The 144179-nt window shown below is 44.5% G+C and overlaps 1 protein-coding gene across 1 annotated transcript; it reads left to right on the forward strand.

Moving 5' to 3' along the window:
- The first annotated feature begins 2799 nt into the window (after positions 1-2799).
- On the forward strand, positions 2800-81479 carry DNAAF9 (dynein axonemal assembly factor 9). Its single transcript, XM_034064779.1, has 37 exons — positions 2800-2885; positions 14700-14779; positions 21504-21623; positions 22422-22546; positions 25430-25526; positions 27024-27130; positions 30197-30274; positions 32389-32487; positions 33586-33641; positions 35416-35551; positions 37125-37206; positions 38111-38147; positions 39893-39980; positions 40388-40464; positions 40747-40791; positions 41498-41543; positions 41883-41994; positions 42856-42926; positions 43796-43846; positions 44627-44714; positions 48361-48464; positions 52022-52168; positions 56246-56334; positions 56557-56655; positions 56921-57038; positions 58605-58693; positions 59922-60080; positions 61146-61271; positions 63208-63245; positions 69177-69312; positions 69656-69742; positions 70835-70941; positions 71650-71724; positions 71883-72085; positions 74023-74088; positions 74872-74965; positions 76458-81479. The coding sequence occupies exons 1-37, from the start codon at positions 2800-2802 to the stop codon at positions 76568-76570; spliced, it is 3531 nt and encodes a 1176-aa protein (XP_033920670.1). The 3' UTR covers positions 76571-81479.
- The last annotated feature ends 62700 nt before the right edge of the window (positions 81480-144179 follow it).

Raw genomic sequence — 144179 nt, forward strand, 5'->3', positions numbered from 1 at the left:
TTGGAGGGTGGTGTCCATGGGGCAACCAGCAGGAGCTCTGCAGGAGGCTGTCCCATTGAGCATCCAACAAGGGGCAGGAGGGATGAGTGTTAGGGGCTTTATGGAGGGAAGCTACGAGGTTTCAGCAGTGCTGTCAAGCACCAAAGGTGCTTTTCCTTTCAGTGCTTCAATTCCCACTGCTGATGTTGCCTCAGAGAGCTCATTCCAAAGCATATCCAGGGGCTCAGAAAACATGGTGCCAACTCCCTGTCAGCTCCTTGGATGGCACCGGGTGGTGTAACCCATGTCTGTCCATCAAACCCATCTCAGTTTATCAATGAAGACAGCTAAAACGCTTCCTGGTTGTCCCGAGGCAGCTGGGTCATGGCCTGGCATATTTATCTTGTCTTCTGTGCTCTGCCACAGTGATCGAAGTCCGACTAGTTTTGTAGGGATAAAAGGAAATAGCCATTTGGAATGTGCTCTCACCTGCACTGAGTTGGAAGCAAGGTGTATGTGGGAGCCCCTCATCTCCAAAGGCTGCAGATTGAGGACTTGGTGCTGCCTTCAGCAAATACCAGGTCATGAAAACAAGATGCAGACTGGAATGAGGAGCCAGGGGGATTAATGAGGATGGGGAATGGGTGTAGAAAGCTCAGCACTGCAGATTAACTGGGGGTTTTCTGTGGGTAAAATAGCACAACATAGAGGGATGAGTGATAACAGCAAATTTGGTATCCCTTAATGCTTCCTCAGCTGCTTGTCATGCTATAAGACCAGAACCACAGAATGGTTTGGGTTGGAAGGGACCTTAAAGCTCATCCAGCTCCAACCCCCTGCACGCAGGGATGTCATTGGGCATGTTTCCGTCCCCTGGGCTGTGATGGTGAGGATGGAGGATGCAGGAGGAGGATGTGTTCCTTGTGATTGTTTTCAAGCCATGTACCCCACAATGGTTCATTAAATCCCTGCTCCAGATCCTTCCCTGCATCATGTTGACCTTGGTCCTTTAATCACAGATACTCAGAGGTGTTTGTGTGCGGGACCTAAAATCCCTGCTCCAGCATCATGGTGCTGGGAGCTGGGTGTGCTGGTGGGGGCTTTTGGCAATGACATTACAAGAGAGACCTTGAGGGGCTGGAGCAGGGCCAGAGAAGGGCACTGGAGCTGGTGCAGGGCCTGGAGCACAAGAGAGATGGGGAACGGCTGAGGGACCTGGGGGGTTCAGATGGAGAAGAGAAGGCTCAGGGGGGACCTGATGGCTCCCTCCAAGTGCCTGAGAGGAGGATGGAGCCAGGAGGGGCTGGGCTCTGCTCCCAAGGAACAAGGGATGGGACAAGAGGAACTGGCCTCAAGCTGCACCAGGGCAGGTTTAGATGGAGCTGAGGAACAATTCCTGCCCCAGAGGGTGCTCAGGCATTGGAACAGGCTGCCCAGGGCAGGGCTGCAGGCACCGGCCCTGGAGGTGTTCACACAGCGTGGAGACGAGGCCTCAGTGCCATGGGTTAGTGCTGGCCTTGGCAGTGCTGGGAATGGTTGGATTTGGTGATCTGAAAGGTCTTTTCCAACCTGTTTTATTCTATGATGGGCACAGGCCCAAGAGGATGGTGGAAAGAGGCAAGATTTGTAAGATGGGAAAGACTGGGGAAGGTGTGATGAAATCCAGAGCCAGTGGCAAGCCTGGCACCTGTGAGTGGGACAGAATGGGGCAGGATGGGGGATGCTCTGCTCCTCTCACCCCCAGGTTTTGGATGTAAAGCAAATAAGTAGTGTCTGGGTTGTGTAGGTACCAGGACATGGTCAGCAGAGCAGGGTGAGGCATCCTGGTACCTGCACATGAACCAACCATGCTGGTTGGAAACAGGGGGTATTTGGGGTGGAAGGTAACAAGAGAGAGGCTATTGGTGGTAGTGGGGGTGCTGGTGACTCACCCCGGATGTGTGCCCGTATGGGATGCTGTGCTTTTGGGGTACAGGGATGCAGGGAGTGGTCATTTGGGATGGGTTAGCATAGGGGAAGCAGTGCTGGGGAGCACATTGGGGTGGTGTAGGGTGTTTGGAGGAGGCCAGGGCACAGCACCCTATGGGTTTGCAGTGGTCCATGGGGTCCATGTCACATCACCCCATAAAGTCCATGTCACATCACCCCATAGGGTCCCTGGGGAGGTCCATGGGGTCCATGTCACATCACCCCAAAGGGTCTCTGTGGGGGTCCGTGTCACATCATCCCATAGGGTCCCTGTGGGTGTCCATGTGGTCCATGTCACATCATCCCATAGGATCCCTGGGGTCTGTGTCACATCATCCCATAGGGTCCCTGTGGGTATCCATATGGTCCATGTCACATCATCCCATAGGGTCCCTGGGGGGTCCTGGGGTCCGTGTCACATCACCCCACAGGGCCCTGAGGACACGGGCGAGCCCACTCACAGCGGAGGGGTGGCAGTGGTGGGGGTTGGCCGCGCCCATGAGCAGCAGGGGGGGTAAAGGGGGTGTTGGAATGAGCGCTGCGAGGGGGTGTGTGCGAGGAGGCAGGAGTTGCACGAGTCCACGCCTTACAGAGGGGGGACCCAACCGTGCCCGCCCCTGTGTTTGCCCGCAACCATAGTCTGCCATAGGAGCCTTTCCGTTCTTCCTCAGTGTGAGACTCGGAGTAGCTCACGCTGAAAGCTGCGCTGGGTTAGGAGGAGAACTCGGGTACCAGCGTGCGAGCGGTACAGCTGTCCCCCCCCCTCCGCTCAGTGGTGCGGTCCGGGCGGGGCGCGGCTCCCGCAGTGCTGCCGGCTCCCTCCCCTCCCGTCGCTGCCGCATCCCCGTCGCCATGGCGCTGTGCGGCCGCTCCGCGCTCCTCCCGCCGGCCCCGCGCCCCTCACCGCGGAGACCCCGCTCCCCCAGCGCCTGCCTCAGGTAACGGGGGCCGGGGGGGGGGCAGCGGAGGGGCTGACAGGGAAGGACCGGGCGTTGGGGTGCATGGGAACGGGTTACCGGGGTGGGGCCGGGCGGTGATGGGCGCTGAGGGGTGTGAGGGAGGATGGAGGCGTCGGAGGGGCTGCATGGAGCGGGGTTGGGGTGTTAAAGGTGCTGGGGTGCACCGAGGGGGTGATGCGGAGGTGCTGAGGGAGATGGCGGGGGTGGTATGGGGGTTGATGGGGAGAAGCTGGGTGTTCGGAGAGCTGGGGCTGGGAAGGTGGAGGCTGGGAAGAGAATAGGGTGTTAAGAGCGGTGATGGGAAGGGTGAGTGGGTTGCAGGCTATGGAGGCTCGAATAGAGGGGTTGGGGGTGTTAAGAAGAGGTTTTGTGGCTTGCAGGGGACATTGGGTAGTTTTGGGGGTATTGCAAGGAGGCTTGGAGGTATTGAGGAGGTTGGAGTGGTTATGAGGGGCTGGAGTTATGGGGTGAAGGGATGGGACATCATTGGGGAAGCATAGAATCATGGAATGGTTTGGGTTGGAAGGGACCCTTAAAGCTCCTCCAGCTCCAACCCCTGCCACGGGCAGGGACCCCTTCCACTGGAGCAGCTGCTCCAAGCCCCTGTGTCCAACCTGGCCTTGAGCACTGCCAGGGATGGGGCAATGGAAGGTTGGTTTTGCAGAAGGGTTGATGGCAGCAAGGGCCTGGCTTGACCTTGTGTCTGCAGGGCTTGTTGTATCCTGAATCCCACTGGAGAACGGTGTGTGGGAGGCTGGGATGGAGCAGGGGGTGACAGGGGAACAACAAGGGACGTTTGAGGACCTTAAAGAGGTCTGGAGAGATGGGCTTGGGTTGTGTTACTGTAGGGAGTGAAGCCTGGCTCTGGTTTGGTAGGGGATGGATGTGGGTCTACCTTGGAAGGAGGGCTCTTGAAAGATAGGAATGTTGAAGCAGGGTATGGATAGCAGGGATTTGGGAGGGGTGGAGGGATTATGGAAGGAAAAGAGATTGTGTATTTGTGTGGGCATTGCTGGGTGACTTGTGGAGAAGGCAGCAGAAATAGGGGGGATGGAGGTGGACAAGAGGTGGAGTGAGGGAGCGTGTTAGATGATAGGCTTGGCTCAGTGGGATCTCAGGTGTCAGCTCGGTTATCCTTTGCTTGCTAGAGCTCTATCTCCTCTTAAAGATTCAAGGTGTATCCTTGTGTGTGTTGGGCGACAGTGTATATCTGAAGTGTCTGAATAGAAACAGCCCCAAGTTGTGCCAGAGGAGGTTTAAATTGGGTGTTAGGAACAATTCCTTCCCCAAAGGGTGCTCAAGCATTGGAACAGGCTGCCCAGGGCAGGACTGCAGTCACCATCCCCATTGGAACAGGCTCCCCAGGGCAGGGCTGCAATCACCATCCCTGCAGGTATTTAAAAGATGTGTAAATGTGGTGCTTAGGGACATAGTTTAGTGGTGGCCTTGGCAATGCTGTGGTTGGACTCAGTATCTCCGAGGTCTTTTCCAACCTAAACGATTCCATGGTTCTATTCACAAAGAACAACCCAGGAACTGAAGTGCTTGTTGCTTTCAATAGTTAGAGCACAATAGGTGGAAGTATTCACCAGTGTGAAGTCGGAGTAACTGGGAGATTGCTTGTCAATTGCCTGTCAATTGCAACCAGCCCGTTGGCTGAGCTACCTGCCTATTTAAGTGGGTCTGTGTTTGCTGTAGGTTTTGAATTATAAGACAAAACAGAAAGAGTTTGTTTATATACATATATATATATATATATATATATATGAAGGGAACAAAAGCATTTACTCTTCTCAGCCAATCTGCCTGTGCAATGAGAAACCCGGCACAGAGAGAGAAATGGAGGGCGTCTGTTTGAAATGCATGAACATGGCTGTTCTGTGGTGGTTGTGCTCCTTCTGTGCCTGCAGCTAGAAACTGAATTGCTCATAAGAGGGAAGGAAGAGTGACCTTTTCAGTGAATTTTAATTTCACTGAGTAAATGTGTCTTGTGTAGAAGGAGCTTAGTATCTGTTTATAGCTGGAAAGCATCTGTAAATTCGTGATGAGTAATAAAGCACCAAGATGGTAAAAAAAGAGGGAAAAAAAGGGAAAATGGTTTCCACTCAAACCTCTTTCTTTACCAGTGTATTTGTAATCCGAGAGCCTGTTTCGGAGTTGACATGAGAACATTCAGACTGTGAACATCTGCAAGCTTTCGAGCCCCACTGGGACATCCAGGCAGCATCTGTACTTTGGCATGTTTGCAAGAGGCATGTCATCCCTTAATTCGTTTTCCTCCTCAACATTTGTTCATGTGCAGTTTTGGGGGTGGTTTTATTTTGCAGGCCAGATGGAGGCAGGGAGACCAGTATTTGCAATGAATTTCCCAAGCAGTCAGCAGATAGCAGGCACTTCATAAAAATAACTTCGAAGAAAACAATCCCTCTTTTCCCCACCCCCTCCGAAGTCCCAAACAGGAATGGAAAAATTCTGAAGCCTATATAAAGAATAGAGATAATTCTTGGAGTTCTTCCACATACCTCAGAGTTTTGGTCTGCCATATGGTGTGTCAGGAGCTGGCGTTTACCACCGCCATCCTCAGCGTTGTAGCAACACAAGAAAGGATGGCTTTAGTAAATAAAAAGGAACTAAGAGATGCCTGTTGTCCAAAAAGTGGATGGCTTTTTAGAAGGTGATGTCATGTTTCGTGTGTCTTTATTTAGTGATGAGTGTTTTCCTTAAGAATACATGCATTTCTGAACTTAATTTATTCAATGCCTTTGCTATATATCACCATCTAAAATCAAGGTGAATCTGTTTTATCTCATAGTGCACTCACCCAATTTTACATTACCTTTACTTAGAGCAGGCAAATCCTCATTAGTTCCTCATGCTGGCAACACAATACAGATTAATTCTCACTGTGTGTCTGTACAAAATGAATACTTGGGTTAATTTTTATGTTGTCTCTGTCTACACACCTAATATTATTATCACACTCAAATCCATTCTGGTTTTAATCACATCGTGGTTAATTGTGTGGCTTTTCTCCTGTGGCTTCGGAGGAGCAGTTGGGGGGGGTGTTTGGGAGGTGGTACAGGGCTGAAGATGTTGTTGTGGTTTCCCAACCAGTTTTATTAAGGGACACATCTGTGTTGAAAGATTAACAGTTTGCATCCATGTGTTCCTTGTGTAATTATGCCGAGGTTCAGGATTTTGTAAGAGAACAGTTTCACCAAGTTATGTTTAAGGAACAAGCTGTATTTTAGCCTTGCAAAGAGAGAGCTAATTGAACTTGCTGAAATGCAGGAGGATAACAAAGAGAAACAGAACCCATTCCTTGAATATGGATGGGTTTCTACTGTGTTAGGGATCTAAGAAGGAGGTTGAGTGCTAGGCTAAGGCAAGAGAGGGATGTGGAACTGTATGGTTGATGGGAATGAAAGGTAGAATAAGTGCTTGCGAAGGAAAAGCTGCCAAAGGAGGGGAGCAGAGCCGTTGTGTTAACTGCCTATGGTGCTTCAGCAGGAGTTACCCCTTTGTGATCCTTTAGTTTGAATGGATGGCAAATCATCTGGTTTAGGGTTTTGTGGCTGCAGTGGTTGTAGTCCCTCAGTGGGCCCTGAAAGTCTATTTAGTCTTAAGGCACTGAAGCTTAACTTCTGATTTCTGCTTAAGTGCCACATGCTTGCTTTGTCTTTCTGATCAGAGGTGGACTGATAGCAGAATAATTACACTTCAGCTTCTGGTCTTTGCAACTGCTTCAGATATTTTCTCGGGTGATAATATTGGCATTCTTGATAGGGTGCCACAATTTAAGAGAGTGAAAACACAGACTTGGTGTTTGCATTCTCACACAGGTTGATTTACATCAAAGCTGCAGGTGTGACTGGTGTGTATGTGCCTGTAGGTGATGGGAAAACCTATCATTTGGTTGCACCATGGGGGAACTTCATTTCATAGAGGAACCATTCTTTGATTCTGTGATTTCATTTGCAGCCTGTTAGCTGGTGTTGAGGTCTGATCTGGAGAGAGAAGCTTTACAAGGGCCTGTAGGGACAGGCCAAGGGGAACGGCTTGAACCTGCCCAAGAGAGGGGAGACTGAGCTGAGCTCTTAGGCAGAAGCTGTTCCCTGGGAGGGTGCTGAGGCGCTGGCACAGGGTGCCCAGAGAAGCTGTGGCTGCCCCATCCCTGGCAGTGCTCAAGGCCAGGTTGGACACAGGGGCTTGGAGCAGCTGCTCCAGTGGAAGGGGTCCCTGCCCATAGCAGGGGTTGGAGCTGGAGGAGCTTTAAGGTCCCTTCCAACACAAACCAGGCTGGAATTCTGTGAGTTGCTTACAGCAAACAAGTCTGCGGAAGGGCTGCACTATCCAGTGTGGTTATATAAAATACCAGCATGGATAGTGATGTTCATCCTTAATAAATAGTGCTACTGTTAAGATGTGCTGAAGTGCCAAAGATCCTGAATAAACTTGTAATTTGCAAATGGAATCAGGCAGTCCCAAGTGTTTAGTAAGCAGAGGTTCATGCTTGTTTGTACGTGCTTTGAGGTCTCTGAATTAGAGTTGAATATTATTGTCCATTTCAGGTCAAGAAGCAAAAGATTTGGTCCTGTAAAATGCACGCAGTATTGAAATGTCTTCTTTTAGGTCCACTTTTAATATTTGCTGTTTACTGTTCCTGAACATGCTAAGTGCTTTTAAAGTTGCTATATTTCCTATTTATAGTCCCTATGTTCAATTTAGAGAAATCTTGAAAACGGCTGGAAAGCTGTCATGTATGGGTGAATACTGTTGTCTTTTGTGAGCAGTAAAACAGTCATTTTGGTGAGCTAAGGGGGAAAAACCCAACTAACCAAACCCCAAACTGTGTCCATTACTATTCAAGCTAGATAGCAAATTTCAAAGGCCATGCTTTAAAATGAAATTCCAAGTGTCTTGGACACAGTCTGACTTCTTGTTTCTCTTTCACAAATGCATTAAGATGGTGATAATGTCAGAGTGTGGGAAATCCTGGCCTCTAATATAAGCAGACAGTAATAATGTCTCTGTTAGAAACAGTGAGGTCAACAGAAGGCTCATGAAAAATAAACTGGACGTTTTGGGGCTAGAGTGGAAACAGATGGTGGTAGCAGCAAGTTAACAAGAAGTGAGATCTGGGGGGAAAAAAACCCCTCTTTTATCTTCCCATTTTATTTATTTTCCAGCTTTTTCTTCCCTCAATCAAGTCCTTTATGTTAAAACCAGTGTTCAATCTTGTCAATGTAAGGTTTTGCACAAGCTGGCCGTGGCTATCCCGGGTTTTTCCTCTTGTTCACTGCTGTTTCTCAAGGCTTCAGCACGTGTGGGGTTTTAGAACTGGAGTCTTTGTGGGGGAGGAGCGTAACATCTGCCAATATGGAGCAAAACCATATTCACCACAGTGCAGTCACATCCTTTGTCAGCTTTGTCATCCCTAGCTGCAGCCATCCCAGCCGTCTGGTGAGCCAGCTTGTGGGAATCCATCGGGAGTCACTCCAGGATCAATGCTGTTATCGTTGTGGCTGGATTACAATGTCCAGGAAAGGCAGCTTGCATGCAGGCTAAATGCTAGCAACACTCTATGCAGAAACTATATAATGGCATTGTGGAAACATAAATGAAATGAAAATGCTGTGGGGTATAATGTAAAAACTAATTCGTTCTTGATTGAGAAAGGCACAGTTGTTAATGTTGTGCTATTTGCCAGCACACATGGCTTGCAGCACCCTGTGTGTGCCTCAGCTGTGACAGACCAGCCTGTCATAAAGCCAGGTACTTTGCATAATGAGTATGAAGACTGTGAGCACCAATTCTTAGAAGTTAATGATTGTCAGTTATCTGCCCCCTTCTATTTGGATCTAGTCCAAGATGAGCAGAATATCAAGTACCTCAGTATCTAGTTTCTTAATTTGCCCAAGCACACGTTATTGCCAGATGCTACCCCAAAGGGTGGTTTTGCCTTCTGTGCTGCCTTCAGCAGTAAGATCAGCTCACTGGTGTTTCAGAGTGTTTGGTTTTAGGATTCTATGGGGTTGTCTTTATATTCTTAGGCTAGGGTTAGTTTGGATCCTTAAGTTGGTCTGGCTTGACACATGGCCTCAAGATCGGTAGTACAAATACGAGGGCAGTGTGAATCGTAGAATAGTTTGTGTTGGAAGGGACCTTAAAGCTCATCCAGTTCCAGCCCTCTACCACAGGCAGGGACCCCTTCCACTGGAGCAGCTGCTCCAAGCCCCTGTGTCCAACCTGGCCTTGAGCACTGCCAGGGATGGGGCAGCCACAGCTTCTCTGGGCACCCTGTGCCAGCACCTCAGCACCCTCCCAGGGAACAGCTTCTGCCTAAGAGCTCAGCTCAGTCTCCCATCTCTTGGGCAGGTTCAAGCCATTCCCCTTGGCCTGTCCCTCCAGGCCCTTGTCCCAAGCCCCTCTCCAGCTTTCCTGTAGCCCCTTTAGGCCCTGGAGCTGCTCTGGGCTCTCCCCTTGAGGAGCCTTCTCTTGTCCAGGCTGCCCCAGCGCAGCTCTCTCAGCCTGGCTCCAGAGCAGAGCTGCTCCAGCCCTCCCAGCATCTCCATGGCCTCCTCTGGCCTCTCTACAACAGCTCCACGACCCTCTTGTGTTGTTGCCCCAGAGCTGGATGCAGGACAGCAGGGGTGGCTGAACCATCACTTTCAGCACTCTGGGCTCTTGCACTGGCTTAAGACGATGTAGAAATTGCATCTTCGGTTCCAAAGTGCATGCTGGGCAAATTCTCACTTTACCTACTTCAGCTTAACTATCCACTTGTAAAGCAACCTCATTGTCTGTCTCGTTGAATAAGTAGCCTGCAGCTCATGTCTTGTCCAGGTCTCACTGAAGTCCAGGAGTTTGGGGCTTCCTAGGAAGGGCTTCAATTGTGTTTTCAAACAGAGCTAATGCAGATTTTTCAGCACTAAGCTACTATGAAACGTGCTTGTGGCTACGTATGTGGTGGCTGTGGAGCCACATCTTCCAGGAAAGTGGGCTTATGCTGTTGTGTGGAGGTTTTTCTTCATAGTTTCTCTTTGAAATGGAGTTATTGGGATTAACTGAAAAGAATTAAGAAGTCAGTGCTCTTTTCTTCCTGGCGTGCTTGGTTTGGAGGTGGGAAGAATCACGGATATTTGTTCCCAGCACAGTTGCTTTGTTTTTGTCAGATGACTCTTTAATGCAAAATGCAAGAAAATGCCATTTTTCCCCCCTCTGACTTTATCCACAGCTTAGCCTGTATTGTTTAAAGGCATGTAGGAAGAATTCTAATTATTCTCCTCACCATTTCTGAATGCTGCCTTTTCCCAGCCACAGAAGTCTTCTGTTCTTAATGTCAGCCTTTGAACATAATGATTTATACACACTGGAAATGATGTTGAAAATATTTTAATCTGTCAAGAAGCTTTTCTACAGGTTTCTTTCCCAGAAACCCCTTTAAATGAGGCAAGGAGACCTCTTCTGCTGAAGGCTCTTGAATGTTAAGATTGAAATAAACATCTTTATGGTCATAAATGAAATAATGAATATATAAACTGCTGCATGCTTTTTCCTTTTATGTCTGGACTGTCTCCTTAGGGAAGTGTGGCACCAATACTCAACTCACCTGGGCCTGGAGCACAAGAGAGATGGGGAACAGCTGAGGGACCTGGGGGATTCAGATGGAGAAGAGAAGGCTCAGGGGGGACCTGATGGCTCCCTCCAAGTGCCTGAGAGGAGGATGGAGCCAGGAGGGGCTGGGCTCTGCTCCCAAGGAACAAGGGATGGGACAAGAGGAACTGGCCTCAAGCTGCACCAGGGCAGGTTTAGATGGAGCTGAGGAACAATTCCTGCCCCACAGGGTGCTCAGGCATTGGAACAGGCTGCCCAGGGCAGGAATGCAGGCACTGGCCCTGCAAGGGTTCACACACCGCATAGACGGGACCCTCAGTGCCATGGGTTAGTGCTGGCCTTGGCAGGGCTGGGAATGGTTGGACTGGATGAGCTTAAAGGGCTTTTCCAACCCAGTTGATTTTATGATTCATGTGTCAGAAATTTCTTAGCAGCTTAATCTCAGAACTCTCTATATTTTAAGGGGTGCACCAAAGTTGTTATATCTCTGAAAGGTCCTGGAATTAGTTCTAGGAGAGGAAGATTCGTAATCTTAAATGAAAACTTAAGGAGGGCAAGAAATACTCAACCCACAACAAACATGTGAATCATTTCCTCCCCTAATTTCTCTTCCCCTCTCCCCTCCATCACAGTTGAATGCAACACATCAGAAAATACTTTCACAGAGCTCTAGATGACAAAATCGATGTGGATTTTGCTTTGCTTTGGTCTGGTCTTGTTGCACAGGCTCATAACACTACTTTTAAATGAGAAACAGATTTCATCAGATTTCCCTTTTGTTGAAGCTGTTAGTGTGCATTAGAAGTTAAAGATCTTAGGAATAATTTACATTGTATCACATAATGATGTTTTTTAACAAGTGGGAGTATTTCTTCTTACAAGGGGTTTCTGTACTTGTTCTTTCTCAAATCAAGTTCTAACTGTTCCTTTCTTTTAACAGTGATGGGGGGAATAATAGCAAAATCAGAGTGTATCTTCATGCAGTGTTTATAATGCACAAGAGGTTTTGAAAACACTTTACATTCCAGCAGAACCTGTCTTTGGCTGGAGAATAACTTAAATGTGCCTCGAGAGCGAAGCTGAACACAAGTAGTGAAGGGATTGTTGTATCTTGAGTTGAATGAAAATCTGCCTCTTGTGCCTGCAGCTTGGAAGCATTCATGATGGTTTTTGTGATGACACTTCCTTTTCATTCTATGTGCAGAAGCAGGAAGATGCATCCTCTGATATGGTAAATCCTTTAATAAAACTGCTTGCTTTGTCACTGGGGATGTCTTCGGACATGCTTTGGCACAGTCATCTCATTCCGTCCTTCACTTAGTTGTAGAAGTGTGGGCTTCTCTTGAATAGAACTCTGCAGGGAGGTTCAGAAGTATTTTTGTTCTCATCTTAGCTTTCTACATAAAGCTGCTTCCATTTCATGTGTTTTACAGAGGCTGTAGCAGTTTTGCTTGCCAACAGCTGGTCTTTAAATAACTGTAGACCTGTTTGCGTATGGAAAAATTAAGTAAGTCAAATTTGTTTGTACCCACAGTGAAGAGTCTAGCAAGTTTTTCTGCTCTTGATCTTGCTTGCTCTGCTGGATCATCTCTCACCCAGCTAGTCTGGGGTCCTGTTTAATGATGGGATGAATATCTGCTGGAATAAGATATAAAATGTTAAGTTTGAATAGGTGTGACAGTTATTGGTTAGGTTTTAAAGATCTAGTATTTAAAGATGCTAAAATGTGCAGCATAAAGTTTATTTCATGAACTTCATAGAATCACCTACATGAGCAGCAACATCTGATAGTTTGTGTTGGAAGGGACCTTAAAGCTCCTCCAGCTCCAACCCCTGCCATGGGCAGGGACCCCTTCCACTGGAGCAGCTGCTCCAAGCCCCTGTGTCCAACCTGGCCTTGAGCACTGCCAGGGATGGGGCAGCCACAGCTTCTCTGGGCACCCTGTGCCAGCGCCTCAGCACCCTCCCAGGGAAGAGCTTCTGCCTAAGAGCTCAGCTCAGTCTCCCCTCTCTTGGGCAGGTTCAAGCCATTCCCCTTGGCCTGTCCCTCCAGGCCCTTGTCCCAAGCCCCTCTCCAGGTTCCTTATCAGCCATTATCTGTGTCTTTAATTTCTGTTTCTGTATCTAATACTGGATTGGAATATCTATTCACACATACAATGGACCATGATACAGTACAGCACAGAATATGAATTGAGAAATTTCAGGCAGAAAGAAGAATTGAGAAATTCAGACCTCAACTAGGCAATCTGAAAAACCTGGGGTGGTTTGCACTGATTTTGTATTTCCCATGAAAGCATCTTTAACTGTATGTTACAGTGGGTGTTCAAACTGTGCTTAGATGAGCTCTAATGGAAACCTTTGGGGTTCAGTCTGTCTTTCAGAGGAAGTAGAGCATGATCATTGGCTTACTGAAAAGATCGATTTGCTTTTTCCATGGCTTAGCTATGAAAATAGGAATACTCATTGTTTGTTTGAGCCGGTCATAAATTTAGCTCTGTTTAAGTGTTTCTGCAAGAGACATTTGTTTCTTAGAGCTGAACAGCTCTTAGTTGTATAAACAAGACCGTTACAACAAGACACAGTGATATCAGCAGGGAAATAAATGTCTTGCCTTCTCTCTGTATTAACAGAAGCTCACAAAACGTTGCATAGAAGCACAAATTATATTCCTCTCTGTCTGGCTGTTGTAGCTGAGTGTTTTGCCTGGCTTAAAGATGCATCTTGGCCAACTGAATTTAACTTTATATAATCGGCAATTCATTTTATTATGACGATCTTGGCAAGATTTGGTATTGTTTCATTTCTTTTTCATTGTAGATTGTTACTGAAGATTATACTTTGGGCTTTTAATTTTCCCTGACTGTTCATTTTAGGAAAATATCATAGATTTAATACAGAAGTAATACATGAGAGAGGTAACATGCATCACAGGAAAATGATCTATATATTTAATGGAATTCCAGACTCGTGTGGGTTGGAAGGGAGCTTAAATCACATCCAGCTCCAACCCCTGCCACAGACAGGGACCCCTTCCACTGGAGCAGCTGCTCCAAGCCCCTGTGTCCAACCTGGCCTTGAGCACTGCCAGGGATGGGGCAGCCACAGCTTCTCTGGGCACCCTGTGCCAGCGCCTCAGCACCCTCCCAGGGAATGTTATGGTTTAAAGTTATGGTTAAGTTTTCATGATTTCTTTGTGTTATTTGAGGTGTTTTGAGCTGTGGCTTCATTTCTGACCAGAAACTCACAAGTTCACTTTATTATCTTGTCTTGCAGGAAAATAATCTTTCTTTAAAGGTGTTCAGCTCTCCTGGAGTTCAGCTTCTGTTGTGTTAAATGAGAGTATGGACTCTGTATTTTTCCATCATGGACTAAATAATGTTCTAGAGAGTAATGGCAGATGTGATGAACTGCAGCACCCAAGGCTTAAATAGAAGAGAAAATCCTCTGGTCAGGAGCTGTGTCTCAGGGCGTTTGCTAAAATTGCTTTCTCTTTTCTGTCTGAAAGTTCCCTTAGTTCTGCATTTATGTATGTGCTTGTGACAATACAGGGCGACCTTTTAAGTCTTTGTCGTAGTGGTAAGCAAAAGCATCACTGGGACACTGCAGATTGCATGACACAGGCTTTAGGAGCTGAGGATTTGGGTGAGACCCTGCAGGTTTGTGAGTGCAGGTAGAGTTCTCTGTGCCTTCCCCCATTCTTCCCTACACAAATATCACACTGATCTTGTCTGGAAGGTGACTGTGTTACATACTTACACAGTGGTCTGATGGTTTCTTTTGGAAACACCTTTTGGGGTGCAGGAGCTATTCAGTCTCTTTTCAACCTTCTGCTTGGGCATCACCTACCCCGTGTTGCTTTGCTTCCCTCATAGAGAAAGGAGTGTTGCTGGCTTGGTGAGAGGAAACTTTTGCTAAAGGTTAGGTATGAACAGAGTACTTGGATAGTGATGCGTTCTAATCTTTCAAAGCTTTGTATTTCCTCTTTTAGTGGACAAAAAGTAATAATGCAGGAATGATTTGCTATGATGACTAAATGTATTTCACACTGAAAAGACCCAAGTTGAAGTGTGTCCACATAGTTTATATGTTAAAGAAAAATAAAGGTCAACTCTTCAACCTACCAAACTTGAGCACTCCAAAGCACTGACCTTAAGTTTGAATTCTCTTTTGCAGCTGCAGCCGCCTTCGAAACATTCAGAGCATCCTGACACAGAGCAGCAAATCTCAACCTGATGGAATCCTCTGCATTTTAGGTTAGTTTGACTTTCCTCTCCTTTTATTCTCATTGTATTGATAAAGGTACCATGAGTTTCAGAATGATGATAATCTCCTTCCTTCCCCAAGGCCCAGCTCTGTTTCTCAGTGAATAGGCAGTTATTGGATGGGCACACTCTTTTCTCCCTACATTATTCTCAAGCCTATTTACTAATTTCAGGCAGACTTGCTACAATAGTAAGAATATCAACATTATGAAGCCTTATGAAAATTCAGTGGCTGGAGAGAAGAGAGAATCTTTGTTAATCTCTAAATTGAAGGAGAGAATTTAATCTGTATCTATTTGGAGTGAACATTCAGCAGTCTAGGCAGTGTTTGCTTTCTGGCTGGTGCTTGGCATAAAAGCTCCAGACTGAGGGCACTTGTGTTGGAGCTGGTTTCCCCGTGGAGGTGGGGAAGTGGAAAGGATTAGAAGATGCTGAGGTTAAGGGAGTGGAGAAGAGACAGAGGAGCACCAAGGGTAGGGACCGTGGTGTACAGAGCGAAGTGGTGGCTGAGAGATACGGGGGGGGAGGGGGGGGGTAATCAGCAAACTGGCTGAATTAATAAAACCTGAATTTAGGGGAGGGATATGTTGCCTCAGGAATTCAAAATGCACTTAGGCAAATCTGGAATGCAGTTATGAGTCAAATGGTGGCATATACAGAGCATTTATATGGTTTCAGTCCTTTGTTTCTTCTAGGGTTGGGGGAAAGAGGGATATGAAATCCAGCTGTGTGTGCATATATCCCCATGGAAAGTAACAGTTTTTTTTGTACTGCTTTAATATCATTTCTGTATGTCACATTGACCCTTGTTTCTTATTATATAATCACTATCAAGATATTAAAGGATAAATTAAGGGATGATGATTGAAATTCCGTAGAGAAAAGGACTAAGGAGTGATTGTTTAAATAATGTTTTACAGTTAAAGATGGAGAAATCTAGTGTAGTCTAAATGTAATAGCATTAAGAAATCATACAACAGCCTGTTTTTTTGGGGTGTTATTTGGGATTTTTATTATCTTTTTTAATGATGTAGCAAGAAAACTTGAAGAAGCTCATTTACAGAACAACAAAGAAGTTGTAAATGTGTATAACTTAGTTCTCTTTTGGTCAATGCTAACTGTGTGACATGACTGGCCCTGTTCTCTAGGGTAAGAGTTTAAGAAGTCTTCAGCTCATTAGTAACTTTAAATCTAGAAGGTCTGTAAGGTCACTGTGTCAACCTTCCAAGGAAACTTAATCATGCAGGATAATGTAGAGTCATAGAATTGACTAGGTTGGAAAAGCCCTTTCAGCTCATCCAGTCCAATCATTCCCAGCACTGCCAAGGCCAGCACTAACTCATGGCACTGAGGGTCTCGTCTGTATGGTGTGTGAACACTTGCAGGCTGGTGCCTGCAGCCCTGCCCTGGGCAGCCTGTTCCAATGCCTGAGCACCCTGTGGGGCAGGAATTGTTCCTCAGCTCCATCTAAACCTGCCCTGGGGCAGCTTGAGGCAGGTTCCTCTTGTCCCATCCCTTGTTCCTTGGGAGCAGAGCCCAGCCCCTCCTGGCTCCATCCTCCTCTCAGGCACTTGGAGGGAGCCATCAGGTCCCCCCTGAGCCTTCTCTTCTCCATCTGAACCCCCCAGGCCCCTCAGCCGTTCCCCATCTCTCTTGTGCTCCAGGCCCTGCACCAGCTCCAGTGCTCTTCTCTGGCCCTGCTCCAGCACCTCAAGGTCTCTCTTGCAGTGAGGGGCCCAGATCTGAGAACAGGATTCGAGGTGCAGCCTCACCAGCGCCCAGTACAGGCAGAAAGTCACTGAGCTGGTCCTGCTGCCGCACTGGTGCTGATACAGAAATAGCATACTTGGGTTTTGCCTTTGATGCTTGTTGAATTACATAAAAGACATCAAGTTGTGTCATCTCACCATTGATACCATGGTATTTTTTGACTGTTATTAACTCTGAAGCTGCACTAAGTCCCAAACAAAGAATAGTCATTCAAAACATTGTGCAGCTCTGGGAAAGTATTACAGGTAAAAGGAATTGCTTTATGTAATCCTCAGTGTAATGTGGAATATTTAAGTCCATGCATAAGACCATAGCTGTTAATAAAGAAGCATTTCTGCTATGGACTTATAGGAAGCGTGTTTTGTTATTAGTCTTGTGCTTTGCACTAATCTGTTTTATCACCCACAAAAGAACTGTTGTTGCCTAATCTGACCTGTCTAATGTAGCCAGCAGGGTTTTTAGCATAGCTTCTGATTAAGCAGGCATATTACTGTTACAAATGCATTAAATCTGTCTTCAAATGCTACCTTCAGGTGACAAAAGATCTTATGTTTTTAGTCCTGTTGACTTATATGTGAAACATAGGCATAATTGTGTTCTTATGCAATCAGTGCATGTTCTGTTCCACTTGTCTCTCTTTAATGATCAAGAGCTAATGCATGTCCTTCACCCCAACTTTAATATAACATGCTGGGCTGTGAGATCAACACAATATAAACTTTTATGGCTTTGCTTCAACAAGGTTAATATTTACATTGAAACTGAAAACAGCATTGTGAGATTGCAAAGAGAGATGACAGTGAACTAAGTATTAATACTTCCCTTTTATCCTCCCTGAAGAGGATAGGAACACATTAGGGGCTGTACCAGTAAATCTTTATCTTCTGTTCAACTATAACTACTTCTTTAGGTATCTTTTTTGTTTTTTTCCCCTCCATTATGTTCCATCCCACACAGAGCTCTTGCTCTGAGGATGTGGGAGAAACCTCACCAGCATTTAGTACATTACACTGATTGCTCATCCCATTCCCTTTCCAAATAGAGGTTATATTAATGACTCTTGTGCCACTTAGAGTCATAGGATGACAAAGTGGTTTGTGTTGGAAGGGACCTTAAATCCCATCCAGCTCCAACCCCTGCCATGGGCAGGGAGCCCTTCCACTGGAGCAGCTGCTCCAAGCCCCTGTGTCCAACCTGGCCTTGAGCACTGCCAGGGATGGGGCAGCCACAGCTTCTCTGGGCACCCTGTGCCAGCGCCTCAGCACCCTCCCAGGGAACAGCTTCTGCCTAAGAGCTCAGCTCAGTCTCCCCTCTCTGGGGCAGGTTCAAGCCATTCCCCTTGGCCTTGTCACTTCTGATGACAGTTTCACAGCTGCATGTTGTGTTTGGGGCAGATCTCTAAAGGTGATGTGTCCACTTTCCAGCCTCACCATCCCACTGCCTCACTGACGTCCGTGGAGCTCACGTGGCTGTTCGGTGTGTTATGGAACAACTGTTCTTTGTTTCCATACACAAGGACGTGTCAGGAGTACATGGTTGAGACAAAAAACAGGGCTTTATACCTGCAGGCTGTGTTTATGTCAGCTCAGCAGCTGTGATATCTCAGACATAAGGGATGGGTGAGCTGAATACTTTCTGCTTTGCCCAAGGGGAGTCTCAGCCTGCCCTTAGACCACTCCTTTCCTCTCTTTACTCCCCACATGCATTTTACATCAGTGCTGGTGGTTGATGTCTTGCATCTGCTTCATCTTCCTGAGCAGACAAGATTTCTTCCCCCCCTCTCTATATTTGGCCAAACTCATTTCCTGCCAGTTTAGCAAACTGAATCATGTTGGTTGAGCCCCAACTGCCTGACCCTAACCCTAACCCTAATGGCTCTTTGGGTAGCACTGGACTATTGGACCGAGTCATTGTCTCACTAAACCCTTGTGATGAGTTGGGAACAGGCAGGGAGTTACTAAACTCCTGGCTCAGCTGGAGGCAGGCGTGGGGGTTTCCTTGTTAATGCTTTCCCCATTGTTCCATGGAGGACTCCTGATATGCTTCTGGAGGTATCTTTGTCATTGTTTCATTTCCTGTTTATTTTCCGCTGACTGTATCTGTTCATTTAACTCCATATGTTTCTGTAGAAGAGTACTAAAGCCTCAGTGTGAAAGCTGCTGTACTGAATACTTAAAAACCCAAGCAGTAAAAGCTACACACACCAAGTGTTCTTCAGAGTTAATGCCTTTATAGTAAGCTAAAGAGAAATGAAGGCTCAGGGGAGATTTTGTCACCATGTTCCAGCATTTAAAGGGTGGCTACAAAGAAGACTTTTACAAGGAGTCCCATGGAAAAGACAAGGGGTGATGGGCACAAGTTACTGCTGGGGAGATTCCGACTGGACACAAGGGGAACATGTTTCCCAATGAGAGCAGTAAGCTACTGGAATAATCTCCCCAGGGAAGTGGTAACTTCCCCCCACTGGACACTGTTAAGACTGGGCTGGACAGGGTGCTGGGCCATCTAATGTAGGTAATGCTTTGCCTAGAAAGGTTGGAGCAGATGCTGCTTGAGGTCCCTTCCAACCTTGGATTCTAGGATTGACCTGTCACCTTGCTGTCCCTGAAAGGGCCTGTCGTCATTCCTCCTTTGTACCAGATTATGTGCTCATCTGATTGCCTTCAAAAGTTGCCTCAGGCATGTAATCAGTAAACCAGATTATCTTCAGGACATTGTATGGGCTGCTTTCTAAGGCTAGAGCTGATTTCAAAGGGACTGATTGTGTTTAAATGGAGTTCCCTGGAACAATGGGACAGTTGCTTCCTGGAAGAACTGAGTCTCCAGTCTTGGTTGTAACTAAAATCCCACCTAGAGGCAGGGGCTTTAGGACCAGTATTAGTGCACTGAGTCCCAGTGTAATGTAGATTATATTCAGCCCCTGTTTTCATGGGTCTGGAAACATAAATACAGTAGGAACAGTGTGTTTGCTGCTTCTCTCTCTTTTAAACTGTATTTCTGAGTTCCCAAATCCAGGGCAGTCTGTTTATGCAGAATGCTATTGGTACAGCAGTGGCATAACATTGCAGCAGGGGTTGAAAATGAGTGACTGGGCTCTCTTTAGCTGAGTCTTATTGATTCTGACCTGAGTTGTAAATGGGCTGCTGAGGCTCTAGGTTCTCCCTTTGTCAAGGGATGTCCTTGAACACACAGAATTGTGACTTTTGTAAAGAGCATGCTCCAGGGATGTGTATATACATATATATATATATGTATGGGAGATCTGTGCTAGAAGTTAGGGTGGTTGATTTTGTCTCTTCTGTAGTCTCACACCATGTGTTGATACCTTGGAGTATACATGAGCTCTTCAAAGGCCAGTTACTAAACAAACAATGGAGTTTATTAAGATGTGGGATTCAGTAGCTGGATGCAGACATGGCCTCTGGTTAGTACTTTAAAGCTGAAAGATAGCATAAATAATGGAATATTATTAGGAGTATCTAGGATTTGTTCCAACTTCTGCTAAGTTCAGGTGATTCTTGAGTAGTTTGGTTTCCGATACAAGTCCTGAAGCCCAGACATTCAGGCTGTGTTATTGCATTATTGATGTACTGATCTTGCTTTGGACGTGGAAACAGACCTTAACTTGTTGGCCACCATCCAGCTGTATCATAATACAACTTGGTAGGAAAACCTGACCTTACTGTTTATAAGATACTTTGAAGCAGTTGAGACTGGTGACCTCTGTCCGAAGTGGATGTCAAGGATGCTGCTTTATGCATAGCTTTACTTGTGGAGAAAGCTTGATTTATTCCAGAAGATTTAGGAACTGTGACTGTCTTCCAGAGACATGAATAATACTTCCTGAATCCTAGAACAGTTTGGGTTGGAAAGGACCTTAAGATCATCCAGTTCCACCCCATGCCATAGGCAGGAATGCCTCACTCTAGACTGTGTCACCTAGGGCTTTGTGCAACCTGGCCTTGAACACTGCCAGGGACAGAGCATTTACCACTTCTCTGGGCATGCTGTGGCAGCACCTCAGCACCCTCACAGGGAAGAACTTCCTTATATCTAACCCGAACTTCCCCTCTTTCAGTTTGAATCCATGACCCCTTGTCCTATCACTACAGCCCCTGATGAAGAGTCTTTCTCCAGCATCCTTATAGGCCCCCTTCAGAAGGTGTTCTGAGGTCTCCACGCAGCTTCTCTTCTCCAGGCTGAACAGCCCCAACTTTCTCAGCCTGTCTCCATACAGGAGGTGCTCCAGCCCCTGAGCATCCTCATGGCCTCCTCTGGACTTGCTCCAGCAGCTCCATGTTCTTCTCTTTCTGTGGCGTGCTTCCTTTCTTCTAGCGTTTATCTTTTATCTCTTCACGCTCCAGATCTGCAAGTGTTTTAATTTGATATTCCCAAGGCCCAGAAAATGCTTTCCTTGGAAGCTGCTCCTATACCATATGTTTTGTCAGAATATCTTTTCATCATTTGTTAGAAGGCCTCACTGGCTTTCTGGTGACTCAGGGATTGCACTCTAATGCCGATAAGATGATGTTTAATCATGTATCCCAAAGCAGCAGATTTAGGTCACAGGATTAGTTTGTTAGGAAGCTTCAATCAAGAACATATTAATTACAAATCATCCTGCACCCAGACAGATGTTGAAGTTTGAATGAGAAGATAAAATGGAACTGTAGTTGATGCAGACTGCAGCACAAAATTGGACTTAATGTTTTGAAAGCAATGCCTGTGGATTTAGGTTGAGAGTGGAATGTCAGTGTGTGGCAAAGACCTTGCAACAACTCCTTTTTTCCTCTACCCTGTTTTCCCAGTATGTTCAAAGGGCTTAAGTTCCCACTGACTATGTGAGGGAGTTAATACTCCTGTTTTAAAGGGTTTTTGTGAAGGAATTAAACCTTCTCAGGTGTAGCTGGGACACGTAACACTTCACATGGTTTTGCTTTTGCAGGGATAGATAGCCGATACAATGAAGGCTGCAGGGAACTGGCCAACTATCTGCTTTTTGGCTTGTATAACCAGTATAACAATGACTTTGAAAGAACTGAGTTTCCTGAAGAAGTCCTGGATGGTGAGTAACGTACTCAGACCTATTCTTCAGTCTTTGTGGGAGGAGGGTGAGCAGAAAAAGGTACAAAACTACAAAAAGAAAGAAAATAAGTCTTTAATTGTGTGTATACATCTGAAAAACACTGCTGAAGAGCTCTTGTTTTTAAACATGTTCCCCCAAATGTTCTAAGTCTAAACCAGTCCAGCCCATGATGAGGAGCCCTACTTCAGTCATGGTATGTATGTACACGTGTTAGCGGTGACTGTGTGATCGCATCTCTGGAGTTCTGGAATACTTGAGCTCTTTTTTACTTTAACATATCAACTCGTTTCTGTAACATTTGGAAGGTGGCAGTAACCACGATTATAGATTATTATTCCCTTACATGAAACTCTGAATATCTACCCCACAGGCTCTAGTCCCAGGTTTAGTTGGAGTAACCTAATGTAATATCAGGCAAGAGCAGCTCTAGTTTCCAGTTGCGTAAGTGCTCTGTTCAGGACTCCTCACTGACACTCTTGGCTTTTCAAAGGAAAGGCTGATGCAAGTTCTGTGCAAGACTTCAGAATAAACCCATGACTGTTCAGAACAGTAAGAAATGCCTTTGTGCTTAGAATTGTATGTGGTTGCCAGCTGTTTCTTGTTCTTTCTGTAGAGAATTGGGGAATGTGTATTCAAATAGTTAAACCATTTTCTTTCATTGAGGTACAGCATAGGAAAAATGTTTTCTACCCAGTTTCTGTAAGGGTTTTTTAATGCCCATCTAATTCTGTTGATGGAGTCTTGATGCTGGAATAATATTGCTTCTGCTTGTTACAGATATAATCATATTGATAAAGCCTGACAGTGTCCATCTGTACTGTAACCCTGTGAATTATAATCATCTTCTGCCATATGTGGCATACTGGAGGAACTTGCATTTTCACTGTCTAACTGAAAATGAGGTAAGTGCAACATGAATACTGATGAGATTTGCTAATGAATTGATATTCACAGTGCAACTTCTTTGTAACATTCCTTCCTGAATGCTTTTTTTCCTCTTTTTTCTTCTGTTTCATACTCAGCAGGGGAGTGATCTGTGTATTAATGGATATTAATCATTTTGCTAATGTGTGCTAGAAGAATATGGTTTTAATACTTCGTGTTTGTTGGAGCATGAAGACAAATTGCTCCCCTTGCCCACTAATTACCATTGTTTTGACATGAGTCAGTGATCTTTTAATGAGGAAAAACATGTGGGTTGTGAGAAATGCAGACTCTGAATCAAGTATTACAGTTGACAGTGAGATTTCCAATGATGGCCTTGTTTGCTACCAAAGTAGTATTTTAATGTGGTGTTTGCCAATAGTTCATAGAACCATAGAGTAGTTAGGGTTGGAAAGGACCTTAAGATCATTTAGTTCTAGCCCCTGGCCATGGGCAGGGACGTGTCACCCTGTCGCCCTGTCCAGTCTGGCCTTGAACATTGCCAGGGATGGGGCATCCTTCCTAACAGTAAGAATGAGTTTTCTTTTATCTAATCTGAACCTCTCTTGGTTTAAATCATGCCCTTTGTCACACATCCTGCAACTAGATTCCACTGTGAAGAGCCTGGCTTCACCATGTCAATAACATTCTTGTGGGTGTTTGAAGGCAGTTATGAGATCCAGTCATTGCCTCCTTCAGGCTGAACAAGCCTGGGTCTCTCCTTGTAGGATGAGTGCTTCAACCCTCATGGTGGCCCTCCAGTGAACTTGTTCCACAAGAAGAACCAATGTCTTGCTTGTACATGGATCCCCAAACTGGATGCAGTATTGTAGATAGACTCCTGTGAGTGCTCCATAGAGGGGGATAAGATCTTTACTTAAGATATAAACTGCAGAGCTACAGGTTAAAGCATGCCACAGCAAAATCTGAAGCCTGGCTTCACAGTTCTTTTCTGATGCCAAAATCCCTATTGAAAAGGCAGATCTTAAAGCATAACTGAATGGTGATAAAGCACATGCATTTTGGAATCGAGAACAGAGTGGTTCTTAACACACTATCGCTAGGACAACTGCAATCTCAGCTATTGAATTTTAAGCTGCATCTGCTTATGGGTTTCTATATGATTTGTTGTGCTGAGTAGTAACCTTAATCACACAGTATTGGCTTGAAATAACTGTGTAAGTAGAAAGGTAAATCACACACCTTGCTGTTTGTGAAAAGGAATGGAAAAGTTTGATTTCTGAAGCTGAAAATACATTTACTTCATTGCTGCTTCCTCTGAATGAGCTGAGTGATGCATTCCCAGCCACATTCCTAATGTATAAGTATTGCCAGGTTCCTAGATTACATCTGAAAGAGAAGCAAATAACTATTGCTGTGTCAGGCTTTAAGTGCATCCTGTTTACAGAAGCATTGTGGCCTTTAAGATTGGGTTTTTTCAGTGATAAAAATAGCTTTTGCTTGCTTTTATAAAAATGAAACCCCTAAAGCTCAGGGGTTATAAAAATAAAGCAAGCAAATGCCATATCTATGCACCTCTTGAATCTGGCAAAACCTGCAGCATTCCCTTTCTTTCTTCCTTCTTACTTCTTGGAAGAAAACCCCTGTTATTAGCATATTTCAAAATAGCCAAATAAGATAAAGTACTGAAATCTGATGAATACTATATAAGCTTTCTGGGTGTCATGACTGTGTTGTTTATGGACTGGGCTGTATTTATGTAATCAGATGGTGAGCAAGCCTTTACCACCCTGCCAAACCCCAAGGTCTTATTCTAACAGCATTTTAAGCTTGGAGAAACTGGCAGTTGTTTGGGGCTTGGCTTGGAACTGGAACTTTGATCTAACTTCCTGGGATTGAAGAAAGAACATATCTTGGAGGAACTGGGGCTGCATCTTCGAGTCAGGCTTGTCTTAAAAGAACTTGTTCTTAAAATAACTGGTTGGGTGTACCCTGAAGCTCGCAAGAGCTATATACAAGAAGTTTATAATTGGGTAATTTGCCTTGATATTAAGTTCAGAGCACTGTATATAGAAAAAGGAAGAAAGTAAATAGACAAAACACCACTACCTTCTGATCTTGTTCCAGAAAAGCAAATGACTCTTGAAGTACCTGGTGGGGCTCAGCCTGTTGGTTTCAGACTTGCTGCAAAACTGTCCCTTTCCAGATTGAAATCAGCAGGTTTAGGGTTTTGTTAGGTTCTAAAGATGGTTTTTGTGTGATTTGGCTCTTCAGTCTAGTTTTTACACTTTTCTGAGCCGTAAGCATGATATTTGTTCTTCACTCCTGTTCTTCAGTCTACTGAAGTCTTCAGACAATTTCAGCCTGCTACTGGTGTGAAACAGCAGTGTAGTGGTGGTTCTTCTTTCCTCCTCCTTTTCCTATATCCATCTCTCCCTCAGACAGCAGCTGCTTCTCTTTGCTTGTTCTGTGACCTGAGGAATATCTCTCTCCATGAAGTATGGCAAGTTTTTTGTGCCACATCAGTTGGTATTCTGAAAATATCTTTTATTGTTTAGAAATTGTCCATAATCTAGTAGAGGATATTGAAAGACTTCACCAAAAGTGGAAAATAAAGTATATCGTAATGCCTTCATATAACCTTATTGAAACCTTGCTCTGAAGTTTGATTTTTAAGGAACTATTTCCATTGACTTGAATAAGTCACTGCTGTGATGGAGTTTGCAAAGTAGAGACTAAAGAGGTTTTCTTAAGCTTCTAGAAGCTCTAGGTGATATGTTAGTGGATTACGTGACACTTGCTATGGAATTGAAACAGTAGAATAAATATCCTCTTTTCTGCAAAACTAACAATTAATTAGGCATGCCTAATCACATGTTCTTTTCAATTACTTCCTTCAGTATGAAGATGAAGAAGCTGCAGAGGAATTCAAGATTTCCAGCTTTGTAGACATGGTTCGGGACTGCAGTCGCATTGGCATTCCATACAGCTGCCAAGGTAGGGTAGCTTGGTTTCTGCTTATAGTGTTGTAAGAGCTCTGCAGCATGCAAATCAACAGCTAAGAGAGTGAAGATTCCCTTGCCTTTGGTAAGAAGTAACTCTTAATGTGTCAGTAGTTGCCTTTGAGCCTCTTTTTACTTATGAGTTGGATTCCTTTCTGAAAATGGAAGCTTCATCTGAAGGGTGAATGCTCACAGCGTGACTCAATTTGCATTCAGAGAAGTGTGTTCTGCTGCTACACAAGTTCTCTGTTCAGATGGGAGCTCCAGATAAATACTTCTTTATGTAAGGAGAGAATAAACATTTTGTTATGCAAGGTTCCTTTTTTAGCACTGAAAAAGCCAGGACTGCACGACTTCCTGTTGTGATCTCTAGCCAGCCTCACAGCCCCAACAGTGTAATCTTGCATTGTTCAGCGAGGTTTGCAGTATGCCCAACGGTGAATAATGCCAAAGCAATGTGGTACTTGTACTTCACAGTGCAGCATGTGGGGCTTTGTATGACTTATTGTGGTGAGGAACCTTAGTACAGTAGGTGAAAGGCAAATCATAAAGGAAATTACTTGCTATTCTTGAATCACGTCAGTTCAAAACAAGCTAATTCAGTTTTTTGGTTCTTTTCTGTTTAATTCCTAATTCTTCCCTGCATCTCTTAAAGAAAGGATGATAAGCTCTGACTACCTGAAAAATCATTAACAGGTCAGGGCGGGGGGGAAGGATGACAGTGCTTTGCTGTGAAGTATCTAAAGAAGGTGTGTGGGATGATCACATATCACTTCAGATGGTTTATGGCTGATGAGTATGGCACTGATGAGAACATACGAGAAGGGGTTTCCTCTCCCTCAACTTAAAATCCTGATTAACAGAGGGATGATGGCTTTAACCTGCCCGAGGGGAGACTGAGCTGAGCTCTTAGGCAGAAGCTGTTCCTTGGGAGGGTGCTGAGGCGCTGGCACAGGGTGCCCAGAGAAGCTGTGGCTGCCCCATCCCTGGCAGTGCTCAAGGCCAGGTTGGACACAGGGGCTTGGAGCAGCTGCTCCAGTGGAAGGGGTCCCTGCCCATGGCAGGGGTTGGAGCTGGAGGAGCTTTAAGCTCCCTTCCAACCCAAACCAGGCTGTGATTCTATGATGATGACAGTATTTTAAGGCTGAGCATCTGAAGAAATTGGGGTAAGCAAAGCTCCTTGGTTTTTATCTTGAATTTTAATGGACACAGTTTTGCTAATAGTATTGGAATGAAATTTGCAGAGACTGAAAACCCTGTACTAGACTGATAGCTGGAAAAAAAAGGGGTATAATCTGGAGTGTAGAGAAAGAAGTTTTTGAAAGCTACATACTTTACAAACCCCAGTTTTTGATTAGAGACTTCAAGTTATACAAAGACAGGATAATTGAGGTCTTCTATTAGAATCTCAGAACAACTCTAACATCACACATCAAGTTCAACCGCTGGTGTTTGTGAGACAGTGTTAAACACAGAAACATTTCTTTTGCAGGTCATCTGCAGATCTTTGACATGTTCATTGTTGAGAAGTGGCCAATAGTGCAGGCGTTTGCGCTGGAGGGAATCGGGGGTGATGGCTTCTTTACAATGAAATATGAGGTGAGTAGTTATATTTTTCCTTTTATTCCATTCCCATTCTGAAGCAGAAGTTGACTCATGGAATTACTTCCATTGGAAAGTACTGTTGGAGATCATCTCATCCTGACTCACCACTCAAGCTTCTAAGTTGAGTGATGTTTTTAAGGACTCTGTGCAGCTGAGTTCTGAATGTGCAGGGATGGAGACACCACAGTTTTGCTGGGAGACTGTTATGAGCCGCTCAGCGCTTGGTCCTGGCTAAACCATGATTGTCTGGTCATTCTCCAAGCCCTCTGTTGTGATTTAGATCTTCTTCCCTTATTTTCTAGAGCCTCCTCTATCAATAACAGAAAACACTTCTTTAAACTCAGCTACATGGGTATAGATCTTCATGAGCAGTGCAAAAGAAGGTGGTTAGACTGGTGTCGTGGTTTAAACCAAGTCCCCCTACTCCCGGAGAGTTAGGAAGGAGAATCCAAAGAATGTAGCCCCCACGGATTGAGATAAGAACGGTTTAATTGCTAAGGCATAACACAAAACCCCTACTGCCATTTACTACTACAAATAATAATGATACAGCAAACAGCAAGTGAAAAGAATACAACACCCCACCAGCCACCGACCCATAACTCACTCCACCCTGCCTGGCCGAGCACCGCGTGCTCCCTCCTCCATTTTTCTCCAGAGCTCTACCCCCTCCAGCCTTCTCTTTCCCAGTATGCATCCTGGGCATCACGTGCTATGGTATGGAATACCTCTTTGGCTAGCCTGGGTCAGGTGTCCTGTCTCTCCTTCTTCCCGGCCTCCCCTCCTCCACCTGGCTGGAAAAAACCTTGAACAAAAACACCCTCAAAACATGCTCAAACCATGACAACTGGTTAGTAACCAATGTCTTGAGATAAACAGAGAAAATAAGTGACTGTGTGTCTTGGGTCATTGGTTTTGACATAAGAGATGCATCTACTTCTCTCACCACCATTATATACGTTTAGGTCATCACAGCCTGCTGAATAGGGCGACAGTCAAGGTTTTGGATGATGTTCCTGGTTTTAATAATGGTTTGCTGTTCCATTCTAAGCCATTTGTGTCGTTTGACTTGCTTATTGATTAATTCAACTCCAGCAGCATCTTCAGAGGACAGCTTTGTATTTATGTACTTGTTTGAAGCTTCTCCTATTTAATTTTCTTGGACCTCTGCCCCAGAAATGCAGATGTCCTATTTTTTCCTGTCACTCCTCCATTTTTACAGCTAGAATGTTCTTTGTCTGGCTTCTGACAACTGGAAAAGCCCCCAGGGAATTCATAGTACCATTGTTAAAGTCTCATCACATGTAGTACTGTACACGCTTGCTCAGTAATCTCTTATATGAGTTGAAGTGTGCCTTTCTGAGCACTATACTCTTCACATTGATACCTTTCTTCATCATTTTTTAGTTCATTCCATTGCTATTGATCCCTTTCTTAATGCTTTTCTTCTTTTAATTAATTCCATCACTAGTAATCATCTTCTTGTATCAACCTGTCAATACTTTAACTTATCTGTGTAACTTATAATACCTTAATGGTTTTAATCATTAAATACAAAGTGCAAATTGATGAGCATCCTTGTTGTGGTTGGCTGAAGTACCAGTAGCCTTTATTGATGTCTGAAATGAGTCAGTGGAAATCTAACTGTAAATTCAAGAGTTGTTTGGGTCTTTAATCATCCTTGCCAGTTCCCTTCAGGAATCAGTAACTGCTTTGAGGAAATACAATGACATTCATAAAGACAGAGCGTCTCCTATTAAACTGTGGGAGTTGCTACTGTCTTTACAGTACTCTTGAAGGCTTAAGAAGGAGCAATGAAAATACTCAGTATCTAAGAGTAAGCCTTTTAGCTCTGGCAATTCAGCCAGTTCCAGCCTGAGTTGTTGCTTTCTGCCCCCTTAAAATCATAAGGGCATTTCAAGTGGGAAGTGACATTCTTGACTCTTTACGTAACTGTTTATGCATGGTTGTCTGGTAGGCAGCTGCTGTATGTCACAGAAGGGGAGGAAAAAACAATCTATGTGAGGAAGTACATTTGGGATCACTGTGGATGACCTATAGGTGAAAACTGCTGTTATTAAAAGGGGGTGTTCTCAGTGCATTTTTAGCTCCTCAAACAGACTTCCCCTCCTCTGTGCTTTCTGTGCTGCTAGATTTGAATATAATCTAATGAGCCATGCAATAAATGTGCTTCATAAAATGTGCTTTTGTTAAGCTCTGTAATATTTAGACCACAGATATGGCTGCCCCATCCCTGTCAACATTCAAAGCCAAGTTGGACACGGGTTGGAGCAAGATGCTCTAGTGGAGGGTGTCCCTGCCCATTGCAGGGGCTTGTAACTGAATGAGCTTTAAGGTCCCTTCCAACCCAAACCAGGTTGGGATCCTATGATAACTTACTCAGTGCTTTAAGGGCTGTTGCTCTATTACTACAGAAATCAGAATTGCTCAAGATGCTATAATTCAGACAATTTACTGTGCCATTAGGTGAACTTTTAATCCAGTGGGTGGTGGGGATTCTGTGAATGCAGAAATTATTCAGGGTCAAGTTTCCCTTAAGAACAGATTTTGGAGCAGTGTTCTCCTCCATCATCTCACTACTTGGAAAGAGGTATTGCTGATTCTAAGTTCAACCAGCTTAGCCTATATTTACATTATGCTTACAGTAAGAATTGCCTGGTATGGAGGACAAGTAGCCTTGGAATCTGCTTCTTGTTTTTCTTGTCTCAGAAAACTGATCTTTCCCTTTTGCTTGCACCAGCCGATGCTATTCTTTGCTATTAACTCAACTTGAAAAGCTCTGTGAGATGTTTTGTTAGAAAGGTGGAAGCAAACCTTTCCACATCAAACCCTCACTCTAGAAGATGAGTCTTGGAAACCAGAGCACTGGCATCTGCTCAGTTGTTTTGTGACCAGTGGTGTAAAAATAGTGCTGAATTCAGAGTTCAGGAGGGCTGTTAGACTGGGCAGTGTGCTGCAAGTATGTCCGTGTGGCTTAAACCTGAATCTGTGCCATTCTTCATGGTGTTCCTCACAGCAGTGTGTTTAAATCTGTTTCAGTTAATGGATGTCAGCGCCGATTTGTGGAAGACATACAGCAAAATGGATCCTGTTTCCTTGGAGGACTTGCTCTTTGAGGTAATGCAGGTGAAATGCTCTGAATCAGCTGCTACTCTGGGTAGCTGCAGAGCAAAACTGATGTGGTTTTGTTTGCTTGGTTCTAATAGTGCTTATGAACTTAATCTACTGGCTCTGCACAGTGTTGTTTGTAGGGTCTCTTTCCTTTCTTCAAATCTATCTTAAAATCCACAGAACAACAGAATAGCTTGTTTTGGATTCCTGGAATTTCTTAATTTGCCTGAACTTCTCCTCAAGGTATTTCTAAATAGCGTGTGAGTGTTCTTCAGGTCATAGGATTATGTACAAAGAACAGACTGGTGGTGTGTTTGTGTGGGTTAATCCTCCTTCTGCAGCAAGGCTTGGGGGGGGGGGGGGGCGGAATCCGCTTTAGGATACAGTCATTCTTCCAGGAAAAACCACTTCTCAGGATCGATTTAAGTGGGTAACAGTGACACACAGTGGCTGAACTGATGCTTTGTGAAATACCAACAGTCAGTGTAAAGTGACTATTAGTACATATGATTTTGTTATTCATTTTTGTTCAGTTTCTAGCTTGGCAGCAAAATAGGATATGTAGGAATTTCAACAGGAAGTATCATTTGTTAATAAAATACTGGTAGTTCACCCCAATTTGGTTGTTTTATCAGCTTCTGTCATTAAAATTAAAATGTCATACAGCTTACAAGGCTGTCAGTCTAAACAGTCCCTCTCTGATACTTCCCTTTTCCTGTGGAAGTAGGGTAAATGTTTGGGACTTCTCTTGTACTTGGTAAGTTGACCCTGAAACAGACTTCTTTATCCTATTTTGAAGTGTTGAACCTGACAGTTGTTAAATTGACTTCAAATTTTCTGGGAAAACAAAGTAAAGAATGGGGTTTCTGTACGATTTTGGTTTCATAGACATTGGTGATTTCAAAAATGACTTATTTTTGCAGTGAGTGTGAAGTTAGGTGACCTTAAAGACCATTTGAAGCCAATATATGTTTATGCTTTGTTAATGTAGTTTTGATTTCGCTAAGTTCTGATTTGAGCTCCACTTGGGGTTTAAAAGAATGTTGACAGGTTTCAAAACCTGACAAAACCATGTGTTAGTTCTTAGATTCCATAAAAAGATTGACACTGGAATATTCTTCAATGATAGCTTTCCGCTCCAATTGTAAACCTGTATTTTAAACTACTAATATAGGCCTTATTGGTATTTTAGCTTGTAAGGTATCAACATTCACTCTCTAAATTTCATTCATTGCAGCAGTAGTGAAGTAGCTGATGTAAAATACTGCAGAATATTTGTACCGCTGCTAAAAACATGGTTCAGGGTTTGGTCATTGTATATATCTGAGAAATACACCTACCAAATCAGGGTGAGTGTCACCTTCGAAGTTAGTATGTGACAAGTAACTGAAAGGAAGCTTGAGAGCATCCTAGTTCTATGAGGTTCCTGCTTTGTCAGCATGATGCTGTCTTTTCTTCACTGATGCTTGGATTTTTATGAGTGCAGCTTTTACCTGTAATTGCCTTCCTGTTTTACTGCTTCAGTGAGGTGTTACAGATACTGCCTTTCCCACTTTCCAATCGTCTTTACAAATGCAGATGAAGAAATGACTGTCTACCGATTGTGTATCGTGAGCTCCCGCAGTTCCCCATCCTGTTGCTCATTTTCTGTCCACCAGTTTATTTAACATCAGATACACATTATTGCAGAACCAGGTACAGATCCAAAAATCAAAACTTAAAGTTGTCCACGCATTCAATCTGGGGATCTTATGGGGAAACAGGAGGTCTGAGTTGGGAGTGATCTCAAACCTGTGTATTTCCTTAGGTTAAGAGCAGATAGTGCAGAGCTCTGGTCCTTTCTCCTCTCCTGCCTCTTCTGTCTCCCAGAAAAACCCAACCCACAAACAACTAACCACACACACCTAAAAAAGACCCCTAAAATCCAGCAGGAAGTCCTTATCTTTCAGATCAGGTTTATTTTCTTGTACTTACTGTTTCTTTGGGCAGGCTGTACTCTATATTGCATAGTGAGATGTAATCTGTGTTGTTCTAAAGTGGTTCGGGTTCATTCAGTACAATCTGCGAACACCTTTCTCTGGTATAACACTTCCTTTAATGTCGAATATGTTTTCTTGTAGGATTTAATGGTTTTTGAGCACCAGTGGACCAAGTTTTTTGCTAATTTTGATACTGAAATTCCCTTCATTCTGGAGCTGTCAGAATCTCAGGCCGGGGAGGTAGGCTTGCTTCAGTAATCCTTTTAACCCTCATGCCATCCTCACACAAGGAATAAGTATTCAGAATTGTGGTTTCTGGGTTTTGGTTTCTTCTTCTCCCTGCCCTAAGTCACCTTTTATGGTTTGGGAGCAGAGACCTACTGTGTTCCTTTTTAAGTTCACCACCCACCTTATCTGTCCATGGCTTAGCAGTGCCCGTTGTAATTCAGTTGAGTGCTCATGGATAGTGAAATGTACTTGATAGATGTCTGCACAGCAAATACCTGTTTGTAGATAAATTGACTTTAATTTGTTGGAAGCTCTGGTATGTGCATTTCCAAACAAGGCTGCATGTGTCAAATCTCAAACATAACTCAGTTCTGGGACTCCAACACAAGAGGGACACGGAGCTGTTGGAGTGAGTCCAGAGGAGGCCATGGAGATGCTGTGAGGGTTGGAGCAGCTCTGCTCTGGAGCCAGGCTGAGAGAGCTGGGTTGGGGCAGCCTGGACAAGAGAAGGCTCCTGAAGGGGAGAGCCCAGAGCAGCTCCAGTGCCTAAAGGGGCTGCAGGAAAGCTGGAGAGGGGCTTGGGACAAGGGCCTGTAGGGACAGGCCAAGGGGAATGGCTTGAACCTGCCCAAGAGAGGGGAGACTGAGCTGAGCTCTTAGGCAGAAGCTGTTCCCTGGGAGGGTGCTGAGGCGCTGGCACAGGGTGCCCAGAGAAGCTGTGGCTGCCCCATCCCTGGCAGTGCTCAAGGCCAGGTTGGACACAGGGGCTTGGAGCAGCTGCTCCAGTGGAAGGGGTCCCTGCCCATGGCAGGGGTTGGAGCTGGAGTAGCTTTGAGGTCCCTTCCAACCCAGACCAGTCTGAGATTCTGTGATAACTGATCTTAACATACAGCATGGGGGAAAATATCACAGTAACTTTTGGTAGTGGCTGTTGCTTTTTAATTGCATATGAGACTTAATGGTGTTTGGGTTTGCTCCTGAAGATTAGAAGTGGTTTCTGAGGGTTTAGGAGTTTTCCCAGAGAAGGGTAGTTAGGTTTCTTCTCGGTGATAGTGAAGATGCTTTCTATTCATTTACTTGCTTATCAGTTTGTTTTTTTCTACTTCACAGCCTTTCAGAAGTTATTTCAGTCATGGAATGATCTCAAGCCATATAACAGATAACAGGTATCGACTCATTATTCCCTATGAAATTGTGCTGCCACTAGTACCAATATGTTATTCTTGTATCTCTGATGCTATAATGATTTTAATTCCTTTGGGACCATCTCAGCAGATCGAATCTCATCTTTACATAGTGGAAAAAAATATATGCATAGGCATTTCTGGGAAGGATAAGCCAGATTTTAATGAAATTTAGTGCTGCAATTATTACAAATAGAACGTCAATATGTTTGAAACAATCCACTTTGTACATTCTAGTATGATCGATGTCTTCATGGTCAGATAGCTGGTCCCTTCTTATGTGGTATTCTGTGATCTGAAACTCATAATCTTACATGGTTCAGTTGGTCCTATTTGTATGATGGTCTTACTTATATGATACTGCTGGTCCTATTTATCCAAGTAAAATATGGAAATTGAAAAAGTCAGTATGCGTTTGTGTGTCACAACATGAACATGAGCCAGCTGCAGTGTGCGCTTGTAGCCCAGAAACCAACCGTATCCTGGGCTGCATCAAAAGGAGCGTGATCAGCAGGGCAAAGGAGGTGATCCTGCCCCTCTGCTCTGCTCTCGTGAGACCTCACCTGGAGCATTGTGTGCAGTTCCGGTGTCCTCAACATAAAAAGGACATGGAACTGTTGGAACAAGTCCAGAGGAGGCCACGAGGATGCTCAGGGGCTGGAGCAGCTCCTGTATGGAGACAGGCTGAGAAAGTTGGGGCTGTTCAGCCTGGAGAAGAGAAGCTGCGTGGAGACCTCAGAGCAGCTTCCAGTATCTGAAGGGGGTTGGCTATAGGAATGCTGGGGAGGTACTCTTTGTTAAGGACTGTAGTGATAGGACAATGGGTAACAGGTTCAAACTGAAACAGCAGAGGTTTAGATTGGATATAAGGAAGAAATTCTTTACTGTGGAGGGTGGTGAGGTATTGGAATGGGTTGCCCAAGGAGGTAGTGAATGCTCCATCCCTGGCAGTGTTCAAGGCCAGGTTGGATGAAGCCTTAGGTGATATGGTTTAGTGTGAGGTGTCCCTGCCCATGTCAGGGGGTTGGAACTGGATGATCTTAAGGTCCTTTCCAACCCTAACTATTCTATGATTCTATAACATGCACAAGACCAGTGCTTAAAATAGGGTCATTAAAACCTAAATCTTAGCCAGTATAAGCTGAGAAATGCAGCTTTATTTCATTTCAGCATAAAATAGTAACTGAGACAGGGAGGTTGCTTGTCCTGTGTTGCAAAACCAAGACTTCTGCTGTTTTGAGCTAAATAAAGGTTGCTTAGCTACTTGAATGTCTGCAGATTCCTCTTTATTTGGAATTAAACAGTGGAGTTCAATGTCCTTCATTGTTTTCAGCATCCTATGTTGTTTGCATTTAAATAATGAAAAGAAAGACCTTGACCTCTGCAGCTGAGTCTTGGGCCCAAAGCCAGAACTGCTACCAAAATAGTTTTGCTTAATTCAACAATATAGTCATTTCAGGCTTTTTCAAGATGTTAAATTTTCAACTAGTCAGCTTTTCAAGGCAATTTACATTAAAAAGAGGGGAAAAAAACTTCTAATAGCATTTGGGAAACAGCCTTGAGATATTTAAAGCAGGTTTTTCTTTGGAACTTGGTCTTTTCGATGGGAACTTTTCTACAACTATAGTAAACTGTTTTTGTCCTACTCTTCTGAAAATCCAATAGTTGGTCCATCAGACTTGAAATCTTTGATTTTATTTGTTGTTTGTAAGTATTCTTTGTATATGATGGTGCTGATCCCCTCTTTCCTCCTTAGCCCTAGCCGGCAGCCCTTTGTCCTGTTCGGTAGCCACTCGACTAAGGAAAACTTGAACTCTGGTAACTTTAATTTTCCATCAGAAGGACATCTTGTTCGAAACACTGGTCTTGGGGGAAGCACTGCAAAGCATATGGTAAGGCTTCTAAGTAGTTATCTGCTATGTTGAAGTAGTGTGCATTTTCTCTGTATACTTCTTGTGCACTTAAAATGCTTACCTTCCATGAGTTAAACGCCCATTTCTTCTTAGTATATACAACCATGTTACCTTAACAATCAGTTTAAAGGACAAATTTCTTATTTCTTACTTTTTCCAAGACATATTATAATGGATGTTAAATCAAGGATTCCTAAATAAGTGCAAATACATATTTCCCCTATGAAAGGACAACTTTTTATGTGGTGCTGTAAATATGTGGGATGGGGGAAAGGTTTTTGTGAGGTCCTTTGTTCTAGCATTCCTTTATAAAGTAAAAATCACCCTGAAAGTAGCATATGAGGTACTCAACTCTGACACACAGAATCCTATTTTAATCAGCATTGTTTAGCCATTTCTTGAAAAGAAATAGTCACGTTTTGATAATGACTTTGTGAGTAGACACAGGGTACTTCTGTGTATCCAAGTTTCCATCTATGCTTCAGCAACAGTTCATGAAATTCTGCAACTCTTTCTGGTGTTGGAAAGCAATGTTAAGCTCAAGTTGTAAGATTAACTTGTTTCCATTTTCAAGTAAAAGCTTAGTTTTATAACATATGATGAGGTCGATGGCTTGTTGCTCGTAACTGGGGAAGCGACCCCAGGGAATTCACATCCTCTGCCTGGCTGGGCTGGGTGCATCAAGAAGGTAACTCACAGCGAAGGAGGAGAGGTAGCGTGGAGCTTGCGTTGTGTAGCTCTCCCTGTGAGCAATACCCATGGGCTCCGGGAGTGTCCATCAGTTGTGCGAGTCCAGAGTCTGTGCTGCTGAGGAGATGGATGTGGTTGAGTACAGGTCATCGTGGAGTGAGAGTATGATTGAGGGAGTGAGTTTATGATCTTGTTGTGACAACATTTCATGCGGAGATGCCTTAGGGCTGGATGGACGTGGGTATTCTGAACACTGCCTGTGTTGAGAGCCTGAGAAAGGATTGTTTTAGTGAAATCTCATCCTCCATTTGCTACTCTATTTCTGTAAAAACACTTCAAATTTTGCTTTTTCTTTCCATGTTAACATTCCCATTAAGACTATTTGATATCTTCCAAAAATGCAAGTACAGTTTTATTCTGATGTACTTGCTCCCCTGTTGTCCTCAGATTCTGATGTTGTTCTTAAAAAGGTGGTTTATTTACAGGTACAGGTGATACTGTTTTAATAGGGTGTCATGAACATAGTAAATAAGACCAAGTGCAAGCATAGTTTTGGGACCCTGACACACTTTCCTCTGCATGAAAAGAGCAGTTGACGTAGGAAATTGAACACACATTAACGCTTACGGAAGTCAGAGCTCATCTCCTTTCCAAAGTCTTTCAACCATTCAGGTCAAGTCAAAAGTGAAATATTCCTATGAAAACGTAAGTTGCCTTTTTACACTCCAGTTCAGTCTGTGTTGTACTCTTCCTGTAGTATGTCAGTGGTTAGAAGATGTAAGGGGAACTTAGCTGATGGTTGGTTATGGCACCCATTTGTTTTACTAAGGTCTTTTTGTATCTCATTGCTACTGACAACTAGGTAGTGCAGTGTGTATCTCCAAAGGGACCTCTGGCTTGTTCAAGGACCTATTTTTTTGGAACCACTCACACTCCTTTCCTGGGTAAGTACATTAAAAATGCCAAGCAGTGATTGAAAGCTGTTATTCTCTTTGATTATTTAAAAGCTGTAGCAATTAAAACGTGGCTTTAATTCCTTTATGAGCATTAGGATATGGAGTGGTAGGTAATATGTAATTCTGTAGTAGTGCATGCAATCATCACAGATCACTGTTCCTTTCCACATCCTACTTTCCAGTGGGAAAATCTCTCAGAGCTGAGTGTGCAAGCCTATTACAACTACTACATAAACATTTAAGTCCTACTGGCTAATAGAAAAACAGTCCCCAAAATAGAATAATTTAAAGTGGTAGTTGTCAAATAAGCCTGCTTTATCTTTAATTTGAGAATATAATTGAGGATTTTGATAGGATAGAGAAAATTCTTTGATTTTTATCCTTTATCCTCTGGTTTGGGTCCAGTGGAGTGTGTTGTAACAACTGTCTTCCCTAATAAAAACAAGCTGTGTGAGATCTTTAAAAGCAATTTCCTTACACAGTTTAAATGCCTGCAGGAGTCCATGGATAAAGTCAGTCTCCTTATCTTGAAACCGTATCCAGCTCAGAAAGTATCTGAAAAGAAGATGTTTGGAGGCTTGCAAAATGAGAGCAATAATGGCATATTATGCTCTAGTTATGCTTTTTCCTAGGCATCCAGGCATAGGAGACAGGATCTTTGTTCTGACCTAGTGTAGCTGGCTTTAGGGGATGCAGATCTTAGTCTTGGCTGTGGGATGTACTGTCTGTACTGACACGGCTTAACCTGTGCTTGGCTCTATTTTAAATCTGCACTTGTATAAAATACTGGCTAAATGTCATGTAAGATACTCAGCAGAAATGTTATGCCCAAGAAAATCTTTGTTAATGCTTCTGAAAATGCTTAAACTAAACACTTTTGTCTTTAACACAGGAAATGACACCAAGACACACAAGGAAGCTGAACAAATGTAAGCTGCCAGCTTTGTATTACGGCTTAATCCTTCACTCTTTACCTGGTGGCACTAGGTCAAAGCTGCTTTTAGTCAGCAGTGGCTGTTGGCATTTGCAGAGCTACACTTTGATTTAGCATCATGTGAATGTGAGAGGGTCTCAAAGGTAAATTGCTCATTGAGGTTTTCAGTGAGCAAACTAGGAGCTGTTAGTGTCATGTTCCTTCTAGTGTACAGCAAAGTATGCAAGGAAATAGTAAATTTTGTTTGAATTCTTGTATCTTAACACTTAAATAGCTTTAAAATATACTTTATATATACTGAGGGGAAATATCTATAACTGAATGAGAGAATGAATGTTCCACCAATAGAAGTCAAAGTGATTTTTTTAGTTTCAATTAAGCTAAACAACATGTTAAATTATTATGGTTAGTAAAAATGCCATCAGGGAGTATTGAAACTTGTAAAGAAATTTCACTGTATTAAAGGATAAAGTAATTTCACTGTATAAAGGATAGATAGAAGTTAACTTCTGAATGTTTCTATTAGTAAGCAACAAAGCTCCAGCACATTTTAACCATCGCAACAAGACTTTGTTTATCCATGTTTATGTCCACTTCTCTGCATGTTGTAGATACCTGTCAAGCTTTAAGAACGTAGTAGATAACCTGCTTTGGTACTGCTCTCAGTCTTGATAGACCAGACCTTTCCTTAGACATTTTGTCTTCCTTGCTCATTAGGATGATTTTAGGAGCCTTTTCTTGCTTCTGCAGTGGAGCAGGTTAGCAGGAGATTGAGGATGTGTCAAAGGGAGCTGGTGGTGGTGACCTTTCATGCTAAGTACCATTGACTTTTGGCAGTTGTGATGTGGTTCTCAAAGGCAAAACAGTGAAGTTACCAGGCCACACTGGCACAGGTTGCCCAGAGAAGGTGTGGCTGCCTCATCCCTGAAAGTTCATGGAGAAGCATTGGTGCATTTTGGGAGCCTCAGATCCTTCTTTCCATCCCTCAGAAATGCTTTGCATATGATGCATATAGCTTAAATGCTGTATCCTTCTCTATCCTCCCTCCCTCAATGTCTGGCAGTTACAGAGGAGGACTGAGAGGAGTGAAAATTTGGGGAATTAGCACTGTTTTGTTGATCTGCTTGCCTTTGTGTTCCAAAAGACTGGTTTGCTTGGGTAGCTTTTTCTTCTTTGACATTGCTGAAGGTGCTCACTCTGTTTTCCAGTTTTACTTTGTAGAACATGGGGCTCCCATTCTGCTCTTGTTGGAGTATTTAGGGTGTGCTCCTCAGCACAACTGCCATGGAAGTCAATGATAGAACATTAGTTTTTTCCTTGACTGATGAGAGCAGGGATACACTTGTGCCATGAGGTTTTTCTCCCTAGATATTCTGTAATTCGAGCAATTTTCTTGCTGTAATTCAGTTTCTTTTAATTGAAAAGGTTAAATATAAAAGTATGAGGGTGCTGGCACAGGGTGCTCAGAGAAGCTGTGGCTGCCCCATCCCTGGCAGTGTTCAAGGCCAGGTTGGACACAGGGGCTTGGAGCAGCTGCTCCAGTGGAAGGGGTTCCTGCCTGTGGCAGCGGGCTGGAACTGGATGAGCTTTAAGGTCCCTTCCAACCCAAACCATTCTATGATTTCTACACTTAATTCAGCAAGAACCCCTTCAATATAGGAGGACAATCAGCTCCTTTAAAACAGGGGAGGAAGAAAACTCTATCTGTCTAGTAAATGTTGTGTTTGTATCTCTCTTCAGTACGCTGTTGTCGCAAATATATACTGCTGTTGTAGAGGCTGTGCTTGCTGGCATTGAGTGCTATGCTAAAACTTCCACTGAATCCAAGGTAAATGAAGCACCCATTCTGTACAATGTCCTTGTTGATTTGGATTGCTTGCAATATAAGATTCCATGCAAACCAAAAGAAAACATTAAATAGATGTTTCCATCAGCTTCATAACATTAATGCCATTAATACTGTGGCCTCCAACCAGTCTCTCTGAATTTTAAAACAGAGAAATTTCAAAGTATATCTAATTTTATCCATCTACAATTGTTTTTCCATCCTTCATGAATTTACCCAACCTTATAGTAAGGAAAATCAGTTACGTGAAAGAACAGATTTTAGCCTGGTGCATCAGTGTGTTGTTGTCTAATGTGTGGTCTTCTGTTTACCATATGGGTGCTCCTGTGGTGGCTGGGATTTGGGAGTATAGGAAAAGAGATTTTATTCTCCATTTCCTTTTTTTTCAGGCAAAGGAGGTGGCAGAGCAGATGCTAATGTCTGTGTTTGATACCCTGCATTTAACCCAACTTAAAACAGCACTGCGGTACGTAGTATCAAATACTCGTTCATGTATTGTGTCAATGTATTAGCTTTGTTGAGGGGAAAACATATGTCAGATATTAAGTTTAAAATGAACTTGCCTGGCTGCCAAATATCAAGAGTTTGCTTTCAGACTTTTAAAGCCATTATAATAATTCCATTTATCATTTCCTCCCTTTTTTATGTGCTTCAGCAGTTATTTTGCTTTAAATCTATTATTGGCTATTTCTTACATATAGAAGAAGAATAAACTCCGTTTTTCACCAGTACAATTTCTCTTTTACAGCTCCAAAATCACTTTTCAGATTCAGGCTGTGAATAATCTTGGCAGGTTTGTATCATCTTCTTACACTTGTTGTTAGGGGTTTAATACAGTAATAAGTTTCTTTTTCTTGTATTGGAACTTCTGAGAAGATGTTGCATTGATTATTTCAGGCAAGACGTTCTGAATGGTTTTGTGTATGAGGCAGTTTAATCATTTCATATCTGTAATTCTGTACAGTCTTAAAAACACGTAAAATATCTAAACCAACTGGGCAAACCAATTTTGTTCACTGTTAGTGAGCAGAAGCAGCAGAAACAAAGAGTTTGCTTTTAACTTAGTTGATACCATAGAATCATAGAATAGTTAGGGTTGGAAAGAACCTGAAGATCATCCAGTTCCAACCCCCCTGCCATGGGCAGGGACGCCTCACCCTAGATCATGTCACCCAAGCCCTGTTCATCCTGGCCTTGAACACTGCCAGTGATGGAGCATTTACCCCTTCTTTGGGCAAACTGTGCCGGGGCCTCACCCCCATGCAGTAAAGAACTTCTGCCTTAGATCCAACCTGATCTTCCCCTGTGTAAATTTGAACCCATCACCCGTTGTCCTATCACTACAGTCCCAAGCTTGTGTTTTCTTAATCCCCATCCTGTGTAATGGACTGAAATGTCCTATACAATTAAGAGTTTGTTTGAAAATGCAATAGCTTTTTTGGCTGCTCTGAAGTGACTTGATCTAACCTTTAAATATTTCATTATCATTACTCTTCTAGAATTACTCCATTAGATAATGAGGACAGCCTGAGCTTGATTAAAACGGTAAGTAAGCTGCTGTGTTCTGATCATACATTTTAGTAGAGAATTGAGCTCAAATGGCCTTTTTTTTAATGGGACACGCTGAAGTTTTTATCTGTGTAAATACAAATATAAGGGAGAGATGAGTGAGATTCCAGCTGCTGAAATAAGGTAAAATTGAGTTTAGCATGAAGTCAGACAGTGCAATTTAGCTTACAATATTAACATAGAATGATGATCTCAGACTTTCCACCCAATCTGAGAGTGTTTCAGGAGGTTTAAGACATAGATTTTTGTGCTTCAATTGCAATGTTTAAGTTGTGCTTTCTCTTCCTTTCTCTCCCAACTGTTTGATTGCTATAGGCCTCGATGATGGTATTTGACATTCCAGACTTGCTCACAGGAAAAGGATGCTTGGGATCTGTTGTCTTTTCAGAGTCCTTTCTAACATCCCAGATACAAGTAAAAGAAAAAGGTACCGATTTTAAGTGCTGATACCAGTGTTGCCATTCTCACAGCTTTGATGTGATGCAAGAACAAAAGGGCTTCCGATTGTTACTGCTATTCGCATTTTGGTTTTAAGCTTTTGGGTTCATTAAAAGACCTCAATGTTTCAGCTTGAATATCTTAAGTGTCAGGTTTCTCTCATTTCACTTAAAAGACTTTGGGTTTTATGGCTGCTTTGTGATACAGCAGGGCTGAGGTGTGAAAAATTCAAGTGGAATAGCGCCTTTCCTGCATTTTCTTCAGCCTTAGTGCCTGTTTTCTCCTGTATGAGGCAATTCAAACAGCTCTGTCCGTCCCTTTTGTAACACTCATTTTATACAGTATGGTTTAGTTTCAGTTGATTTTTATTTGGAAAAGATGAAACAGAAGTGAAAAAGGATATATGATTTTTAGGAAGCTTGGGTTTGGAACATTGAAAATACAGGATACTAAGGAATTTCCCTCACTTCAGACAAGTGCATGTTCTCCAGATTGCTTACATGTGACAAAGATAGATGCTGGGGTTGTCTGAGTAATATGTATGAACTCTTGTATCCAGGCAGGCTGTGGGTTTTTAATCATGGGAATTGGAACACTGGTAGAATGCAAAGGAAGAAGCCATATACTGAGACCAGAATGGTTTCTTTAGCATCATGTAGCAGCTCTGTGCATGTTACAGACCAAGACCAGGAGCTAGTCTGCTGTGAAAGCTTCATTTAAACACTAATAAGTCCTTAAAATGATTTGATGATTTCCTAAAGGACTTTCAAGTCCTCAAAGTAACTCATTGAACAGTCTGAAGGATGTGGGTGGAATTATACTACTTTGCTTTCCATTTACTCCCCTGCAGATGGCAGCATTAATTCAGAAACCAGCCACATAATACTGACGGCACCAATCCCAAGATACGCTTCTTGGCTGGTTAGTACACCAAAACTTCCTTGAGTTTCTTCTATGCATACAGATTCACAAATGAAAACGTGTTATAAAAGTATGGATGTATGAGGAAAAAACCTGGAACTTGGGCACTGAAATAGATTATTACTGTATTAATACTGTTCTGACTTTGAATTGGGGCATGGAGTGAAAAACTAGTAAGTAGAAACAGGCATCTGGTTCCATTCACAGCACGAGTTTTAAATTATTTCATTTTCACCACTTCAGTTGTTTAGCTGTGTAAAGGCCTGGGTGTTTTTCAAGTACACAGTGTGACTTGTGTTTATTGTGGATCACTTCAGTGTCTGCCCCAGCAGAGAGCAAGGGCTGCTTCCAGACCTCTGATGTATTATGCTGCGCTAGAGGTGTAATTCGAATGAATTTTATGAGGTTAGGCAACGCTGTGCCTTTGGCAATTCATATTTAAACACTTTGAGGGTAATAAATAAGACTGAATGGAATACTCTATTTGTGTCAATTCAGTAATATTTTAGTCTTCAATGGGGAGTGTTCCCTTGAATTTCAAGGCCGGGTTGGATGGGGCTTGGAGCAAGCTGCTTTAGTGGAAGGTGTCCCTGCCCATGTCAGGGGGTTGTAACTGGAGGACCTTTAAGGTCTTTTCCAACCCAAACCAGGCTGGGATTCTATGAATGTGTTTCAAGGAACTCCTTAGACCCCAGGGTAATACAGTAACAAGAAGCACTGAACTGGCTTAATCCCTCTATTCTCAGGACTTAAACTATCCACAGTACCTAAGGGCCTTGTTTGCCTTCCATCTTCTTTAATGCTTTTTATTTAACATCAGACTTGCTTTATCTACTAATAATACAAATGGAAACTCTTTCTGGCTGCAGGTTGAAGATAGTGATGTGAAACTCTCCGAAAAGGCACAGCATATATTGAAGGTAAAATGAATTCTTTTGGTTTAACTATAGAAGTTACTCTTGCAAGAGCCAGTAGTTGAAAAATCTGCTTTTATTACGCTTGTTAATCCTCTTCTACTAAAGACTTTCCTGTTCTACCCTGTTTCTTTCGAAGTTTGACCTACCCCAAAAAGTACACAATGGGTGTAAAAGTTTGAGTCATTTCAAAGAATGACAAAAGCCAAGCACAGAAAGAGTTTTACTAAAGCCTGGATTTCATGCAAGTCTGGCTTGAGTATTACCCATGCAGCACACGTGTTCCAAAGAAACACCCCAAACACAATGCCATTCTACATGCAACTTTCTTGTAACTCAGTTAGCATGCTAAATGGCTAAAGGAAAACACTTTTAAGCACTCTGAAAAAGAAAAGAACTTGGGATCTGGGAACATCTTAAACCACATGAGTTTCACATTTGTGGTTTCATTTGTGGTTACCAGGAATCTTCATTATGAATAGATTTATTTTCCTGTAATATACTTTTAGGTCAGTGGATTGACAGTCTAAAACCAAAAAGCTATGCCTTGTGGTTGTGACAATAGCTTGTAACTTAATAGCTACTGGCATAAAATGGGGAGAGGGGTGTCATTTGATAAATGATCCTTTGACATTGTGTCTTTCACTAGTATTTCTGTTTAAAAGTTATGAAAGATGCTCGTTAAAGAAGTCTTTTCTCTTGAAGCAAAAGCATGAGAAAATATTCCTGCCTGGATTACAGTCCTTGATCCAGTCTGTGATACTCCTGTTTGTGTTTTCTGTTCAGGAAGACAAATCTTTTCTGGGCACTTTACTCACTGGAGGTGATGGAGCGTATATTTATTCTAGCAATCCACAGGCCAAGCCTACAGAAGGTGAGGTGTGGTTTATCATTTTCAGTTGCTTATAGAGTTGTTCACCTTGTCCTTGTTTTGGGTTTGTTTTGAGGTTTTGTAAACATGAGAGATGCAGAGCTTTTGGGTTTCACACATGTGGTGTGCCTACCTATACCGTCTTAAGCTTTCTTTCCATTTGCCTTTACAATTCTCTTGTTAAACTCCATGTCTTACTTCTTTTGTACCCAATCTCTGCTTGAAATCATAAAATCATAGAATGGTTTAGGTTGGAAAGGACCTTAACATCATTCAGTTCCAGCCATGGGCAGTGATGCCTCAGCCTTGACCCTGTTGCCCAAGGCTCTGTCCAACTTGGCCTTGAACACTACCAGGAATGGGGCATTCAGCACTTCTTTGGGCACCCTGTGCCAGGGTCCCACTACCCTCACAGTAAAGAACTTCTTCCTTATGCTCAACCTGAACTTCCCCTGTTTCAGTTTGAACCCGTTATCTCTTGTCACTACAGTCCTGATGAAGAGTCCCTCTCCATCATCCCTGTAGGCCCCAAATCAGTAGTTCTAGAAGAAGGATTCCTACCAGGGCCATAGGCTTGCTTTTTAAGGCACATGGGATTCTTCAATGATTGACAATGAGGCTTTGCAGACCTAGAAGATGGCATTTTTTCATAGTTAACACTCATATCATGCACAAACTGATTCTGTCCTTAATAGATCATGTACCATATGTTCCCTGCCTTTTCTGTACCTCCAGGAACATTAGGTTGGAAAGATTGGGCATTACAGTAGTGACAGGATGCCATGGGCTCCCGGCTCAAGAAGCGAAGGCAAATAGGTACCTTTTAGGCAATGTGACATACTGCCTGTGATGTAGGAGGAGATTGGAATGATTTCTTTCTAAATGTATTTATGGAGTTGTGTTCGTTGCTCCTAGCAAAGCCTTCTCCTGGAGTTGACATGCTGTCCCAGTTCCTTACCATTGTCATTTTCACTTAGGAGCTGCAGTGTTTGTTAGCACAAATGTTCATTGTATTATAGAATCTCAGACTGGTTTGGGTTGAAGGCAGCTTAAAGCTCCTCCAGCTCCAACCCCTGCCACGGGCAGGGACCCCTTCCACTGGAGCAGCTGCTCCAAGCCCCTGTGTCCAACCTGGCCTTGAGCACTGCCAGGGATGGGGCAGCCACAGCTTCTCTGGGCACCCTGTGCCAGCGCCTCAGCACCCTCCCAGGGAACAGCTTCTGCCTAAGAGCTCAGCTCAGTCTCCCCTCTCTTGGGCAGGTTCAAGCCATTCCCCTTGGCCTGTCCCTACAGGCCCTTGTAAAATGCTTGATCTTCGTCCTTTTCAAGTTCAGTCAAGTCACTGCTTTATGACACAAGATTACTAGCAACAGTCTTAGATCATTCCTCCTCTTTAGGTCCTTTTACCTTCAAGAACTTTACTGTGATATTCATGTCACTTTTATGTAACTAAAGGTGACTTGGGAGGTCTTTTGGGGGGGTTTCCCTCACTCCACAGCCTTGTGTTAGTGTGCTGTACTTTGCCTTGAACCCGGAGATGCTTCTTAAGGCATAGTATTTTTATCTCCTACTGTACAGGGAATATGCTGTTCTTGCAGTACTGCTGTACAGCAGGAGAGAACCAATAGATTAGGTCTTAGATGAGGGTGCTGAGTCGCTGGCACAGGGTGCCCAGAGAAGCTGTGGCTGCCCCATCCCTGGCAGTGCTCAAGGCCAGGTTGGACACAGGGGCTTGGAGCAGCTGCTCCAGTGGAAGGGGTCCCTGCCCGTGGCAGGGGTTGGAACTGGATGAGCTCTAAGATCCCTTCAACTGAAATCATTCTTTAATGCTGTGATTCCATGAATACCTGACATTTAAGTGCTCACATATGGTGATGATCTTTAGAGGGAAGCCTTCAGCTTTAATGTTTTTGCAACAGTGTAACGCAGTCTTGAGGATAAATAATGATGTAGAAAGCAATTAAACAGCAGCCTTCACAGAGCACAATTTGCTTTTGCTCTCATTGAACAGATTTTACAGACACATTATTCAGCAATAACCTATTTAGCTATTTTGCAATACAGTGCTGTGGGCACATAATTCACTCAGTATATCACTACAGAATGGTGAATTATTGGTTGGCTTGGTATTTTTGGCTTGTGAAAACTGGCTCTGTGTGTCCTGGTGGAGCAATTTCCCTTTTTTGGGGAGATTTGTGAAGTTAAACTTTTGATAACTCTTGGGCTGGAGAGGTGTAAGTAGGTGGTATAAGGGCTATGATGAAACACTTCAACAGGGGAGATATTCTCTTAGGTGTCAAGTGAAAATGAACTTGATCTCATTGCCTTCCATGTACAGTGTGAGACAGTCTGCTGTGCTCTAATTTGGGCTTGCTGAGCTTGCAGCTATGTAGTCTGGCAAGGATGGGTGTAAAAGGTACTGCCAGACAGGCACTCATGTTCTCTCCCTGTCACTTGTGTCTGAATGTGACAAGGTATGCATTCGTGACTAAAATGCATCAGAAAAGTTCAGGCTGCTGAAGCTTTTCCTTTGTATGTTAATACATCTGCTCTGGGAGGGAGTTTTGTAGGATGAACTGAACTAAGTCGATCAGGCTGAAACTCTTTTGTGATTAATCACTTGTGGAAAACACACAAATAGTATACTAAGTTCTTGGTACAGTCTGATGGCTTCCATGTTAAAGGAAGCTGGGTTAGTTTGAATTAATTTATATGGTTTTGACTTGCTTTTCTGTTACAAAAGAGTGAATATCTTCGATGAGGCCCCGGCACAGGTTGCCCAGAGGCCAACAAGAAAGCTGGAGAGGGGCTTTGGACAAGGTCATGTAGTGACAAGGGGGAATGGCTTAAGACTAAAGAGGGCAGATTTAACTTGGATTTAGGCAGCAGCTGTTCCCTGGGAGGGTGCTGAGGCACTGGCACAGGGTGCTCAGAGAAGCTGTGGCTGCCCCATCCCTGGCAGTGCTCAAGGCCAGGTTGGACACAGGGGCTTGGAGCAGCTGCTCCACTGGAAGGGGTCCCTGCCTGTGGCAGGGGTTGGAGCTGGAGGAGCTTTAAGGGTCCTTCCAACCCAAACCAGGCTGGGATTCTGTGAAGATTAGTTCATATCAAGCTCTTTTTCATTAAAGTGAAGCCTTAATACTGAACAGTTTTGCAGACCTTACTCTAAGTTGCCATTTCAAGAGGGAAAATATCTGAGTTTCTTTATTATTTCTTTTGAGCATCCTTTGGTCAATGAGCTACATGGGCAGTCATGTTTAGCTACATGTTTTAATTACTTCACTGCCTGGCTTTGCTTTTGTTCTAAATGTAACTCTGAGTAATGCCAGCTCTTTTCCTCTTGTACAAGAGGAAACGGCCTCAAGCTGCACCAAGGAAGGTTTAGGCTGGATATTAGGAAGACTTCCTTCCCCCAAAGGGTTCTCAGGTATTGGAGCAGGCTGCCCAGGGCAGTGCTGGAGTCACCATCCTTGGGAGTGTTCATACACCATGTAGAGGAGGCCCACAGTGCCATGGGTTAGTGGTGGTATTAGCAGTGCTGGGTAATGGTAGAACTTGATGATCTCAAATGTCTTTCCAACCCAGTTGATTCTGTGGTGCTGATATCTTGAGATATAGCTAATCTGATATTTTTTCTTTCAAATTCTAGGGAAAGTGTACTTCTTTTCAGATGGCATTCTCTTTTCTGATCCCCACCATGGCAGCATTTCCATTTCAAAGAACCATATGAGTTCCATTTCTTTCTACGATGGGGTGAGTATTGCATTTGTTCTTACTGTCATAAGTTTTTATCAGTCTTTAACAGTACTTCTTAAGGGTACTAGTGCAAATCTTCAATTTCAGTTGCAGTTCTCCAAGCATTAAACTGTAATAACTGATGCAAATCTCCACACTTTAGATATTGATTAGCTTAACCACTTAGTGATGAGCTAAACTGTAAGGAGGAGGGAGTTTTGTATTAGGCTGAGTTACCAATGTGGTCTTAATAGTGTGGAAAAATGCTTTTTATTAAAGTGTGCAGAATATAACATTCATAGAGCATTGAGCAGTTTTAGGTGATGGACAGAGAAAAGTTCAAACATCGTGGAGTCATGTAGGGTATTGGAGGGTGAAATGCTGCCGTGTATTCAAAATACATTTAACCTTCAGACAAAAGCTTGTGGCAGTGTATTACTTATCTCTGGAGAGGTCACGAGCGGTGTCTGTCTACTGTCCTAGAGCATTGTATAACTGACAGGGTGAAAGGACTGTCTGGTTCATGTTTAGAAGTGAGAAGAAAAGGCCTGTTCCATGTAATAACACATATTCTGAGTTAGGGCTGGACTTCAGATGCTCTTGTGGCCAACTTTTATCACTTGGCCAGCTTCCCAAGCTAGTGTTTTGGTCTTCTGGCTTAGTGGGAATTGAGAGTTAGGCTAAATGATGGCAACTCAGCTTATTTTTTCCCCTCTTCAAGGCAGACACACTGGGTTAGCTATCACTTTTTGAGAATGGAAAAGAGATTATTTTCGTTGGTTATTGTTTCCTAAGCACTGACAAAAAGCCCTAAAAATCTCAGTTTCCTTTGGTTTCTATTTTCTTCAGGTACAGTATTACACATTTGCTCAGTGACCTCCAGAAAGCATTGTGTTGCTATGATTTCATCATCTAATGGAGGAAACCAGTAAAATACAACCAAAGTGTGTGATTCCATTGATATGAAAACACAACAGTGAAGAGAATCTTACCTTAGCTGCCTTTTCTTGTATATGATATTGATTGCCCTGTGGTAGTTTAAGAAGCTATTTTAACATTGACCTTCCTTCTATTGTTTGAGTCAAGACACTCACTTTCATGAAACTAGCTATTTATGGGGCCTGGCTATCACTCTTGAACTGGTGCCAGATTTTTGTGTAAAGCTAAACTTTGACAGAGAGCATTTGATTGTTCAACTGACTTGGCATAATACAAGGGTGGAGAGCTGAAAACGTTCAGAAGTGACAGGAGAAGAAGGGTAATTGTTAGTCTGCTTTTCCTAAAGTTATTGGAACAATATTGATGGAAAAGATAGGTCGATTTAATGCTAGGATTAAAGTAAAGGGTGCAAAGACTTTAGGGATTCAAAGTACAGTTTTGTAGCAGCTCTGTCTCTATGCCTGCTAGGTACTTCTCTTTTTAACTGGAAAATAGCTGCACTTCTGCCTCCAACACGTGCTGCAGGCTTTCTAACCTGAGAAGCTGGGCACCTACCTTCTGCTTGAGGTCCTGAAGTCCATGGAGCTCATAGACCATGAGTGCATGGAGGACAGGGTAGATCCCTCACAAAACTGTATGATGAAAGTCTAAAGCAGAAACCATCCTAATTTTAGCAGAGTCAGACATAAATGACCTATCTTGTAGGGCAGCACTATTCAAATTGAGCACCAGCCATCCTGGGAGTGAAAGAAAACCCAAGAGGCTCCACTGCCACCCAGTCTCCAGACTGGGTTTATTTGTCTGTCTTCTGTACTTGTTCATAAAATCATGGAATCCTAGAATAGTTGGGGTTCGAAGGGAGCTTAAGGCTCATCCAGTTCCAACCCCTGCCACGGACAGGGACCCCTTCCACTGGAGCAGCTGCTCCAAGCCCCTGTGTCCGACCTGGCCTTGAGCACTGCCAGGGATGGGGCAGCCCCAGCTTCTCTGGGCACCCTGTGCCAGCGCCTCAGCACCCTCCCAGGGAGCAGCTTCTGCCTAAGAGCTCAGCTCAATCTAAATTCAGTCTCTGTAAATTGTATCTTCACTGTGTAAGGCTTAAGATGCCATGTGCTTAGTTTTAAGGTTTTATTCAAGACCATGTATTTCAGCTTGTAAATAACTGATTCCAGCCCTCATTTTGGCCATTTATTAAGTGAAGAAATATTACTGAGTAATACTTAGATTTCACAAGAGCACTTAACATCTTGTAAAACACTGAACTGGGTTCTTTTAACTTAATATCCATGAGGGTTATTGCTGCTGCTTTTCAGCTTTTTCCAGTTTATGGAACCCTAAACATTTTCCAGGAGGAGGAGCACGCTGTTGGGCACTTCATGCAGATTGTAGCATGGATGAGTTGGCCTTTTAGTCACTTCTTATGAAAGCTCTAAGCTGTCCTGCAGGATCCGGGATCTGAGGACCATGTTCTGAAAACCATTTCTTCTTAAAAGAAATTGTTCTCTTTTAGGAGAACATTTTTGCATGTTCTTCTGTAGCCCCAATGACTTTGAGAGGATTACTGCTATACTTAATCCCTCAGACAGGAAAGGGTTGGGATTCTCTTTGCAAATGTCCCTGAATTGATACCAGTTCTTATGTAAGTGTTCCCCAACTTGTGTTTTTTCGTCTCTAATGTTAGTAAGTTGAGTTCTTTGCTCACTTCTGTTTAAAGGGAGATGGATGCTGCTCAGTTCTGCTTTGAACTCTGCTTTCCTGGGATGTTTCATTTTGCTTAATTGTGCTGTTTTTCTACTACTTTGGTGTGAAAATAGCTACAGATCAAAGCTAAAGCATAAATTACTTCAGCATTCTCAGATTTGCATATAAATGCCCATCTTGAAATCCAGAAAACACAGGGTTTGGTGTTGTTTTATTTGACCAAAAAGAGGACAACCAGAGTTCACTGTTACCAAGGGAGACTGAACTTGAGGGCTTCAGCTTTCTGTTGGTGAAGACATGATTCAGGTGAAGAAGCAATAGATTTAGTAGTACTTGTGCTCATTAAAGAATGAGAGGAATGGGATGCTTCCAACTTGCAGGTGACCTACACTTCAAATTATGGACCTGATAGTTGAATTTCATTGCAGTATGTTTCCTTTCAGGTCAGAAACTCAAGAAGTGATAGAAAACCCAGTTTGCAATAGCACCATAGCATCCTTTTAATCTTTTTAGCTGATATTGAATTCATTCTTCCAGGGTATTCATGTCAGAGATGTGTAGGTGAAGATGAAGGTGGCTTTGTTGTGAAACATTAGCAGAGGAAAGGGCTAAAAGTCTAGTTTAGGTGGAGGGAAAAGAGTAGATATTAAAATGCAAGGTTCTCTTTTTGAGGCAAGGCAAGACAAGACTTAGGTGCTTAAGACAATCTCAGATGCTTTCTTTAAAGCTTATGGTACTTCTAGTAGCTGTAAAGTAGAAAGTGAGGAGTCCTGTCAGAGGCTGCAGTTGATCCTTCTACTCCATACCTGTGCTAACCTATGTTAGGTCTTTATGCATGCCTAGCTATGACTGTAGTAGTTATGATCTCTGCTGTTTCATATATTAAGCCTTTTTTTCACTTTCAGTAACTGTTGTCCTGTTTCATCCTTTTCCAGGATTCAAACAGTATTGTTGCTGCACTCTTCATAGACTACAAAAGTTCCTTGCTTCCTCATCTACCAGTTGAATTCCATACCCAAGACAACTTCCTGATGATTGCACTTTTCCCCAAAAGAAAGATTTATAAAGCTTTTTATTCACAGGTACCGTAATAAAAGATTGGTTTGGGTGTACAGGGGGGAACCACACGTTATTCTTCGTGTTTCAAATGAAGGGTGAATTTGTTGATGTCTGTCTTATCCAATTCTTTCAAATGTAGTTAATTTCTCTATTAGTTGAGCCACTAAATCTTGTCACCAGGTAAGTAAATACAGACAAGGTTAAAATTCAAGATGTTTCTTGCATCAGTCTTCCCAAGCAAAACCTTTTCCTATATCTCAGCTTTTCCTATGTCTCAGTGAACAAGAAACAGTGTAAAGAGGAAAATAGGCAGTTAATACTGAGGAAACATCAAGTTAGGAAATACATTGAAAACCTCCTTTTTGAAGCTGGATGGGATTCATGAAGGATATTGAGAGAAATGGCTTGATGTGATTTTGAGGCTGCTTATCTTGTATATGAAATCAGGGTGTTGCAGGAGGAAGGACAGCTACAGATAACTTTTTCAGTAGTGGTAGATGACAAGGGCAGTAACCATAGACTGCAGTGTTGAAGATAGAGACTGTTATGAGGTTTGTGCAGTGACTAGAACAGGTCACCCAGTGAACCTCCACCTTTGAAGCTTTTGAAGTCAGGGTTGAGCTGATCTGTATTGCCATCAGTAGTCCTGCTTAGAGTGGGAGGTGGGTCTGGAGACCTTCAACCAGGAAGTCTGATTCCCTGGGTGCCTTACAGCATCTGCCTTGCTGGCTTGAGTTTGTCATGGGCTGAACTTGCCCTACCTTCCCAATCTTTCCAATACCTAAAGAACCAACAAGAAGATTGGAGAGGGGCTTTGGACAAGGGCCTGTAGGGAAAAGGCCAAAGGGAATGGCTTGAACCTGCCCAAGGAGGGGAGACTGAGCTGAGCTCTTAGGCAGAAGCTGTTCCCTGGGAGGGTGCTGAGGCGCTGGCACAGGGTGCCCAGAGAAGCTGTGGCTGCCCCATCCCTGGCAGTGCTCAAGGCCAGGCTGGACACAGGGGCTTGGAGCAAGCTGCTCAGTGGAAGGGGTCCCTGCCCATGGTAGGAGTTGGAACTGGATGACCTTTGAGGTGCCTTCCAACACAAACCAGTTTGGGATTCTATGGAGCATTGTTGCTCCTGATCTTAGGAACTTGCATGTGTGAGAAACTTGAACTTATGTATGCATTTCTAGTGACTGTGTTGCTCGTTAAATTTAATGCTCACCATGTGCTTTCATTTTGTCTTCTGAAGCCAGTGAGTGCTGTAAAAGCTTGTTTTCTAGTAGTTGCATTTTAAATGTAGCACTGGTGTATAATTGGCTACAGCAATTGTATGTAGTGGCAGAGGTTCTATTGTGTTTTTTTGTGGTTAGACACATTTGGATCGTGATCCTTAGGGAAGTTTTGTTAAAGTCTTTAAGTATCCCATATGGCGTTGTATTATTCTCTGCGTATACTGGCTTTATGCATTGTAATGCAGAGGCTTTTAATAAACATAACTTTATAACAATAGCACTTTTGAGGAAACGAGCCTGGAAATTTGAGGGCTTCACAAGGGGTTTGATATATGCTCCTGACACTGGACAGGGAAAGACCACCTAGTTCAGTGAGTAGTTCCCACTGGTAGCATTAATCATAGAATCCTAGAATAGTTAGGATTGGAAAGGACCTCAAGATCATCCAGTTCCAACCCCCCTGCCATGGGCAGGGACACCTCACACTAAACCATGGCACCCAAGGCTTCATCCAACCTGGTCTTGAACACTGCCAGGGATGGAGCATTCACTACCTCCCTGGGCAACCCATTCCAGTGTCTCAGCACCCTAATAGTACCATAACATTTGTGCACCTTTTATTTAAAGTGTTTAGAATCCTCCCACTGTTCCAGTGTGTGAGTGGTTGGGAATGGTTGGTTCGTGTGTTCTTGAATATTCAGCATATTTTATTAGGTTTACTTATATATATATATATATATGGGTGTTTTGTGTTTTTTCCTATTGCTCTACCAGTAGACACTCTTGAGGTAGTCAGAAATTTCAGGCCTATTCTTTTTGACTTATTTGGCTTAATAAAACCAAATCCTTTTACTCTATGCTTACAGAAAGTTCTGTTTTCCTCTTACCATTGTAATACTCTTGATCTGGTTTTTGGCTGTAGATACGGTGTGTAGTATCTGAGATGAAGGTAGTTGTGCCTTGTACAAAGGCAGTATAGTTCCCTCTTCTTCAAATGTTCAGAGATACCCTGGCTTTGCCTTTACTCTTCACTGCCACCTTGAATTTATGGAAGTGCTTATTTTTTGACAAACTCCTTCAGGTTGTTTCTCTTTTACTACCAACATGCGATTCCAGAAGTGTTTGAGTGCTTATGCTTGTTTTCATCCTTACCTTCCTCATGTTCTTCTGTTTCTTCCATTCTTACCATTCGATGTATGCTTCTATGAAGCATATCCCTACTGTGTTATCTCCCACCTTAGTTCCCCAAAATGCTGTCAGTTCAGTCTATGCCAGATTCATTGCAAGTGGTGTCACAGGGCATTCCTTAAGCAACTCTGCTGGTGAATATCCCTATCCTCCTGCTGCTTTTCTTCAGTGCTATTTAGTCAGTGTTATGTATTTCAAGACCAGGTTGGATGGGGCTTGGAGCAACCTGGTCTAGTGCAAAGTGTCCCTGCCTATGGCCAGGGGTTGGAACTGGTTGAGTTTTAAGGACCCATCCAACTCAGAATGTTCTAGGATTCTGTCATCTATTCTGCAGTTTTATTCACTTTCTCTAATGCTACAGCAGCTCTTTTCCCTAATGTTCATTTAGTTACACAAAAAGGATCAATTAATTTCCATTGTGCTCTCTCTCAGGCTGACCTGTGTTTTCCGTCCTAAAGAATACATCCTTCTGTTGACCACTCCTTAACATCCTTTGTAGGCATTTCCCTTCGTCTCTTTTACATGTTTTGAAGTGGTTCTTTGGTTGGTTGCGTGCATCCTTCTATGCAAGCAATAATATCTTTGTTAATAGAAAAAGGTGATTTTATTTTGATGGGTTTTTATCTCAGTACCCTTGTGTTTAGGATGCTGATTTGTTAATGGAAAGCAGTCTTTCCCCCATAATTGTTTTGTCTTGCAGCAAATTATTGTGAAGAATTACAATGGCTGTTGCCTTTACTTATTAAAAGAAGGGAAATACCGAACACTTAAATGACTGTGTGATTCATCTGAATCTGATTTCTAGGTTCAGAGTTCCATTCATATTAATGTGACTTGGCTGGAGCAATAGGATGTGAGCCAAATCACTGTTCCCTAGCGAAATGAAGGGCTCCCTTTTCTTTTGCAAGGGAATAGAGTTTGTTCTTAAATTTCTCGAAATGATTGCTGCAAACTTACCCCATAAAATTACAACACTACTTAGATAAATTCTGTTCCTGCTGTGTACAGGAATTGGATGTGTTGGGCTCGTTCAGCCTGGAGAAGAGAAGGCTCCAGGGAGATCTTAGAGCACCTCCAGTGCCTAAAGGGGCTGCAGGAAAGCTGAGAGAGGGGCTTGGGACAAGGGCCTGTAGGGACAGGCCAAGGGGAATGGCTTGAACCTGCCCAAGAGAGGGGAGACTGAGCTGAGCTCTCAGGCAGAAGCTCTTCCCTGGGAGGGGGCTGAGGCGCTGGCACAGGGTGCCCAGAGAAGCTGTGGCTGCCCCATCCCTGGCAGTGCTCAAGGCCAGGTTGGACACAGGGGCTTGGAGCAGCTGCTCCAGTGGAAGGGGTCCCTGCCCTTGGCAGGAGTTGGAGCTGGAGGAGCCTTAAGGTCCTTTCCAACACAAACCAGGCTGGGATTCTGTGATTCTGTGAATGCTTTTCAAGGAACTCTTTCAGTCCCAGGGTAACTAAACCATTTCAGTAGTTACTTCTTAAAGCAGTTTCAGTCTAACCAAAGAGAACCTTGCAAAATGTGATCTGTGGAGACTTCTTCCAGATTTTGAATTGTTGCAGCAAAACTAGTATTGCAACATACTTAATGGCTAGTTAAAATGCATGTATTTATTTAGGGGAACAAAACCAATTCCTAAACAAATTCAACCCAGATTTTGCAGAATAATGGCACTTACACATAGGTCTGGTTTATTCCAGGTTTTCTCTCCATGGCAAAACCAGGCAAACTCAGGATTATCTTTAAGGGTTGTTCAGGAAGAATTCCTGTCTGTGGATCAGAAGAGAATGTAAGTTCATGCCACTTACACCAGTGCAATTGTACATTAACCATGTGCTGCAAAAAGTAAAGTGCTGTCACTCATTGAAGGTTTTACTGATGCAAAAAGGAATTGTTGCAGTCTTAGTGCAACACCAGCTGTATTTTTTTGTACTTGTTTTATGTGATTTAAAGAAGATAAATTTCTAGCTTTCTCCTTTAACCAACCAGTTCATTACTTTGCTTGTTTCAGGCATTCCAATGTTCAGAAGCTATTTAATTCCTTGCCTTTTCCTTCTGGGGAAAGATGCAGGGAGCTGAAACTAGCTGCTGCCCTTCCAGAACTGGAGAGGTGAGAAGTGATTTTGGTTTCAGGACATCAGAAATAATACTAAATTATTTTGGTAGATGTATTGTTCCTCTAAAAATTGCTTATTAAATAATTGTCCTTAGATACTTTTATTCTGCGATGAATTATTTTGTCTCTAGGAATCCTCTGTTTGACCTTTTAACAATCTTATTGTTAAAGACACTTAAAAACAGTTGGGAAATCACTAAAATATGAATGAAATCTACTGTTGATTGTAAGAAAAATAAACCTTTTTTGCTTTTGAAAGGTTTGTGCAACATTTTACAGTCAGCAGCATCAGTAACAAGCCAGTCATGAGAGCACATCTTCCTATTGTACTGCAACAGTCGGACATCATTCCTGACAGCAAAGCAGAAAGTGATAAGGTAAGGAGGCAACCCAACACCACTTCCTAACCCTAGTATGGAATCTGTAGCTAATGCTCTGTCATCTGTTGCAAGTAATGTAGTAATATGTGTTTAACTTCCTTCTCCACTACAACCAGTTCACACTGAACATGCTTCAAGTCTATTGATTAGAATAAATTGCTCTGCTTTCCTGATTACATAACTTAGTTTTCATTGAAACAGTCTTTTGGAAGTACTAATGGTCCTTCAGCCTGATAAATCAGAGGCAGCAAATGAGGCACAGTTGTTTGAGTGAACAGTTTTCTCTCATGTCCAGAGAGAGTGAGCCCTCGAGCAGTAGCTTGTTTTTATGAATTGCTGAATAATTTAACTGAATTGTTCTCTGGAACATTAAAGTCCTTTAAATAGCATAGACATAGCACATGATATTTAACATTTGCTGATATTATCTGTAGAACACTCGGTTCTCTATAGGGGCAATAACAATTGTCAAGCTAAAGGAGTGCTTTAAATAGCATTTTCAGAGAAAATGCTTCCTTGTAACTCTCCAACATTTGAAATCTGCTGAAAGCAAGAAAACAGAGCAGCAGGAATGCAGTTCTTCTCTTTGAATATTGCAATACAGTTATAGACTACCTGGGGTCTAGCACAGAGACCAACCAAACTGACACTTAAATGAAGTATTACATAATAAACCCTTATGAATGTTTTAAAATCTGATTTTAAGGTTGGTTTAACTGTGTTGTGTATGTTTAAAATGAAAGACAGGTCTTTCTATAATACTCATACCAAATTCTATGTAACATACACTTAGTACCTCTGATTTTTCTGGGTTACTTCTCTGTATCTATTATCATGAATACTCATTTTCTATATCCCTTCTGAAAGCAATTTTGAGGGTAGCATACAAATACTCTGCAGATGGCTATCTTCAGATATCCTGTATTTAGAAGCCAGGAAGAGGTAATGTGTCTGTTAGGAGCAGGTTCATACATAGTGTGATGGCTGGTTACCAGTGTGACAGAATTTCTTAAGCCGGGTTCAGCACAGAGAGCTGTTTTAGCCTACTCAAAATGCAGCTTTGCTGAAATAACTTTTGTATAGAAGACTGGTTCAGTGTCACAAACCTAAGGTTGCTCTTTGTGTTTGACAAAGCTGTTTCCCATTCACCATCCCTTTTGAAACCATTTCGTTCAAATACTGTTCTCTGTTATTTGAATGTACCCTTTTCTTCATAGCAAATATAATCCATTTGCTGTCTTTTGCAGTGTTTTCTCTGACATTTGCAATAATACTGTCATTGCAGACTACATCTTAATGTCAAGTTTTTCGTAGTGCTGATTGCTGTATTTGTTAATTATCCTTTCACTGTATTAAAGGTATGAAAACCAAGATAAAACATCCTCTAAAGCCATGCATACCTGAGTAATTCCATAAACACAATAACAGTTCTCTGCTATCTTGCTGTTTCTGTGCTTAGACTTAAGATTTTTATCAAGATAGAAGCCTTACGTGTGTGTGATCATTGTAGCTCACTTCTGATCTTCAAATTACCCCCCTTCTCACCTGCTCCCTGTCTTCTAGGTGGTTATCACCATTATAACGGGTCTTCCAGGGTGTCGTTCCAGTGATCTGTGTGCTTTTCTGGTGACTTTTAACAAGGAGCATGGCAGGTTTGTACAGTTCTGGTTCTACAGTCCAGAGCAGTGGTCATACTAATCTCTAAAGAGTTATTCAGCATGAAGGACATTCAGCTACTGATATTTCTTCACATTGTTGATGTCTTTGTTTTATATCCCAGTGCTAATCTGTAAACAGATGTGTTCTAAGAATAAATTCAGTAAATATTATGAGACATCTTAGTCCTTCATTGCACACTGTAGGGTAAGGTTTACTCAGTTCAGGCATCTCATTTAACTGTGTTCTTCCATGTAGATTTACCCTTAGATTTTAGGCATTTAGACAAGAAAAATAGCACAGGAGATGGGATATTTCATGTTAAGAATACCACATTGCTGTAAATTTGTGATGTATATCTGAAACTATCACTGATCCTACAAACAGAATCATGGAATCACAGCCTTTTTTAGTTTGGAAGGGACCTTAAAGCTCCTCCAGCTCCAACCCCTGCCATGGGCAGGGACCCCTTCCACTGGAGCAGCTTGCTCCAAGCCCCTGTGTCCAACCTGGCCTTGAACATTGTCAAGGATGGGGGATGCAAGTTAAGAATAATCTTAGAAGGGCTGAATGAATCCTGCCTTAAGCAAGTGTGGAAGCCCTCACAATTTGAAGGACACAAGTGAAAAGCTTCAATTTATTGACTTGTGGCAGAGAGTCTAAAATGCCTGTTCTCTTGGAGTAAAGGCTGTGCTACGAGTCCTTACTATGGCATTGCTCTTAATCTGACCTGGTGTCTATTCTACAATAGCAGGAGATATAATCAGGACATGTGTTGTATGGCAATAAGATAAATGTGGGATAGGAATTTGCAGTTCTGTGTGTTTAATACAGCTTCTGCAAAAGAAGAAAATGAGTAAATTCTTATCCTTTTAAATCTTACAGCCAAACACTGTAGTGTTTAATCTTTGTGATAATCTGGAGTGGAGGTTTCTCATGTTACAATTCAGTTGCTCATATCACGAGCTGCTTGAAGAAGCTGCTGAACATTGTTTTATTAAGTAACAACAGCAGAAATCCCACAGAACCTCCTGGCAGTAATGTAAAGAATGTACTCATGATGGAAATGATAGCCAAATAAATTCCTTTTTCCCATGTAGAATGAGAGATGTGGAATCTCAGGGCTTGTTGAATGTATTTTTGTCCTGATGGGTCAAAATAAGAAGAAAACAGCGATATTATGTCATAGAACATAAACTTCTTTCCTTGTTTTCTGTTCTATAGGTGGATAATTTATAGGCAAACTATGGATAGTCCTGAATGCTTCAGTGCAACCCACTTCCAGCGTTACCTCTCCAGTGTCCTGGAGGTTCAGCAGAACCGCCATGTCCGTCAGGCTGCTTATGCTAAGAAGAAGCAGCGTCTCTTAGTGGTCCTGCAAGGGTAAATGTTTGAAACTATGAACAGTTGCATAGAATAAGGGATTTTCTCTTCCCTTCCTTATTTCCAAGTCACTTCTAAACCTTCATATCACTTTCAGGCAGACAAATTTCTGTGCTATAGCATAGCTCTCAGCGACGTGTGTTTTACACACGTACTAAACTCGGCTTTTCTACAACCTCTTAATTTTATTCCTTGTCACTCCATTGGAAAACAATTGTCCATAGTTTTCCTTTGGCAGGAAGGACTGAATTTAGTAGTTCTTCCCTACTGGGGAGATTGACTGTGATTTTTGACTTCTCAAAAGAAGTCTTCTTGCCCTTTCCAGCTACATTGTAGGCTGTTGTTAAATGGCACTGTGTTTATTGGTGCAGGTCTGGGTGTTTTGCTTTTGTATTTGAGGGCTTTTTTCCCCCAGAGGTCCTAGGTAGAGAGGAATTTGCCCTTCAAAGGATGGTAAGACTTCTTCATGCTGGTTTTCTGTCTTTAAAGCCATAGATTTAGATGAAGGCAGTAGAATCCCAGACTGGTTTGGGTTGGAGGGATCTTAAAGCTTATCCAGTTCCAACCCCTGCCACGGGCAGGGACCCCTTCCACTGGAGCAGCTGCTCCAAGCCCCTGTGTCCAACCTGGCCTTGAGCACTGCCAGGGATGGGGCAGCCACAGCTTCTCTGGGCACCCTGTGCCAGCGCCTCAGCACCCTCCCAGGGAACAGCTTCTGCCTAAGAGCTCAGCTCAGTCTCCCCTCTCTTGGGCAGGTTCAAGCCATTCCCCTTGGCCTGTCCCTACAGGCCCTTGTCCCAAGCCCCTCTCCAGCTTTCCTGCAGCCCCTTTAGGCACTGGAGCTGCTCTGGGCTCTCCCCTTCAGGAGCCTTCTCTTGTCCAGGCTGCCCCAGCCCAGCTCTCTCAGCCTGGCTCCAGAGCAGAGCTGCTCCAGCCCTCGCAGCAGCTCCATGGCCTCCTCTGGACTCACTCCAACAGCTCCACGTCCCTCTTTTTTTATTTCTTACTAGATGCTGGAATGTGTCATTCTGTTTTTCTGAAACCATATATCTTTTTTTTTTACAGGTATACTGATGTTATTGATGTTGTGCAGGCTCTGCAAACTCATCCTGATCCAGATGTGAAGTCTTCTTTCATCATTGGAGCAATTAATACTTGTGTGGAGCCACTGAGTTGCTACATGGAACATAGGTATACTTTAAAATATGCTAAGTAGTTTGAAAATGGATATATAGGTTTGCTATGGCTTTTATAATAATTAGAGATATGATGGTTAAATGTCATTGAACTGCCTTCAATCTTTAGGTAATCCATCTTGGATGAGCTTTGAAGTGCTGTTTGGTTTATAAGGATGACACTTGGTTTCCACCAGGTGTATAATGATATATAGTAATAAAAGTTTAGCTTGTGGAAGAATAAGCACAGATTGTCATTAACGTGCTGCTTAAATATATCTCTAATGGGTAAGGACTTCAAAATCTGGACAGTCGACAGTCTTCTTGTGTGCTTTTAAAAGTCATTCTTTTTAGCAATCTTTATTTAAGTATGATTAAGAATTGAGATGTGATCTCAGTTTGGGTTATCAATTGTATCACTGCTTTCGGGTATTAAATGAAGACTTTACAGATTTTAAACATGGAAGCAGTCCCAAGTTTAGTGAAAGAGAATGACAAAGCACGGAAGCAAAAGCATTGCAAGTATTGAAGCCTGATATCCTGGGTTACTGCAGAGGCAGAGGGTGGGGAGGAAACAGTGGCAAAGCCAAGTCACTGACATTTTAAACAGAGTGGTTTGGTTGCTGTTTCATAGTATACGTTCAGCAAATATGGAGCTAATTTCATAGATCTGTCTCTAAAATAGTCATACTTAAGTTTTGCCATTATGCCTTTCAAATGGTTTCATAAAAGTAAGTTAAAGCAGTTACAGTTTTGGGAGTTCTTAGCGTCAATTCTGTTTGTGATAAACCTGGGCATCACAGCTTAGAGGTGAACTCGCCAATAACTTAATAGAAGTGTGTTCCCTAAACTTCCTAGCTGCTTTTAGAACACTAACCAATGTGCTTTGCACTAGCCAATAAATAAATGTTATTTTACGGCTTTTTTGTCTCCATTACAAAGACTGTAAATAAATAATAAAGACTATAAAATATTGGTGAATTGCTGCTGGAATGGTGCTTAAACTTGTTCATTCCATAATTATAGGAAGCACAAGTTCTATTTTTAGATTTTGGGAGTATTTTAAGCTTACTAATGTGTTACTGTTCATGGTACTGAGTAGTATTTACAGCAGCAGTAGCTTGCAGTCCTTTGACTAACATTGTTTGTCTCCTCAAGTGCAGTAGCAATTGAAGGAAGAGGCTTAGCCTATGCTGTGGGTTATTTGTGTCTTGCTTTGAAGTTTCTCCTGATAAGAACTTGCCAAGTAGCCACATACTGCCCATGACAAACCTTTCAGTTGCAAAGCTTTGGCGAGCTCACTGTGAGAATCAAGAAGAGTGGTTTTAATGTTTGACTTGAGACTTTTGCAGTCCAGAAAGTCAATATCCTTTCCTGTCTCGAAGTTCATTACTGTAGAGCTTTAGCTGTCTCATGAACCTAGGATGGAGCTCTTCCCTCTGTTGAATAGCATACCATGGCAGGCAGAGATAGTTGAAGAGGGACTCTGCAGCTTTTGTGTGCATGGTAAAGCTCATAAAAATAGTTGTCACTTGTCTGACATGGTACCAGCGATTGCTGTGATGTGTACACAAAGCATTATGCACATAGAGCCCTTCCATAAAGAGTTCCCAGCACGTCTGGAAGGCACAATTCTTTAAGACAGCTGAAAATTCCTATTGTTTTAGTAGGAATTGAAGTAATGTTGAAGCCTTGCTGACTTCCTACAGAATCAATTGTGTGGTGGGAATTAGCTCTTAAATGCGTTAAAGAATTAAAACCATGTACAAAACTAAGTTTTGCAGAACTGAAAGAAAGACAGAACCTATGGGAATGTTCCAGTTATATGGAGTGAGGAAAGGGAATATGAAAATGGTTTGGATATGAAGTCGTTAGCTGTCAATGTCCAAATGAATGTAAATGCTTTACTTAATAATATCTACTCTTGATATATAAACTTCTGCTTTCTTTAGGCTTCTTTTTCCCAAGTTCTTGGACCAGTGTTCACAAGGTATGTGTCACTTCTCTTGACTTTGAGCTATACAGAACAAGTAGCTGAGCCATATGGCCAAATAAATACACTGTAAATGCATATAGTCAAAGGATCATAATAAGCTCTTGGAGGTAAGAACCATCTGTGCAGAACAGACAATCTCTGCCTACACTATTAAACATCACAGCCACCTGGAGAAGATGTAAGACTCTGGAGCATGATGCAAGACTGGACCATGATGCATTTTGGTTGTCCTCATCTGGAGGATGGGCTTCTTAAGACCATGAGTTAAGCTGCTTATCTTGAACTGCTGTAACTCATGCTATGTTGTTAATTTATGAGGAGAATGGACTGGGTTTGAGTTCTAGCATCTTTTGGGTCAGCATAAGGAAATGGAGCTTTCCTTTAATTTCTGCTGCTTTAGAAAGGGAAAAATGAGCTAGTTACTTTCTTCCCCATATCCTCTTCTTAATGCAGTATAGAGGATCCTCACAGTGTTCATTTGACATTGCAGCAGACAAAAAGCTCAGTTGCAGAAGAGCTGTTTCTTACCTATATATTTAGTTTGATATCCCGACTCTTGAGATGAATCATTGGCTGCACCATCCTCCTTGTCAGCCTTGGAACTTAGAGCTGGTGTTAGTCTAAGTTGGGATATCCTTCCTCCTGACACATCATCAAATAACTTTCAAGAGCAGAAGCAAATTTGACTCTAGCACCTTTACAGTTGTTTTTAACACTTGTGTAGCTGATTCACAACATTAAAACCACTATGTGGGATCTGTGCATACATATGAGAACAGATCTCTCCAGTCAGATAGTCTTTATTTTGGGCAGACTATAAGCTGAGGCTGAAACTGGATAGACCAATAACAGTTGAGTTGGTTTCAAGTCACTGTTAGACCGCAGTTACTGGAGCATGACTGATCTTACACTCGCATCTTCCCAAGTGAGCTGCAGGGCTGCTGTTGTTGTGTTTGTATTGAAATGCAGTTGTCAGAGTTGGGTGCTGCACTCTTCTGGTGCCTGTTTAGACTCTGTAGTACTGTTTTGCTGCCAGAATTATGCCACCTTTTATTCATGAGGGAGGGGAGCCCAAAAGAATGAAATCCAAAAGAATGAAGTTGTGAACAAGCACAAAAGTATGTAGGTGCTATTGTATAGATCATAGAATAGTTAGGGTTGAAAAAGACCTTAAGATCACCCAGTTCCAACCCCCCTGCCATAGGCAGGGATACTTCACACTAAACCATGTCACCTAAGGCTCTGTCTAACCTGGCCCTGAGCACTGACAGGGATGAAGCATTCACAGCTTCTGGGGGCAACCCATTCCAGTGCCTCAGCACCCTCACAGTAAACAACTCCTTCCTTACTTGAACACTTCCAGGGATGGGGCAGCCACAGCTTCTCTGGGCACCCTGTGCCAGGGCCTCATCATCTTCAGAAGGGAAGAGCTTCTGCTTCAGATCTAACCTGAACTTCTCCTGTTTCAGTGTAAACCCATCACCCTTGTCCTGTCCCTGATGATGAGTCCCTCTCCAGCATCCTTGTAGGCTCCTTCAGATACTGGAAGGCTGCTATGATCTGTATTTTATTCTTATTTGGAGAAAAATCTTGGTGCTACAAATTGGGGGACTGCCAAATAAATAACTAGCATTATTATAGCCATGGGTGAAAATGAAGAGAGCAGGAGAAGGCTAAGAGTGAAGAATATAACAAATTATCAAGAACTGCTGAGAAGTTCAGGGTGCACAAATGCCCTTTTTGGTTTATGCCAGAATAAAACAAATAAATACTCAGATCTGTCTTTTCAAGTCCATTTGTCCAGACCTTATTGGATGAGCATTTGTTCAAGGATGAACTAGAAGCAGCTTAGAACAAGCATAGCTAATTCTCCTATGGTCCAGACACTGAAAGAAGGGAAGAATATTGGTGGTTAGAAGAATATTCTGGCGGTGAATGGTTTATGCATGTTGCAAGGTTTTGTCATCTAGTTTTCAGATACAAGATGTGACATTAGATAGCCCAGAGGTCTGTTTGTGTGAACTGAATTGTTTTACATGAATAGGAGCAATTTTTGTGTAAGAAGGTCTAAGAGGAGAAGTATGCTTTGAACTGGGATGGGGTATGCTCTTAAACCTTCCAGACAAATGCACAATTGTATCACAAGTGAGGTAGATAATCTACGTCTGCATAATTGAGAATTCATTTCTGATGCAACAATAGCAATATTTCATATAACCCTGGAATCCCAGGTTGGAAAGGACCTTAAGGATCATATGGTCCAACCTTTCCAGGCAAAGCATGACCTACACCAGATGTCTCAGCACCCTGTGCAGCCCAGTCTTAAGTGTCCTGTGCTGGGGAACCACCACTTCCCTGGGGAGATGATTCCAGTCACTGCTTGTTCTCAGTGTGAAACATTTCCCTCTTGTACCCAGTTGGAATCTCCCCAGCAGTAACTTGTGCCTATCACCCCTTGTCTGACCCATGGGACTCCTTGTCCAAAGGGAGACTCTGTCTGCTTTGTATGCACCGTTTCAATACTGAACCATGGTGACAAGGTCTCCCTGAGCCTTCTCTTCTCCAGGCTGAACAGTCCCAGCTCTCTCAGCCTTTCCTCAGACATTACCCAGCCCTTGGATCATTTTGGTGCCCTTCTCTGGACCCTCTCCAGCCCATCCACATCTTTTTTGTACAGCTGGCACCAAAACTGAACCCAGTATTGCAGGGATGGCCTGACAAGTGCTGAGCAGAGTGGGATGTTTAGTGAGGCATTCACTTTGAGAGATGTTTATCTTACTGGTTTTGTGTGTCTTGCACCCCAATAACTACCTGGCCAATTTGGGGAGTGAGCAGACTTTCAGCCTTTTGCTGCTGCTTTCCATGTCTATCCTATTGCATGGCTTTCCCTGTGATGAAGGGGTACCTATGCATGTTATCAACATGACATTTTGCATGAGTTACACTTTTCAAAGCCGCAAGACGAACAGAAACAGATGAGGATCAGGGATAACTGATCAAGCCTCGAACAGAGTGACCAATTTTAGCAGCTTTGCTTTGTCTCTCCCTTGCATATTGGTTTAAACCTTCATAAAGATCTTGCTGCCATCTGTGTGCTGTAATTTCCTTTTGTCTCACTCATTCCAAGTATCCTTCCCTCTTTTCTTTGCTTGCACAGAAGCTGTAAGATGACACCTCACTAGTCTAAGTAATGTACATGCCTAATTACATTGGCATCTCTTGTATATGAAGTTGTTGTACAGATTTAGACATCACCATTATTAAATATACCCATTGTATGTTTAGGAGCAAAGAGGATCTGTTATTCCTGAAACCATACTTACTTTAAATCTATCCCTCCCATTTCTGTAGTGCTTCTATTGAACATGCATTCCCCAGGCTGCAAATAGTGCTTTCTTCACATGAGTATATAAATAAGGAATTAAACAGAAGTGGGTAGTCTTCAAAATGCCATAGAAACAGAGATGACAGTGATAATTTGAATAGGTTGAAATTATTTGTTACTGAAGCTGTGTAGGAACCTTCCAGTTCTCAAAGCTATTTTTCTTCTGGATTACACTACCTGTCGATCAATTCTGTATCATAGACTGTTGCCTGCCAGCACAGGGCCAATTCTTGGTTAATACTGACATCTGCCAGATTTATGCATAGGTGTGAGTGGAGCTGAAGCACATTCCCTGGCTCCGAGCATCTTCTGTTACTTCCAAGCTTTGTGTGGGAGTTTATAAGCAAGAGTGACAGCTAGTGCCCAAAAGCTGTTCCTTTAGACAAGCACAAATGAAGCAGAGATTGATGGAGACAGAGCATAGGTGGTGAGCATGAGACAAGATGCACAGGTTTCTGATTTCCTCAATATATTCTGCCTTGAATCTTTTCCTTCACTGTAAGCTTTGCCAGCTTAGTCCTTGATGAATTACCTGGTGTTTCTAACTGTAAATGCTTCACAGCGTTTATGTTACACAGTCCTTTTACTGTTCTGTGCCACTTAAATGCCTAAAGGAGCTCCAAGAAACCTAGAGGAGGGGCTTTGACCAGGGGCCTGTAGGGACAGGACAGAGGGGAATGGCTTTAAGCTGCCAGAGGGAAGATTGAGATGCGATGAGAAAGTATAACTATGTTTTTAATTACACTTGACCTTTAAATCATTATCAAGTTTGGGGATATTAAGAAGAAAACCCCACTGCACACTTAGCACACCTACAGTGTAGTTGTTGATTACCTTATTCATACTTTCCATCTTAACTGCGTGGTGTGCATACTTATTTCAGGCACATGGGTGACCGAGAGTTCTATGTGTGCTTGTTGCTGTTATCCTCCCACCCTACCTCTCTCAAGAGCAACTGTGTAATAGAGAAAACACAGATATTTCCAGAATTGGATTGGAAACTTATGGGGGAGATGAAAAAAAGGAGAAATATCAATGAAGGAAACTTGCTATTATTAAAATTCTAGCTTGAAAGGGTCAGTGATGCAAGTGACAGTGACTGGGAGGATGTGGTATAATTTTGGTGCCCCAGAAACACTTGGGAGAGAAATTTCCGTTGTGCAGCCTCTGCAAAGGAATCGTGTACTTTAGTGACTTCTGTAAAGGTAGGGAATAACTGTAGAGAGCAGGTCATGAGGTGAGTTCCATCACACATTCTGTTTTGAATAGTGGTGAGTTGAGCCGAGAAGAGAAGGCTCCAGGGAGATCTTAGGGCAGCTCTCAGTGCCTAAAGGAGCTACAAGAAACCTGGAGAGGGGCTTGGGACAAGGGCCTGTAGGGACAGGCCAAGGGGAATGGCTTGAACCTGCCCAAGAGAGGGGAGACTGAGCTGAGCTCTTAGGCAGAAGCTGTTCCCTGGGAGGGTGCTGAGGCGCTGGCACAGGGTGCCCAGAGAAGCTGTGGCTGCCCCATCCCTGGCAGTGCTCAAGGCCAGGTCGGACACAGGGGCTTGGAGCAGCTGCTGCAGTGGAAGGTGTCCCTGCCTGTGGCAGGGGTTGGAACTATCAGTGATGCCAACTTCAAATCTTGGAAAGCTTTGGCTTAGGAAGAGTAACCATTTCTTCAATGAAATCCTTGGCACTAGGTGCAAGGTGAAGGCACACTTAAGTCTGAAAAAGCTGAGCCTTTTGGGGAAATGAGACTCAGGACAAATAGTGATCCCATTGTTTTTCTATGTTCTCTTTTTTGATGCCTTGAATTCAGTCTTGCCATAAGAGTGCCATGCTAGGGAGGGACTATTCATTAGGGACTGTAGTCATAGGACAAGAGGTAATGGGTTGAAACTTAAACAGCAGAGGTTTAGACTGGATATAAGGAAGAAATTTTTTACTGTTAGGGTGCTGAGGCACTGGAATGGGTTGCCCAGGGGAGTTGTGAATGCTTCATCCCTGGCAGTGTTCAAGACCAGGTTGGACAGAGCCTTGGGTGCCATGGTTTAGTGTGAGGTGTCCCTGCCCATGGCAGGGGGTTGGAACTAGATAATCTTGAGGTCCTTTCCAATCCTAACTATTCTATGATTCTATGATTTAGGAGTCTTTCTTTAAACACAGAGACAAACCCCCACATCTTTCTCTTATTTTTGGAAGTGGCAACTGTCAGGGTCCAGAATACTGATTTTTAGCTGTTTAGCCAATCCTTCTACACATTGAATTTGCTAGAGGCTTTAAACCTTAGTTTAAACTCTTAACTTAACTTAACTTAAACTCTTCCTCAGATTGATTCTTGCATGAATTTATTCTTTTAATTAATTGGTTTTTGTGATTTATTGATTCTGAAGTGTTTCTGTTAGATGAACCATTCCTTGCTTGTTGTTCTCATTAGTAACTCTAATGTAGTGAGATGGAAGGAAAATAAGAGGAGAATGTCTGTTACATCACTTGTTTAGCAGTCACTGTTGCACACCTGACTTCTGTAAACCATCCTCTGATCTCCGTCCACAGGCCTAGTGAGTAACGTGGTTTTCACAAGTCACGCCACCGAGCAGAAGCATCCGCTCCTCATGCAGCTGCAGAGCCTCATCCGAGCAGCAAATCCTGGTGTTGCCTTCATCTTGGCTGAAAATGGAGTTGTGACTAGGTAATGTTGATCACTGTGCAGTATTTGTCGCTTGGGGCAGATTGGGACACTTAGAAACCTGTATTCTCTTGTTTTACTCTGGTAACTTACACAAAGAAGATTCAGATTCTTCTTAATTGCTTCTCATGCAAAAGCAGCTTCCCTTTATAGTCATATAAATATAGGTTTTAGGAAACTTATTTTGTTAGCAGAGTATGACTTATGTTACTGTCATACTAAGGGAAGAATACTCTTACTGTGACTAAACTACTCTTTACTGTGACTAATGCTGTTTTATGTAAGTTACATACAGATAGCAGCCATTTTCTTGAACTTAAGAATCTTCATCTTTATCTCTTTATAGGAATGAGGACATTGAATTAATTCTCTCAGAAAGCAGTTTTTCAAATCCTCAGATGATGAGAGTTCGGTATTTGATGTATCCTGGCTGGCAAGTATCTAGGCTAACTATTAAAACTATTTTTTCTAATTAACTTGAAGATTAAAAAGTCTTACTAACTTAGTTTTTATGTTTTTATCAAGACTACTCATTTGGAACAAGCAATAGCTTTATAAATCACTTTTTAAAGAGAGCTGATGAGTTTGCTTAGTAGATACACGATTGCTGTCCTTTTATGGGGAAAAGGATCCTTTCTGGACACCATTTAAATGAATGGCAAAATTACTGTTGCTTTTCAGAAGAATAGGAAAGAACCCTCTGGGAATAAGCTGGGAAGGCTTGGGATGGGTGAGGTCAATAATGACTGGAGTAATTTCATTCTGACAGCTATTCAGCCTTACTGGAATGAACTTGCTATGTCAGCCTAGCTATTAGCAGGACAATTATTCATAAACCCCAGCAACGTTATTGACAGTCTTGGCAGAGGTGGAGGCCACAGTAATACGTGGTACCAAGCTTGCCATTTAATACTGAGTGATATTTTGCATGGTTCAGGGTTCTTTACACATCTTGTTGCAGTTATCCATGCTGCACCTATTTGGCAGAAAATACAGACCTGTCAGGCTTCATAACTGCTGCCTGACTGGTTTCTAGTTAGGTTCATAGTGCTGGAAGCACAATTTATTTACCGTGCCTTGCCAGCCCTGTGTGTATGTATATCTTTATTCATAATGCTTGCTCAAAATTTGATGCAAGTGAAGCACCTGAAGTAAATTGGCACAAAACTCTGAATGTCAGAGCTGCTTGTGGATTGTGGGAGCCAAAGGGAGAGGGAGAAAGAAGGAAAAGAAAGTATTCAAAGCTTTTAGACAACTGCTAATCTATTTGATAATCATAGAATGGTTTGGGTTGGAAGGAAGCTTAAGATCATCTAGTTCCAACCTGCTGCCATGAGCAGGAATACCTCCCACTAGATCAGGTTGCTCAAAGCCCCATCCAACCTGGCCATAATATGCAAGAATAGTATGTAGATGGTATGTAACTAAAGAAAATGGCAGCAAAAAGAGCATCATTGGGGTCCTGGGTGCTTTGAACAACCTAATACTGTTAATATCCCAGTAGTAACACAATATTGTCTTTAAGGTATGAAGGCAAATATGGAGCCGGGTCTGTCTTCCCTCCAATGGTCCAGATCTGTGTATGGTTTAACCGTCCTCTAGAGAAGACAAGATTCGTGACCAAATGTAAAGGTACAGATGGAACTTTGACTGAGTTGATCGAAATCCAAGTTGGAAATACTGAGGGGGAGAGGGGAAGGAAGGCACTGACGTAGCACAGTTATTTAATTACTGCTGAAGTAAACTTCTAATTGAAAATTCAGCTTTCCTTCCTTCAAGTACAGTAAATCATCCTCTTTAGTGTCTGCTCTGGGAAAATGACCCATGATTTTGTTCAGCTGAGAAGCTAATTTAATTTGGGGTTTCTAGAGACACTTATCTTCATATGGTAGCTTTTTATTTTGTGTTTAATTTTATTTGGTGGTGTTGAAATAGTTTATAAGTGACCATTGGCTTCTACTTTTTATGCCAAATAATGTGTTGTAGTTACTAGAAAATAGGCTCAACTCCGTGTTAGGCTGCTAGAATAGATATATATAATCATGCCTTTCCTTCTTTCCATAGCAAGACAATGTTAAGGAGCACCAGTTTGCTTTCCATACACACTGTAAGCCTGCATTAAGCCAAACACATGGTATTTCCCACCTACCCCATAACAAAGAAATGAGAACATATAGAGATTCCTCCTTGGAATTAATAGAGATGTTACGTAGTGGGGCTCTGGAGGGCACTACAGCTTTGGGATGTGCATTAGAGACCTGTAGTATAGGTCTGACCAGAAGCTACACCAGGAAGAAGGAAAATAAGTGAGATAATCTGTTTGTCTTCTGTTTCAAACAGCGATTAAATCATTGCTCAAGCCGAGTCCTTTCTCTGGAAACATTTATCACATCATGGGCAAAGTTAAGTTTTCAGGTAAGGGCAAATTACTACGTAGGCATTGTCTTGTGATTGCATCTCTCTATATAAGAACACTTTTTAATGGACTGTATTCTTTCTACACCAACGTGTTGATGTTAAATTAGATCAGCACTTATCAAGACGTTTTCTTTCTTGCCTCTTCTCCTTGTTAGATTCTGATAAAGTGATTGAAGTCTGTCACAACACATCATCTAATTCACTAAGCCTTGTGCCTGTTCAGGAGGGTCCAACTCCTCCTGATTCAAGAGGTGATAACAGAGACTGCAGCAATCAACAGGAGTGCTTCCTTGTGTTTGTTGGCTGCTCTCTTAAGGAAGAGGATATAAAAGACTGGCTCAGAGAAACAGCAAAACAGGTTCGTGGGCATGCTTATGTTCGTTGAGTGTGATCTGGTTTGCATTTCTTACCAACAAAAGGAGGATTCTGAGTGTCTGGATGAAACTTGGGGGGGCTTAAAAATCTCCTTTCTCTTCTACCAAGGTATTTATGATTCCAGGGTGTAAATGTGTTTCAGAAAGAGGAGTAATAGTTTGCAAATGTGCATTGTAATTTGTGTATTGTTTTAATATCTGCTACAGCTTATTCATGGATTGAGCTGCTCTTGAACACTTGAGCAAATGGAGTATGTCCAGAATAAACACAAGATGATTTAGCTGAGACGTGATTGCCAAAAAACTGAAGTGTAGTATGAAATAAATCTTCTTGAAGTACCTGAATGCTGCAAAGCTGAAAACTTGTTTTGATTCACTAAATTAAACCTTACTGGAATTAATCCACTGAAATGGAGGGTAGTTCTTTTCATTTTTGTCTGGCTTAATTTGTCAAGTGTGCAGCTATGTAAGGCTTTTTCTGCATGACTAATGTACCCAGGCAATAGAAGTTGGAGTAGAGAACATGGAATATACACATCCTAAGAAGCCTAGAAGGCATATCTTGCAGCTTTGGTTCTTGCTAACTTTGCATAGTGAGTAGTACAACCTGACCAGGAATGCAGGGTAAGATGGTTCACTGCTACATAGCCAGGTCATAGCAGCAGGCATTACATTCATCAGGCTGCACATCAGGGTCTTAAGAAGTGAATCCTGATGCAGAAATACACTTGGACAGAAACTGTTCAGCCATGCAAATGACATTTTTTAGCATTCTAGTTGGAACATGAGCCTATAGTTCCATTGTGCCTTTTGGTGATGCTCGTTTTGGCACATTTATTACTTATAATGCTCATGGTTACTTTATGGCTTAGGATTTGGAGAGTATCTCTAGAAAGTTGTGTAGGAAGGGAAAAAGTTTCTTCCAGATCTTTGCTGGAGCTGTTTCTAAGCATCTTCAGGTTCTTCCCTCTGTTCTCCTGGCAGGTTGTTACTTGAAGTACACATTTTCTGTGCTGATATCTCATACTCTGTACATATCACATGGGGAATAGAGGGAGAGAAATGCTTTTGGCATGTAAGGAAGCTCACTATGGAATACTATTTTAAGTTTATGAAAACTTGGAGCTAAAATGCTATCTCAAGTGTGAAGCTGAGCAGTTGAAGACTACAAATAGGCTTTGCACAGTCTCACTATTCATGGCTAATTCAGGGTTCTGAGCATTACTGCATGCTACTTGAAAGAAATGAGGTATAAAACTCCTCAGACTAAAAACTAGGTTGTTTTTCTGTTCCTGTGCCAGTTTTCTTCACTTTTTGCAATAAAGCCTTATTGAAATTGTGTTCTTTAAGATACTTTTAGAATTTGACTTTTCTACAAGTGCTTTATGTAAGATCACTTGATTTTTACTTTTGTTTGCAGAACAAAGTTGAGTGCATAGATATAATTGAATAATTCTCTCTATAAACCCTATTTTATAATACATGCTATTAAAAGGAGTACTTGTATGCTTGAGCATAGTCACATGTGATCATAGATTTCACTACCATTATCTGCAGTTTTAAGAAAGAAATTTTCTGTTTGTGGTTTTGGTTTGGGTGTTTTCTGTTTCTTTTTTTGGATGTAATGAAACTGTAGGATTACATTGTCACTCAGAAGGTGTATATAGACTCATAGAATGGTTTGGATTGGAAAGGAGCTTAAAGCTCCTCCAGCTCCAACCCCTGCCACAGGCAGGGACCCCTTCCACTGGAGCAGCTGCTCCAAGGCCCTGTGTCCAACCTGGCCTTGAGCACTGCCAGGGATGGGGCAGCCACAGCTTCTCTGGGCACCCTGTGCCAGTGCCTCAGCACCCTCAAAGTAAAGAATTTCTTCCTTATCTATCTGTCTATGTATCTAACTGGGATCTAATTCTTCATACAGAAACCTCAGAGGAAAGCCCTCAAAACCAGAGGAATGCTAACTCTTCAGGAAATAAAAAACATTCATGTAAGTAGAAGCAATTAATAGCAAGCCTTTCTTTTGGCTTATTTTCTTTAATATGCATTTGTATGATAGAGCACCTCCCATACCTACCATAACAAATGTGCTCAGCACTAAATTATTATGGCACTTACTGTTTGTTGATATACTTGAAACACAACTGAGCCTGTCCAGGAGGCATTTGAGATATAAATCTTGGTGTTATCACAGAGCTTCAAGTTAGCTCTGAAAAGCAGGGGGAAGTGTTACAGAATCATCACAGCCTGGTTTGTGTTGGAAAGGACCTGAAAGCTCATCCAGCTCCAATGGCCCTGCCATTGTCAGGGACCCCTTCCACTAGAGCAGGTTGCTCCAAGTCCCTGTGTCCAGCCTGGCCTTGAGCACTGCCAGGGATGGGGCAGCCACAGCTTCTCTGAATGTTGGACAAGTGCACACTTTTTGTTACTGTAATGGTCTTTCCCTGTGTTTTTTCCCTTTTCTGTGCTGTGCAGGTTAAGATCCCAAATGCCTAATCCTGCCCTCATCAACTGTTTATAGGCTGTAAGAGCTGGAATTGGGTTCCTAAGAATTTGGCATGGCTATGCATAGTGTTGCTGTCCAGAACTCCCTTAGTCTCGATGGTTGTCATTTCTCATGCTGTCTTTTATAGCCAGGAGCTATACCTTCCTCCAGGGCTGTTAAATTCCTTCTGCTGAGTTTTTCTTTTATCTATTTAAGTTTGTTAGGACTGTCTCTAAGCAATGCTGAGCTTTAAATGTTTAATCTATGCTGTATTCTGTCTTAATATAGGTGAAACGCCACTTGGATCCGCTTCCAGCTGGTTATTTTTACAATGGGACCCAATTTGTGAATTTTTTTGGTGACAAAATGGATTATCATCCATGTATCCTTTAAAATGTGGGGTTCTTTTTGGTGAGGGCTTTTAGGTAGGCAACAGCCTATGCAAATCTGAAATGCAGAGTGTCTAAGCAGATGATATGGTAAAGAGCCAGTTCGATTTGCAGGTGGTAATCTGAAGTGAAAAGTTTAGTTCCTTCAATCTGTGCATGGCTACTTGCCATTCCGAGCTAACTGTTAAATCACTTCAGAGATAGGATCTAAAAAGCAGAGTAGAACCAACCAAACAATTCCCCAACTGTACATGAGCTCACACAGAGCATAATTTATGGACCACAGCTTGTCAAAGAAATCCTTTTCAAGCCAAATAGTGCTGTAATATTGCATAATGCCTGGTCATGACTAATAAAACTTCCAAATGAATATAATCTTGTGTGCAGGCATGTGCGTGCACACACTCAAGTCAAAACAATGGGGGTTCTTTTAGGTTTTACTACAGAATCCTTTTCTTCTGCCACATATTTTGTGGTGAAGCTGATGTTCAGTGATTGCTCTCGTTTTGTATGAGGGAAACCTTAGTGGATGCACTGTAGGAATGTTCTGAACAGGGTGTTCAGGTTAGGTGGGGAGGTGCATCTTTTTGTTATCACTTTTAAAACTCAATCAGGTAAAGCCTTATTTTAAAACCACTTCAGCTTAGCAGTGATTTACTGACCAAGTTGTGGCGTATACACACTTGTACATGCACTGTCCTTGCTGGTCTTGTTTGGTGTCAGTGGACAGAACGTGAACTAAAGCTGAAGTTGGATGCTCTACGTTTCTTCCCAGAGGTTGCTTTTATTTAAACCTGATCACGTTTCTGTTTTTGGCAAGAAACACCACAGTAATACTAATGTTCCAGTGGATTCCCGTTCTCCTTTCTTGTGTTCATCACTTCCCATTGTTTTTTGTCTTTGTTTCATTATCATTTTCAAATCTGGTTTTCTATTCCAAGTTTACTTTTCACTTTATCTTGGACACGCTGCACAAAAGTCCAAGTGGATTCTGTGATTCTGTTTTGGAGTAAGAACAAACAATAGTTTTCTGTGTCTGATGGGACAATTTTAACTTTGAAACCACCTCCTACTCCTGGTATAATGTCAGAAAATAGTCTTAATAATGCACTTTGACTTCAGTGTCCACCATCTTGGTGTTTGGCAATACAAGATACAGGCACTCGTTGACCACTTGGGGATGATTTGAATGTGGGGCAGAGATTTTTTAGACTTCCACTTAACCAAAATAGTTGTAAACATCTGCAAACCTTCTGTAGTTTTGCTGTTCTTATATTCTTCCTCTTGATTGGGAAATGTCTATTGTGCAACTCCTTTATTTCCCAGTAATACGGAGTAGTTGTGGTTAGGTCTGACTGTGGGACTCCCAGAAGGTAATACATTGGATTTCTGCTTTCAGTAAGTGTCCCTGAACCGACACCTACTTCCAACCTGTATGTTCTTTGCTATTTGTATCAATGCTTTTCCTTAATGTTTAAAAATCAGTGATGGACCAATTCATGAATGATTACTTGGAGGAAGCCAACAGGGAGATAGAGAAGTACAACAGAGAACTAGAAGAACAAGAGTATCATGATCTCTTTGAGCAGAAGACATAAGCATGTGTGTTGGGTGCATTTTCTGAATCACCTACTGTCAGTAACCAAAAATGCTGTTGTCCTTGCTAGAAACTTAAGTGTAATGACAGTTTTCAGCACTCCTTTTAAAACTTAAAGAGATCATTCCTGTAAGGTTGGCATTTTAATATGGTAACTGCTTAACTGTTTGTACTGTCAGGTTTGCTTCCACTTCACCTTAATTCCAGACTGTAAAAAGCATCACTTGGAATCTCTGGCTAGTAGTGGAAACTTACGTAAAAGAAGAAGAAGAAAAGAAGCAAAACTGTATTTCCTAATAGGTCAGAATGCAATCATGGAATTGGTCTGTCATGCAGGTAATCAAATGACTTTAATCTCTGGGTGTCCCTTGAAACTTGTTGCACAGGAGCAGTGGGATCAGTATGTGGAACTGGGGGATGTTCCTAAAGCGAGAAATGGGGGAGCATTTAAAACACTCGGAAGAGTACCCAGTCCCACAGCTGTTATGGTGTTCCCTAAGCGAGAAATGGGGGAATGCTTCAAAAACTTGGAATAGTGCTGATTCCACAGCTGTTAGGTTGTTCCCAAAGCGAGAAATGGGGGAACCTGTAAAAAACTCAGAAGAGTACTTAATCCCACTGCTGTCAGGGTGTTCCCAAAGCAAGAAATGGTAGAATGCTTCAAAAACTTGGAAGAGTACCTAATTCCACAAGTGTTATGGTGTTCCCAAAGCGAGAAATGGGGGAACAGTTAAAAAACCTGGAATGGTGCTAATCCCACTGCTGTCAGGATGTTCCCAAAGCGAGAAATGGGGGAACAGTTAACAAACTTGGAATAGTGCTAATCCCACTGTTATCAGTGTCCGACTGTTGTCAGGGTGTTCCCAAAGCAAGAAATGGGGGAATGCTTCAAAAACTTGGAATAGTGCTGATTCCACAGCTGTTAGGGTGTTCCCAAAGCGAGAAATGGGGGAACAGTTAGCAAACTTGGAATAGTGCTAATCCCACTGTTATCAGTGTCCAACTGTTGTCAGGGTGTTTCCAAAGCAAGAAATGGGGGAACAGTTAAAAAACCTGGAATGGTGCTAATCCCACTGCTGTCAGGGTGTTCCCGAAGCGAGAAAAGGGGGAACACTTAAGAAACTCAGAAGAATCCCTTAATCCCACTGCTGTCACAGTGTTCCCAAAGCGAGAAATGGGGGAACCTGTAAAAAACCTCAGAAGAGGGCTAATCCTACAGCTGTGAGGCTGTTCCCAAAGCGAGAAATGGGGGAAACAGTTAACAAACTCAGAAGAGTACCTAATCCTGCAGTTACCACAGTGTTCCCAAAGCGACAAATAGGGGAACACTCAGGGATCTGCATTTTTCTGAGACCCTCGTGTGTCTCATCCCCTCTGCACAGATTGAACCTGCAGTTGAAAGTTTGGCTTGTCTAAAGCAAAGACATTCATAGATTTCAGGGTGAAACAAGATTAAGTGGAGAGAGATCTTGTTTTCTACCCAGTTATTGGTGTGCTAGAAAATACATGGCGTAAGTGCTGGTATTCCACAACTTGCCATTGCTTAGAAGCTTATTTCTGAAGGCTTATTTCAGCACAAGAAAACTTGAGCAGAGCAAGAGACAAGGGAGATTCTGAAGCTGAAGATTTCCTTGTTGTGAAAGTGACTGATTTCCAAAGGTCAAAAATACACTTGAAGGATGGAAAGAACTTGTTTGTGAAGCTTTCAGAAGAATTTGCACGTCCTAGCATTTCACTAAACTGATGCACCAGGTTGTAAGTACTTTACAAGAGAACCTTAATAGCTACTAAATAATATAATAGGGATTCTGGCAACTTGTCCTTTAACCTAATTTGCTACAAATTTCAGTGAGATTTCATAGCTCACCGCTGAAGGATTACAAGGTAACCCAGCAGCTACTTAAAGGTAATTATTGAAGCCTATTTGAATAACCGGATTATTGTAGCATGCTGTGTGTTCAGAATGTAGTGCAACAGTCCAGGAGGAATTCTTTATTTTCATATTCCTTTGCCTGAGGAACAGCTCAATCTGTTAATGCAACTGCAGCTTTTTAGTCAGATGTATGTAATGCAGTAAGAAGTGGGATGAGTAATTCCTTACAGTACACTTAAAATACTTGTAACATGTCCATGCAGTCTCTTTCTGTGGCAGGAAAATGGGATTTAACTCCTGCCGCCAAACCTAAGGCTAAATACAGTTTTATGCCTTCCTTAAGAGATGTATTTTTTACCTTTGGAATATGAAATGGCTGAAATTTCAATAACTGAAACACCTTTTAGGTAGACTTTCAGTACACGTTGCTACTAGCTGGCTTGGTGCCTGCGCTGTGGTAGCTGCGCAGCACAGAGGTGGAATTCCAGGTGCTGCAGGTTGGGATCTAGCTGTTGATAAGGTTTCGTTCCTAGCTTTTCCTCTAGATTTAAGAAGCTGTCTGAATTTAAGAGTTAATTTTCGTTTTGATTTTGCACACCACGAGACTTTATAAACTACTTGTATCCTGTTCAAGTACAATTAAAAGCCAGCGATTAGTTTGTGTTTCTAGGCTTTGTGGGGTAACCCATGTTACAGGTATAGAGCATCATGATAAGGCTCGTGAGTTTATCTATGCATGGCTATACTTTAGTCTTAAGATACTGTAGTGCCTGGTAGATAAGTGTAGCTAGCAGTGAATTGGGGGGGGGGGCTAGCAAGTGGTTTACAAACTAAGTACAATTGGTTGCATGTAACTATTGATTGAACCAGGATTATTAGAATAGAAATTCCTGGTCGTAACACTGCAATAAAAAGGGGCATTAGAGAATTCTTTGCAAATTCTAGTTCTTTACCAGTAAACTTAGTGTAAACCCAGTGTGCTCCTTTCCAGTACCAGTTATCTAATCTGCAAAGCCATATTTCTAGACTAGTGGTATGACTATGTAACGTCGGAAGAAACACCAGTGGTTGGGACCATGGGCATGTCGTCGATGCTTCGTCTCAACTCCTAAGTCAATATCAGAGTAGATTTAAGTGCAATTGACCAATAGATGAAGATACTGTAGCTTATTTTGCTCTGCTGAACTCTTTTTAAGGACTCCTATTTGTGCAGCTCTCAAAAAGAAACGTTGAATGGGGCTGATGGAACAAGTCGTATTAAATTATGAGATGCCCCATGAACAAAAAGGAAATGAGTATTCCAAAATTGGCTGCTACTGTGCAAATGGAGCTGTTCCTTAAAAACTGAAGCAGAAGAGCTCGGAACAAAGGCCTAGTATACTTTATACTGTACTGCATGCTATATGGTAATAGCTGTGTATTAAGAAGACCTTTCACCATACTGGTACTATTTCAATTCATATATTTTGGTATGGAAAGAAATTGATTACCTCAATTACTGGTGGGTTGGTTTGGGTTTTTTTCCTTAGTTTTTAACTGTGACTTTAAAACAGGGAAAAAAAGATACTGAAATAGTGAAACTGTGACAATGATATCCTTTAAACTTAGTAGTGCCTTGCAGGTGACCCCATTTATTCCTGAAGCATACAATAAATGGGTGTCATGGGTTGTATTGCTTGCACCCACTTTTTGGTTTTTAAAGGAAAAACAGTCTTGGTGAAAGGACTTAAAAATTAACCTAGTGAAAGAATATTAGCACAAATGGTTAAACTGTATTAAAGGAAACTCTTTGAGGACTACAATGTGTAAATGCCTGATGCTGCTGATCGTTTAAGAGCAGTTGCTGATTATTTTGGAGTCCCTTCTAACAATCAGCAGCACTTTTGTTTTTGTAGAAGAGGGTAACTTTTGTACTCTGGTGGGAGAGTTTATACTGTACCAAACCCCATCTATAGGGTAATCTGGTTTCCTCACTCGAAGTTAAGGTGAGGATCCAGATACTTCTAGTTTTGAAACTCTTTTTAGCTACTGTAAAACTATTAAAACAAACTAAAAGCACCATTGCTAAGCCACAAATGTTTGGATACACAAGAAGTGCCATTACACTGTTCCTTTCTGTTCACTGTATTCTGGGAATTGGTGACAGTTATCATTGTGTCCAGGCATTTCTGATCTGGTGAAGAAGTGCTGAGAGTCCTCAAGGGGTTTACGTGCTTTGCTGACCTTCATGTTAGCGGCTTGTGGTGGTGGTTTTGTTACTTTCCTCACCGAGAATGAGTGTGATCAGGAGTTACTGAAGTTATAGGGAGAACAAAATGTGATGAACTTAGGAGAGGAACATGTGCAACTGGATTCACGCTGCAATCTCGGAGTATTTTACCTTTAAGCTGTGCAATTTGGTAGTAGTCTGATTTTACACTTTGCAATTAACATAAGGGATTGCAAGGAGGATTTAAGTTGCACGTAAAAGTTCCCTAATAAGTTTTCTTTTATTATTATTATTATTATTATTTTTAATTGAAACTTTTCTGAATTTGCACAGATTTAAGCTCTGGAATACATTTGGTATTCTTAAAAGGGAAAAAAAAACCCAATTGCAACTAGTAGAGTGAATTGTAAACTGTGAGTTGGTAGAACCGCGTTGTTGATCTAATTTTAGATTGTTTAAAGATGTTACCTCAGAAAGCTAGTGAGAAACTGCTTCGTTTTGACACAAGGGTCAGATACTCATGTAACACTTCTCACTTTACAATGTGCCAAAATTCACTTTTATACTAGTTCTCAATGCTTTAATATTTGCAACTTTAAGTTAAGAACTTGTCTTTACAAACACTACTGTAACTTCAGTTCAACTGAATGGTGTGATTGAAGCTTTTTGCCTATTGTATTTATTACACAACTTGATCCAGTAAATATAAAATTACCTTTCCATTTATTTTTGTATTGTTTTACATGTTTATACCTGCAGTTTTGTGTGACTTTTACACCTGTAACTCGGATGTGATGGAAGGAGCAAATAAACAGTATCCATCTGCTGTCGGTCTTTGACTCCTTTAATAAACTACTTCCTAAACTTGAACTTTAAGCTTTTTAAGCAGTTTTCTTCTCAAATGATACTTTTCTAAACTGGTGGGAAGGTGACTGGTTTATATTCAAACTAAATTGTAAAGAGTTAAGTATTTAAGGTTGATTTTTATTTTGTCAGGGGTGGGTTTATTAAGCTGTGATTTTAAGTTTAGACCTTATTTTTTGTGCTTCTGATTGAGTAAAATAGAAAACTTGTTGCAGGAGGACAAGGAAAGGATGCTCCTGCTCTGGGGGGGACCCCTCTGCAGCCCTGATCCAGCTCTGGAGCAGCAGCACAAGAGGGACGTGGAGCTGCTGGAGAGAGGCCAGAGGAGGCCATGGAGCTGCTGCGAGGGCTGGAGCAGCTCTGCTCTGGAGCCAGGCTGAGAGAGCTGGGCTGGGGCAGCCTGGACAAGAGAAGGCTCCTCAAGGGGAGAGCCCAGAGCAGCTCCAGTGCCTAAAGGGGCTGCAGGAAAGCTGGAGAGGGGCTTGGGACAAGGGCCTTTAGGGACAGGCCAAGGGGAATGGCTTGAACCTGCCCAAGAGAGGGGAGACTGAGCTGAGCTCTTAGGCAGAAGCTGTTCCCTGGGAGGGTGCTGAGGCGCTGGCACAGGGTGCCCAGAGAAGCTGTGGCTGCCCCATCCCTGGCAGTGCTCAAGGCCAGGTTGGACACAGGGGCTTGGAGCAGCTGCTCCAGTGGAAGGGGTCCCTGCCTGTGGCAGGGGTTGGAGCTGGAGGAGCTTTGAGGTCCCTTCCAACCCAAACCAGCCTGGGATTCTACAAGTCAGGAAGAGCAAAACCCTTAACTAATATAAAGATTAAAAAGCTTTAAAAGGCAATTGATAATGGGGATGTCTGCTCCTCAAGTTTCATTCCCAAAGAGAGATCAGTTGGATTTTTCTGGATAAATCTTAGCCCTTGAGTCAGAGATTGAGTCATGTTCCTTGGTCTCAGCTATCTAAATCTGGTGAGTCTGGTACTATCTGCAGAGGTTTCCATTCTGCTTCATTTTTCACAAGCTCCTCTACCTTCCAGTGTAAATACCCCTGGAATGTCTTTGCCTCCATGTCCATAGCTTCATAAATTAAACTCACTTCATTAGAGTAATGAATTCACAACAGGAATTGCACATAAATGGAGCACTTGCCAATTGAATAGCTCTGGGTTTGGCTCCCATTGTCCATTTTCCAACAAGGTGCTTGTGTGATCTCTCCTATTGAATTTGCTTAAAATAAACCTTCGGGGTAGTTTGATGTCTTGGTAGGAAAGAAAACACCCAATGGGCAAGGCCTGGAGGATTTCAATAGCTTTATTGCTCCAGGACAGGCAAAAAAAGAGCATGGAAAGTAAAATCTGGGTGAGCCAGTCACGGCTAGGAAATCACTGAGCACACAATGTATTGTATAGATCACTGTAAACCCGCCCGACACGAGTAAAACAGGAAACTTCTAATAGTGAAAATTGAGCCTTCAGTTAACCCCACCAAAACTCCTCTATTTTCTCTCTGTTATCAAAGTTAGTTCAATATTTGCTTTATATACATCCTGTTCCGGACTTTGACTCCTCTATATAGCGCACCTTCCTGCCTTCTAATATCTGATTTATTACATAGCTGTTTCTCTTCTAAAGCTTGAGCTTTGCCTGCTTTAACTCTTTATCTTGTCTGCAGAGCTGGTTTTGCCCATGGTCTTTTCCTTATGCCTCTTCTTTGTAAAGCACTGGAGAAAGAGAAGCCGAGCTGGAGAAGGAGGGAGGCAATAGGGATGGTGAGGATGGGTTGCAGGATCTCTTGGAGGGAGATGCACAGTATCTAATGGGGCTTGTGTGCATCAAATCAGGAGCTGGGTGGGTTTGCTGGGTTGCCTCTGAAGTCAAAGGGGTGCAAATATGCATTATGTGCTCAGTGTCCTGCTGCTGGAGCTTGGGACTGTATGAGCACAGAGGAGAAAGCAAGTCCTAGCCACATGTACCCACCTTCTACCTCAGCCCCTCTTCCCTAACACCCAGTGTTGGATATGGAGGCTTCATACACCATCCCAGCAGCGGTGTTTGGATGGGGATTGCTGCCTTCCCAATGCTATGGGGCTATTTGATGTCTGGTTCTATTCACAGGCTTCACCTCGTCGCAGGGACATGTGGAGGAAGCACTTTGCTCGAGGTCAGGAGGGATGTCACCAGCAGACAGGGAAGGTCCCAGAGGCTGGTCTGATGCCGAAGACTGTTGAAAGATGTGTTTCCTGTGCAACAATAGAGAATTCTGTTGTATTTCCCTATGGAACCTCTTGAGATAAGGGCTGAGGTTCATCCTGTACCAGCAGACACATCCCTTCTCCCTTTGTTGGCACAAAGAGCACGAAGACAGAATTAGCCTCTTCTATGCCTGGTGCTGTCAGAGGTGACCTGCCCCTTTCTGGTGTATTCCATCCTTGAACAGACCACAGGATGATGTGCATCTACTGACCGCATGTCTTCATGTGCACTGGTGACTGCGGATGCTGTTAGAAGTTACAATGGGTAGATGACTTCTGCTTTAGGGTACAACGGGAGGCTTCTGCTTTAAGTTTCAGGAGGAAAATGAAGAAATGGCTTGAGGACCCTGGCCCTGTGTACAGGGAAAGAGAAGGCAGCAGGAAACATGCTCACAGGGAAGCAACTTCACATCCTACCAGGCCTTTCAGGTAGTGATGCAGGCTGGGGCAGGGGTGTGAGAGTGGCTGCTCTTGGCTTTCTGCTGGTGAGCAATGGTTAGCATCCCTAAGGGTGGATGGCTCAGATCTCTTTCCTCTGCTAAAGTAGCCCAGTTATGTGAGCCCTTGAGACCTTCCTTCAGACCCAGTTCAGGTTGGCCAGGGGCTCAGAGGTGTGATGGAGAATGGCAAAACTACAAACCATTCCCTAAGGAAGAAGCTGTTCCCTGTGAGGGTGCTGAGGCGCTGGCACAGGGTGCCCAGAGAAGCTGTGGCTGCCCCATCCCTGGCAGTGCTCAAGGCCAGGTTGGTCACAGGGGCTTGGAGCAGCTGCTCCAGTGGGAGGGGTCCCTGCCCATGGCAGGGGTTGGAGCTGGAGGAGCTTTAAGCTCCCTTCCAACCCAAACTAGTCTGGGATTCTGTGAATGTGAGATATGGGGACCAGTGATTTCATGGTCTTACCTGCTTTGGGTTGGAAGGGACCAATGCAGACAATTCTCTACATAACTACACCTATGCAGCACCTTGTAATGATGTTAGCATGAGGCCAAGCCCAGATCAATTCACCCAAGCAAGTAGTCTCTGCCTTGATTCCCCTTGCAGGAAAACCCAATGGTGCTGCTTTGCTGGGTTTGGGAAGGAAGCATATTGGGATTCATTGCTAGAATTCAGGTAGGAGCCTGCCCTGGTGGTGCCTTTTGGGGATGGACATAGAGTCATAGAATGTTTTGGGTTGGAAAGGACCCTAAGAGTTCCAGGCAGTTCCAACCCCTGCCATGGGCAGGGACACCTCCCACCAAACCATGTCACCCAAGGCTCTGTCCAACCTGGCCTTGAACCCTGCCAGGGATGGAGCATTCACAGCTTCCCTGGGCAACCCATTCCAGTGCCTCAGCACCCTTACAGTAAAGAACATCTTTCCTATATCCGATCTGAACTTCCCCTGTTTCAGTTTAAGCCCATCACCCCTTGTCATGGGTGACAACCCAGAGCAGCAATGAAGGGCAGAGCTCACCTCCAGTAGGAGGAAACCAGAAATGTTGCAAGCCCAGGGTGTTGATATCTAGAACAGGATTATGGCATTGGAGAAACAGGCAGGATGTCTTTCCATGGGGCTGGAGCCATTCTCCCTCCTTCAACCACACTCAAACTGCAGGTTCCACCCCTCTCAGTTCTAAATGGAGCCCTCATCTGATGCCATGGGGCACGATAACAGAAGATGGACACATCAGCATCATCCAGGTTATGCTAAACCCTGTCCTGCGCTCACCGGTCCCTCTGGATGCATGGAGCTGTTCAGTGCTCGCATTGCTCCTGGTTGCTGGCTCACAGACAGCACTGAGCTCGCCCGTCTGCTGCTTTCTTGGCAGCCACCGAGGCTGGGGAAAGAAACAATCGGTTTCAATCAGAGCTTAATGTGTGCAAAGAGCAGCCCGGAGGATCCCTTTGGCAGCTCCGGCCGTGGGGATGCACCAGGACGGCTCCTTCCCTCCCCATCCTGGGTTCAACCTTGTGCTCTGGTTGATTGTGTGCACCCAGCCGGCCGTGGCCGAGCGGCTCCTGCTCGCCACAGAGGTGCTCTCATCCCCTTTGTGCCTCCAGCAGTCCTGGTGTTCAAGCACAATGTGGGCACTGTTGCAGGCAGCCTTCAAATGATGAGATGTGAAGATGCTGAGGTTGGGGCTTGTGGTTTTCAGCTTTCCCATCGCTGTCCAGGCCAGAAATCTCACGCAAATCCTATTGCAGGATGCTAAATACTCAGTTTTTTCTTTGTGATCTGGGCATTTGAGGGGTTTCTAACTGTTTAATTCCCTGTTTTTCTGCTCTGGATGTGCAGCTGACCATGCAGTGCTGCCCCTACTGATGCTCTCTATCCCAACTGTTATTCCCAGAGTCCTATGAAGTACAGGGGTTGCTGGAAATTGCCAAGCATTGAAGGCAAAAGGGAAGCTCAGTAAACATGATGGATGCTTTCAGCCAAGGAAGACATTGCTTATGCATTGCAGCAAGACTTGAGGCTGTCAGTCAGCCCTTGGAGAGTCCACTGATAACCTAAGCTTGGTCTCAACCTGTCAATGAGGACATCCCACCACAGATTAATTTGGTTAACTTCCTCAAGTTGGCTTTTTTCCCCTCTTTTTCCCCCCCTATTTGTCTATGTAGATCAGAGTCTTCCAATTAATTACCTATCACAGGCAGCCAGAGTTCATCTTTCATTGCAATGGAAGAAAAGGGAGCTGGTGGACCCTGTTCAGAACAAAAAGCTGCTGGGGTTTGGGGGAAATGGTGGTTGCTGGTTCAAAGTACAGCCCTGGTGTGAGTTGTTTGTGCCTTGGCTTCATCACCAGCTCTTTGCTGCTCTATCATGCCTGGTGTACTTGGCTTGTCTGGTAGCACCAGGGTTGGTGAACGCTGCCCTTGTCTTGCATGGCTTTGCCACCCTCTGGGTTCATCCTTCCCCATCGGAAGCATATTAAAGACTCATCCTTCTCCCCATGGGTATATTCATACTGCAATGCCACACAGGGGTGGCTTTGATCACTTCTGCTGTGTTAGAGACATGGGTTTAGCCTCAATACTGTTGTAGATCTGTCTCCATGGAAGGAAAGCAGGAAAGAAAGCAAAACAATGGGGAAATATATTGAGCATCTCTCCTCTCTGGCTTGGAAGGCAAATCTCAGCTAAAGAAGACTCTGAGCACCAAATCCCTTTTACCAGGTCCAGCTTTCTCGTTACCCTACAAATGATGTAAGGAAGGGAACAGCCTTGATTCAGTGTGATAAATCCAGGTCAAAGCCTTTGATAGACCCCAGCCTGTGTCTGAAGTTCATGTGGAGCTTCAGATCCCTGCATGGAGCCATTGCCTCGGAGTATTGCAAGGCAAGGAGCAGAGGTTACCCTGTTCTCCCAAGTGAAGATGAAAAGGTCAGAGGAAGAAAGCACAGCTGCTGCCTTGCTTCTGTGTGGCCTCTTTGATGGCAGCTATGTGTGGGATCTGAGCTGTGTTTTGTTCCCATTCTGAGATACCTGAAATGTTCAATGCAGGTTGGCTTTGGGGAAGGCTTAGGGAAGAAAAAGAAAGAACAGATTCAGCTCCTTTCTAGTAAAGAGATACTGGAATTAAAACTGACTTTATGTACTACACAGGAGCTGGGACCGTGACAGTAACATGACCTGGAAATGGAACCCCAAACCTGCTGTCCCATCTTGGGATGCCACCTTGACCACAGGGGACCAAGTTGTCTATGGAAATGAGCATTTCTGGAGAAGAAAACCCTAATAATGATGATCAAAAGTCCTCTCTGCTGTATTTTTACATCCTTGGTGACCAAAAGAAGTCATTGGAGGTGGGTTTTCGCTCATGCTCTTGGAAAGAAGAAACCCAACATATGTTTGGGTGTCCTTGGAGTCTAAGGTTAGAAATGGTCCATCAGGGCTAAAGAGCCTAAAGAGGAGGTTTACTCATCACTGGCTCCCTTGTCGCTGCCTTACCTATGCCAGGCTCTTCCCATGAAGTTCATAGGTGCTTGGTCCTTATTGCTGGATCATATTTGGCTGTGCATTACTGGCTAAGCTCATAGTCATGCCAAGGAATGAGGGTGCAATGTATCCTCCAGCCAGACAGTCAGCATCGCTGTTAATCCATCATCACATGCAAGGACCACATCAGTTCTTACCATTCCTTACTATTTCACTATTCCCTGCCTCAATGTCAGAAGACCCTGCTGCAGTTGACCTGCATCAGCACCACTGTATTTCCCAGCAGGGATGGGTTTGGCTACGAGCATCCTCTTTGGGGTCTCTTTGGAGCAATCTGTGGTTCAGCTCAGGATCTCCTTGCAAATGCTGCTGAAGAAATGTTCCATCAAGAGCCAGTAAGGATAATAGAAAGGCAAACTTGGTGTCTGCCAGGGTGGGGACTGCAGGTTGTTGAGCACTAGGAGAAGTAGGCAAAGTGACCATCACTGTACAGCTTTGGTCTTTCCACTGACACTGGCTCTGACTTTCAGCCAGGCCTTGGTGGACCCAAGACATCGACTGCAACAAAACCCTCAAGACAAAGAAGTTAATGAGTGAAATCAAGGTTCATAATAAGGGAGAATCAAGGGAGACCTGAGAGCAGCTCCAGTGCCTAAAGGGGCTGCAGGAAAGCTGGAGAGGGGCTTGGGACAAGGGCCTGTAGGGACAGGCCAAGGGGAATGGCTTGAACCTGCCCAAGAGAGGGGAGACTGAGCTGAGCTCTTAGGCAGAAGCTGTTCCCTGGGAGGGTGCTGAGGCGCTGGCACAGGGTGCCCAGAGAAGCTGTGGCTGCCCCATCCCTGGCAGTGCTCAAGGCCAGGTTGGACACAGGGGCTTGGAGCAGCTGCTCCAGTGGAAGGGGTCCCTGCCCGTGGCAGGGGTTGGAGCTGGAGGAGCTTTAAGGTCCCTTCCAACCTAAACCAATCTGGGATCCTGTGATGTGTCTGTAACAGCTCAGGTGTCCTTCAGCAAATGGATGTCCTTGCATCTTCCCAGGGCTGAGGCTCTGTTGCAGGCAGGGTCTAGGGCAGAGCTGGGACAGCTTAACTTGTCCTGGAGGTAACTGCCCAGGAGGCAGCACTTCCACATCCACCAAGTGACAGCAGCCAACCACTGGAACATCTTATCCTGGGGGATCTGGATGTTTGTTGGCTGCAAGGTCTATTTGGAAGGACCCATCTTTCTGCACTCAGGGTTTGATACAATGGAGCCCTGTTTCATCCCAGGAGCTGCTGTCAGCGCACCACCAGAAGGAGGGGGAATGTTGCTTCCACTGGGAAATCATGGGAGCAAAACCCCAGTAACCTTGGTTACTGTGCTTTTATTCATGGTGCCCACAGCAGCCGACAGCAGAATTCCTTTCCTTATGGACGTTTCCAGCACACCGTGTACCCGGGGATGGAAACCAGCACAGCCAGGGCAAGGAAGGCTTTGGTAAGACAACTAAATGGGATGTAATGGTTCTCTCATCACTCCAGTGCTCTTGGCCAGTCTCTCCTAAGGAGTTCAGCTCCAACACAGTGGGAAGTTGTTGTTACTTCTGTTCTTGCCCAACTTAAGTCCTGCAGTGATTTGTTTGTGTAGCTCCTGGAGATGAACCATCGTTGGCTGCAGTCACGAACACGCTAACAAGGTGTCCATGGTTGGATGGCTTTGTAAGAGGGTTTGCAGCTTAAATCCTTAATAATGTGGGATTTGGGAGATATGTTTGCCCAGTGCTTAGCCTAATCTCTTGGTTCTGTTGTTATAGAAATGCCCTTTGTTGCTTTCCCATCAGCCTTTGGCTCTGGAAGGTCTCTCTCCTACTGTGTACAAAGTGCTTGCTCATCATTTCCACCCTTACAGTGGGATTTCCACAACCAGAGCCACTTGTGCTACATCCTCATACTCCTTTTTGGGATTTTCCAGGTTCATCTTTCCCACTCTGCTCCAGGTTATCAATACCATATCCCTGGTCTGAGAGGAGGATGGTGCCTCCATAGAAGTCTATCTCCAGCCCCTCTTGCATGCCAACCTGCAGGAAGCCATAGCCAAGCTTCCTCTGAAAACTATCTTTAACCCTTCATCCTTCCCACTTGTTTTCCCTGGCAGATCCTCAGGGACTTGCTGAACAAGATTGTTCTCACTTACACATCTCCTGTGACTGTATGAAAGAGCTTAGCTCTGCTTTGAGAAACACACTTCTTACATATATTCTTGTCTGTACCCATCTTTTTCTTGCATCTTTGCCATGAAATCCCTGTTGTGAAGCCAAAGAGAAAAGTTTGAAATCTACTTGATTTTTTACTTTGTCTTCCCATATTTTGAAGATATTTGGGCAATAAGGACTGGTTTTCCTGGCATATTCTCTGGCCTGATTGACTGAAGTGCAGCAGTTTTTGTGCTGTTCTGATACTCGTTGTGGGACTCACATGATCGTGCATAGGGATTTAATGTGATTTGGTCTTTCAAAGACGTGAATCCAACCCCATATCCAAGGTATCCCCATGGCTGGATCCTGCCCTCAATGTAGAACCTGTAAGAGCAGCACAGGATGCAAGGATATCCATGCTGGAGCTGAAGTGATGTGGCTCATGGCATGCATGAAGATGGAGTACACATGTAGGCATATGTGTACAGCCAGGACTTGCTCCAAGGGTGGAAGATGAATTGTTGCATTGCCATGATGACTTACAGTATGATGGCATGACCTCCTGAAGGAGAAAACCCATGCACATGTATGACTAGAGGATACAATCCATCCCAACTGTAGCATACAAACAGGAAAGCTTTAACTCATCCCTGGCAGTGCTCAAGGCCAGGTTGGACAGAGCCTTGGGTGACATAGTATAGTGTGATGCATCCCTGCCCATGGCAGGGGTTGGAACTGGATGATCTTAAGGTCCTTTCCAACCCAAACCATTCCATGATATGATGCTATATCCTGCTGCTCTTTTGCTGCAGTCTGACACCCCACCACACATCTCCATTTGTTTCTGCAAACTCCAATGCTCTCACTCCCCACCCAACACACTCATTGAAGTCCAGACACAGATTGGAAGGGATGTTCATCTCAGGTTTTAATAGCACTGAGGTGAAGAAGCACAAGAAGAAGCCAAATAAAACACAATTTGCATGGACACATCAACAATACAGCTGCATTGGATAAATTCAGCCTAAACAAGTATTGATGTAAGTGATGCTAAGAATCAAAACACAGATAAAGCCAAAGAGTCTGGGCACGGTGCTTGGTGGATATTGGTCCATAGAGGAAGAAGAAAGCTCACTCCAGCTGGTGACTGCTGTCTTACCATACCCAGGAAGGACATGCATCCTTACTATGCAAGTTTCTGGTTCAGTCCTTCCTGGTCTTCCCTGCTTTGGCACTGGTTGTAAGGGAGTCTGTCAGCCAAGAAGGGTCTTAGAGTTGGGTTCAGCCTCCTCTTGGGTTCATGTGGCAAGGCTTTTATCAGGGGGCTGCAGGGGTGGCTTCAGTGAGAAGCTGCTGGAAGCTTCCCCCAGTGCAGCCGGGTCAAAGACGGACCCACCACTGGCCAAGGCTGAGCCCATCAGTGATGATGGCAGCACCTCTGGGATATGGGATTTAAGAAGGGATTAAAAGCCTGCAATTGAAGCCAGAGAGAGCAGCCCTGCAGACCCCAAGGTCGGTGCAGGGGGAGGCAGGAGGTGCTCCAGCTCCAGGCTGTTCCCCTGCAGCCCATGGTGAGGCAGCTGTGCCCTGCAGCACATGGGGCCCATGGGGGAGCAGAGGATGCCTGATGGAAGCCATGACCCCATAAGAAACCCATGTTGGAGCAGACTCCTGTGGACCCATGGAGAGAGGAACCTAGAGGGAAGCCCAGGCTAGATCTATTTGCCTATGATGGTAACTGGTGAGTGATCTCTGTCCTTATCTCAACCCATGAACTATATTTTCTCTCCCCATCCAGCTGAAGAGGGCAGTGATGGAGCAGCTTTGGTGGCCACCCATCATCCAGCCTGGGTCAACCCATCACACTCCTGTTTGGGTTTTGGCCATCCACGGTTTGATGCATGCCTGGATGCCTCCTAATGACTTTTGCACTGAATTTCCTCAGAACTAGGTATGTTTTATAGCTGCAGGTATCTGTCACAATCTATCTTTACCTAATTTAATCCTGCTGGGCAAAGGGAGCAAGAGGAGAGGAGACACAAGGCTTTGTTCTTCTGCTTCTCATTGCTTTTTCATGAGTGACGCTTGCCCAAGGCTGTTATTTTTGGAGAGCTGGTGCTCCTGTTTATTGTGAAGGCTCCTGGAGCCCTGGGTGCAGGCTTTGAGCTCTGCAAATCTAAGTCAGAATGACATTTAAAACACTTCCGTGCTATACCCCAGTGTGCATAGAGAGGAAATATGAGGAGATTGATTTCAGATCCTTCAAGTAAAAAGCCCCTTGTGGGAGTATCAGTAAAGTTCTCAGCTCCTCCAGGTAGTTATATTCTGATATAAGTTGTTTGGATCCCAATTGAAGGTAACTCTAATCTGGGCTTTGTTATGATGGATAAAGATGAATTAGTCACTGGAGCTGGAAGCTGGGTTGTCCTTGGAGGCTTGTGATCATGACCTGCTGCTTCAGTGTGGGCAAAGATGGGACAGCTTCAGCTAACAAAATGTGTGTATACACATAGGTACATAGAGAGGCTCAAGAGGGGCAGAGCTGATGGATGTTAACAGCAAAACTGGAGGGGAAAAGGACATGGAGAGGAGGATGTCAGTGGGACCTGGGAATTGTGTCACTTGTCAGATGGTTTTGTTCACCAAGGCAAAATGCTTCCACAAAACACAAGCAATAATAAAGGCTTTGGGAGCCTGCTGGGTCTGAAGATGTGGTTTCACTACTGGTGCTGCCTGTGGAGAATGAAGTGGTTGGGATGCACTGAGGAGGTCTGCAGAGCAGCATCCCCTTGTTAAGGGAGCATGATGTGGTCAGAGGACTGTTGGTCATCTCATCATGGTACTGAGATGCATGGTACTGAGCTGTTGGGGGGAGTCTGGAGGGCAACACCAACCACCAGCAGCTTTCCAGGCTCTGGGTTTTGGGGCTGGGCTCTGGATTATCTGCTCAGCCTTGCAGGGAGCAGATTTTCATTGTCTATGGTTATAGAAAGCCACAGAAGAGAGCCAAGTCATGTACTTCTCTTTCACTTATCCATCCATGGGGATGGCTTATACATAGCAGGCAGAACATTGGTCAAAAGTGAAAGATCTAGGGATCTGCACTTCCTGAGTTGTTGTTTAGCACCACAGGCAAGAGTTCAGCCTACATTTACCACTGCAAGTGCATCCCTTAGTTCAAAGTAGTCCTCACACTTTGTTCTTCAGAGGGATCTTCCAACATGTGGAAGGTGTCCCTGCCCATGGCAGGGGTTGGAGCTGGATGAGCTTTAAGGTCCCTTCCAACCCAAACCAGGCTGGGATTCTATGAGCCATTATTACAGCCAGAATCCCCATTTCAAGCATCAATCCACAGCAGGCATGTGGAAGTATTTCCATGTGTATCTTCAAGCCCGTCAATGTATGAACATTGAGTTTACTGTCAGTAGGTCGGTGCTTGTGGTGTCTTGCAGCATGTGTCAGAGTTTAAGTGCTTTCTGCTCTGTGGTTTGGCTCAGCTTTGGTTACAGAGCTGATTTCTTGCCTGTTCCTTATCTTTGTTTCAAGCCCTTAATGCTCATAAGTCCATATATCTACATGTCCTCCTTGATAATGCAGACCTGGAAGATGTTTTAACGACATAGATGATAAAATACAGCACCTCTTCCTTTCCCCTTTCGTCTGCCCAAGCACAGAGCCTATCTGCAAAGAGCTCTTATTTCCTCTACTAGATATTTATGTTTCTCAAATCTTGCTCCCATCTGAAGCTGTTGGCTCCAGTTTGGGCTCTTTTCTTTTGGTCTGGGTTGTTTCGGGGTTGTTGTGGTTGTTATCCTCTCAAGAGAAAGAAACTACGCGGCTTTCCAAGTTCTTGAATAAACGTCAAATACAACATTCCAAGCAATTATCCAAGCTGGTAATGAGCAGTGAGACATCCTTCCTGTAGAGAAGCTGAACAATGGACTCCTCGGACAGAAGCAAAATATTAGGAGCCTTCCATATGTTGCGGCTGATTTATACGGCGGCAACAGCTCCGAGTGGGATAGGAGGTCCCAGTGAGTATCTGGATATCCTGCGGGAAGAAAAGCTCTGTGGGTTTCACCCTGACGTGCCATAAAGTTCTGTGAGTTTTGCCTCCATCTCCTCAACATCCTTGTATTGAGAGAGCTCACTTCCTTCCCTGGCTTTTTTAGCCCTTTCCATCACTTTCCTGGCTTTTCCAGCCCATTCCATCACTTCTCTGGTTTACCCCGAACACCCAAGGGAAGCATTTGAGCCATCTCCCACCTCAAACACCAAGAGGACCTCCAGGGAAGAGCAGTGCTGGTTGAACTTGGCAGCCAGTTTGACCTGTGTCCCTGCAGCCCCGGTGAACACATCCCCTTCCCACACCATGTTCGTGGTCTGCTGCAGCACCGTCTTCTCTTGCCCAAAGACCACAGCTTGGTTGGCTTTTGGTACCTTCACCCTGAACCGGACCCAGCTCTGCTCTTGGAGCACCCCTGTGCGTGGCTCTAGCAGCACACATCCTGCCCTCCATAAGCTGTAGACCCTGGGGAAAGGAGGCCAACTGGGATCGGAGAAGCAGCGTATAATGTAGTCACAGATATGGACAAAGTCCTCGTGGTCCTTGCTTCTCCCATAAAGCCCCACTTTATAGATGCCTGACTCAGGGAGCACAACACACACACTGACTTTAGTCCTTAGGTGGGTGACCAGGACGTATCTCTCCAATGGGTACTTGGTGCTGATGACTTTGTCCTTACTCAAGCTGGCAGCCACCTCGACATCAGTGGACGTGTGGAAGGTGATGTTGCACTTCCCCACCTTGGTGGTGATGATGGGGGCTGAATGGCTGGGGTTGGAGAGGCCATGGCTGCTGGAGCTGATCCCACTCCCGCAGTGCATGCTCAGCCCTAAGGGGAAGAGCTCGTTCTGGTTGATGGGCCTTGAACAGCACATGAGGAAATTGGCCACATTCCTGAATGTGATGCCTCCCACATCCTTCACGAACACAGAGAGCCTATAGTAACCTTGGAAAGGGCAGAGCACGTGGCAACTGAGTTTGTCCTCCTCAGCTTGAGCAGCCAGGCATTTCTTGCTCAAAGCAGTGTCTAAGTCTTTATTAACCAGCTCATACATAGCAAGCAAGGGTCGGGATGTCTGGAGAGTCAAGAGCAAAGTTCCCTCTGGTGCCACAAGCAGCTCCCCTTTGTGGTTGCTCTCCTTGATGCCAAAATCCCTCAGTTTTTGGTGAAGGCCCCAGAAGTTAAAAGGGTTTTCAGGCAGTTTCTCTCCACTGTGTGGCTCCAGGCATTGGATCTGATAGGAGCACACCCAGTTGTAAGGGTCCTGAGAGTCAGCGTGACGAGCAAAGATCATGAGGTCAAACAGGCCCTCGGTTGGGGGAGTCACCTTGATGGTCATCCTGTCCTCGGACATCACCATCATCCCGTGATCTGCACTTACATCCTCTTCAGTTGTGGTGCCCTGGAGTTTGGAGAGCTGGTAGGTGAACTCTGTTGGGTGTGTGCTCCCCAGCATCACTGACACCTCCCCATGGGCTGTAAAGCATGAACAGAACACCTTTTACAACCCCTTCACCAGCAGTAACACATTCACTTTAACAGTGTTGAACCAGACCATCTGCAGAAGAGACAGAGACCTGATTTTCCTCCTTTTTTGTCTCACCTTCTCTACCTTTTACCACTTTTTAACTCCTGCTGGAAGAAGGATGATATCACTGCATCTGAAAGGGACAGACCCAAACAAGTATTTGGACCCTGAGACATCTGAAACTAAGTTAATGATGTCCCATACAGGGTAATTCTTGCACGTCTTCTTGAGCTGGAGTAGCTCCTCTAAGCTGTAGGTCTTACACTGTGGTGTCAAACCAATAAAACAGCTGGGAGGATCAAACTAACCCAACACGGCTTGTAGGAGATCCCACATCACTGCCACAGTTTTAGGAATTAATTTCATTTTCCCCATTTATTATTATTAAAATAGTTTTTTTCTGAGTGTTTTCTTCACCAAATCCCAGAAATCCACAAACTTGGAGTGTGTGCTAACCAAGGAGAAAAGGAGAGCAGGAGCGTCCAAAGGAGAGGTGCACTGGTATGGCTGCTTGGTGGTGGTACCATGGTTGATAAGTAAGTGCTGGGGCTATTTCCCAGTGACTTTCGCCTTTCAAGTGGACATGATCTTCCTGCCCATGGCAGGGGGCTTGGAACTGGGTGATGTTAAGGTCCTTTCCAACCCTAACTTTCTATGATTCTATTCTATGGTCTCCTGCTCCCTCAGGCTGAGCACTGCATGTGCCTTCAAACCTAATCTGAGCCCACCTTCACAGCCAGAAGTGGAGAAGAGTCATGGGGGTCTTGGTTTCACTCCCACCCTCCATGTACCACATCTTGCTGCTTACAAACCCACAGTAAGAGAGGGCAATTCCCTGTGCAACAAGCACTCCCAATGGATTTCCATCTGCTGCTGGGCAGAAGGGGCAGTTGGTTGATTCTGCAGTGGAGACAGGACAAGGTTTTGCAAGCCCTGGAGAAGGGACTGTGTAACCAGCAGACAGCAGGCTGCTTTCAGCACGTGGTGAGCTACATCATCCCATGTGAAGCCACAGGTACTGGGGCATCCTGGCTAGAAAACCCTGGTTTCATGGTCCTTTATACCTTTTTTCCTCCAGGTTTAGATGAAAGCATGAGAAAAGCGGCCACAGCAGAACAAGACTTTGAGTCTTTTTGCCCTGAAAGGATCCCAGAGCTCTTCACAGAGCCTGGCACTGGCATAGAGATGCGTGCTTAAACACACCATCCTGATGGTCTGTGCAAACGGAGCCTGCACTTCATTACCCAAGGTCCCAAGTGCCCAAGGATGGCTTGTCTCCCATCCAGAGTGTGGGGCTGCTCTGCATCGTCCCATCCTCACTATGGTTTTGCTGGAGAGAGGGTTGAATAGAGCAATGGCACAGCAGGAGCCCATGGCTGGTATCAGCACCCGTGCTGTGCACAATGCTCATTTGTTTTGGGTGCTAACACAGAATGACACAAAGACTCCAGCTTCATGCTGAAAAAATGGTCCCTTGCTAATTATTAGATTATGAAACGGGTTTCATAATCTAATGAATAATGGGGACACACTCACACACACACAACTCTTCTCTTTTTTTTAGTTAATTCTGTTTGAATCTGGGTTTTTTCATTGTTTGCCCCACAGTTTTTGCTGGTAGGTTGAAAAAGAGACGTGAAAAGAATGGGGAGGCTGGCTTTTATTTGTGCCTCGCCTGTTAAAGCTGTGACTTGGCTCACACAGTAAGTGCAAACAATTCTCCCCTGGCAAGTGTTCAGTGGAGACATTACTGATGACAGACTTTATTAACTGCAGGTTTGCTTGTTATTAAATTCTCCCTCTGTTAGTTTCCGAAGCTGCTGGCCTGGCCGGCTGCATCGTGTTAGGAGCTTTAGGAAGAAAGAAAAGAACAGAACATTGTATGCAGCGGAGCCAGCGATGGGGAGATAGGGAAAGCCAGCGATGCATTTTGCTTTGGGGAGGAGACCCAAGGAGATAATGAATGGCTAGGTTTAAAACAAACATTTCTTTGTTTCATTGGGCTAATTGAAGCCATGTACCAGAGATTCCTGGTTTCCAGGTGAAGCTGGGGATGTGTTCCCATGTCAGCACACTCAGTGCTGCAGGAGGTCAATGTATGTTGCATTAATTGTTTGAGGGGGAAACCACCATTAATGTACAGGCATGTTTCTAATTTCTCAAAGCCTTGTTTAAAAGGCTTCCTTCCTCTCTCCCACCCTAGCTATTGTATCTACAGCATGCCACCAATGACTGCCTTCTATACAAAACCCCCTATCTTATATCATCTTAATTCCATAGGACTCAATGCCCTTCATCACTGCTCCAGCCCTAACAGCATGGACAGTATTAGCAATTCAAAGGGCTGGGTTTCCAAAGGATGTGTGCCAAGTATCTCCTGAAAATCAGGTCCCTTCACAAAGTGTCTCACCTTCAGCTCCCATCAGTTGTTTGTGAGAGGAATCTTGGCATTTTAATCAGATGGGAGCTGCTCCAATAGGAGAGAGCAGGAATTGACCAACAGTAGCCAAAGAGGAAATATAGGCTGACTCTGTACCAAAGATCTAAAGTAGTCTTGCACTGAGATTGCTTTAGATGTTTAAGTGTGCCCTGTAAGGTGATGGCTTAATTCCATCAACCTAGAACAATACAACCATGATTTGCATCAACAAAACAGATGTCTGGTTTGATTTACAATCAGGGTTTTAAACACACTTCTGATATGGGGCTGGTTAAGGCGAATTGCAGAGGTTAAACTGTCCAGGTTAGGTCCAGGAATACAGTTCCTTCACTCTCTTCTCTAATGTAAAAATCACCTTTCATCTCAGATTTGGAGGTAAAAAGGAAAACTGCCTGTATCCAGCTCAGCTTTGTGAGTTAGGGACAGGAGTTCCTCCAGCCAAGTGGGTGTAAAAGCAGGGATGTACTTGGGATGTGTCAGGTAGGTTCTCTTCCATGACAAGACCAAGCTGGATGGAGTCAAGGCCAGGTTGGACACAGGGGCTTGGAGCAGCTGCTCCAGTGGAAGGGGTCCCTGCCCGTGGCAGGGGTTGGAGCTGGAGGAGCTTTAAGGTCCTTTCCAACCCAAACCATACTGTGATTCTATGATCTCTCCCCATATCCATTTTGGCTCAAGGCAGCAAGTGGCCAGCAAGGATCTAAAGCCCTGAACTGCTTCAGAGCTTCACCCCTTTGACTTGCAGCTATCAAAAGCTGGGTCAGGGAGGGGAGGGAATGATGAAATACTTATTTTCCCTTATTCTTCCCTTTGGGCTTTTGCACCACCACTAATGATGTTTGGTGAGAGCCTATGTTTTGCAATTTACCGCTTTGGCACCCAGATGAAGGGGCTGGTTGCACTATTGATCTCAGACCGCAGACACTGTGTTGTTTGGGTTTATTCCCTGGAGCCTCCCTGGTGACCTGGCCCTGGAAGGGGTTTCTCTAAGTCTCCATTCCTGCATTTGCCACGTAGTTGGTGCGTGACCTTGGGTAGAGGTAGGCAAAATCCCCTCCACAGGATGCTCTGAGGTTCTGCACTGGGGAAGCACTACAAGAGCTTTGCATAGAAGGCAGCATCAACCTTTCAACCATGCCCAAGTTAATTTGATTTCCATTACCATTTGCTGCTCCAGAAGTGCATGATAACCCATCTTAACAAAGCACCAGCACCCTGGAAACGCTGGAGGAGTTTGATTTCTGGGTAAGCAATAACCTCTCTTGGTCCAAAGCTTTACAGTGTGCTTGCTCTGTCATCTTTTCTGTAAACCCAACAGCTCTCCTCAATCTGACATTGCTTTATCTCTTGATAAAATACATTGCAGGAAAAATCCATGTAATCCTGGGGTTATCTAAGGGAATGGATGTACAATGAATGTCCAGGTTAAAAGAAGATCATGTATTATCTAACTAAAACTACAACCAAGGAAAACAAAGCCCATCCCCTCCCTTCATTTTCCAACTGGGACATGAACATTTGAGGCCATGCTTTATCTGTGAGCCTCCCTCCCCAGCTTCTGAACACGAGGAGGGCTGTATCTCAGGTAATGTCAAAGCTATTCTGTTACTGATGGTGAATTTTGATGGGAAAAGCCAGGCACAAAAGGGCTTAAGCGATTTGACTCAATTAACTATAATTTACAAAGCCTAATTCCCAGTTTACTAATCACACTATCACACAATGGCCTGATTTCAGAAGTGGCTTAAATATGTGCTTCTGCTCCATTAGATGTTAAACATGTGCATAAAAATAGACAGATGGGCCACTTCTGGAAGAGAAATGTTTTCCTGAACCCAAACTAACTTAAAAGCAATTGAGCTTTTACATAACCAGAATTAATCCCTTGCTCTGTATTTACCTGTTTTGAGGAGGGAAGTGTCTGGAGAAAGGAGGGAGAGCTGGAGTCTGAAGAACTCTGATGTTTTAAACACTCTCTGCTCAAAGTCTTCCTGTAAGATGGGGGGCTGCAGAAGCTGCCATTGGGGGTCCTCTGGCCAGTGGGTCTCAATGAAGTGCTCAGGGTCAGTAAGGAAGAAAAAGTCATCGTGCCTGCAAGATGAGAGAAGATGCTATGGAAGGAGCAAGAAAAGCATTAGCATCCCTAGTAGTCATGGTGCATCACTATAAGGGAAGAGAGCTCCTTCCATGCCATCAGGGCTGCACCAATGTCAGCAAAGGAGGACCAAGCTCTCATTTGTCATTTCATTCTCTGCTGTCCTTATTTTCTCTCTATTTTCCCCATAGAGCTGAAACTGCAGCTCCCAGCCCTGCACCAGAACTCTTCCAGCAACCTGTTAGGATGACCCTATAAGGTGCAGAGCGGTGATTCCTTTACCAAGGCCTGTCACTTGAGGATATATCCCAACATGATGTTTGATCTTGCTTTAAAGCTCTTCCAACAGTTTATATATGATTTAAGAAACAAAACGCAGCTTGGTTCCAGTTTGAATGATCCTAACCCGGTTTCCAAACATCACCCCTGCTAAGGTGCTGGCTTAGTGGATCAATGTACAGATTCCTCCTCAACCTTGTATTGGGGTCATCCCATGAAGCCATTTTGCATCTGTTAACCTGAAGGTTTTGAGGACTCTGTGATGGACACAACAAGCTGTTATCTCTGCCAGTTGCTCTAGGTGATGTTTCATTCTCTCTCTCCTCTTTTCCCCATGCTCATCTAAAAACAACCCACACTCACTGGTGTTTTAAGCTGTTCTCAGCAAGATAATTACCTATTAGAAATTGCACAATTATTTCATTATGCATTATTAGAGGGAAAAAAATACAATCCCCTAATACAGTTAATGGGAATTATTAAATTGTACAAATAAATTTCATGAGAGTCATTATTTGCTTAGCATGGGCTGAGAAATCTCAAGTAATTACATATGGAACCACATCAGAGCGAAGTTGCTGTGAAAATGAGGGTTTGTTACTTCATAAGTGATACTCACTGCAGATTAAAAACAAGTTGCAGAAGGGAAGTTATCATCTGAAAAGTTACTTCCCCAGCTCAGGGAATAAGGCACTTAATGGAGGTGGATACATGTGGATGGTCCACGTTTACATGAGGTCTCTGAGCATCCATCATTGCTGAGGATGAGCAGAATAGTTCTCTGGTCCTTCTGCAAGTAGCATCTAGGAGGGTACTTGGAAATAGGGGCTCAAGGGGTGGTGAACCCACACTTTAAGGAGTGTTTGAAGGGTTGGGGTGGCCATTCCGGAGTATATCCAAAGTCAAGGTGAGCCTTGTCCCTTTGTGTTGGGGACCATGTCTCATGCGATGCCAGGGGAAGAGCTGTCTTACCTGGGCATGAACAACCTGTTCTCTGCATCCACGGTCCCTGCGCCCCAGCAAGCATCCAAGAGGCACCATTGTCCTTCCAGCTCCACTGCGTTCCACATGTGGCTGCTCTTCTGCTGCTGGCACCACCGGCCTCCATGGGATCCCGGGATCCTGCCAAACCCTGGCACCTGCACGCAGCTCAAACCTGCTTCTCTGCACAGGGAGAGTCAGCATGGGAGGAAACTGCAGCCCAAACACTGCTTTGTGCTTGCTGCCCTGGAGAGCAACCCAGCCTGCATGGTGAGTACAATCTCCTTCTTAAAGCCTGGCCCTGCTTGTGCAAGCTGATGGCCAAACACAGCTTACATCCATTCCCCTGCTTTCCCCACAGCTACTCCCAACCCTCATCCCTCCTATCTCTGGTCCTGGTTAGTCTATCAAAGAGATATCAGAGAATCCCAGACCAGTTTGGGTTGGAAGGGACCTTAAATCCCATCCAGCTCCAACCCCTGCCACAGGCAGGGACCCCTTCCACTGGAGCAGCTGCTCCAAGCCCCTGTGTCCAACCTGGCCTTGAACACTGCCAGGGATGGGGCAGCCACAGCTTCTCTGGGCACCCTGTGCCAGAGCCTCAGCACCCTCCCAGGGAACAGCTTCTGCCTAAGAGCTCACCTCAGTCTCCCCTCTCTTGGGCAGGTTCAAGCCATTCCCCTTGGCCTGTCCCTACAGGCCCTTGTCCCAAGCCCCTCTCCAGCTTTCCTGCAGCCTCTTTAGGCACTGGAGCTGCTCTGGGGTCTCCCCTTCAGGAGCCTTCTTTTGTCCAGGCTGTCCCAGCCTGGCTCCATAGGACAGATATGCACTCCTCCATCCAAGCACAGCTGCTGTGCCTGGGGATGTGGTACCTAAACAATCCTGGTTGTATGGCAAGCCCCACACCAGATGTACGTCCCCACCTTAGCTCTTCAAGGGGGCAGGAGAAGAAAACCCAAGGTGAGTTTTACCTGCACATTTCCTGGCACAAATGGGCATAACCAGAGCACACAGCTCTTCCTGTTTGCAGGACCTCCTCTGGCATGTGAATCTTCTGAGACAGTCCCAAGAATCCGTCCACATCATATTCTAGGAAAGACAGAATACCATACAATTTCAGGCTTATTATTTCCAAAACAATCCCATTCCTTCTCCTGCCCAACCCTATTTCTCCTCTTATCCACCCTGGAAGCCATGACAGCTCTTCTATCCATTATTATTCGAGAGCCTGACAATTCCCTATACGAGTAAAGAATTGCCAAAGCCCTGGAGGAATTGGGTTCCCAGCTCATGTAAAAAGCCTTTGTGCCATTCAACTGAGGTACAGTGACAGTCACATTGTCTTGCACACATGGATGTAGTAGGGTCAAGCAGCACAAAGCGACTGCATTGTGCTGAGATTCCTGTGTCCCCAGATGACTGCTAACAGGCTTAGTTCAGCCTCATCAAATGCACATTGTCAACAGCCTCTGATGATGCATCGGAGGCAGGTAGGCTTTGTTGGTGTCTCCAGGAGGCTGGACCTATGTGCTAATGAAGCAAGGTGCCATTTCCAGGATGAAGGATGCCATAGTGGGAACCAGTTCTTACCCCAGCCATTCCCTGAATTCAAAAGGGAATCATTCCAGCTCATTCAACAGCAACAGGAATATTGTGGAGTCTCTATTCTGTAGGGCATGAAGAGCCTAAATCCAGGAGGTGACACAACAAAAGGACTTGTCACCTCTCTTCAAAAGCAGTGGGACCAGACTTGACTTACCAATGTTGTGGCAGAGCCAGAACCATATTGCCCACATTGTCTCCAGTTTGCTCTGGGATTTGGCAGTGATCAGGGGAACGATGGCCTGGACGGATAATGTGGAGTTCCCGGACTTCAACTGCAATGGAGAGGATGGGTGAGTTAGAGGGAATCTGGGTGAGTGACTGTTCTATGGAGTTCTATGGCTGATCCACATGGTGCACTGGCTGGTAAGAGAATGTGCACCACAAAAACCCCAAAGCTCCATTTCCCACCCCAGAATTTAGAACTCAAAAATACCATTTGTGGTGGAACAGGCTGTTTTCCCATTTTCCTAGGTTTTATAAATACCTGAGGGCTGGAGGAAACGAAGATGGCATTTCCCATTCTTTCAGAGCAGCTGGTTGAGACACACAATGCCATTGCTCTGGTGCCTTCCCTGTCCAGATCAGCGTGTCCTAGAGGTGGGTCTCTCCCAGTGGTGCTGCTTTGCAAGGCTTAACTAAGGACAGCAGCTTTCCAGCCAGCACTGGTTGACACTCAGTGTATTCATGCAGAAGAGTCACACGTGTGACCCAGGTGCTCTTCTTGCGGCTGTGCAGCCTCACTCATACCCATGCACCAAAATGAGTGGAAAGGTTTTTGCCCTTACCACTACAATTTCACTTTTCCATCCATACCTGACCCCAAACAAAGCCTTTCTGCCCTTTTCCTCCCATTCACGTATTCACGTTCCTGGGCTCTTCCCTCCTTTGTAATAGCACATTTATAGCAGCGGGCTTTTCTTGCAGTGAGTTAAATATAGTCCAGCTCGTTTCTCCAATGTCCTTCCCCTGCTGTTTCATTCCTCAGTGATTTTCCTGCCCCAGCCATCTGTGAGATAACTTCACAGAGATGGAAATTTCTTTCCTTTCTTGCTTGTGGGAAGTGTTGCTTTTGTAGTGGACAAAGATTTGCCTTGGTTTAAAAAGTCAGTGCAATCAGGAGAGCATCTAGGTCAAAATGATGGTGCTTACATGAGGCTGTTACCAGTGTGCATTTAGTAGGCAAACAAACAAAGGGACTTATTCCCAATGAGATAAAAATGATGCTCAGCCATTAAATACCTAGTTATCTTCTTCCCAGTTTGCACATCTTGGTGTGAATTCAGCCCAAGCCAATGATATTCTTTGTTTCAGAGATGGTAAAAGTAGGTCCTAGACTGAGAGTTGCAATGTTCCCAAGTGATCCTGGTCCTGACCATGCCTGCGGACCCTGGATCAGAGCATCTCATGTTGCATTAGCTGCTGGCTGCATCAGTGTGTTTGGAGTTTAAGGACAGAGCTTGCCCCAAACTCACCCAGGCAGTGATCCTGACAAGACTTTCTCATAGGGTTAAGATGGATGCATGTAAGCAGTCTGCAGGCTACTCCTAAATGGCCAGGACACAGGTTCAGCTCTGTGTCTGCACTGCCTGCAGCTCTCCCATCAACCACCTATTCTCCAAGGAGACTGGCAGCAGGGCTTAGTGTATGGGAGAAGGGGATGAAGTAGCCCCATGGCACTGCTGGCCAAGCAGCAGTCACCAGAGGTTCAATACCCTACCCATAGGTGGTCAGTAAACTGCTTTACTGCTGCTCTTGGCACCAAGAATTAGTGGCTCAGAGGAAGAGCTGAAGTGCACCAGGTTGTAGTGCAGCCAGCACTCTGAATAAACAGGGAAACAAGTTGTTCCCATGGCTTCCCTCTGCCTTGGAGGTATTTCTGGCTGTTTATTATCCTCTTTTTCCTTATCTTCCAGCTCCCTCCCCCTCTATTCTCTTCAATAGACTAGGTAGACTCTGAAATCCTCAAGCATCCTTCTTCCCAAGGGAGATTAGCCTCAGGCTAGGTACAAATTACAGTTTTCAACAATAATAGAGAGCACAATTACCCTTGTGCCTCTTCACTCTCACTAATGAGCTGACCTGTAAGCTGCTAACACTGCATTGGTTCAGCATTCCCTGCTTAGACAAATCCTGCCAGCCCTGGACTGCACATGGTGCAGGTAACAGGAAGGAACTGAAGGATTCCTTCTGGGCTCCTGAGCATCCACAAAGTGGGAGAGATGTATAAGGGCAAACAGCCCAAAAAGGGTACAAAACTGCTTGGGCTGCAACAGATATAAAGGGGTTGGTGGACGTGGCCAGATTGTGTGGTTATTGCTGGCTCCATGTGCAGGAAGGATGCTGGCTTACAAGCTTCCATGTTAACTAATCATACCCTGGGGCATCCTGAGTCCCTTCTCCCCCTTGCACCCTTCCTATAAGGTTTTCCAGGATCCCCCTACTACACTGGGATCCTGTTTGGGACAAGATCCTGTCCCGTGGTGAAACCAGCCTTTATTCCCTGTTTTGCATGGTGAGCTGCTGGAAACAGGCAGCAGTGGGCCCTGGGTGGGCAGCACAGCAACCTTTGCCCATGGTTATGACCAATTCTCAGCCCTTGTGAGATAGTCTAGTATTGCTGTAAGGCACCACCTTGTCACTGCTGTCATCAGTGAAAGGCTGGATGGGGATCTGCTGATGGTACCATCTGTGTTCATGCTGAAGGACATCAGGACCTACCTGCTGGCTCACATGCAGGACATGGGTGTCTATGTGGCTGAAAACCTTCGAGTCAGAGAAGAAATCTCTCCTGGTCTTTCTCTGATGACTTTTAGCCTGTTTCTCTCCTTCCAGGATGCTAAATCCTTCCTTGGGATGCAGGGCTGGAGAGCATCTTCCTGCAGTCACAGGTGACTTTTGGAAGGTGGGTATTTTGCTGCTGTTGTTCACTTTGTTGGCCCAAAATGTGAAAACCGCTTTGGAAGGGGAATCCTTGGGCTCATCTCTTACTTTCTGTGTAGCTGAGCCTTTCTTTAGCACCCCCTCCTTGTTTGCATTGGTGACTCCATAAGGGAGTTTCTCTGAGGTCGTGCAGCTGATCCCATCAGAACCATGTCCCAGGGTTAAGTTGCCATTGCAGACATCTGACATCTGAGCTCCCCTCCATTCAGGCAGCACGTTTGCTGTCTGGGATGGCACCATGTTGCCTCCATGGTTCTTGGGATGGGCCTGTCTCGATGTGCTTTGGGTTTGTTTTTCATGGTGGTTGCCATTCCTGGAGCGACAGGAGGGAATCGTCTCGTTTGCTTTGATAGTCTGGGATTTGGATGAGTTGCCTCTGTCATAGCTGGTCTTCATCTGTGCAGTGGGTGATGAAACCACAGAGGCCTGTGGATGGAAAGACAGATGATGGTTTTGAAAGAAGAATGTGCCCTGCACTGATTGCTTCAGAGCCTGCCTGTCTATATGGTTAATTACAGCAAATCAGGATTTGGCCAGCTGGGTTTACCCAAAAGCACTCGGTTTTCTCCTGATTCCAGAAGTAAGGTGGGATGGAAATGTCACAGAGAAGCTCTTGGCCTGTTTCGAAGTGCAAATACTCTTTTGGGGAAGGGGGAAGAGGAATAGTAGGAGATACAGGGTGGGCTATGAGCAGTTCATCTTTGCACTGTAAGGGAATGGGAAAATCAGGGTTATTCCTTTCACAAAGAAAAGCAAGGAGACATTCAGATGTGTCAGAAGGGTCTGAAAGTGCAGGGATTAGGCGGGTGCCTCAGTTTCCTTACATAAAACTAGGACTAATCATGCAGTATTCCTCCTTGCCTCCAGGGCCAGGAATCAAGGGGAGCAAAGAATGAACAGAATCAGTGTTTGGGTGCTTCAGAGGTGTACATCATCCAGCAAATCTCCCACCTCCCACCCAGGATGTTTCTGCTTTGCTCAGATTCTCTTCTGCCATTCAGATTCTGCATTAAAATGTCATTCTTTGTATGACTGCTTTGCCCTGGAAATGCAGGTGTGTTGATTTAGAAGCTTGTAGGAGGAAAACATGAACAAGTAGAAGGAAAGGTGCAATCCAGGACTGATGAGGGCTTTGAGTTAAAGCCGTGGGTAGAACCAGCCTCTTGCATGCCCTCAACATCTGCATGGTGCTTGTTAGTTTTATCTTGGTTTAGCTTCTATTTGGCTGTTGTTTTAATCATTAAATGACTATTTGTGCAATGCAAACAGCAGAGCCTGCTGTGAGCCACTTAGTGTAGCTCAGAAATGTCACTGTCTGCATTCATCCAGCCTCTCCCATGAGGAGGCAGGCTGGGATTTCAATACTGGGTTTTCAACACTGGGGCACTGGTCTCACTCTTCCAGGAAAATGGATGTCACTCATCCCTCTTTTTGTTACCTTGGTTTTCCCTGTTCATTGCTTGGGATTGAGGCTTGCAAAGGTAGGACCAGAAGGGCTATGAGATCATGACACTTGTTCTTGTTAGTACATGCATGCACATTCAAACGTTGAGATAATGCAAACAGCATCAATACAGTGCTGGATGCTCGGATAACCAGAGGATGCCCCAAAGGGGGGTATCCCCTATATAGGTGTATGGGATGTTCTTTGTAGGACAGCCATATCAGAGCCAAACCACCCCACTGCATGAGGTTTTTGCACAGCCCACCAAGCCTGTACATTCTCTATTTACTCCCAGACCACATATGAGCACAAAGAGACTTGTTCATGCCCTGCTGTTGACACATTCAAGTTGTCTTTGTGCGTATGAGCTGCGGCCACTGCTGGGCTGCTCTCCCATCCCCAGACACCTGCTGTCACAGGCAGAGAGGGTTTTGCCTGTCACCTCCTAAGTGAGAAACAAGAGGCCACTTCTGAACCCTCCATGGTCGTTACCCGACATGAACCCGGGCATGGTAACACAATACAACATAAACCCCAGCAGATGCCAGAGGCTTTGCTCCCCTTTGGCAGAGCTTGCTCTGCAAAGTGAGCCCCATGTTGGAGGGACTGGGGGGCCCTAAGCCAAGTTTTTCCATGGCTATACTTTCTGTGCTGCTTTCCCGTATGTCATTTGGGAAGGGAGTAAATAGTCTGGGACCCTGCCCATGGCAGGGGGTTGGAACTGGATGATCTTAAGGTCCTTTCCAACCCTAACTATTCTATGGCTCTGTCACTGGGGTGGAAGATGCTCTGTCAGGTCTTAGAAACACTGGGAGAACCCAGTTTTCCCCAGATGACAGAAAATACACAAATCACTTCCCTGGTTTTATTTTTTAATCCGAGCGCTTTTCCTTGGGTTTAAACTGAATGTTTTATTTTAAATCCATGTCACTTCTGTATTTATGGCTTCAAAGAAATCTAAGGAAAAGCACCACTTTGATATTAGCCTAAAGAGTTTCCTTTCCCTATGACTTAATCACGATGTTTCACATGCAATGCCTACCTCCAAAAATCCCTAAATCACTGCTTGCCAATAATCAAAGCAGGGGACTGCTGCTTCCTTACTTTCCATACTGATTTAATCCATGGTTGTAGACAATGGTTCTTTGAGAGCATTGATCTTAGTGCAACCTCTACTTGCACCTGCAGGTTGGCCAGCCCCTTCCCCACATCCCATAGTGCCCTGGAGATGGTAATATGTTAATCCATGAAATGCTAACATCAGAGGGGATGTTTCCCCCCTGGGGGTGCCATTGCAGAGGGCTCAGGCACAGAAGGGAGAAGAGCTGGCTCCTGCTGGGGTTTGAACAGGAGAAGGACCCATTGCCTTCCCAGGGATGGTTGTGCTATCAGCAGGCTCTTGACTCACATTCCCAGGCAGGCATTTCGCTCCAAGTGGATGCATGCAATTTTAAAGTACCCCAGACAACATTAATGCTGGCAGCTCATGCAGCTTCAGTGTTGGGAGCACAGGGGTTGCTTTGTCTTTATGAGCAGTAACAGCAGCTTAGAGGTATAACAGGTTGGATGGAAAACCTTCACAATCTGACATCTCAGCAGCATCCGTCCCAATGGGAACCAGCCTAGCAGGGGGTGGAGAGGGGAAGGGAGATGCCTTAGGGAGTGCTGAGCTGGCAAAATAGCTCTTGGAGTTCAGAGGGTTTGGGATGAGGAAGGTAGAAGTGGTCAGGAGACAGGGGGAGGACCATAAGGAGGCCATGGAAGCAAAACAACGGCCATTCCCCATTGGGATGTGTCACTTTGTCCTGCTATGGTACAGGCAAGGAAATAGATGGGAATAAATGCAGAAGGATGATAAAACCCTGGGAAATTATCTCCATTGTGGTGACAGGACCAGGAGGTTCCAAAGGGGTTAAAGGCAGAGCAAGCAAAGCTTTTGCACGATGGGGATGTTCCTACTCACCCTGCTCACACGCAGCCGCAGCTCCCTGAGGTTTGCAAAGGGCAGCCCCTTGTCCCTTTTATACACGTGCCGAATCAGGTCCATCTTTGTGTTCTTGTCACACCTTTCTAATGTCAGGAGGGCTAAAAATACAGCAAAGCGCCGCTGAACATGGGAACATCACTGCTGCCAACCTAAGCCTCTGCAGGCCTGGCACTCCTGCAGAGCATCAGGGCCAGGCTGTATTTACAGGAGGGAGAGGGCAGAGATAAGAGGCTTTTCCTTATCGGCAGCCAGGCTTTGGCAGGGCAGCAGTGGCTGGCTCGTGTCCGTCACCCCTGCCTGGGGAGGGCAGGCGATGCGTTTGGGTGTTTCTGTAGGGTTCTCTAAAGGGTTTCTGCCTTGGTTGTGTTTTTCTGGGCACCTTTCAGGGTGTTCTTGTAGTGCTTTGGATTTCATCATCCTGGTTTTGCCCTGGTAGGGATCTGGGGAAAGCAAAGATTAGAGTTATCCAGTGAGTTTTGAGGTTGTCCTCAATCCTCCTCTACTCTATAGCACCACTTGGAAAGATCTTACTGCCTTAGGAGATGCTCACAACACCTTTTCCATTGTCTGCATCTGCTCTGTCTTATTGCATCCTTAATTTTCCCAATCTTCTGCAAAATTCCCTTTGCCATTGGGTTGCATCTGCAGGATTGGAAGAGGAACTCTTGATCCTGGCTCTGCACAGCACAGGCTGCTTTGCAGCTCTCATCTTTTCCTTAGTACACTTGGAAGTCCCCAGTGCTCATCCTGATTAAGAACAATGTCATAGAGGTAACCAAGAACTTCAAACATGGCTGATTGAATATTGTTCATTATTATTATCTATGTTCCACTAAGTGGCATCATCTCCCTTGTTTCTATTCACTCCTCATAACTCTGTCTCCAAATATTCCAAACTTTCTTCATCAAAGAGACAGGAAATAATAGGGGAGGAAAAAATATTTGCCAACGGAATGCAAATGGATTTTGGGATGGAAAAAGAAGGAGGAAAAGACTTTGGAAAAGAGGAGAAACACTGCATTAAACTCCCCCCAGATCTTAGCTCTCTCCCTTTACCTGGGGTTTGGAAACCACAGCATTTGGATACTGCAGGCTCTCTCTGGCTCCCTTCTTGGTGCAGGGCTGGCTCTGATTTGGATGCAGTGGCCACCGCATCCAGCTGCTGGAGAACACAACGTGTCATTTGGGTCCCAGCAATGAAACCCTTCTAATAGGCAGAAAATGGCTTCAAAATGAAATCTTCACAGCAAGTGGGCTTTGGCAGCAGGGGACTGGCAAAGGAAGCTCCTGGGTCTTGTGGAAGGAGCATGAGATGCCATAGCTCAAAGATGTTTCCAGTTATGTGTGGCTATTCATGGGTCTGTTTTGCAATTGGTGGCCCTGTGCTGGTCTCTACCCAATCCAGAGACCTATTGAAACACTGTAAAAGGCTCTGTAAGGCAGAACACCCCATGGCTAAGGTAGTTTCGGAGCCAAGGTATGAGTTCATGCCTCTAGGCAGCCAGTCTGGCCATGGTGGAGCCCATGGAACCTGGTTCTTCAGTTTGGGAAACCAGTGACATCTCACCTATGTGGTGGTCACCTCCATCCACTGGCTACAGAAACAGATTTGGCTCATCCATGTTCACCAATGAGACAACTAAGGTGAGGCTGAACTTCAGTCTCTGATATACAGCAAGTTGTCACTATCCTTGTTGTGGGACTCTCTTGCTAGATGACATCCAAAGGCTGAATTAAAGCTTTTCCAATCGAAATGAGGGAAAAGCCACACCATACAGATCAAAAAGTGATGAGCCAGTATGAGTTGCCATGGCTGGGCAGCTCTATTGACTGCCAACCAGAGGCAAAGGGGTTTTGCAGGTGCTGTGTGAAAAGGCAAGATTGTAGGGAAGGTGTGAAACAGAGGGATGTGGCCTTGCTGTGATGAATAATCTTGCCATGGAAGTGGTGGATTCCCCTATGTCGGACACTGCTAAGACTGGGCTGCACAGGGTGCTTGGCCATCCAGTCTAGGTCATGCTTTGCCTAAAAGGGTTGGACAAGATGATCCTTGAAGTCTCTACCAACCTGGGATTCTATGATTGAAAATAACACAACATTCCTTGCTTGGAGATTCAGCAGATAATAGAGGATGAACGAGGTTAGCCTGGAGATGGAGCTGGGATCAGAGGTGAGACAGGAGAGGGCAGAGACCTCCTTCCACAGGGTTAAACAGTGAAAACAGAATCAAGATAAAGACACAGTTAACTTGACCAAGGCAAGGAGCTAAAACTACTCTTGCAGAGAGGTATTTTGCATGGACAATGACGGTCAGTTTGCATTAGAAGAGCCCAGTTGAGAAACTGTGGCATTAACTCAGTGTGGAGACAAGAGCCCTGATGAGCTGGTGGGCAGTGCAAGGCACAGCTTTGAAATGCCATGTGGGATGGGTGCAGGCTCCAGTTACACAAGGAAAACTGCCCACAGCAACTAAAAGTTCAATATATTTGCTCCTTGTTGTCCATGTATAGCAGGAAAGGCCAGTTTCTATACCCATTTGTAGCAGTCAGTGGGTGTTTGCAGATCAGGCCAAGAGAGATACAGAAAGGGATTGGAACTGGATGAGCTTTATGGTCCCTTCCAACCCAAACCAGTCTGTGATTCTATGATTCTTGTCTAATGGTTGTGCTGTGAACACCTTCGTGGAAAGCAGATAAAACTACCCCATTGGGTTGGATTTTATCCCCCAGGCCATACCCATTGCTAAGGCATCGCATTGCTAATACTGCAGAGCAAGGAGACACCTCAGACACACAAACATCTACCTCTGAACCAGGGCTGAGCTCATGCTGTTTGCTTCCTCTCTGCAGAGCAATATGGGACTTACAGGGCTGGAGTCCAATGCTGTGTCTGGGAGAGGCACTGGCCATGGGCTGCGGACCAAGGCGGATGGATCGTGGCAGCAGTTCTGCATCCTTCTCATGCAGAGTATGGTTGAGAAAGTAATTTTCATTGCAGTCTCTTATTTTACATGTGAAGCCTTCCAGGCCCAGGGAGTCTCTTGGCTCGGAAGCCAGGAACTGGTTTGGGATATGTTTTGTTGCCTGTTTTTCTTTTTTTTTTTCCTTTTTTAAAACACTCAGCAGGAATCCAGAATTTAAGAGACAAGAGAGAATTGCCCATTCTGCAGATACTGGCAGCGAGCGGCTTTTCCAGTTTATTTCCCTGGAAAGAGGGGATGAAATAGCAGTGAGCACTTACAGCCCAGAAACCAACTGTATCCTGGGCTGCATCAAAAGGAGCGTGACCAGCAGGTCAAAGGAGGTGATCCTGCCCCTCTGCTCTGCTCTCCTGAGACCTCACCTGGAGCATTGTGTGCAGTTCTGGTGTCCTCAACATAAAAAGGACATGGAACTGTTGGAACAAGTCCAGAGGAGGCCACGAGGATGCTCAGGGGCTGGAGCAGCTCCTGTATGGAGACAGGCTGAGAAAGTTGGGGCTGTTCAGCCTGGAGAAGAGAAGCTGCATGGAGACCTCAGAGCAGCTTCCAGTGTCTGAAGGGGGCTACAGGGATGCTGGGGAGGGACTGTTCATTAGGGACTATAGTGACAGGACAAGGGGTAACGGGTTGAAACTTAAACAGCAAAGGTTTAGACTGGATATAAGGCAGAAATTCTTTACTGTGAGGGTGCTGAGGCACTGGAATGGGTTGCCCAGGGAGGTTGTGAATGCTCCATCCCTGGCAGTGTTCAAGACCAGGTTGGACAGAGCCTTGGGTGCCATGGTTTAGTGTGAGGTGTCCCTGTCCATGGCAGGGGGGTTGGAACTGGATGATCTTAAGGTCCTTTCCAACCCAAACCATTCTCTAATTCTATAATAATACATGGAAATGAAGCAAAGGCTGGATTTGAAAATCCTCCAGACAAGCACCTTCACCTACTGCAGCTGTGGGTTGGCTTTTCCTACCTTCCTAACCTGGCAGATCCTAATCCCAGAGCAGGCAGGGAGATCCACAGCTGGTTTGGAAACCAGCAGTGAGCTGTGCTTGAATGACAGTATGTCTTTTGGGAGGGAACCCCAACTTCAATCAAAGCATTCAAGAGGGGCTGAGTTCACCGCAGCCACTCAGAAGCTAACATAGTGTTGTTCTTGCAGCTAAAACCCCTGGTTTAATTTGACTCTGCAGTTTCCCCATCTAGAGGGGACAGCTCTGGACACTGCTTACCCATCCCCTGCTTGATTTGAAAGTTATTGGCCAAAATGTGCACTTTTTGTGTGTGAGGGCCATTTTTTATACCTCACCCACTGAGCTGGGGTTAATGTCTGAGGGGTGTACGCTTTCTATGAGAGCATGTAGGGACAGGCCAAGGGGAATGGCTTGAACCTGCCCAAGACAGGGGAGACTGAGCTGAGCTCTTAGGCAGAAGCTGTTCCCTGGGAGGGTGCTGAGGCGCTGGCACAGGGTGCCCAGAGAAGCTGTGGCTGCCCCATCCCTGGCAGTGCTCAAGGCCAGGTTGGACACAGGGGCTTGGAGCAGCTGCTCCAGTGGAAGGGGTCCCTGCCCGTGGCAATGGCTGGAGCTGGAGGAGCTTTAAGCTCCCTTCAACCCAAACCAGGCTGGGATTCATGTCTAAGAAGTTCACAACAACCCTGGCTAATGAAGGGTTTGTGTTCTTGGATGGCCTTTGGGAGCATAAGGTTTAAAGAACTAACAAAGAATGAGACAAACAGGCGTCACTCCAGCATACTTTCTGATTTAGAGGTCTCTTTAACACTCTATTTTAAAGCTGTTTTGTTACAATATTCGTGAAGGTAAGAAATGAGGAGCCCTGAAAAGAGAAATTGAAAACTGGGTTCCCTGCTTGCTTCTCTGAGGCTGTCAGATAAACCAGGGACAATTTGTGTCTCCTAATAAAACAAGGATCACAGGTAAAAATGCCTGTGCCCCTCAGTTTCTCTCACTGCATGCTCATCATAGAATCATGTTTTGGGTTGAAAGGACTTTAAGATCATCTAGTTCCAACCCCCTGCCATGGGCAGGGATGCCTCACCCTACACCACATCACCCAAGGCTCTGCCCAACTTGCTTACATGAACTGAGGCTCACAGCCTCAGCACATAGGGCTCAGCCTCAGTTGGGACCTTTCCCCACTGCTACAGCACAAGGAACACATTTATGGTGCCATAGAAAGATCTCTTGATGGGAGTAAGCTCCTCTCTGGTAGAGCTCATCCATCTGTGCCAGGGAGCTGGAGCTGCTGTGGTGCAAAGATGTGCTTCAAGGCGCAATACAGGAAACAATGCATCAGGCACGTGTGTCACCAAGTTGCCTCATCTCGTGCATCACTGTCTTTGACGACCTTTTTCAACTGTTTCTGCTTAATGAATAGTTATTTTTTGCAGGCTGGGGAAGAACACAGGGTTTTTGACAGCTCCTTTCTATCAGTTTCCTTTCCTCTGTTTGGTTTTATTTCTTTCAGGTGAATACTTGAACCAGAAATGAGTCAAATCTAGGCTTTTTTACTATTTTGATCAAAAGCACAAACCATCCTGCAGAGACTGGGCACATTCTGCTTTCTGAACTCACGGTGCTGGCATCTCACAACAACAACGATGTGTTTGATGAGCCCCTAATAGCACTACAGAGAGCTGTCCCCTTTTGAAGCCTGCCTTCTGGCACCAATCTTACACGAAAATCTTTGAAGCTTGGACAAGCATTTAATTGACATCACTGAGCTGGCCCAGTGTCATTGTACTGAAGCTGTGAGGCTGCTGCAGACAAAGTGAAGGAACAATGTAAGTGACCTTTTCCTTTAGAGGAGGCTGGAGTGATGGGGAAGCACAGCCAAGGGTTAGAGCATACACCCTCCTTGGGGCATTGCAATGATTTGCTACTCTATAGCATGTCTTACTATAGAGAGCACATGAGTGTTTGTGTTGGAAGGGAGCTTAAAGCTCCTCCAGCTCCAACCCCTGCCACGGGCAGGGACCCCTTCCACTGGAGCAGCTGCTCCAAGCCCCTGTGTCCAACCTGGCCTTGAGCACTGCCAGGGATGGGGCAGCCACAGCTTCTCTGGGCACCCTGTGCCAGCGCCTCAACACCCTCCCAGGGAAGAGCTTCTGCCTTAGATCTAACCTGAACTTCCCCTGTTTCACTTTAAACCCATCACCCCTTGTCCTATCACTGCAATCCCTGATGAAGGGTCCCACTCTGGCATCCACAATGACCCATAAGATTTTCTGATATCCTCTTAATACACAGCAGTAGGGTTGGTTTTGGCTGTGGTTTGTTGGCTGGTGATGTAAGAAGTCCTCAAAGCTCAGCTGATCAGAGCAATCCCAGGCACAGCTACAGGTTGGGCAGAGAAGAGATTCAGAGCAGCACAAGGAGAAGGACTTGGGGGTGTTGGTCAATGAGAAAATGAACATGAGCCGGCTGCAGTGTGTGCTCACAGCCCAGAAACCAACCGTATCCTGGGCTGCATCAAAAGGAGCATGACCAGCAGGGCAAAGGAGGTGATCCTGCCCCTCTGCTCTGCTCTCTGAGACCTCACCTGGAGCATTGTGTGCAGTTCTGGTGTCCTCAACATGAAAAAGACATGGAACTGTTAGAACAAGTCCAGAGGAGGCCACGAGGATGCTCAGGGGCTGGAGCAGCTCCTGTATGGAGCCAGGCTGAGAAAGTTGGGGCTGTTCAGCCTGGAGAAGAGAAGCTGCGTGGAGACCTCAGAGCAGCTTCCAGTGTCTGAAGGGGGCTATAGGGATGCTGGGGAGGGACCACCAAGGAGGTATTGTTGCCCTAACTATTCTATGATTCTATGTTAAGGTTGCATGTAGCTCTGACAGGGAGAATGACTGTCCTTCATCTCCAGTTGCAGGTACAAGTCAGGAGCTGGTGCACCATTAAAGACTACATGATTACACAGTATCCCAAAAGGTAAGAGATGTTCTGGCATATAGGGAAAATTTTTAATATGAATCTTGGGGGAAAGGTGTGGAAAATGATGAACCAAACCTTTGAGTCCTTGAGGTCTGTTTGCCAAACCAAGGCAGAGAGTCCCTGAGGTCCATATGAATGCCCACAGCAGGTTTGCAGACATGGTGTTGAGCAGTGACAGTCTGCAAAGCAAAACTGCTCACACAACCACCAGCAAATCTTAGAATCACAGCCTGGTTTGGGTTGGAAGGGACCTTAAAGATCACATAGGTCCAAATTCAGTCCACAGAATAGGTCACATGATGCCATGATGCCACCAGGTATGTAATCATAGAATCATAGAATAGTTAGGGTTGGAAAGGACCTTAAGATCATCCAGTTCCAACCGCCCTGCCATGGGCAGGGACACCTCACACTAAACCATGGCACCAAGGCTTCATCCAACCTGGCCTTGAACACTGTCAGGGATGGAGCATTCACAACCTCCCTGGGCAACACATTCCAGTGCCTCAGCACCCTCACAGTAAAGAATTTCTTCCTTAGATCCAATCTAAACCTCTGCTGTTTCAGTTTGAACCCATTACCCCTTGTCCTATCACTACAGTCCCTAATGAACAGTCCCTCCCCAGCATCCCTGTAGGCCCCTTCAGACACTGGAAGCTGCTCTGAGGTCTCCACGCAGCTTCTCTTCTCCAGGCTGAACAGCCCCAACTTTCTCAGCCTGTCTCCATACAGGAGCTGCTCCAGCCCCTGAGCATCCTCGTGGCCTCCTCTGGACTTGTTCCAACAGTTCCATGTCCTTTTTATGTTGAGGACAGCAGAACTGCACACAATGCTCCAGGTGAGGTCTCACAAGAGCAGAGCAGAGGGGCAGGATCACCTCCTTTGCCCTGCTGGTCACGCTTCTTTTGATGCAGCCCAGGATACGGTTGGTTTCTGGGCTGTGAGCACACACTGCAGCCGGCTCATGTTCATTTTCTCATTGACCAACACCCCCAAGTCCTTCTCCTTGGGCTGCTCTGAATCTCTTCTCTGCCCAACCTGTAGCTGTGCCTGGGACTGCTCCAACCCAGGTGTAGGACCTTGCACTTGGCATGGTTAAACTTCATGAGGTTGGCATCAGCCCACCTCACAGGCGTGTCTAGGTCCCTCTGGATGGCATTCCTTCCCTCCAGCCTATCAACCAAACCACACAGCTTGGTGTCATCAGCAAACTCGTTGAGGGCACACTCAGTCCCATTATCCATGTCAGAGACAAAGATGTTGAACAAGACTGGTCCCAACACCGATCCCTGAGGGTCACCACTCGTTACTGGTCTCCAGCTGGACATTGAACCGTTGACCACAGCTCTTTGCATGCGGCCATCCAGTCAGTTCTTTATCCACCGAGTGGTCCACCTATCAAATTGATGTCTCTCCAATTTAGAGACAGGGATGTAATGATAAAGGCACCTCCCAGCTTGCATTAGCAATGCTCACTGTGTTGTGTCTTCTGGTTTGCACTGGTCCTTGTCTCCTTTCCATCCACTGTGGGTCATACCTGAGTCAGAGCAGACATGGATGGCTGTTACAGGAGATGCACTCCCAGGAATAAGTCTTGTTTATATTCACTCCTCCCTGCTTTGCAAGGATGGAGTGTGTGGGAAGAACAAGTGATCTATTCTTGTACATTGAAATCAATGCAAGATTATGCTTGTAAACCACCAACCCTGGATTTTAGGCCTTGACTTGGGCTCAGAGGTGACTTTGCAAGGAAAATGGACATTTTCCAGTCCCCTGGAACAGCCACTAGGCAGGAGAAATCTTTGAGACAAGTAGCCAGCTCTTTTCCAGGAGCTATGAGGGGGGATTCACCTTCCTCAGGAGTCTGGCCATCAACACAGCATGCATTTGCTGTGCTTGGGCTGTAACGTTGACTTACATTTTCCTTTGTGGTCTAGTTGTCCCAAAATAACAGAGAAGGGACCTTGGATGCCATCTATTGGAGAGGTGTAGGAAAGGAGAAGGCAAACTGGCTTCATTTCAATGGGTGATAATACACCACTGCAAACGGGCTGGATGTTTCTGCTCGAAAATTGACTTCCAACTCGAGTGGTGGGTAACGACTTGTCTCTGTTGTATGGGGACAGGCAAAGGCACAAGCTGTAGTATGGATGTTCAACACCAACATCAACTCAATCAAACCCCTTTGGGAACAGAACAACAAAATAGAGTAATTTCTTAGCAGTCAGTGTTTTGCTGATGCTGTATCTGGGCAAAGGAGAAGAGCAAAGGCCATGGCTGGTTCTTCTTATCAGTTGTGGGGCTGTTTGCTCTGAAACCAGAGACTTGCTCTGCTTCTGGTTTGGGGGCTAAGGATAGTACATATGCTACTGACACTGCAGGACTGAGGTGCACGACTGAGATGTGACCAAAGTAACATTCTCCTGATGATCCCATCAATGTCCAAGAGATCTGGGATAGAGAGCTCCTGGCCAACAAGCAGAGCAGAGGGGTGTTCCTCCTGTACTTACATACAATAAGGTCCAGTTTATTGTAGTGCCTTGTTCCTTTCCTCTTGCAGGTTTCTTGTGGAAACCCATGAGTGCTGCTTAGGTTTTCCAGGTCTTTTTTCCCCTTTAGAAGGACTCTGTGTGTGTGTGGTGCTTGAAAGCAATAGTCTGATTCCAGCTGGCATCACCTAGGGATCCAATATTACACACCCCAGGACTATTTCCATTGGGCTAATTATTGCTGCTGGTGTAACAAGCAGCTCTGTAATCGTAACTCTTGTACTTCATGGATCTCCACGGACCCATTAAACCCTATTGTAATCTGCAGGATCCCTGGAGTACAGGAAAATTAATAGCAGTGCCTATGCACTGCAATTATCACCAGGCAAAACTCAGAAAGTCCTTTTTGCTGGAAAGCCCAATTCTCTGGGAAACAGTGATTCAGAAAAGAGGAATCCTGAAGTCACAGTTCAGAAAGCCTCTTTCTCGCCTGTATCAAAACCTACATGTTGAGGTTCTATAGGAGAGATCAGCATCTCTTTTCCTTTTCCTTTACTCTGTGTTATGCCAACCCCCTCAGACAACAGAACACCATAAACCAGCTGCTCCTTTACTTACCATTGAGTGAAACAACTTCTTCTACCACCTAACCCCAAAAGTCAAACAGTTCCCTTCCAGCAGCAAGACACACCTCAGACAAGCAGATAAGATGCTGCATTAGAGCAGTAGCTGCTTTCAGTAGTGTGCAAAACTGATTGCAGGCTGTAATAAAAGCTAAATCATACGGAGATGGACTGGCAGGCAGGAGAAACCCTGGTTGAAGTCAGCACCCAGCTGGTGTCCCACAAGGACCATTAGGGGTGATTTTTCCCCTCTTTTTTTTAGTTTTATTCTTATTTTTTCTAACAAATTGACTGATTTCCAAGAGAAATTTTCAGTCTTGCCAAAACTTCATTTTCCCAAGAAGCTGCAGTCGTGATAAACCCGTAACCAACAGGGAAACTCTGTTTGCAGTGAATTACATACATGCACATCCTCTGCAGAGGAGATAGATAGGACAAAACCTCATTTGCAGCACTATGTGCAGTTCTGGTGTCCTCAACATAAAAAGGATATGGAGCTGTTGGAACAAGTCCAGAGGAGGCCACGAGGATGCTCAGGGGCTGGAGCAGCTCCTGTATGGAGACAGGCTGAGAAAGTTGGGGCTGTTCAGCCTGGAGAAGAGAAGCTGCGTGGAGACCTCAGAGCAGCTTCCAGTGTCTGAAGGGGGCTACAGGGATGCTGGGGAGGGACTGTTCATTAGGAACTGTAGTGATAGGAAAAGAGGTGATGGGTTCAAACTGAAACAGGAGAGATTTAGGTTAGATGTAGGGCAGAAGTTCTTCCCTCTGAGGGTGCTGAGGCATTGGCAAAGGGTGCCCAGAGAAGCTGTGGATGCTCCATCCATTGCAGCATTCAAGGCCAGGTTGGATGGAGTCTTGGTGACATGGTCTAGTGTGAGGTGTCCCTGCCCGTGGCAGGGGGGGTAGAACTAAGTGATCTTAAAGTCCTTTCCAACCCAAAACATTCTATGATTCCATGATTCCATTTTCTACCCTTTTAACACACAAAGAAACAAGCCAGGTATGGCTTAGTCCAAATTCGAGTTTCATCTGGTTGGTAGGAACTGCAGTTCCTCCTATGGCACATTTCTAAATATTCAGAGAGGACAATCCCTACTTTAAATAAATCCCAGTATAAGTTTAAGCATAGTCAGGTGTTAAAACAAGAGTGATGTATGTACAAAGCAGCATCATTCCCTATGAGTATGCTAATGGCGGAGACTTCCCTTTAGGGTATTCCTGAATTAGTCACCCCAACTGACCTCCAAGCCTTGCATGCACTCCCTAAGGTGACAAGCAGGACTTCAACCTTATAGAGACACAGCTATGGAAAACATCTAAAACAGGATAATACAGTAGATACTGTGTTAAAATAGCTATTTAGGTGGTTTTGCTAAGGTGAACCTGGGCTTCTGCTCTGGAGATGGGGCCTGACCCTTGGTGTCCGGTGGCTGCTCCAGACATGGCCATGCATTCAGTTGGGAAAGAGAGGGTGGATTTCTGGCATGGATCAGAAACACTCCCACCCACAGCCTGACAACCGTTCTATTCCATAGCAGTGTAAAAGAGCTTTCCCAGCTCTTTTCTCTTCCTTTTTTGACAAGTTGTGGTTTTCTGGCTAAAATGAATTGAGGGATTCCTGATCCCCTCCAAACTGGGATAGTTTCTACCTGCCTGCACAGGGAATGTGGGCAGCAAAGGTCAGAGGGGTTTTGGCAGCACAGATTGGGTGATAAGAGAGGTAGGAGGAAGTAGCACAGACATGTTTTACTTGGCTGGAAGCTATGGGAGAAGCTGGGAAACCAGCTGGAGAGCTCTCTCCTGTAGGCAGTGAGGAGTTTTCCTACCTCCATTGAGTGGGGTGGCTTTTACAGCTCCTCAGGGTCTGACAGACGTAGGCAGGTTTGCTGTGGGATGCTTAGCCCACAGGTGCTGGTGTCTGCAGGGGAGCTGCCATCACTGGAACCAGTCACAAGTCATCATGCATTCACTACAGTCATCTTCATCTCTGCTCTGTGTTGTCCCTATGGGAGAGTCGGACCTGAGGACAAGCAGGGTACACGGTGCACATAAATAGAGGGCAGTTGTGCATTGCTTCTAGGAGTGAAACTAAGTCTCTTTATCTTGTTTGAGTAACAAACAGAGGAAATATCTGTAATCTCTCTTCCCTACCACTCCTAGGGAGCTATCTTGTTGCCTTTCCTGTGGAGTCCCCTGCTGTGGTTCTGCCTGTGGGAACTGCCACCCAAACGGGTTATTTAAGCTCTGATCAGTTCTTCTCAGGGGTTTTTAAAGGGCTCATTCATTTACTGTTCTGTGAACTGGGATGATGTGGCAGCTGCTCTCCTCCAAAAGCTCAGCTTGTGCAGTGTTAACCCTTCTCAATGCTCTGCCTTCTTGCTGACCCTTCCCCACATGTGATGTGCTTGGAGATGTCTTTCTCCACATCCTAGTCAGGATCCTATTGACATCCACACCTGTGCTGGGAAAAAAAAGGCCTGCCTGGACCCTAACCAGCAGAATTTGGTACTGCTTAACCTTTATGACCAGCACCTGGTTCAGGCACTGAGGCATGGGCTGCACTTCCATGTTGTTGGTGTGCAAGAGTCATACATATATGGGACAGAGGAAGAAACCTCTGGAGTGCAGACAGACACAGCAGCTAAAAGCAATGCTGTTCATACAGGAATGAGGATAGATCTCTGCAACACATCACTGCAAAGCCTTGCTATGGGAGATAACCCCACAAACCATCTGTAGAATAGATGAAGCTGTGGCCAAGGCAGGTAACAGAGGCAATGGTGCAGCCACAATGCCAAAGCTACAGCTTTGCAGTTCAAAGCAGCAAGGAGCAATCCTAAATCTGCCTTGTCATGGGAAAGACTGGATTAAATAGGGCTGGATGAGACCCTGCTGTCATAGTGCTGCGCAAACTGAAAGGCATCGTGCCATAGCTGAAAGCAACTCAGGTCACACCACAGTCCCTGGGCTTGGAGGGCAGCTAAGGATATTCACTCCTTTGGATGTAAGATCCCAATTAACTTCCTGCCAATTAAATCCCTGGCTATATTCTACCCTTGAGCACATTCCCACCCTGCCAGCACACTGCACTCCTGCTTGCTCACAGCTAAATGAGCCTTCACCCTAGCTGGCATAGAACTGCTTCTATGCACTGTCTGGGGGAAAAGAAATCCAAACCAGTTCTTTCTAGGTCTTTGTTTGGGATGGATGTCCTGCAGCCTCTCCCTGCAGGTGCATTTCTCTTCCAGCAGCATGAATGTGGACGCTAGACACTCTGCAATGGAGGGATAATGTGTTTTGGCTCCTCTAAGTCCCTTAGTTTTGCTGCAAACCTAGATTCTTTCCTTTCTTGCTCACTTTGGTACCACTGCAGCATCTCCTTCCTCCAAGAATTACAGCTTGGGTTCAGCCTTTTAAGTAAGCATAATCAGAACTATCAGGATGCTCCTGTTATGGTCTTGCAAGTCTGATATAACAGAATCAAAGCTGCCTTAGCAGCACTGACACTCCTTGCCTGGTACATCCTACAATGACATTTCCACAGATGGCTCCATTACTTAGGTTATAAAGACCCAGTATCTCCACATTTTCTCCTCTTCCACTATTTCCAAACTGTAATTGTTGTCCCTTTTAGTCAAACTTTTTGTTTGATCCCATCCGTTCACATTCTCCAACCTTATTAAATTCCACCCTTTTTAGCTCTTAGGCTCGAGTATTTTGTCTTTTATGGTAATTTCCACCTCTTCCCTCTTTATCTCTGGACTCATCCATCATCAGCTCCCTGCTCTTCCTTTAGTCAAAACTGTTACTGGAAATCCATATATACTTTAAAAATGGACAAATTTCTCACCTTTCAACTCCATTTAGAAACTTTATTTGCACCAATAGGTTTCCCTTCCATCAAAGCCTGGTGCTGTCTCCATCCTGTCCTCAGCTTGTTGCTTACTCATCTTCACAGATTCCCAACTAACTCTCTTTTTCAGGAAGTAACTGAATAAACAAGATGATATCAGCAAATAGATCAGTGAGGTGCTCAGAGAGAATACCTCTTATATTTCTCTTTTCCATGAAAAACACTGTTTTATGGCAACAACTCTGAGAAGAAGGTATAGGAGGAAAGCAACAGTGGCAGCTCCTGCTGTCAAGTAGCACATCCTTGTCTTGAGCAACAACTGATTTCCTGCCATGGTAGTTAGGGTTCATCCTATCTGGTTTACAATGTGCATGGTGTAGATGCACAATTCAATCATCCAATGGTGCTTCCAGGGCTGGAGCAGCTCTGCTCTGGAGCCAGGCTGAGAGAGCTGGGCTGGGGCAGCCTGGACAAGAGAAGGCTCCTGAAGGAGAGAGCCCAGAGCAGCTCCAGTGCCTAAAGGGGCTGCAGGAAAGCTGGAGAGGGGCTTGGGACAAGGGCCTGTAGGGACAGGCCAAGGGGAATGGCTTGAACCTGCCCAAGAGAGGGGAGACTGAGCTGAGCTCTTAGGCAGAAGCTGTTCCCTGGGAGGGTGCTGAGGCGCTGGCACAGGGTGCCCAGAGAAGCTGTGGCTGCCCCATCCCTGGCAGTGCTCAAGGCCAGGTTGGACACAGGGGCTTGGAGCAGCTGCTCCAGTGGAAGGGGTCCCTGCCCGTGGCAGGGGTTGGAGCTGGAGGAGCTTTGAGGTCCCTTCCAACACAAACCAGTCTGGGATTCTATGCATGTATCACTTTGAATCCCTTATGCTCAGGAGGGAGAGCAGGTACTGGTGGGCAGCAGCAGGTATGATGGGCTGCATGCAAGGAAGAGATGTGATAAACCTTACTCTTGTGATTAGCTTGTGAATCTCTCAATCCAGTGTGGTACTCACCTTCCTCGTCAGCAGACTCCTACCCAGGCATTGCACAGCAGCCCTGACAACAAGCTGCAGGATATCCATCTTTTCAGAGATCTTCCATCATCAAAGTCTTTGAGGACCCAGTCCTGGACCCATTCTGTCACTGGAGGATTCTTATGGATGTGATGCCTGAGATTAATCCATTCCCTTGCGTCATGAACACTGAAGCTGCAGCTGCAAGGAATAACTGCTCCAGGCTGAGTCTTGGCAAATACCTTGGCACTGGAACATTTAAAAGATGATTTAATAACTACAAAGATCCCAAACCATGCAAGGACCATGCAAGTCATTACATATTGGCAGGACACAGATGGGAGGTGGCCAACACAGTGCATCTGCAGCTTATAAGGTATGTACAAGCCCATAGGGTTGGCTCTGTGGCCAGCTAGCCCTAGCTAGGGGCTCAACAGATACAAGGTAGATCAGAAACAGTCAAGGATAAGAATATTGTAAGGTTACAGGCAGAGAAATGTGTAACTTAGCTCATCCAATGTCACTGTCTTTATCTGAATTCAGCCTTCCCTGTGTCCTTGGTGTTTTCTCATAGGAACCAATTCCCATTTTGTTGGTATAGGAGAATTAATTGAATCATCCAACTCTTCTGAATTTTCCTGCATTCTCTCCTCTGAATGAGGGAGTTAAAAACCCTGAAGATTTTATTGATGCCCATTATAAAAGAACATAATACCTATAAAATGAGCACTGTAGTTTGATGTTCTTTTGCATCCCCACAGCGTTCCAATGGGCTGCAGCCACGGGTTGCCTCTGTCTCTCTAGTGCAACTGCAGACTTACACTAAGGCTCCAGATAAACTTTCCCAAAAGGAACCATAGCCCCAGAAAGAGAAGGAAATATTGAATATGTGTGTGTCAAAGGCAAGTAAAATGTTTGCTGGGGAATGAACCAATTTATAGGGTCAGAAATCCCTTGCTAAAGGTAAGACAAGAGTTAGGGAAGACTTACTGAATTGCTCAAAGCACTGAGTTGTCTTTAATTGGCACTGTTTCCATGCTGACATATCTGCAAGGGTCTCTTGTACTCTCCAATCTCTCAGACACAAGCTGAGGTGTATTTTGCCACCCCAGGTGGGAAAGATGCAGACACCACTATGAATTTCTCTCTCCTATTTCCTTGGATGCTTTCCTTCTGAGGTTGGCTTCTTAGCATGGCATTAACAAAGCCCACTCCCAGGCAGAATTGCCTCACCAGCCTCATCTGTGTGCTGCGAGATAAGGGCTGGTTATTTGGCTGGTTGTCAGTTAATTAACAGACCGCTGATGAATTTGTGCCACTATCAGCAGGGTGTTATTGCTCTCCTGGGCACCTCCAATGGGAGGTGGAGGACAGAGTGCTCTGCAATATCCGTGCTACAGAGCAAGTGGCCCCTGGGGTCTGTACCCTCCTACCAAGAGCAAGCGCTGTTGTTACTGCAGATATCACAAAGCTGTGGGTATTTGTAAAGAAAAGAAAGAAAATCGAGGACAAGATCCCCCCATGGCTTCCACCCAGGGAAGAAAGGTTTGTGCATACACCTGAAAGGTAATTACTCAAGTTGAACACTTGCAAGGAAATAACATCTTTCTTTTCTTTTCTTTTCTTTTCTTTTCTTTTCTTTTCTTTTCTTTTCTTTTCTTTTCTTTTCTTTTCTTTTCTTTTCTTTTCTTTTCTTTTCTTTTCTTTTCTTTTCTTTTCTTTTCTTTTCTTTTCTTTTCTTTTCCTTTCCTTTCCTTTCCTTTCCTTTCCTTTCCTTTCCTTTCCTTTCCTTTCCTTTCCTTTCCTTTCCTTTCCTTTCCTTTCCTTTCCTTTCCTTTCCTTTCCTTTCCTTTCCTTTCCTTTCCTTTCCTTTCCTTTCCTTTCCTTTCCTTTCCTTTCCTTTCCTTTCCTTTCCTTTCCTTTCCTTTCCTTTCCTTTCCTTTCCTTTCCTTTCCTTTCCTTTCCTTTCCTTTCCTTTCCTTTCCTTTCCTTTCCTTTCCTTTCCTTTCCTTTCCTTTCCTTTCCTTTCCTTTCCTTTCCTTTCCTTTCCTTTCCTTTCCTTTCCTTTCTTCTTTTTTTTTCTTTCTCTTTTATTTCCTTTCTTTTTTCTTTTTTTCCTTTTCTCTTTAGTTTTCCTTTTTCTTCTCTTTTTTCTTCTCTTTTTTCTTTTCTTTTTTCTTTTCTTTTTTCTTTTCTTTTTTCTTTTCTTTTTTCTTTTCTTTTTTCTTTTCTTTTTTCTTTTCTTTTTTCTTTTCTTTTTTCTTTGTTTTCTTTTCTTCTCTTTTCTCTTTTCCCTTCCCTTTTCCCTTACCTTTCCCCTTTCCCCTTTCCTTTCCTTCCCTTTTCTTCCTTTTTCTCCTCCTTGCTTTCTATCTCTTCTCTCTCTTCTCCCATTACTCTTCTCTCTCCTCTCCTCTCCTCTCGTCTCCTCATAATAAATAATTCCAGCAAGTGGAACTTGATTTTCTCCCTTCCCTGCAGGCTCCTGCACCCTTGGTAGCCACAGGGGTTTGAATACTTCAGATGGAGGGATAAATGAAAGGATTACCCCTCTCATCATCCCTTGCTCAATCCTTTCACTCTTTTGAGGTACCAAAATGAGCTCAGCCCAAGGGTCAAGGTGGGTTTCATTGAAAATGGGCAGCATCTCCCAGGGTTTGGAAGCAGAAGGCCAATGTCAGCTCAACACACAGGGCTTTGCTGTGAATAGACATGGCTTTGGGGAATTCTCTTTCTGGCTGCATGTTTTGGGGGCTGAAACCTTTTTGCTGAGCAGGAGGTACATCTGCTAAGGGCTGTGAGATGAGAAAACACATGGAAGTGGAAGGAAATATGAGCACATGCTCTGTACTCACCCTGTGCTCAGGACAGGGCTTGGGGCAAGCTGCTCTAGTAGAGGGTCTCCCCTTCAGGAGCCTTCTCTTGTCCAGGCTGCCCCAGCCCAGCTCTCTCCCCCTAAAGAAGCCACAGGGTAACTGACACAACCAAAATCCACACGATTTCACAAGGGGTAAGTTTCTTACTCTCACAGGAAATAGGTGATATTTCTCTGTAATCTGTTTTGGCCTCTAAGCAAGGTATAAGAAAGCATTACATCTTGCAGTGAGGGGAAACATTTGTGCAGGTCTCTTTCTTCTCAGATGATAATGCACACCATTTTGCTTAATAAAGAAAGGTTTCCTTTTCTTTCTTCTTTAATTGAAGCCCTGCTGTGAAGAATTAAAAGCAAACGTCTTTGATGAAGGGATATGCTTTGTAGTAATTAAATCTGTGCATGCTTTGTCGTTTTCGGTCCCTTTTGGAGCTGCTTGGAGGGAGCCCTGGGATTTACCAATGTGTGTCTTTCTGTAGTGTGTTGCTTTAATAGAAATTTGGTCTTTTCTCCTCTGTTAAATGCATCTGCATCCCTCATGTCAGTGTGTTCTCTGCCAGGCTTGGAAATGCACCAGCTCTGATCAAGAACCTGCTGAAGAAGGAATGGGGAATGGACAGCAGCATCCTTTGAGGTGCATCATGCTGGTGGTCTCACATCAGCTGAACATCTCCCTGCCTGCAGCCCTTGTCTCTTTGCTCCCCAACCCTGCCTTGAAGCACAGGGCCAGATGCCAAGAATAAGTAGTGAAATGAAACAAAGAGACTGGGAAGGAGGTAGAGGTAAGGAGCAGGGAGGATGCTCCCATGCATGGATAGGAAGATGTAAGGTTCAACAGAGGAGAGGCCAATAGAAAAGGGAGCTCTCAGGGATCAGAGCTAGTCAGAAACTCCCTTTAGCCCAGGGTCATCCTCAGTTCCAGTTCAGGTGAATGCCTGATTGTGAAATCCCATTCTGCACTATCACCCTTATGGGTAGATGGATGAGTTTTGGGAAAACTATGTGTCCTGTACATCCAAGTGCAAGGGTAAATAAGGCTGCAGTGTGGGGATTTGAGGTCAAGTGCTGCAGGAAAGCCAGGAGGCCCTGGCCATGCTTGCAAGGCTAGTGTGTGTCTTAACATCCACTGTACCATGAAAGAGTTCAGCCTTTTCCTCTGCAATATAGGACAGATCCTCCACCAACAGATACTGGGTGCCTCTGTTTGGTTCAGTTTCAGTTTAGATCTAATAAGACCTTGCAGTGAATTTTTAGCTGCATTGGAGAACTCAACCCCAGGCACCAGAGAAAGCAGAAAAGGTCAATTTCTGCTGATGGAAGGAAGAGAAGAGCTTTACAAGAAGAGAATTTACACGGGTAATTTGGCAGTGGTTCCTCCCCGGTTCACGTTATTGGCCTATCAATAGCAAGGGTAATGGCCCTATGGTTCCAGATACAATGTGCAAGGCCGTTTATAGCCTCTGCTGAGAAGCAGTTACTTTTACTCTCATTGGCAAATCATTGTTTATGTCTTGTGTTTCGAAATCAGCTGGGTTCCAACCTTCCATCACCAACTGGCGGAGCCGAATGAATCCGTGCCCATGTGCTGCTCTTTAGCAACACAAACAGCACAGCCAGATTCCACTTAGCAGGGTTTGCTCACTCCCCAGACATGCAAGGCTTGGCTAGGAGCACTCCAGCTCATTCCCAGCAGCTCCTTCAGCACAGTGAGCAATGTGGGAGTCACAAGTGGGTTAAAGGGTGGTTGGGAACCTGTGAGATATCCTGGGACAAGAATGGACTTGATGCTTGTGTTGAGGTCAGGGGTGTGCTGTAGTTCATGTTCTTGGAATGATCAGCTACCCTTTCCCAGTTCCACTCATGGTTTTGATGGTGTCTACTGACTCACGCAGTCATCATTTCATTTTGGCCTTCTCTACATCTTCTCTAGGTCTTTTTGCCCAACACAACTGTTGCAGAAAAGACCCCTGAGAGCCCAAAAGACAGTTTCAGTTTGTGAAGGTGGAGATGAATGAAAGGTTTTCATTCTGAGAACATTTACATGGATATGTAGGGTCAACTTGGATGGATCCCATTCATCCATTGTGAATAGTGCATGCTGCTATTTCTTAATACATGTTGGTGAGGCACTTGAACAGGCTGCCCAAGAAAGTTGTGAATGCTCCATCCCTGGCAGTGTTCAAGGCCAGGCTGGATGAAGCTTGGAGCAACCTGCTCTAGTGGAAGGTGTCCCTGCACATGGCAGGGGGATGGAAACAGATGATTTTTAAGTCCTTTCCAATCTAAACCATTCTATGTTTCTATGATTCTATGTTATTTATAGTGGTGCACTAAAGCCACTGTTGCTGTGCTGTTTACTCCATCATTAGATCCATGGCTGGAAGCACTTTTGTTCCTCCTTGTGGGCTTATTATCAGTTATGGGAAGAAGGGACACAGTATCCAGCCTAAAGGAGCTGTTATTGCTGCACTTCACCTGCCCATTGCCTAAATAAGTCCCAGATGACCTTTTAGACTGGAAAGTCGTCTGTGGTACTGTCAGCTACCAGCTGTACCAGTTGAATTGGTACTTATGACCCAACCAGCACTGCAGGCATAATCTTTAAGATCTTTTATTCAGAGTTCATGTACAAGATTTAGATATCACTTAAGTGGGAAGAGCAAGCTAAAGGCAATGCCCTGTTTATTGATGGGTGCTGCAAATGAAAAGGTGGTGTACAAAAAGCTGAAGAATTGTAGCACAAGTGTCATAGTGATGGGTTAATGCTGTATTTTAGGCAAGAAGACATTATTCAGTGGGGAAAGCTGAGAAATGAGGGTTGAACATGTAACTTGAACATAGGGAAACAGGGGGAAAAGGAGAAATTGACTGGAAGCAAGGGCAGAGAACTAAGCCAGCCAAAAGCTTGCTGGTTCATCTTGCAAAGGGACAACATTTGAGGTCTGTTGGCCATGCTCAGATCCAACTCCCAGGTAGCTGTGTTCTGAGTTCTGAGGATGCCCAATGCATCTCTTCTCCTCACTGGGAAGTGAACAGGGCTCAGAGGAGAGGGGCAGACCTGGGAGAAGCTACTGCTTTTTGTTTCTAGGTCTGATCCCAGGTTCAGGCCTGACCCATGAGGCATTGTGCTGTTCTGCAGAAGCCATACGGAGCCCCTGACACCCTCTGACTTTACATAAAGGAGATAGATACACCCCAGTGCCAGATGTGCTATATCACATTCCCCTCTAGCAGAACCCTTTGGCTCTCCAAACCACGTCATGTTTGTGTAGACTCCCCAGTACCAGTTATGCAATCTTTCCCTTTCTCTCTAGCCAACAACCGTCCAATTAAAATGTGCAGTTACCATGGTTTCTTCCTCACCAACCTGGGTAGGTTAGATGTGAAGTTTGGGTTTGTGGGGAAACAAAGAAATAAAAGAATAAGTATTTTCTTGTTTGGAAATGGACTCACTAGACTGATGGTCTTAAAATGTTCAGCCCACTTTGTATTTGGGGGTTTTGATGTTGTTATTCTGGGGGTTTCCACTCAAATACATAGGAAGGGAAGAGCTTAGATATGGTTTACCATGACAAGTATACTGTTTTCAGAGCAAATGTAAGCAGCCAAAGATGAGGACTGGAGCTGGGGAATGTCTGTTGGAGTATATGAACGTGCTGTTGGAAATAGTTTGCTGTTGGTAAAAGCTGAGTTTAATTGTAGCCTCTTAAAATTCCCTGAATGTCATATAAAATAAAAAGCTTTGCAAGAAAACATGTCTTTTAGGGCCGAGTTGAAAATGAATGTAGAGCCTAGAAACAAACTGGTGCTGCTTAGACTGGGTTACAAACCCATGGCTTTTGTCAGGCAAGATATCTCACTGTCTCCCTTTGCACAGCAGAGGAAACTGGACTCAAAACCTTGGCTCCATGCAACATCTGAGGGATCAGGCAATGTCATCCAACTCATTTCTCCAGTTTTCCCTGCGTGGAGAACAAGAGGTCAGAGCAGCTGCAGAGATGGAAAGCAGAATGTGTCAGTGATACGATGAAGTTAAGCTCAGTTTAATCCCATGGTGTGCTGGGACAGTGCAAAACTTAGCCTGGGCTGTGATAGAGACAAATATCATCATTCACAGCTTTCCAAGCCATTGGCTCATACTTTCTCCCTTTGGAAACCTAAGGGAAGACACAGGGAAAAAATGTCAAGACTCATTAAAACACTTGCAGGTCTGCAGAGAGTAACAAGTCATCACAAATAATCATCATAATAATTCATAGTAAATAAACCATCACAAGTAGATTCATCATAGAACTTGCAAATAAGTGATTATGAGAGCTGAAGAAGCCAGACCAGGTAGTTAGCAAGGCCCTGGAGACTTTTCACCTACACAGATTCATCAGCTTTGCCTTCCTCCTTTTCCTTCCTCATCTCCATGGTCAAGGCAGGTGAAGTGAAATGGAAAGAGGCAGTAACAGGAAGACATTAAAGGGAGCCTATTCTACAAGAAAACCCCAGCAGCCCCAAAAGAAACAAGAAGAAAAAGGACAAGAATCTTTGCTGACCAACAGAAAGCCATTGGAGATATCCCAGCAGCTGGTTGGTCTACAGTGTGTGCTGTACCACTAAGTAGATATAATGGCATAATAAATAGGATGCAGAATGAGTTAAATAAAGGACAAATTATAACCTAAATAGTTTCATCTCCTCAGTAGGTTTTGGTCTGGTCTGTACCAATTAATGCAGTCTCTAACAAAGTATGGAGACATTGCAGAGGACAACAAGAGTCAGGAAGAAATAGGAAAATAGGTAGGAAATACAGCAAAAACCCTGTCCTATTTTGCAGTAAGGGGGAAGACTATGATCACAAACCAGGCTGGTCCACTTCAGGGCAGAGAAGAGACCTTAGCCCTGTTTAATTTGCTAATCCACACTTTCCCTGCCTAATGCATTGTATTTATAGAGCTTGGTTGAGCTGAGAGGGTATATTAGGGATGAATAACAAGGAAGAAGAGTTATGGAAGTTACCAGACTGCACAAACTCTTGTGGTATAAGCTGTGGAGGAACACACTCTGGATGGGGTTTAGAAAGTGGCTTTTTCACACCACAACCATGAGGTGGTGAACAGACTGCTGAGTGGTGTCTAGAGAGAGTGTGAGTGGACACATTCATGCCAACCCCACTACTGCTACTTTGCAGTGCCATTCCTCATCCTACACACATCAGTTTGACTTTGAGCAGCAAATCTTTGTTTAAGCTGGAGGATGAAGACTGGCTCCTGGTGCATCCTGAGTGTATTGCCTTCTGTGCTGAATTCTGCAGAAGAGAAACCTGGAAACAGAAACATGAAACAAGCTGTTCTGGGCAATCAGAGACAGGAATTGGATGCCAAGCCCATTGTGAACTTAATGGAGGCATAATCTGATGGGAACACAGTGCTGTCATGCTCAGAGGACCACTGCTATGGGAATGCACACAGGGTTGAAGTGATACCTTGCAATGACACTGCTGGTGAATTGCAGCCATATGGGCAGAGTGGAAGGTGACTTTCATGACCTCCCAGTTAGGATAAATCAGAAATCACAGCTACAAGTCTGCACCTTAGCAAATAAACCAGGACTAAGCAGGTTTCTCTAGAGGTCGAGGTATAGGGCAGACAACTTCCTCCAGCCCACTGGAAGGGGACTGGAGCTACCAGCTCTCCTGTTTCCATAGATGCCCTGGTAAGCATGGCCTGTGCAGTTTCAGCTCATGAGATCATCTGCTTCCCTAAGGTTAGGATGGAACAACATTCACCACTGGTGGAAACCTCAAAGCAAAGCAAACCCACTGAAGCCATAATTATGTCTTTATTGTCCAAGGCCAAGCTGTGTGCGGCCTGGCAACCTGCCTTCCATTCTGCAGAGGCGATTACAGTTCTACATTAGACATTGTGGGCTGGGGTTGGTAGTGCCGTTGTAATTCAGTGAGGGGCATTTCCATTCACATCGCCATGTGTATTCACAGGGCCATGTGTATGTAGATCCCATAAGGAAGGGCTTTGTTGCCTTTCTCCCAGGCAAGTCCCTCCTGGCCACCACATGGAAGGATGTAAAAGGGCTTTGTATTGCTTGTCAACAGGAATGGTGCAGCTGAGACTGAAAAGGGCATGGATGAGGTGGGTACACAGTTGAGATGAGGCAGCAGAGAAGGAAGAGTACAAAGGAGGTTGGTATTTAGGCTGGTGAAGGAGTTTGGGGCTGAGGTGGGACTTGTCAGAAAGAGGTTTTGGATGTGGAGCTGTCTAGTGAGGAAGGTGGAAGAGCTGGAGGGAGGAAGATGGATTTGCTGAGAAGAAAGCCACCCTGGTGGCAGGATTAAGGTCATATGGGTGCAATGATGTCAATAGCAGAGATTCATACAGGGTGTGAGACAAGGCTGGTTGAGCAGGTGATTGTGATCCTTGAGGACATCATGGGAGCCCAGGGATGAGGTGTGTGGAGGGGGAGAGGTCATTAATGTGCCCAGGTGTGACCAAGAGAGACTGATGGAGAGGGAGAGGGAAAGAGAATGAGCTCTTGAGTGAAATAGTAAAAGGCAGAGTTGAAGCAAGGCTGCTTGTTAAGTGAAGAGGAAGGAATGAGAAAAGCTGAGTCAAGATCCAGAGAGGATGAGAGGAGGGGCAAGAGGAAGGGTTTGAGAAGGGCTGTGTCATCAAACCAATATGTTACAGTGAATAGAGTCAGGTGAAGAGATTTGAGGCAAAAGACCTTAGAGAAGAGGACATAGACTGGATAAGAGATGAATGTGGAGGCTGGAGGAGAAGTGATGAGGAATGGATGGGGCTGTTTGCTGCTGGAGACTAAGGTAAGGGACAGTAGGAAAAGGAGGGAGCTGGGAAAGGGTCTGTGTTTCACATGGGATGGGGTATAGGGAGAAGAAACTGGTTGAATGCTGCAAAAACACTGTGGACATAGTGCCTCCATACTCTGCTCCCTTGGGGCAGAGGTTGTCCTTTGCAGCTGGCCCTACAACACTTGTTCTCATCCACAGCAGGCTTTCCTTCACCAATCCTATTTCTTCCCCTTCCCCTCCCTTCCAAAACTAGGAGCATGCTAATGGACTCCTGAATTGTCTGTCACTTACCTGCCCAAACCCATCGCTCACCCGATGTGTGTGTGCAGAACAAGTGAACTTCAGGGTCTTCTTTCACATCTCAACATTTTTAGGCCATAGGGGAAGGAATAAGGTGTTTGGGTTGATGCAGGGTGATAGGTAATAGGGAATCAGCTGAATAACTCCTAGGAGGTTATGCTGATGGACAAAAGGTGATGAGTTTCACAAGAGCATGTAAAGAGCCCTGGGTATTCACAACCGCAAGGAACTCCACTGGCTTTGCAGGAGTGGCAAAGGACCACCTCGCAGTCAGGGATCTGTGGTTGACCCTGGCTGAAGGGAAAGTCCAAGATGTGATGAAGCTGATGTGATTTGACAGCTTCTATGTGTCTTGTTTCTGGTCAGAAGGCTGCAAGATGGTGGTGGTGGTTGGACCACAGAGCAGATGATGCTGGGCTGAGCCACGAAGGGAGGGCTGAGAAATTGGCACAGGCTTTGCCAGAGGAATATGCAAGGTTCAGTGCCATGAACCATTGGGCTGTGTCTCTCTGTGTTGGATAAACAATGCAAATCCAAAGTAAATGTTGAACTAGCTAAGAATAACATGTCAGCCTAATCCTCAGACACCAGCAGCCAAGGGGAGGAGAACACCACACAAACCACACCAGATATTTAGAGTGGACAAGAGCTCTGCTAATAAGCAGATATTATCATACTGTTGCTGCAAAACTGTGTTTCTTTGCCACAGAACAGGCTGTCCTGACCCCCTTCCCTGGGAGGGGTGAACAGAAACTGAATTGACTCTATGGGGCAGCAGTGGTCCATGGAAGTCCTCAGGCTCCTTAGTGCATCTTGGCTGCTCTTTGACTCCGTGGCATGAGGCAAGGCCTTGTCCAGTGGAGTTTTTAAGGAAGATCTGGGTATGCGGGTGTGGGATGAGATGCAGTGCATTGGATTGCATCTTCCAGTGGGGTTTATTAGGGGAAGGACTAGGGCATGCTCTAAAGGACACCTGGGACATGTCTAACACATGCTCCCGTTCTCTAGACACAGACAGAATGAGTAGGGAAAAGCTCATGTTGGGAAGAAGCTGATGATACCAAGACTGCTTAGGATGCAGAAGTAATGGGAAGCTTTGTTGGGTCCAAAGCAGCTCATGGGCCAATGGTAAGTTATGTTTAGATACAACAGAGGTAGTTTATCCCCCAGGCTGGGATTCAGAGGCTCTTCCAAAGTTCCCTCATGAACACTTGAATAATTCACCCTGTGTCACCTCAGTGGAACAGGGACATCACTGCCTCCTTCAGCAAGATTGTCACCATTTCTATATGTACATGTCTTGCTGAGCACCACAGATGATGACAGCAGTCATGGAGAGCAACAAATTTCTTGATGCAACTGAAAGGTGGCAGAGCTAAAGCAAATGAAGGGAAGTTTGGGCACTGGAGCGTGTTGTTCCAGGATGCACCTGAGCTGAGGACTCCTAAGAACACCATGAGTATGGAAATACTCACTGCAAAAGACTCAAAATGACCTGGTTTCAAGCAAAAGCCAGAGAGAGGTTCCCTACAGCAGTGACCTATGTTATTCTGCAGGAGATACCCAGATCCTCCTGGTCCAAATCCTCCTGAAGTTCTCTCCACACAGTTCTACAGGGAAGATAACGGATGAAAGGGCCTGATTCCTCCAGGCAATCCTGTGTTATCTGATGAGCAGACAAACACCTTTCCCATCCCCAGCTCTGCCTGTCCTGGCGTGACAAGGAGGATTCTCTGATTAGGTAAAATGCTTTGTGCAACACCAATGTCTTTTGTCATATTAAGGGCAGAGTATTTCTGAGTGTCTTGGCTCTTCCACATTTAGGGAAAAGAAAAATGAGCATCCTGAGTTGCCATGGCAAATAAAATAGCAGCAGCCCTTCTTAATGCCACTCTGCAAATACTTCAATATTGAATGACTGTAATTTTGCTTTGGAGTCTGGAAAATAGATTCAGAGACCAACAGAACAGGAGCTGATGAAAGTAATTTTGCAGCAGTCTCTTAAGCATCCCCTAACCCAGCCAGGCAGAGAGAAGCCAGAGAAACAAGAAACCTTATAGTTAGGGGGTTTTATAAGTCTCTTGAAACTGGAATTGGATTGTAGATGTGCTATCAATGCATTTACTAGGGATGTGGGTTTGCTAGTGATTAATGACAGGAATGCCTACAGTGTACATCTCCATTATTTATGAAGTATTGACAGTGCACATGGCAGAGGAGAAGTCCCAGTTTTCAGCACAGTGATTTAAATACCTCTTTGGAGTGATGCTCCTTCAGGGGAAGTGTTGGATGTGGTGAATAGCTTTGGGAAAACAAAATCCTTTTGATTTCCTTCTTTTTCCTGATGCTTTATCCCTATTTCTCCTCCATTCCCCTGTCTCAGCACTCTGAGCAGAAATGCTGTGGTGACTGGAGAGGATAAATTGTTCTCTCTGTGGCAGGGCAGAGCTTCACTTCATACCTCCATAACTTAGCCTTTGCTTGATGTGCGATCAGTCCATGCTTGCCTAGGCTTCTTCCCAGGGCAGATACTTCATGCCTCGACTGCAATGGAGAAGAATGACAGCTCTGTCAGACTTTGCTGACAAGGAGTGAAGGGAAGCTGGACTCTGTCTTTTGCCACTGCTGTCCTTGTCATCCCAGGTCAATAATGCCTTTCTGTGTTGTCTTTTTGGACAAGGAAGCTACATATGGGTTCAGCATCCCACATCCAGAGATGTTCTTCCTCACCAGGTTGCCTACCTCCCACCATGGTACATGGGGTAATAACAGACTGAAGTGTTATTGCAGCTGTCCAGTTCTGCCAAGCTTCTCAACAGCACCTTTTATCAGTGGTAAATGAGCTTTAAAGATAAAAGGCTTCAAAGTATCTCACTAAAACTCAGTTCAGCTGAAACAGCATCTTCTTCCCCTGGCCAAAGTCAGGCTGTGATGAATGAGAAGGTGTTAGGCACAGCAGAAAGACCTCACAGACACCTAGCCTGAAGAAGGGGTGACGTGTGCTCCTCCAGCTAGAACCAGCTCACATCAGAGTTGGAGGCAATGGTAGTAAAGGAACAGAAGAGGGGACCTCCTGCAAAATGGTGTCAATATTTGGACTTGTTGATCTTAAAGGTCTTTTCCAATATAGTTGGTTCTATGATTCTACAGGGGAATGTCCTAGAGGAGGAAAAGGAGAGAGCTAGAGAAAGGCAGAGATAAAGGGACCCTGCCTCCTTTCAGACCCAGGAAACTTTAGGGAGCATCTTTGGACTCACAGCAGAGCTAGGCCTAAGTCTGATTCTAGCCTCCTTTACACTCTGGATGAAAAGACCAGCATCAGTCAGATCCTTGGGCTACATCCTGGACTGACTGGGGGGGACCATAAATACACTGTAAATGGGAGGAATGTGCTTAGTCTCTACCCAAGATACTGATCTTAGTGCTTAGTCTTTACCCACGATACTGATCTTAGTGCTTAGTCTTTATCCAAGATGCTTATCAACCAACCAGCAGCCTGAAGTGGTGGATTCTGGATTATACACATATACACTGAAGAGCATTAGCAAAGAACAAGAACTCCCCATAAAATCCTCTGGCTATCTACTGAATAAGACTCCTCTGAGTGTTTAGTTTTGGCCACTGAAGAGGTATCTGCCCCAAAGCCCAATCAATGCATTTAGAATATATTTAGTGGCTGAAACCAGCATCTTACAACAGGAGAAAGGAGAAGCAGGTATTGTCTTTCTGTGTCCTGCCTCTGGGGGTCTCAGAAAGGTGGGAGTCTGTGGTGAGCAAGGGGTGCAGGAACATCTGATTTCCTTTTTTTCCCCTGTCTTTAAAACAGAAACAACCAAATGAGTCATTAAAAACAAGAATAGAAAACTGTGTACAGAAAATACAAAGGTTCCTCCAGAACTGAGCTTTATCTGCTCCTGTATCCTGGTGTTGAGAAAAGATGACAGATTCTTTCCCTTGACAAAATACCAGTGTTAGGTCTCAGAACAGCATGTTGAGATGCCAGTTTCTCTAGGAGATTTCTCATTCATTCACAGGCCTGGAATACATAACATGCTTCAACCACTGGGCAGGCTTGTACTGTCAAGTATTCATTCCTCCCTGTGGTTTTGGTGGCTGAAGAAGCTGGAAATTGGGATTACTCGATAGTCTTTTGCCCAGCTCCAAATTGTCCTGCTCTCTCCCTGCAGCAATCTCTTCCTTTGAATAAGCACTGCCAACAACCAGAGACAACAACCCCCTTAAGGACTTCAGAGCTGGTTGGAGATGAGGACCTCAGTGTTGGATGGAGCACTTGTGTGCAGGAGAAGACCTCAGCATTAAAACCCAGGTGAAGACTTGGACAGCAATAGGTGAATGATTTTCTGTTCTCCAGGGCATTTTGATGCATTTCTGTAGAACACAGACTGGTCCTACAAAGGGTTCAGCACTCCTAAAAGGAACTGGCTTCTCTTGGCATGTCAATGGACTGGTCAAGCCTCAGTCCCTGGGGGTGATTTGGATGTACCCTCACATTGCTAGGACTGTTTTCTGTGATGTGAGTGCTCACAGTCCTTTAAAAGCACTAGAGCTGGTCAAGGCACCCTTCCCTCTGTGAAGTTACTCCAAGAAGGTCATAGAGGTAAAGCCAAGCATTTGGGGCAGGAAGGGAAGGAACAGAGGTTATAAAGAAAGCTTCCACCCTTGCTTTCCCAAGGGTATGGCATCTCCACAAGCACCCTATTGAGAAGGAGGCTGCTGTAAGCTCAATGTAGGTTGCAGGAGTGCAGTTTTTCACCCCTTTCCTCCCAACACAGAGCATCCACGACTCCTTCCCCTCTGCAAATCACACCACTTTGGAGGGCTGTAACTTTATTGTTCCTTCTCTCTCTCAGCCTCTGTCATGTCATGGCTGGTAATGCATTCCATCACTTGGCATTCATTATGCCATTCATGTCCTACAGAGAGGGATTTCTCTTCTTTAAAGGGGACTTGTAAGATGGAGACAAACTTCTTAGTAGGTCCTGTAGCAGTAGAAAGAGGAATAGTTGCTTAAAATGGTTTAAACCAGGGTAGATTTAGACTAGATATAAGGAAGATTATTTTTATGATGAGGAAACACTGGACCAGGTTACCCAGAGTGGTGGTAGATGCCCCATGCCTGGAAACATTTGTGGTCATGTTGGATGAAGCTATAAGCAATGAGATGTCCTACTCATTGCATGAGGGTTGGACTAGATGGCCTTTAAACATTCCTTCCAACCCAAACCATTCTATGACTCCTCTCAGAGCAGCAAAGACTATTCTCTGGCTTGTGGGTTGCACACAAAATACCCCTGAGAAGACTTCTCAAGCTGGCAAGACCTCTCCTTCTCCTCAAGCCCTTGTCCCACTTACCCTGCTTGCTTCAAAGCCATCCCTGCAAGACTAGATATGTCAACAAGAGAAAGATGTCAGGGCTGGTGATAGCAACCCTTGGTTCCAGTGGACATTCGCTGCAGACATGGTTTTGAAGGCAGGTTTTCATTATGTGGGAAGTGTGTATCCAAGCTGTCCTGCAGGGTGGCGTGGTGCCTGTATTTACAGCGCTGGCAGCTTTCAATAGCAATCTATTTTTAATGAAACCAAGCTGGAATGTGGTGCCTAAACCCTTGATTTAAGGCAGATTTCTAAAGGGAAGATTTACGCAAATTTGCTTGATTGGAAATTAATTACTCCAACAGTCGAGTTTAGCTCAAATAATCTTGCAGAGACGGCCGCAGGAGTCAGATAATTCATGTCAGAGGAAAGACATCAATTTACATTCCTTACATCTCCAGTTGGAAGGCTTCCTAATTCTGGAGCAAGCAGGAGGCATCACAAGCAAAGCAAAGGGGGGTAGTAGTACATTGAGTCATTCCCCAAACCCCTCCTGAGTTTCTGTAGTGAGGAGCTATTATCAGGTTTACTCCTGAAGTGGAAGGGTGTTGTGGGCATGGGGAGGCTGTGTTGGGCTCTGGTCTATTTGCATTTCACAGCTTCTCCTCCATTTCCTGAGCCATTAGCCAGATCTGGGGAATGGGAGAGGAACTGAGTCAGCTCCAGGGCTCTACAGGTGATGGGGATATGCAGTGTTTAATGTCACCCTGCATTACAGCATTGGTTTAGCCACATAAGATGATTATTTCCCATTTAATTGCACTCCAGTCCTTAAAGCAATCAAGAGACATGTTTCTCTCATCCTTCTAGGGCATGCCAACCAGGTATTTCATGTATTTATGGCAGGATTAAGACATGGGGCTATCTCTTCTCTATCTGTGTGCATGATAGGCTTTATACCATGACTGGGGGACACTTTCTGGGTTGTGTACACCTATCATCAGCTCTGGGACAGGTTTAATTGTCAGCATCTTCAGAAAGCTTGAAGGACATATTATTCAGGTTGGAGATAAGGAAGAAGTTACTGTGAGGGTGGTGAGGAGCTGCAATGGGTTACCCAGAGGTGTGGCAAATGCTCCATCCCTGGCAGTGTCCAATGCCAGGCTGGACAGAACCTTGGGTGCCATGGTCTAGTGTGAAGCAGGGGGGTTGGATCCCACCCAAACCATTCTATGCTTCTATGATTATCTCAAGTCCTGATCAGGATGCTCTCTAGTTTGGCTTTTCCTAAGGGTCAAAGCCTGCCCCTGCTCACAATGCCTGAATTCAGGCATCGCTGTCTCTGAACCTGAGGCAGGAGGGAGGCAGCAGGGACCAAAGAGTGGGGAGGATAGAATCAGGTTGGGAAACCCAGTGATGCCTTGGCAAGGTGCCTGCCTTAGCCTGTCTCTCACAGTTGGAAGTGATTAAAGAGATGAAGTTCCCCTCCTTCCCCTGCTGTGTCCCACTGGGCTGTCCAGGTTGGCAGAGGCTGTGGTCTGTGTTTCCCTTGTTCTCTCGGCTGAAATGCAGCTCCCGTGACAAAGAGAGAGTCTCTGGCTGGTTTATTTAAGCTGTTTTCAGCAGTGTCTGCGCCTCCTCAGCCTCTCTGCTGCCTCATGTGCTCCAAGTCCATTTTCCTTGTCATAGTCATTGTGCTGCACTTCAGGAAACAGACCCAGCATAGGAAGGATGCTCCAAATCTCTGGAACGCTGAAGGCTACGCTTCTCTTTGAAGCTGGCTTGTTTATCCAGCCTTTTCCAGTTTGCTGTTGATCAGTGTGACATCTCTTCTCCCCCGCCAAATGCACTTCAGGAATTCCTCTGATCCTTTCCTTAGCCAGAGCGGAAAGCAGGACAAGTCATCCCTTCTCCTTCCAGAACTCAAAAATAGAGGCTTCTAACCGAGCTGTTGCACTCTTGAACTAGAAATGACACCTCATGGATGGGTACTGAGGTTCCCCCTGTTTGCCCACAGTTATCAACAGCTTCACAATCATTGTGGCTGCAGATCAGGGGCTAAGAGCTGCTGAAAGACCTACCACCTCCTTGAGGGAGCTGCTGGCTTTGGTCCCAGATACCCACCCTGCTAAAACATTGGCATCCCAATGGGGTCCAGCTTTAGCCTAGTGCAATGTTATTAATACATGAAAAAGGAACATAAAAATGGTCATTTGTCCTGGACTAAAATGTCACTTTGCTCATTTTCTTGCCAGTGTGCAACAGGAAAATATAGGAAATATAGATAGGTTGTAAGCAAGTCAGCCCAAACTTTGCCCACATATTCTTGCCTCCAATGAGCACAGCTTAGGATGCTGAGGTCTAATCCACCACTGTGCTGCGCAGTCAAGAGGACCCAGACTTTTCTGGAGTATAATGTGGAATTTAATGACTGCTAGCTCTCCTCCAGTTTCTTAGAACTGACAAGTGGCTTTGAAACACCTTGGGTGCAAACAGATGAGCACACTACAGAGCACAAACTGCTTTTCCTAAGGAGAGCTGGGTAAGAAGAAATAATAGGAACATTAACAATGGTGAACAGAAAAGTATCTTGTTTTCCTACCACAGGATGCAATGTGTACAACAAATAACAGAGAACATTAAATGTGCTTTGAGAAAGTGACTGTCAGCATCCTTTTAAGCTAATTAAAGTAATTCTGGGTAGCTTTTCCTTGCTTGAAATTAGACAAGGTAATTGTACCGAAATTTAGGTCACTCTTGGTGCACAAACTGTAGTTAGCAATGCAGGCTCTTTGACTAATGTGACTGTCTTTGCCTGCATTCATTAATATCTACAGATTCCTCTTTGTAGATAAATTTATCCCTGAACTGAAGATGAAAGATGAAATCTGGAGGATTGCTGCTGGTTGTGCCAGCCAATGAATATACACCCTCCTATGAGCTAGAGGAAGGAAAATATGCCCTATATTCTGTACAGGAGATCATGAATAGTTTTACACAGATAGGAAGATTGTGTTTTCTCTTTTGTTGTTCACTATGGTCTAATTAGTTCAGCATTAATGGGAATTAAGTGTCCTATTTAGCTGGAGTAGGAGTTCATGCTAACGTTATTCCTGCAGTCAGCTGCATTTGATATCTCTGAGCATGGGGTCAGGCAAGAGAAGACACCCTGGAGTGATTCCCTCCTTGTTAAGGAGTCAAAGACTTCATGTCTAAGTGGACTTTCAAGCAGGCACCACAGGCTTTCATGTGGCTTTGTCCCCTCATTCAAGGGGCAGCACTAGCTCTGGGAAACTGAAAGCAAATAGAAGATGGGGGTTTCAGCAGGCTGATGGCTGCTGGCTTTACATCAAGGTTTTGGGGAGAAGTGGAAGGAGTGACTCAGTGTCTGGTGGAGGTTGCGACAAGGACTAAAAGCAAACAGACCCCAGTCTGATGGGAAAAAAGCACTTCCTACACCTGAGAAATTCTTGCCCAACACCAAAGAAAAGGTCAGAGCGAAAGGATGTCAAACCTCATTCATCCCAAAGTCCATCTAGCACAGTCCACAGAAGGCAAGGATGGGATCATTAGATAAGCAGTGAAAGAAGGATGAGAAGTGCAGTCCCTTTTCCCTGCGGCACCCACCAAGCTTGCAGCAATCAGCAGGTTAGAGATGACAGCTAGAACATCAAGTTTTGTTGCTAGTATTAGAGCCATCCTCCAGCGATTTGGCAGTTCCCCCAGGAGCCTATTGATGTTTTTGTCCTACTTGATATCCAAGACACTGTGTTCCATCAGGTTGCAGCACACTTCATACGAAGATAGTGCTCACTTGTACCTGCACCTTTGGCATCTTTGAATTAAATTAAACAAGCATCTGACTGCTTTGGCATAGACTTACATCTTGGATTGATGGCTCTTGATGACAACTTGTCATCTGAGGAGCCTTACTGATCTCTATATCATTAAGGGTGACTTAAGCTGCTTCTGGAAGGATCTTGGGACTTACTGTTTCATTTCTGTCATTGTGGTCCCGGAACTGAGTACATCTCCATGTGTTTCCCTGTATGGATTAGATGACACTGCTTCACAGTTAAGGACTACAATGTTGTATGGATTCCTACATGTACTGCAACTGTGGCAGTGAACATGTTGTACTGCTCCTGATCTATGTTCTCACTTACATGGAAGTGAGAAAAAGATCAATTCTGTGGGATGTAGGCATGTGACAACTGGAATCAATAACTACAGCAGGCAGCTTTAGTCCATGTGTACATCAGTTTACAGAAACAGCTGAAGCAAGGGCAGTAGTATCTTGTTTGTAACTAATGTGAGAGTTTTTCCCCATGAAAATCTTTGACGGTTTTTTTTTCCATTAAAAATAATATTTCAATATTTTAATTGAAAAAAAATCCCAATTTTTGGAAATATCACTGAAAGCAGTCCCTTTGTGGGCCTTCTGCACCATCCAACTGCAACGGTTCATGTCTTCTCCCTTCCCATGCCAGCTCCCCTCAGGGTACATGATGAGTTTCTGTGGCTGTGGTACGTCAGGGAATCTTTTGTCCAACTGAAGTCCTTTCAAGAGAAGTAAAACACTAAAACACTGCTTCCAGGAAATGGAATTAAATAAAAAACTGGTTAATATCTTTTTGTCCAGTTTTATTATTCTTAGCATTTGAGAAACTCAAAAGTACCAGTTGTGGATACAGCTCAATCTATGCCAAATACTGTGTAAAGGAGAGAAAGGCAGTCCCTTTCCCAGACTGCTTTCAATTGATGTGCAAGACAGGA

The sequence above is a fragment of the Melopsittacus undulatus genome, chromosome 7, assembly GCF_012275295.1.
Source record: "Melopsittacus undulatus isolate bMelUnd1 chromosome 7, bMelUnd1.mat.Z, whole genome shotgun sequence".
NCBI classification, from domain to species: domain Eukaryota; kingdom Metazoa; phylum Chordata; class Aves; order Psittaciformes; family Psittaculidae; genus Melopsittacus; species Melopsittacus undulatus.

Excerpts from the sequence above, each read along its gene's own strand:
- DNAAF9 (XM_034064779.1), top strand. The coding sequence starts at position 2,800 with ATGGCGCTGTGCGGCCGCTCCGCGCTCCTCCCGCCGGCCCCGCGCCCC. Across the intron at positions 52,169-56,245 it reads ATAAAGCTTTTTATTCACAG|GTTTTCTCTCCATGGCAAAA; the intron begins GTACCGTAATAA and ends GGTTTATTCCAG. Across the intron at positions 74,966-76,457 it reads CAAAATGGATTATCATCCAT|TGATGGACCAATTCATGAAT; the intron begins GTATCCTTTAAA and ends TTTAAAAATCAG.